This window comes from Pelophylax lessonae (genome assembly GCF_965119305.1).
Source record: "Pelophylax lessonae genome assembly, chromosome: 4".
NCBI classification, from domain to species: domain Eukaryota; kingdom Metazoa; phylum Chordata; class Amphibia; order Anura; family Ranidae; genus Pelophylax; species Pelophylax lessonae.
In genome coordinates, this window is record NC_138771.1 from 43439287 (window position 1) to 43583465 (window position 144179).

General features: G+C 45.0%; 1 protein-coding gene across 1 annotated transcript; it reads right to left on the bottom strand.

The window, feature by feature from the left end:
- Positions 1-7176: 7176 nt before the first annotated feature.
- Positions 7177-119838, bottom strand: KLHL25 (kelch like family member 25). Its single transcript, XM_082257036.1, has 4 exons — positions 119818-119838; positions 80563-80885; positions 32909-34735; positions 7177-7558 (listed from the first exon to the last, which is right to left on the bottom strand). The coding sequence occupies exon 3, from the start codon at positions 34719-34721 to the stop codon at positions 32952-32954; it is 1770 nt and encodes a 589-aa protein (XP_082113162.1). The 5' UTR covers positions 34722-34735; positions 80563-80885; positions 119818-119838; the 3' UTR covers positions 7177-7558; positions 32909-32951.
- Between the last annotated feature and the right edge of the window lie 24341 nt (positions 119839-144179).

A 144179-nucleotide genomic window follows, 5' to 3' on the forward strand; every position in this document is an offset into this window, starting at 1 on the left:
ATGACATCCATACTACAGCAGAACGCTGATAAGAAGAATGCAACACCCCAGGGTAGCTCAGTAAGTGCTGATTTAGATGATGAAATTGGACTGGGGTGGAAGCATCATATATTCCCCAAAGGTGGACAGAATTACCTGACATAGGGGGGCGTGAGTGTGGCTCCTTGTACATGCAACAGGTAATGGTCAGTGACTGCAAACATGCTATAGGAGTTGTTGGTGGCTGGCAACATGTTTCATTAACCACTTCACACTGGACCTAATACAACTTGGATTCTGTGCCTCTCCACTCTTCCTCCAGACTCTGGGACCTTGATTTCCAAATGAAATGCAACATTTTCCACAGTCAGTAATGATTTGGGGAGCCATGTCATCTGCTGGTGTTAGTCAACAGGAAATTCTAGAGCACTTCATGCTTCCTTCTGCTGACTAGCTTTATGGAGATGCAGGACTTGGCACCTGCCCACACTGCCAGAACTACCAATACCTGGTTTAATGATCAAGGTATCACTGTGCTTGAATAGCCAGCAAACTGGCCTGACCTAAACCCCATAGAGATTCTGTGGGGTATTGTTAAGAGGAAGATGAGACACACCAGACCCAACAATGCAGGTGAGCAGAAAGCCGCTATCAAAGCAACCTGGGCCACGCCGCATTGATGCAGTAATGCATGCAAAAGGAATCCCCACCAAGTATTGAGTGCATACTATACTGTACATGGACATACTTTTCAGTAAGCCAACATATCTGTATTAAAAATCCTTTTTTTTTTTTTATTGGTCTTACGTAATATTCTAATTTTCTGAGATACTGAATTTCGGGTTGTCACTAGCTGTAAGCCATAATCCTCAAAATAAAAGAAAGAAATGTTTGAAATATATCTCTCTGTGTGTGTAACACATCTATATAAAATATGGGATTCACTTTTGGAATGGAATTACTGAAATAAATTACATTTTTGATGATATTCTAATTTTAGATGCACCTGTGTGTGGCAAATGAGGTTTAATGTTGATAAACGTAAAGTTATGCACTTGGAGGCTAAAAACATGCAATGCCATACTGCATTTTCTAAAACAAGTAACATACTCTCTTGTATTAGGAGGCATGGGCTCCATATGGGGTGAGACATCATTTTGCCCCTGTACAAATTAGTAAGACCTTATCTGGAATATGCAGTTCAGTTTTGGGCACCAGTTCTCAAAAAGGATATCGGGGAACTGGAGAAAGTACAGAGAAGGGCAACCAAACTGATCAGAGAAATGGAGGAGCTCAGCTATGAGGAAAGATTAGAGGAACTGAATTTATTCTCTCTTGAGAAGAGATTAACCATACCTCCAAACTTTTTAAGACGGGAATGAGGGACACCTATTACCAAAAGTATGTAGGCATAGGATACACCCCTGCCATGCCCCCTTAAAGGAGAATTATACAAAAAAAAAATATTAGTTAAACCCACAAGTGTTCTTTTTACTACTACTATTCCTTTATATTGGCTCTTGATATTAACAAATGCAGCAATTTAGAAACTGGATGAAAGGTTTAGCACTGGGAAACACTTTCTGAAAGAAAAAAATTGCCTTTTATATACAACTATATAGATCAGACAAAACTGAGGGACAAATGAGGAGGAAAGAGGGACAGAGGGACTTTGTTCCAAATAAGGGACAGTGGGGAACTATGGATCAACTGCTTGCCACGCTGCACAGGATTACGTATATACACGTGATCCGGCACTTCCAGGTATCAGGCGTGTGTGCGCCGCCAGCTGCTCGCTCCCGCTTTGATTTTACACAACGGGAGCTGACCCAATGTCCGCCGGCACCCGCTGACCCTTCTGCACACAGGCAGAACGACAGTCTACCTAAGTAAACAAGGCAGATTGCCATTCTGTCAGTACAGAAGACATGGATCCTGTGTTCCTGCAAAGCAAGGACACCAATCCATGCCTTCCACTAGTAAAAGCACCTCCCTCACTACATTGATACATTAGCTAGGCACACATTTAACCATTTGATTGCCCCGGATGTTAATCCCTTCCCTGCCAGTGTCATTAGTACAGTGACAGTGCATATTTTTAGTGCTGATAACTGCATTAGTGTCACTGGTTCCCAAAAAAGTGTCAAAAGTGTCAGTTAGGTGTCCAATTTGTCGGCCGCAAAAATCGCAGTCCTGTTATACGCCGCTGATCACCGTCAATACTAGTAATCATAGTAAAAATAAAAAAAACAAATTCCTTAACTAAATCCCATAATTTGTAGATGCTATAAAAAACAAATTGATTTACACTGCATCCGCCAAGGGGTTGGAGGTGTATGCTTCTCAGCTGGTCATTTTCAGTTTGTACCATCGCATAACATTGCTATTAGAGTTTTGAGATACTAGACCAGTCATGGATGGGGGTGGGTTGAGACAGGTCTACTTGGTTGGTGGCAGACTGGAGGGTGAGTACATCAGACTGGGGGCTGGCTGACTTCCATGCACCTCTTTTAATCCTTTTCAATTTGTTTTTTCTGATACAGGAATGGAGACGCTGGGTATTACCTGCTGGGGTCTCACCTATAGTCCCACATAGCCCACATTGTTTATGTAACCAGGGATGGAGGCGCCTTGCCTACAGGCTGGTGCTTCATTTAAAGTCCCACCGTGTGATTTTCGTGCGTTTTTTGTGGATGCAGTCTGATTTGACCCCAGTTTTTTCATATACAGGGATGGAGACCAATAGCATGACCTGCTTGTCTCATGTAAAGTCCCAAATATTTTATGAAATTAGGGATGGAGGCACTGTGCTATACAGGCCAATTGCCTCATATAAAGTCCCAATCTGTGTTTTACACTGCATCCGCCAAGGGATTGGAGGTGTATGCTTCTCAGCTGGTCGTTTTCAGTTTGTACCATCGCAAGAACATCGCTATTAGAGTTTTGAGATACTAGACCAGTCATGGATGGGGGTGGGTTGGGGGAGGTTTGGGCTGCTCCCTCCCACCTGCCTCCTATCCATCCATTAGCAGCCACGTGCTCCCATTGTGGAGACACTCAAATTAAAAGTGTTAGGACTGCAGGTAAAACAGGGTGCCGTGTAGTGGCCCTGCAGCTTACACATGCGTTTGCAAATGCGTGTCAACTAAACCCCTGTTCTTTATATCATGAGACAGGTCTACTTGGTTGGTGGCAGACTGGAGGGTGAGTACATCAGACTGGGGGCTGGCTGGCTTCCATGCACCTCTTTTAATCCTTTTCAATTTGTTTTTTCTGATACAGGGATGGAGACGCTGGGCATTACCTGCTGGTGTCTCACCTAAAGTCCCACATAGCCCACATTGTTTATGTAACCAGGGATGGAGGCGCCTTGCCTACAGGCTGGTGCTTCATTTAAAGTCCCACTGTGTGATTTTCGTGCGTTTTTTGGTGGATGCAGTCGGATTTGACTGCAGTTTTTTCATAAAGTCCCGCAAAGCCCACATTGTTGGTGTTGTAGACGCTATAACTTTTGCACAAACCAATCAATATACCCTTATTGGGATTTTTTTTTACCAAAAATATGGAGCAGAATACAGATTGGCCTAAACTGATGAAAAACATTTTTGTTTTTTTACATTATTTATTTTATATGTTTTATAGCACAAATTGAACAAGAAAGAAGCCTAATGGCCATGTGGATCTACAGTAAATGGGACCAAAACTATTCTAGGCAAAACTATTTTCACTGTTTTCATTAGTACAGAAAAAAATCAAATATCCGCACTACATCTATACAGAGTTTGTAAGTCATGAACTAAACCAACAACAGTTTGGACATAAATGGAATATTTATTAGCGAGTGCAGTTTTAACAAAATTTACATTACAACTAGTAAAGTATTTAAAATTACCACCATGGTTTGGTCTTTTTGTTGTTCAATGTAAACTTGCACACCATTCTTAAAGTTTTTTTTGTGCTGTCATATTGGCATTAATGTCATTTTATTCACTGATTCAGAAAACTAGTTTTCAGACACAAAACCAAAACAGAATGTCAAAAGGAAGCCCATATAGTCAATGGAGCAGTGAAGGAGGTGATGCAGAGGTTGTATAAAAGACAATATTTCTCTATTAATGTCTAGAGAATAAAAAAAGTACCCAACGCATACACATAGCAGAGATGCCATAATGGTGGCATTATACAAGTGAATAGTACAGAAACTTGTGACATATGTGGATCTGGTTCCTCCAGTAACAAAAGGCTGTGCATTATATAGGCACTGAGTGTATCTGTAACATGTGCTTTACATACAGGATAGACTTGGAAGCAACCCACATACGTGCGGAATATCAATTAAAAAAAGGTTTAAGGAGGGTTTGATGTCCTTACCTATGGTTTCACTTGGGAGATTTTTTTGAGCTAGAGTTCTAATTAGAGGGTCACATTAACAAAAGTTTTTTTTTTTTCTGCTATTACTGGCCAAATGTGTTACAGAACAGGTCATCTACTACCAGAAAGGAGACATCCAATTTGCAGAGGCATGTAAAGTTTTATTTTCTCAGACAAAAAGCCAAGATTTATGTGAAACTGAACCACACCATTTGCCAAAAGTTCCTTGGTGGTACCAGGTTTTGTGTATTCATACATTACGCTCTCTTGGTCCAAAACACTTATCCTCGAAAAGATCCAAGTTACTTTGCATAGGGAATTTCATCTTTTTTTTTTTAATGAATTAGTTGACCGCTTCATAAACTTTCGTGTCCATGCTCTGCTTGGTAACACCATGTCTTCAATGTTATTGCCAATTCACAGATCATAAGACATAACGACATGCCTTTGGTTATTGCCTCTGAGAACTGGTTGACCACATTATCATTTTCTCAGGAAGCCATGCCCCAAGCAAGATGGTGGCACCCAAAGAGGAACAAATTCAAAGAAGTACAATGCATAAGTGAGCTCAAGGTAGCTTAGTTAGAGGATATTTGGTATTGTATTTAAAGAAAATCCATCATGAGATAAACATTAAGGCTGAGGACTGCTGACCGCTCCTAAGTAGGCATAGGTAAGAACATCTGGCTTTTCTGCAAATGTCCTGATCTGCATACTTATTTCAGGTAAGTGTGCCAGCATACCATCCAGGCGATTAATATAAACATAGCCAACATATCTGTGTCTGCTTTGTTGTACTGCTTTGCAGTATCAAAGTTTGTCAAGGTTGTAAATAGTATTTATTACATATTACCAATCTTGTATCCTCGAGCCTGTACAGTATCCATTGTTCCCAGTGAGAAATGCCAAGCGTATACGAGTTGCCATGCTCCATCGCCAGCCATACAGAACATTCTGCATTCATACAAGCATTCATTGATATTTTGCCTGTCTGCCTTGAGGGTGTCTTGGAAGAATGCTTGTATGGGTGAATTGTATGGATGAACAGCATGACTTCCTCAAAGGGCTGCACAGACAAGACTGGCAACTGAAGATGAATTCCAGGCATGGTATATTTGTACATAGTTACATTGGTCCAGCTTGACCCTATTTAACTATGTATATAGCATACCTGCCCGATGCCCCTGGAAGCTGGAAATCACTGAAGTATACACCACTATCTCCACTTGCATACAAGTCCGTTCACAAGCGACCAGCCAGATGAACTGCATTACAATGATCTCCACTCTTTTCTGGGCCTGTGGCGAGTGGCTGCTTCGCTGCTTAATGAATAGAGGAGGTCAGCCACTGGCGTCATTCAGAGAATGCTGAGCATTTTCTGAATTAATGCATTATCTGATTGAACAAGGTGGAGAGTGTGAAATCCACCACCCTGCCTCTCCACCTCATCCAATCAGATAATGCTTTGCTTTCATTTAGAAAATGCAAAGCATGTCGAGTGGTCAAAGTCCTGTGTTTAAAATGCAATTCAGCCAGCCGCTCGGCTTGGCACTCAGAAGCATGTGGAGAGCACTGGAGTAGCTGTTTCTACTTCAGCAATTTCCAGTTGTCCAGGGGCATTGGCCAGGTATGGAATATGCATGGCTTCATTGGTCCATGTTGAACCAATGTAACTATGCAAAAATATACTGTCTGTAATTCTCCTTTCACTACTTCAAGACCGCAATATGTATATATGTATATACATTGTGCCTTTAAAGTGGGTCACTCGGGTTATGGCTGAAGCTATTAGCCATAACCCCAGTATCTTTTTCTTCAGCCGGTGGCTGGCTCGCTCATGAAAAAGTGTTCCAAGCGACTCATGAACTGCTGGAACACTTTCAGAAGCAGCGGGAGGGGACATCTCCTCCTCCCACTGGTGTTTCTCTGGCTTACCGTTTCCGTTGGCTCACCTGAGAAAAAATCTGATGGTGCGGCCGGCTAGTCCCAGAGGCATTCAAAGAGTGGATCGTCTTTGATCACCTCTATGGCCCAGGAGGACTAGATCGACGTCATGACCTCACTTTCGGTCCAGGTTGGAAGTAAACAATTTATTTTTTTTTTTTTAAAGTAAAAGATCACCTTTTGCTTTTAAAAGGTAAAGGAGAGATTTGGGGTCTTTTAGATCCCCAGATCTCTCCATACAGAGGACCTGTCATCCTTATTTCTATTACAAGGGATATTTTCATTACATATGTAAACGGTATTTGCACCACACGTGAGGTATCCCCGTGAACATTAGAGCGAGAGCAATAATTCTAATGCTAGACCTAGTCTGTGACTCTAAACCGGTAAACTGTAAAAAAGTTTAAAGCATCGCCTATGGAGATTTTTAAGTACCGTGGTCTATTGCAATTCAAGGAGCATGCACAATTTTGAAGTGTGACATGTTCGGTATTCATTTACTTGGTGTATCATCTTTCACATTTTACTCAAAAATTGGGGTATCTGTGGTGTTTTTTATTCTTTAATAAAGTGTATTTTTTCTAAAAAAATTGCGCTTGCAAAACTGCTGCGCAAATACTGTGACAAAAAATGTGTAACGATCCCCATTTTATTCCCTAGGGTCTCTGCTGAAGCTGCCTAGCAAAAAATACTGATTTAAACTTAAAAAAAAAAAAAAAAAAAAAAAAAAAGAAAATAGAAGAAAAAGTGCCTGGTCTTAAAGTGGTTAAAACTATATGCATGATTAATCTATTATTGTGCCTTACACTCTAAAATGTTTCAGGGGGTGGAGGTTGGAAAGCACAAAAGGGGGTGGAAATTTGGAAGGCACAAACTTAGAGAAGTGGAAGCTTTAGAAGTAGGGGAATTGTCTTTCAAAAATGAATATATACGTTTAACTATCAGAGCCTTCAATGTGCAGTTAAGACTAATGTAATTACCCTTCTAGGCAGTTATAAAGACCTCTGCAATCACTCTTTAGAAATAATGTGACTCCTTAATCTGCAGTGACTTTCCACTAATCAGTACAGTGGAAACCTACACAAAGCTGTTCATCATGCACACACAACACATCTGCCGCTCCTGTGACCTCTTATTTTGCCACTCAAGTTGCAGAAACATAAGATCGTCTCAAACCCCAGCAGGCTTTTCATAGCCATGACAATGGTCGCTCTGTATCTTGAAACGGAGATGTCGAATGCAGCAATCAGAGCCATGGACGCATCTGTGAGGAAGAGGAAAAAAAAAATATTTTAAAGCCTCAGAGTTTAATGTGTTCCAAGTGTGGTGAGCACATCTGCCCAACAAATACATGTTACGAAGAGAAATTCATTTCATGACCTGCCAGACCTTCTGGGGCAAAACCCATACGGTTACAAAAGCATATAATGTATGAAAAAGCCTGTTAAGACCCCAAAGCTGATACAAATTAAGTTAAGGAAGGCAATAAGTGGGGAAAACTGGAAACAGACTGAGCTTTGATTCATCATGTATACTGGAGTAACTCATACACATTACATTGGCATGCTGAGGGGTAACTGGCCGATGGGGCTCCATTTCTTAGTTCCTGTAGTATGAGTAGATGTGCATCATAAGTGCATAGGAGTTTACACAGTGCCTTTTTAAGGTTTGAAATATAAAAGCCTATACAGTTGTGCTCAAAAGTTTACATACCCTGGCAGTATTTATGATTTCTTGGCCATTTTTCAGAGAATATGAATAACACAAAAACTTTTCTTTCACTCATGGTTAGTGTTTGGCTGAAGCCATTTATTATCAAATCAACTGGCTTTACTCTTTTTAAATCATAATGACAACAGAAACTACCCAAATGACCCTGATCAAAAGTTTACATACCCCAGTTCCTAATACTGTATATCGCTACCCCTTTAACATCAATGACAGCTTAAAGTCTTTTGTGGTATTTGTGGATGAGGCTCTTTATCTTCTCAGGTGGTAAAGCTGCCCATTCTTCCTGGCAAAAAGCCTCCAGTTCCTGTAAATTCTGGGGCTGTCTTGCATGAACGGCATGTTTGAGATCTCCCCAGAGTGGCTCAATGATATTGAGGTCAGGAGACTGAGATGGGCACTCCAGAACCTTCACTTTATTCTGCTGTAGCCAATGACAGGTCTACTTGGCCTTGTGTTTAGGATCATTGTCATGTTGGAATGTCAAAGTACGTCCCATGCGCAGCTTCCAGGCTGATGAATGCAAATTTTCCTCCAGTATTTTTTGATAACATACTGCATTCATCTTGTTATAAATTCTGACCAAATTTCCTGTGCCTTTTTAGCTCACACATCCCCAAAACATAAGCGATCCACCTCCGTGCTTCACAGTAGGAATGGTGTACCTTTCATCATAGGCCTTGTTGACTCCTCTACAAATGTAGCATTTATGGTTGTGGCCAAAAAGCTAAATTTTGGTCTCATCACTCCAAATGACTTTGTGGCAGAAGGTTTGAGGCTTGTCTCTGTGCTGTTTGGCATATTGTAAGCGGGATACTTTGTGTCATTTGCGTAGTAATGGCTTTCTTCTGGCGACTCAACCATGCAGCCCATCTTTCTTCAAGTGCCTCCTTATTGTGCATCTTGAAACAGCCACACCACATGTTTTCAGAGAGTCCTGTATTTCACCTGAAGTTATTTGAGGGTTTTTTTTTTTTTGCATCCCCAACAATTTTCCTTGCAGTTGTGGCTGAAATTTTAGTTGGTCTACCTGACCGTGGTTTGGTTTCAGCAGAACCCCTCATTTTCCACTTCTTGATTAGAGTTTCAACACTGCTGATTGGCATTCTCATTTCCTTGAATATCTTGTTATATTCCTTTCCTGTTTTATACAGTTCAACTACCTTTTCCCGCAGATCCTTTGACAATCCTTTTGCTTGCCCCATGACTCAGAATCCAGAAACGTCAGTGCAGCACTGGATGGAAGATGCAAGGGTCTGTCAGGAGTCAAGAAACTCATTGACCTTTTATACACACACACTAATTACAAGCAAACAGATCACAGGGGAGGATGGTTACCTTCAATAGCCATTCAAACCCCATTTGTGTCAACTTGTGTGCATGTTATCAGGCCAAAACCACCAGGGTATGTAAACTTCTGATCAGGGTAATTTGGGTAGTTTCTGTTGTCATAATGATTTAAAAAGAGTAAACACAGTTGATTGATAATAAATTTCTTCAGCCAAACACATGAGTTTGTGTTTGGCCAAGAAATTATCAATTCTGCCAGGGTATGTAAACTTTATGAGCACAAATGTACTTCCTAGTAGCGCCAGCCATTGCTGGTAGTAATAAGTAGTTTGCCATCTTCTATCTAAAAAACATTGGTGGGGGGGGCTTTTTTCTTTTGTCTGAAAACACTGGAGCTGATGATGAGGGTACGGCAAAGGCAATTCACCCATAGCCCACTTTTAGGAAGATAAATGTACTGACCAAAAGCAAATAACGATCTGTAACATAGTTTTAAAATTGTTGCAATATATATAGTTCATCTGGAGTTTTTTTTTCCCATCAACACTGAAGTTTGCATAACTTCATCATTTCCGTTTCACTTTTTCAGGAGGGGCAGGAGGAAGTACAAGGGGTATATAATGTGAGCGACACCCTTCCTATGAAGGGATTCACATAGGTGTGAGATGAAAGCAATCTTTGAAAAGGAACCACAAAGGTTGATCTTACTGTTTTTCAACTTTTAACTTTTAAAAGACCAAGCTGTGCTGCAAGTTAGAGGGATTGACACATACAATGATAGGGTGTGCCTACACTGGTTGTCAAGCATTTGTGGTAGTGAGCCCTTGTAGATCACCAAATTTGGGGTTCCCCAGGATGCGGAGTCTAAGCCCCAGCCTTTTCCTCACTAGAGCCGACGATGGTGGGGATGGACTTTCAGCAAGCTGGAACCCAGGTACGCCCAGCCGAGGATGCATTGACCACTCGTGTGTGCAGAGTACAAACAGCAGGAGACAACAGGAAATTCAGGAGACAAGCAGAGATCAGGACGGATCAGTGAACGAATCCAGGATCAGTACATGGGTAGCCAGGCACAGAATCCACAAGTAGGCGGTGGACCAGGAAGTAATGGAAGGGAAGGAAATAAAAGCCCACTAAATAGCAGGCATTGCCCATAGGTGAGCACAGCCAAACCACACATGTGAAATGAATCAAGGTAGGAAAAGGGCTACAGCAAGGAAGTATACATAGGCAGCAAACTACAGCCTAACACTGGTCAATTTTTATTAATTTAGTTAAAATCAGGGGTCTTCTACTGGTGGCCCTCCAGCTGTTACAGAACTACACTTCCCATGAGGCATTACAAGGCTGACAGTTACAAGCATGACTCCAATAGGTAGAGGCATGATGGGACTTGTAGTTGTGAAACCGCTGGAGGGCAGCCAGTTTGAGACCCCTGAATTAAATCCATTATATGTAACGGTTTAAAAAAAATTAGCTGAAGTCCGGCTTTAATTTATTAGTCACTCAAAAAAAGTCTATCTAAATCTACTAGTCCATCTAACACTACCTTCTTCAGACAGAGCTGTTGTCCAAGAGTGTCTTCCATGGTTTCCTCCATACACAGAGGAGCCACCCTACAGAATAACGTGTTTTACTGGCTAAATCACCATGTGAAATAAAAGGAACAAAAAAAAAAAAAAAACAACAGAATACTAATGTAGTCATGACAACTAAAAATTTGTTAGCTGCAATAACGGAATTTTTGTAAAATCTTACCTGTAAAATTCCTTTCTCTGAGTCCTCCGACAGTCGCCGCCTCTAAGTCATCACTGTTGGGTATTGACTTCCGCTCCGTAGGAGTAGCTAGGCATATAGACTTAGTCAAAAAGACAAAAGGCATTAGCATATACACACCCATGGGGGCTGTCCCATCTGGTCAATACGCCCCCCTGCATGACCACTCCCAACTCAGTTTGGTAGCATAGCAGTAGGTAATAAGAACCCCAAAAGAGGGGCAGGGGCGGGGACTGTCGGAGGACTCAGAGAAAGGAATTTTAAGGGTAAGATTTTACAAAAATTCCATTTTCTCTTACGTCCTCCGACAGTCGCCGCCTCTAAGTCATCACTGTTGGGATGTCCCAAAGCAGTATAGACATGAGGGGTGGGAGACGCAACCGTAGAAAAGGCAACGCAGTACCCACATCAGAGAAAGGAATCTTACATGCACCGTAAGAGAACCAACTGGGCAACAGAAAAAAAACAATGCTCAACAGGAGCAACAGCCCAGGAAAGCAAATGCCAACAGCCAGGGACCCAGAAAAAAAAAAACACAAGGGTCCATCATGGCACTGCTGCACTGAGAACCTTGCGGCCAAAGGAGGCATCAGCTGATGCCAGAACGTCTACTTTGTAGAATTTGGAAAAGGTGTGCACCTACGACCAAGTCGCAGCCTTGCACACCTGGGCCACCGAGGCCCTATGCCAACAGGCCCAAGACGTACTCACAGATCTGGTAGAGTGCGCCTTAACAGGGAAGGGTGGAACCCGTTCCTTCATAGCGTAAGCCTGTTCAATGGTCTGTCTGATCCATTTGGCAATAGTCTCTACGGATGCAGCCATGCCCTTCCGGAGGTCCCTCAGGAAGGACAAAGAGGGAATCCGTTTTACAAAAAGATTCCGTGGACGACAGATAAACCCTGATTGCCCTGACCACATCCAAGGAGTGCAGAGCAACCTCCTTAGGATGCGTAGGCTTCGTACAAAGCGAAGGCAGAACAATATCCTCATTAATGTGGAACTCAGAAACCACCTTAGGAAGAAAGGAGGGCTGCGGACGCAAAACCACCTTATCCCGGTGAATCACCAAGTATGGAGAACGGCAAGATAACGCTGCCAGTTCCGACACTCTGCAAGCCGAAGTGATCGCCACCAAAAAGGCAACCTTCTTAGACAGCAGAGGTAACGATATCTCCCGGATGTTTTCAAAGGGAGCACGTTGTAACACGGACAGAACTAAGTTAAAGTCCCACGGAGGTAAGGGCTCCTTCCTGGGAGGAGCCAAATGTCGCACACCTTGAATGAAGGTGCGAACCAGAGAATGAGACGCCACAGGGCGTTGGAAAAGAATAGCCAGAGCAGACACCTGGCCCTTGATCGTGGCCAGCGTCAGACGCTGGTCCACTCCCGCCTGGAGAGAAGCCAACACTCTCGACACCAAGTACGAGCGAGGGGAGAACCCCCTGGACTCGCACCAGGCGAAGTAAGCCTTCCAGGTACGGTAATAGATCTTTCCAGAGGAGGACTTCCTAGCCTTGACAAGGGTAGGAATGACCTCAGAGGAGAGACCCCTGTCCCTCAGGACCTGGGTCTCAACAGCCAGTCCGTCAAAGCCAGAGACTGTAAAGCAGGATGGAAGATCGGACACTGAGACAGGAGATCTTCCCGCATGGGCAGCCGTCACGGAGGCGCCACTGCCAGGTGAACAACGTCTGCGTACCAGGACCGGCGTGGCCAGTCCGGAGCCACCAGAATCACCAGGTGCGGTTCCGAGGCTAGCCTGCGGAGGAACCTGGACAGCAACTGAATCGGAGGAAAAGCATACATCAGACGATACTAATGCCAAGGGGCCACCAACGCATCCGAGGCGACTGCCAGAGGATCACGTGTTCTTGCCACGAACCTTTCCACATTTTGGTTTAGTCGAGATGCGAACAGATCAACGTCCGGGGATCCCCACCTCGCACACAGCATTTGGAAGACCTCCGGGTGCAGGGACCATTCCCCCTGGTCCAGGGTCTGGCGGCTCAGATAGTCGGCCTGCCAATTCTCCACACCCGGAATGTGAACTGCTGAGATCGCCGGGATATGAGTCTCGGCCCACAATAGAATGTCGGTCACCTCCCGGGCCGCACGAGCACTCCTGGTGCCCCCTTGGTGGTTGATGTAAGCCACCGCGGTAGCATTGTCTGTCTGTACTCGGATAGGAAGGCCCTGAAGACGGTCCGACCACTGGAAGAGAGCTTTATCGCCCACAATTACAGCACATTTATCGGGAGGGAGGACTCCTCCTCCGACCAAGTGCCCTGGGCGGACAGGTTGCCCAGGACTCCCACCCTAGCCCGACAGGCTGGCATCTGTGGCAATCACAGTCCACACCAACGGACGGAAGGACTTGCCCTCCGCCACCGACGGGGACTGGAGCCACCACAGAAGAGCCAATCTGGTCCGACGACTCAAGGAGACACTCAGATCCAGGGACTGAGGCAGTCTGTCCCACCTGGCCAGGATCTCCGTCTGGAGAGCCCGCGTGTGAAACTGAGCAAAGGGTATCGCCTCGAAGGCCGAAACCATCAACCCCAGGCCCCGCATAAAGGCCCTGAGGGACAAGGATGGGTTGTCCCTGAGGGACCTGATCTCGTCCTGCAAAGTCCGGAGCTTGTCCTCCGGCAAGAACACCTTTGCCTGAGCAGAGTCCAGAATCATTCCCAGATAGGGAAAACGAACCGATGGAGACAACGCCGATTTTTGAACGTTGATGGTCTATCCGAACTCTTGGAGCGTCTGTACCGTGGTGGACAGATCGCGCACCAGGTCCTGGCTGGCACGTGCCCTCAGAAGGAGATCGTCCAGGTAACCCAAGACCGCAATGTCCTGTGCCCTCAGTAGGCCCAGAACCGGCGCCAGCACTTTGGTAAAAACCCTGGGTGCCGAAGCGAGACCGAAAGGTAAGGCCACAAACTGGTAGTGGTCCTCTGCGATAGCAAACCGAAGGTACCGTTGATGACCTTCGAAAATGGGGATGTGCAGATAGGCATCCTTCAGATCTATCGAAGCCAGGAATTCCCCTGGACTCAGAGAGGCCACCACCGAACGAAGAGACTCTATACGGAACTTCCGAACACGCAGGAAGCGATTCAGCGCTTTTAGGTCCAGAATAGGACACACTTTGCCCTCCTTTCTGGGCACAGTGAACAGATTTGAATAAAACCCCCGAAACCTGTCCCGATGAGGCACCGGGACAATCACCCCCTGAGCAAGAAGGTCCTGTACCGCCTGGTGCAGGTCCTGCAGACGCCCCGGAGGCAAGTGAAGATTTGAGGGAAAAAAATCTGTCCGCCGGCCTGGAAAGGCATTCGATCTTGTACCCCGATCGAATGATTTCCTGAACCCACCTGTCCCATATACAGAGCAGCAGAGGTTGGAGGAAACCGCGCAAACGTCCCCCCACCCCTGAAATGGGTGAGGGCGCCCCTTCAGGCAGAGGCGGACTGACCTGCCGATCCGGTATTGCCGGACTTCTGCTTACCCGCCCAGGGCTTCTTCTGGTTGCCCTGGGCCTTGCCCTTGGATTGGTTCCGAAAGGCACAAAAGGACCCCTGACCAGATTGAGACGCCAAACCCCGCTTGCCCCGAAAGGACTTGTTCTTCGGGTTCTGGGGCAGCATAGTGCTCTCGCCCCCCATGACGCCTTTCACCAGGGTATCCAACGCCTTGCCAAAAAGGCGAGAGCCAGCATAGGGAAAATCAGGAACAGTTTTCCGTGAGGACTGGTCGGCCGACCAGCTCTTCAGCCATTTCAGTCGCTGGTTAAGCACCGTGACACTGGAGAGGGGAGCCACCAAAGGGGCCTCATTTAAGGCCGCATCACACAAATACATGACTCCTTGGTGGATCTGATCCACCATTTCCAGCCGGGCAGGCGGAACGCCATCAGACACGAGATTGCTCCTAAGCATCTTAGTCCAATCAGCCACCGCCTGAGCCACCAAAACGGACGCGAAAACGGGCTTGAGCAACGAACCTGCCAACGTATAGGAATGGCGGGCTAGAGACTCCAACCGCCGGTCAGTGGGGTCCCGGAACACCAGAGTATCCTCGGAAGGAACCAAGGTAGCCTTGTTTAACACATTGGACTAGGTGGGACTTTAGAGGAGACCCAAGCTGGTGTTGCCTGTCGTCTCCATCCCTATAACAAGAAAAAAAGAGGTTGAAGGATTGTAAGAGGTGCATGAAAGTCAGCCAGCCCCCAGTCTGATGTACTTACCCTCCAGTCTGTCACCAACCAAATAAAACCTGTCTCTTGGTACAAAGAACAGGGGTTTAGTTGACACACATTTGCAAACGCATGTGAAAGCTGCAAAGCCACTTCACGGCACCCTGTTTAAATCTGCAGTCCTACACTCTTAATTTAATTTATTTTGTCCTCACACTGGAGGCACATGGCCGCTAATGGGTGGATGGGGGAACAGGTGAGAGGGAGACAGCCCAACCTCCCCATTCACGACTGGCTGTTGTCTCAAAGACTCAAATAATTAGGTTATAACCATGGTGCAAACTGGAAAAGACCAGCTGAAAAGCATTACACCTCCATCCCCTTGGTGTCTATATACTGCATCCACCAAGGGGATGGAGGTGTAATGCTTTTCAGCTGGTCTTTTCCAGTTTGCACCATGGTTATAACCTAATTATTTGAGTCTTTGAGACAACAGCCAGTCGTGAATGGGGATGGGTTGGGGGAGGTTGGGCTGTCTCCCTCTCACCTGTTCCCCCATCCACCCATTAGCGGCCATGTGCCTCCAGTGTGAGGACACTAAATTAAGAGTGTAGGACTGCAGATTTAAACAGGGTGCCGTGAAGTGGCTCTGCAGCTTTCACATGCGTTTGCAAATGTGTGTCAACTAAACCCCTGTTCTTTGTACCAAGAGACAGGTTTTATTTGGTTTGTGACAGACTGGAGGGTAAAGTACATCAGACTGGGGGCTGGCTGACTTTCATGCACCTCTTACAATCCTTCAACCTCTTTTTTTTTTTGCCTTGTTTAACACGGCCACAGTGTGATCCACCTGTGGAGGCACACACCATCGTGATTCCGTAGCCGGCGCAAAAGGATAAAGCAATTTGAACCGACTAGGTACCAGGAAGGACGTTTTAACGTGCGCCACATTTAATTAACAGTGTAATGAAACTCAGCGGGACAGGGAAAAACCTGCGCCGACTTGCGGGTCCTGTGCATCCCAAATGAGGACACAACACCCGGAGGACTGGGCTCATCCTCCAAATGTAAAGTTTCCTTAACAGACACAATGAGCTCATCCATGGTTGCCCATTCTTCAGGCGACCCCGGGGAGGCGGTATCAACCTCCTCCACCTCAGCCTCCCCCTCAGACCCTGGGGGGTCCAAGGATGAGCGGGACCCTGAAAAGGGCACACTCGCAGCAGCAGCCATATCACCATCTGAATCAGAGGAGATAGGTAATCTAGCCCTCTTTTTCGCAGCACGCTCAGCCATCAGCAGTTCCATATTAGACACCAAGGTCGCCACCACAGCAGCCAAATCGGGTCTCAGCGGGGCCACAGGAGAACTGGGAGCCCCCACCAGAGCTGAGGGGAATTTGCTATCCTGAGAATCCATTGCTCAAAGTTCACAGAAAAAACAGTGCAATAAAAAGTGTACTGCCCTTTTAAGATCGCTGCGGAATGCGCAGCCCACCGCTACAGCTACAGTGACAAAGACCCTCAAAAAGAGAAGAGAAAACTGAGCCAGAAGCGATAATACAGAGGAATATTGAGAGCGATAACCTGCAGAGCCTGCAGAGTGTTGCCACCGATGTCCTGCTGCAGAGGGGAAGGAAGTGCTGCTGAAGCAGGCTGAACTTAAAGACTTTCAGACTCAGGGAAAATGGCTGCCCCATAGGATTGCATTGGAGGCTTCACAAAAATGGCCGCCGAACATGCGGTCGGACCGATCTTTCTACACCCACAAAAATGGCGGCGGATGGCGCCAAAACAGCATGCAGTATCGCCCACAGAGGAGCTTACCATGCCTGCCCAAATCAAAGATGGCGGACCGCGCAAATTCACTCCGCTGCGGTCGCCACACAACGTCTGCACCCCCAACAAAGCACAGAAGTGACACACGGAAGGGGACCCCCACACATACAGAATCTGCACAAGTGATCCCTGCAGGGGTCGCAACAGGGAGTCACACAGGCACAGACATGGGGAACACAGCAACACAGACTGCCATCCCAGACAGAGGCCCCACACAGAAGTACTTACCTGTACCAGATGGCGTGGGGATGCCTCTATGAATGGAAAACCGCTGTCCTCATCTGACAGGGAGTGCCGTGAGCCAGGGACATGACACTGCAGCATCGCAGATGTGTCCTGTGAGGTAGCCACCTCACGGCTGCATCCCTGCTGCGAGCAGAGATGGGTCGTTCACAATGCCAGGGCGAACCATAGATGAACGCTCGATGGCGGGCTGGGGGTCCATCTGACCCTTCTGCCCTGGAGAACCAGGGCGGTCAGTCCGAATCCCAGCACCGCATGATCCATCTTCATCCGAAGAAACGACTAACAACTAGAAGCTGACAAAATAAACAGCTAATAAAATCAGAAAAAACTGACAGTTTTAAATAAAATCAAATAAAAGATTAGAAAGGCTGAGACAGTGACCCAGCACAGGGAAGCCTGACTACTCCTGACGCTAGGCAGATTAAAACAGAGTTGGCAGTGGTCATGCAGGGGGGTATTGACCAGATGGGACAGCCCCCATGGGTGTGTATATGCTAATGCCTTTTGTCTTTTTGACTAAGTCTATATGCCTAGCTACTCCTACGGAGCGGAAGTCAATACCCAACAGTGATGACTTAGAGGCGGCGGCGACTGTCGGAGGACGTAAGAGAAATATAACATTTCAGTTTTTGGATTTAGAGATGCTTTAACCCCTTGATGGTACTCAAGGTCAAAAGGTTTGTCCAGACTCGAATGGAGAAAGACAGGATGCATCCCTTTTTGGGATGGAATTTGCTTGCCTAACACCATGAGGAATACACCCTTCCAGGTGCAGTGATAGACTTGCAAGAAATCTGATTCCTAGATTTTAAAAGTGTAGGGGTAGCCATATCACACAGGTCCTGAGTAAGGATGATCGAACGGTTCGGGTCCACCATCGGTTCGGCCCGAACATTGGGTGTTCGAGGTTCGGCCGAATCTAGAACTTTTTGCCCAAAAAGTTCGGAATTCGGCAACCAGAACCGACCAAAATGCAATGCTTCAGGAAATGGGCTTTAAAAGCCCGTGATTGGACCAGAACCATTAGCAAAAGCCAATTGAGGGGGCAGGAGAATGCTAGGAATGTGATTGGAGTGACTAGGGGGTCCCTAGACCAATCAATAGTGAATACGCCCCCCAGTATATAAGATCGCCCCCGCCAAATTCCTAGCATTCTTGTACGGGACATGGAAGAGAGTGGAATGCTGTTCTGTTCTAATGTGTTACAAAGTGTCATTTAGCTATTTTTAGTGTGAGGAAAGGGATATCTAGTGTAGTTAGAGTGCTTCTTTACACTTAAGTTAGCTTCAAAAATTTAGTTTCTGTAGGGAAAGTGTTAAGTGTAAAGGGACCGTAGTGTAGTGTAGGGTTAACTGACAGTGACTGCTATGGAAGGGTGACAAAACCCTTCCATAGCAGGGTGACCGCTATAGAGAAACGATCATTTCTCTGAGTTGCTTCGGGACAGGAATATGGCTTCTCACCAGCCAAGCATTTTTCATGCTGCAGGGGCTGCCACTGCCAGTGCTTTTTTGAGGACATGTTTGATGTCAGACATGACATCTGAACATGTGTATAGGGGGTATATATACACATATATGTCTGTATATATACCCCTAGACATATATAGGTGTGATAGTAGCAGAAATATATGCTTGCGCTAATGAAATCATTTACAGTAATATATTTCTGCTACTATCACACCTATATATGGCTAGGTGTCTATATACATATAATTATTTGTGTATATATACCACTATACACAAGTTCAGATGTTTTGCCTGCCTCAAAAGAACCCCAAAAAATGCCAAAAAAACGCTAGCGTCAAAAAAAAAAAAAAAAATGCCCAGGTGTGTTTTTGCTGGCATTTTTTGGGGGTTTTTGGAGGCAGGCAAAACATCTGAACTTGTGCACAGTACCACTATACACAAGTTCAGATGTTTTTCCTGACTGCAAAGAACCCAAAAAAATGCCTTCTATTAAACCGGCAAGGTGTGAAAACCGAGAAGAGAAGCCAACCCCCTGAGCTGAAAGTGTTCTAATACAAACAATCCTTTTTTTTTATGGTTCTGGACATGCTACAGAGCTGAAACTTCACAGGTACACCTTTTAGACCCCCCAGATACGAAATCACACAAAAAAGTTCTTAAAAATTGTCATTTTTGATAAAAAAGCCAATTATTGAAAAAATTTAAAAAAAAAAGTTTTGATTTTTACTTTGGATTTCAGATTTGGGGGGTCTAAAAAGTGTACATGTGAAGTTTCAGCTCTGTAGCATGTCCAGAACCATAAAAAAAAGATTGTTTGTATTAGAACACTTTCAGCTCAGGGGGTTGGCTTCTCTTCTCGGTTTTCACACCTTGCCGGTTTAATAGCAGGCATTTTTTGGGGTTCTTTGCAGTCAGGAAAAACATCTGAACTTGTGTATAGTGGTACTGTGCACAAGTTCTGATGTTTTGCCTGCCTCCAAAAACTCCCAAAAAATGCCAGCAAAAACACACCTGGGCATTTTTTTTTTTTTGACGCTAGCGTTTTTTTTTGGCATTTTTTGGGGTTCTTTTGAGGCAGGCAAAACATCTGAACTTGTGTATAGTGGTATATATACACACATAATTATATGTATATAGACACCTAGCCATATATAGGTGTGATAGTAGCAGAAATATATTACTGTAAATGATTTCATTAGCGCAAGCATATATTTCTGCTACTATCACACCTATATATGTCTAGGTGTGTATATAAATATATGTATGTGTGTATATACACCACTATACACAAGTTCAGATGTTTTGCCTGCCTCAAAAGAACCCCAAAAAATGCCAAAAAAAATGCTAGCGTCAAAACAAATGCCCAGGTGTGTTTTTGCTGGCATTTTTTGGGGGTTTTTGGAGGCAGGCAAAACACAAGAACTTGTGCACAGTACCACTATACACAAGTTCAGATGTTTTTCCTGACTGCAAGGAACCCCAAAAAATGCCTGCTATTAAACCGGCAAGGTGTGAAAACCGAGAAGAGAAGCCAACCCCCGAGCTGAAAGTTTTCTAATACAAACAATCTTTTTTTATGGTTCTGGACATGCTACAGAGCTGAAACTTCACAGGTACACTTTTTAGACCCCCCAGATACGAAATCCAAAGTAAAAATAAAAAAAATCTTTTTTTTTTTGTTTAATTTTTCAATAATTGGCTTTTTTATCAAAAATGACAATTTTTAAGAACTTTTTTTTGTGTGATTTTGTGTCTGGGGGGTCTAAAAGGTGTACCTGTGAAGTTTCAGCTCTGTAGCATGTCCAGAACCAGAAAAAAAAAAGATCATATAGGTGTTAAAGGAGGGTCCCACGTCCCTGTTCTACTGAATTTTTTTTTTTTCATGGTTCTGGACATGCTACAGAGCTGAAACTTCACATGTACACTTTTTAGACCCCCCAGATACTAAATCCAAAGTCAAAATAAAAAAATCTCTCTTTTTTTTTTTTCAATAATTGGCTTTTTTATCAAAAATGACAATTTTTAAGAACTTTTTTTTGTGTGATTAATAGTTAATGGGGCATGACCCAGAACCCTAGGGACTTTTTAGGGGCATTTATTGGGTTTTAGGGCTTAAAAATTGTGTTTTTTGATTACCGAAGTTCGGGTCCCATTGATTTCAATGGGGTTCTGAAATCCGGGCCGAACTTTCGGGAAGTTCGGATGTTCTGGCCGAACCGGACTTTTCAAAAGTTCGATCATCCCTAGTCCTGAGCTTCAACAGCCAGGCTATTAAAGCCAGCAACTGAGAAGCAGATTAAGGCCTCTTTCACATGGGCGTTCCGTATATCACCCCATCCATTTGCGGGTTATATACGGACATAATGCATGTCAATGGGATTGCTGATGTCAGCGGATGACCATCCGCTGATATCCGATTTGCGTCCTTTCAGTTCTGTTCCTTTTTTTGGAACGGAACCGAACCCTGTTTTTCTTCTGTTTAAAAAACGGAAAGGATGCAAAATCGGATATCAGCGGTGTCATCCGCTGACATCCGCAATCCCATAGACATACATTATGTCCGTATATCATCCGCAAACGGATGGGATGATGTGCGGACATACGGAGCGGATGACAAGTGTCATCCGTGTCTGTAAAAAAAAAAAAAGTGCCTGAGCGGAGCGAAATACGGTCCGCTCCGTGTGAAAGAGGCCCTTGGGATAGAAGACTCTTGTGGTGTCTAGACATTAACTGAGGAAGTCTGCCTGCCAACTTTCTAGGCCCGGGATGTACAGTCTGCCACTCACTTGCTGGGAGGCTGGCACGTTTATACCATGAATCTGGGTGGAGGCGGAGATGGAAATTCCAGCTTGTAAGTTTTGGATTCTGGACCCAAATGTTCAAAATGAAGGCCACCAGATGTCCCCCACTTTAATAGGTAGGGAAGGTCCCTCATTGTGAAAAGGAGGACTTGTTCACATGGGTTGGGGATTTGGGGGTCCAGGACTTACAATGGAACTGAGTTTCAGACTTTGCTTCGGGCTTGGAGGTTCAAGAAGGGCAAAATAAACTTAAGTATCAGATGTAGAAGGCTTCCAGCGTGAGGTTTTCCTGTATTTTAAAAGGTACTCTTTCACCCAATAACCATTTTACTAAGGTTGTTTAGGGATTTGCCAAACAGTCAGTCCCCAACAAAGGGCATGTGCAAGAGACTTTACTTTCCTGCAGACCAACACTGAGCCAAGGGGGTCCTCCATATGTGTACCAAAAGGATGATTCTGAATATTTAGTGTAAAAATATCCCCTAGCCTGTCAATACAGAGTAGGGCCACAGGCATGAACTCCAGTTGTTAGAAGACAAAAGGATTTGTCAGGATATATCCAGGCTTCAGAGACACAACCTTGGATCAGGCAGCTAAGATAGTGAGCATATTGGTTCAGGCCAGCCACCATACCAAACAGACTGCAGTAAAAAGTGTACTGGGAAAGAATAAAAAGACTTTGAGGGGGTACTCTAGTCCAGACTGGCAACACTGTAAATTCGTAAGATGTATGCAGTGCATCAAAAACAAATAAGGTCTTCTAAATCTGGGAAGATTCCCAGTCAGTCAATAGAGTCCCCAAAGACCGAATGCCTCCAAGGAGAGATTGCTTTTCCAAATGCCCTCAGCTGAGGATGCAGTCACAGCTGCAGTTGCATCAAACAGACTCGGAAAGGAGAGTGTGCCACTGCATTTAGAGTCAGCTCGTATGAAGATATTTAGCCATACCATGTCATGGTAACAGGAAAAAAAAAATGTCTCCCTAAGCAATGCAGAGGTGGAAGCCACAATAAGGCAAATGGACTCAAGTAGGGAGCAAGTGTAGCTGGAGTTTGAGAGTCAGGAAAGCCTGCAGGCCCTCCTTACTGGACTTGCTTCCAAGCATATAAAAAAGTGTCCCACAAGGGAGGATAAAGGGTACTCACAACAGGCTGCTAAAGTGCAGGGGGGTGATATCCAGCCACCTGCGACTCGCTGTATAGTCACAACTGGGAGAACCTAGGAGGGCATGTGCACAAACCAACATAACATAGGATTCAGTCCTGTGAAAGCACAGGGACTTGCAACACAGTAATGGAGCTGCACAGGCTTACTAAGCCACATGCATGCTACACTTTTGAAAAGAGTCACAGAGCCCATTCCTACCTAGCCCCTGCAAAACAATGAGCACCAGATATTAACCCATGTGTGAAGACTGAACCATAAATGCACACACACACAAGGCCCCACATCAAGAAATGGCAAAGTCGTGACTTACAAGTGTTGGTCTTAAAATTGTCCCACAGTTACAGGCAGGGTAGACTGCTAAGCAGGGTGCAAGGAACAAACCCCCTTCCAGACAACCTTTGCCCCTCTAGCAGGTACATTCCTTAGAGTGTCTTCAGGGAGTGGCTTCCACCAGTGGGTGCAGCATGGCCCTACATCTGTAAAGCACTCCAAGGCAGACTTGCAAATTACACATAGGCATTTCGGCGAGGACCTTCAGCAGAACCCAGTGCTCAAGAACACATTACGGTCTAATCCCATTTTGTGCTCCCAATGGGTTCCAGATAAAGCCTACATGGCAATGTTGAAGATCAGCCAATTCAGAAAGCTGCAAAATACGGCCGTTCTAGCTTTGCAGCAACTGTAGAAATTTGGTAGAAGAATAGGTTAGGTGCCAATGATTAGTTTGCCTAAGGAGTATGCAGGTGGAACCTGAATTTTTTTTAAACCTCAAATATCTTGGGGCATCATCAAAAAACTTTTCTGGATTCCCCCCCACCCGAAAGAGGGTTTATGAGACCAAAGGCGTATTTACACCATTACATCTAGTGACAATTTGTAAAATTATTGAAAAGGCCAATTTTCCTTGTGTTATGCATATTACATGTTTATCTGTAGGCACTGTTCAAATGTAATATTTGCTTGTTCAAATATTAAAGTCAACAATTTATTTTGAATGTAATTACTTTACATCAAAAGCAAACAAGATTTCCCAGCTCGCTTACCAGCTAGCCTGCAATAAAACCACATTGGAACTGTAACAGTTCACGTTAAAAACAAGGGGTTTAGTTGCACACATTTGCAAATATATGCAGGCTAGCTGGTAAGCAAGCTGGAAATTGTTGCTTGTTTTCAAAAGGCATGTTGTCCATGTGATCCTTGCTGTAAAGGCTAGTTTTAGGTTGGGGTGGCTGCCATTTGTAGTTTGTGAATTGGTGCGTGTACGCAGGGGATACATTCAGCTGCCACTGTGCCCTTGCTGGGTGTTCTGTGTAACCCTATACCTTTAGGGAGAGGTGGCCTCCCTCAGGTATACCTGCGCTTAATCTATCCAATTGCTATGTGTGTGCTCCAATTTGGGAGACTCCCAAAACTGTAGGGTTAAGACTACAGTACACTGGGGTGCCTTCACATAGCCACTGCGGCTTACACGTTTGCAAATGTATGCGACTAAACCCCTTGTTTTTAACCACTATCCAACCGCTCACGTTGCGGCTACTGCAGCAGAGCGGCTCGGCTGGGTCCAGCGGCGTAGACGTACGTCGCTGGATTCCTCCCTCTCTCGGCGGTGCGTGCGCCGCCGGAGGCTCGCTCCCGCTGTATTCAGACACAGCAGGAGTCGGGCCAGGGGAGGAGAGGAAGTGATCACAGTCGCTCTTCCCCGATCGTCGGGCAAAGAGTGAGGAAATACGCCCGCTTGTGTAAACAAAGCGGGCAGATCTCCTCTGTGACAGGCAGGGACAGATCACAGGATTCAGCAGAGCTGAACCTGCGATCTGTGTCACACAACCCCCTCCCCCCACACACGTCAGTAAGCATGAGGCACACATTTAACCCCTTGATCACCAACAGTGTTAACCCCTTCCCTGCCAGTGTCATTATTACAGTAACAGTGCATATTTATAGCACTGATTACTGTAGTGATGTCACTGGTCCCCCCCAAAAGTTTCAAAAATGTCAGTTAGGGGTCCGATCTGCCTGCCGCAATGTCGCAGTCCCGCAAAAAAAAAAAAAAAAAACAAACAGATCGCCGCCATTACTAGTAAAAAAACCAAACAAACAATAAAAATGACAAATCTTTCCCATAGTTAGTAAATGTGATAACTTTTGCGCAAACCAATCAAAATATGCTTATTCTGATTTTATTTTTACCAAAAATATGTAGCAGAAAACAAATTGGCCTAATGTTAAAAAATTTTGATTTGTAAATTTTTTGGGGGGAATGTTATATATCAATGTGAAAAATATTGTTTTTTTTTTTTCAAAATTTTCGCTCTTTTTTTCAAAACTTAAAGTGGTTAAAAATACGCTCATTGAGAATTTTTTTGTCAAAGACATGTCGCTAAATTCATTTTGACCTAAATATATGACAAAAATTGAATATATTGGATATTTTTTTAACTGTCAAAGTAGAAAATGTAAATTTTTTTCGCAAACTTTTCACTCTTTTTTTTTTATTAATATTGCAAAAAATGAAAAGCGCAGAGGTGATCAAATACCACCAAAAGAAAAGCTCTGTTTGTGGGAAAAAAATTTTGTTTGGGTACAGGGTTGCATGACCGCGCAATTGTCAGTTAAAGTCGTGCAGTGCCAAGTTGAAAAAAGTGGCCTGGTCGTTAAGCAGGAAAATCCTCCGGGGCAAAAGTGGTTAACGTGAACTGTTAGACAGGGCCAATTTGGTTTTGTTGCAGGCTGGCAGGTAAGTGAGCTGGGAAATCTTATTTGTTTTTTATGTGCATTGCCCTTCCATGTGCTCCTTGCTGCAAAGTATAGTTACAGGTTGGGGTGGTTGTCATTTGTTAGTAATTATTTTTTTTGACATTACTGTATGGCAGCTTGGTTTAACCACTTCAGTAAAGGGCACTTTCACCCCCTTACTGCCAAGGCCAATTTTCAGCGCAGTCACACTTTGAATGACGATTGCGCGGTCATGCTACACTGTACCCACATTAAATGATCATTTTTTTTTACCCAAATAGAGCTTTCTTTTGGTGGTATTTAATCACCGATTTTTTTTTTTTTTCTTACTAAGAAAAAAAGAGAAAATTTTGAAAAAACAAAAAACGAAAAAGTTTTCCTTTTTTCTGTCAGTAAATTTTGAAAATAAGTAATTTTTCTCCTTCACTGATGTGCGCTGATGAGGCTGCACTGATGAGGAGGTACTAATATGCCGCACTGATGGATCGCACTGATGGGCAGCACAGATGAGCAGGCACTTTCTGTAATCAGGGCACTGATGATCAGTGTCCTGATTACCTGTCTTAGACTCCCCTTTGATGAGGAGCCGCTGATCGTCTCTCCTCGCCACACACTCTGACAGTGTGAGGGGAGAAGAGCAGATAAACGGCACTTCCTCATTTACATGTGACCGGCTGTTATTGGACAAAGTCGATCACATGGGTAAAGAGCCAAGTCATTGGCTCTTTACCAAGATTGGGGTCGTGCCGTGTCCTAGCAACACAGCGCGGCCACAATCGCCGCACTGCGTGCCCCCCGCAGGCGCGAGAGAGAGGCCGTTCTGGGACGCCATCATATGACGTCATCCCAGAACAAGAGCCGCACCGCTCCACCGTCATTTGACAGTGGGCAGGCAGTAAGTAGTTAATGTGAACCTGGGTTCCTTAAACTTTTGAAGTGCTTGCTGTCCAAGATCTAAGACCACAAGATACCTACTGTTACGTTTATTACCCTAATTAGCATATTCCGTGCTCCTTTGTGATTTGGTTTGAATTCTATTCTGGTCCTGAGTTCCTCCTCGAACTCTATGGTTAAACCCAGCTAACTACCATTCACGTTGCTTCAGTGGCCACTAAAGGCACTCTCTTTGGATGGGCAGTTGATGGAGCTTAGCCATCCAATCAAGGAAAAATTCAGGCCCCCAGTAACAAATTAAAACTAAATCAGAGTGAGTCACATTAGAGGCTGTGTGTGTCTGCACTTAGGCAGGGAGTTTATTTTTAAAGTAAAATTGAGTAGGGTTTCCGTTAAAGGGTTGTGGACAACATCTATTCCTGCATCACTGACCAAAGGCCCATTTCTTGCCTCCCTTATTACAACGTGGCTGTATCAGTTGATATTTTTTAACGGATTCATGACAAATGTTCCCATACATGTGTAATAATCTCTCACCTACAGGTGGTTTAGGGAGCTTTAACGTTGTGTATTTAAAGATGGCTGCCACATATCCAATTGACCATGTGGTTGTGGGGGAAAGTGCAACCATGTGTTGCTGACCTCACTCACAAAATGAAATGTGAGTGGTCAAGAGAAATGATTACATCCTGTGGGTGGTCTCTGGTATACGGGACTATAAAAAGAGTCCCATAGCATGAGGAATAGGCTTTTTTTTTTGGAGCTGTGGAAAGACCAAGCATGCAGCCAGGATTTCTTATTGTCTTGTTCCTCTAGCTATCCAGTGTAAGCTGTTGACATTCAACTACCAGAGCGAAGTATTTGATATTTTGGGATATTGGGAATAGGAGTATGTTTAAGTTGTGGTATTTTGTGTAATGTTTATGGTAACTTATGTGTAAGAAGCTTTATGTATTCTGATGTCCAGTAAAGTTTTGGTTAATGTTTTTTTATCAAAACTGCTCTTGGTGTCTCTGTTCATTTTAAATATTCACTAGATATTTCAGTGGCTGCCCAGTATGCCTTCATTATAAAATTTTGTTGTTCCCACATTTGTTAACCACTTGCCGTCTGCTCACTAGAGCACTACTGCAGCAAAGTGGCTCGATAACGTCTGGTGACGTAGACCTACCTACGTCACCAGACACTCCCCTCTCTCGGCGGCGGACGCGCGGCGCCGGAGGCTGGCTCCCGTTGTATTCAGTCACAGCGGGAGTCGGGCCAGGGGAGGAGCGGCGGCGATCGCCGCTGCTCTTCCCCGATTGTCGGGGAATCGAGTCTGGAGATCCGCCGCTTGTGTAAACAGAGCGGGCGGATCTCATAAGTGACAGGCAGTGACAGATTGCAGGGTTCAGCATAGCTGAACCTGCGATCTGTCCCTGTGTCACTCAGTCACCTCCCCCCACACATGTAAGTAAGCACCAGGCATACATTAACCCCTCCCTCTCCAATAAAATGAACCCCTTCCCTGCCAGTGTAATTTTTACAGTAACAGTGCATATTTATAGCACTGATTACTGCAGTAATGTCACTGGTACCCCCAAAAGTGTCAAAAATGTCAGTCAAGGGTGCGATCTGTCTGCTGCAATGTTGCAGTCCCGCAAAAAAAAAAAAAAAAACGCAGATCGCTGCCATTACTCGTTTAAAAAAAAAAAAACACCAAAAATGACAGAAATCTTTCCCTTAGTTAGTAAACGCAAACCAATCAAAATACGCTTATTGTGATTTTTTTTACCAAACATGGGTAGCAGAAAACAAATTGGCCAAAAATGTAAAAAAATTTTGATTTTTTAAATTTTTTTGGGGGGAATTTCATATAAAAAAAATGTGAAAAATATTGTTATTTTTTCAAAAATTTACGCACTTTTTTGTTTATAGCACAAAAAGTAAAAATCGCAGAGGTGATCAAATACCACCAAAAGAAAGCTCTGTTTGTGGGGAAAAAAGGACGTAAATTTCGTTTGGGTACGGCGTCACACGACCGCGCAATTGTCAGTTAAAGTCGCACAGTGCCGAATCACAAAAAGTGGCCCAGACGTAAGGCAGCAAAATCCTCCGGTGGCAAAGTGGTTAAAGTGGCTAATTCTAGTCTTGGACTATGATGTATACATGAAATAGCTGCAGTCAAGGATCGTGTTTCTTATTTCTTGTAATTTCAATTTCTATGGAATTAAGGCAGAGAGCCCCTTTCTGAATACATTAGACTTCATATTACTCAAAAATTCATAGCTTATGCAAGATTAACAGGATAATGTCTACATGATCCACTTACCTAGGGAGTAATAAAACTACAAAGACATTTCAACAATCCTTAGTGCTAAACAAACTGTATAGCACATGCTTATTTTAAAAGCGATTTCAGAGTGTTCTAGGAATCTGGAAGCCCGATTTTCAAAAGCTGGCATTCTTTATTAAAGGATTAATGCAGTCATGGGGTAGCCAGTTGATTATGGGTATAGCAGCTTAAAAACGTCAGAGCACTGAAAATGACCATGACTGACTAGAAGCCAGCAGCAGCCCACAAATTACATCGCGCATTTAGTTTATAGAGAGGGAAAAATCATCCAGAGTGCTGTCTCAGCTAAGTCTTTTCACTTTTCCTACACATCATATGTCGATGCCTAATTTCCATTGCAATTAATTGGGGGAATGGTAAGATCGTCTCCCTTCAAATAATCAGTTCCCTTTCCTCCAGTCTTTTTGGCAGACGTCCTCCATAATGATGAAAACCACAATCCGCTCAGAGACTTTGTGATTTATATCTCAGCTCTTATAATTCCACATTTTCGACTGATGAAAAAGAAAATGACACTGAACAATCAGTCCACAGACCAGTAGACTGCCTCTTAATTAAGTTAGCAATGATCCGGCTATGATGTTCTACTGAAGGAAAAAACTCTGAAAGGGAAACTAATTTGAGTCAGTCACCCTTTTAGCTTTTCTATTAACTGGACTTCACCACCTTCAAGGGCACCTGTCATAAGAGAAACACATGGACTGCTAGTTTTGACCTCCTTCTGGTAATGTAAGATGACTGGCTGTCACGCTGATCATCAGGACTAAAGGATAAGTTTACCTTTTGTAACATGTTATATGTTGCACCAGGGGCGTAACTACAGGGGTTGCAATCGCTACCGGGCCCCATGCTCCAGGGGGCCCGGTAGCAAACCAGTGGGTGAACTTCCAGGATCGCAAAGGTCACACTTGCGACCGGACCCTGGCATTGCACCACTGTGGGGAGGCCCCAAGATTGCAGGAAGGGGGCCCACAAGATTGCAGGAAGGGGGCCCACTGCAGAACCTGCTGCGGGACCGTAATAAAAGGCCATGCAACGAGTGTAAAGAGCCCCAGGATTAGTGGGAAGAGCCCTGGGCTTGAAGGTAACGGCCCCGGCCAGGGGTCTGGGGGGCCCTTCATGGTTTCTTGCATCAGGGCCCTGAAGGTTCTAGTTACGCCTCTGTGTTGCACCCATATTTAGGGTGTAACATGTAACTATAATGTAACAAATATAAAAAATGCAAGTACAACCCACTGATCCTCCAATTTGCAAACATAAAAAACAATTAAAACAAATTCTGGGGGTTGGTTGATCCTTATCTACCTATTGGATAGTGTGCCTAACCCCAAAACAATTAAAACAAATTCAATCAAATGTCTACCCAAATGCTTCAATAATCACCATATGTGACCAATCCCTCTGAGCAGAAACTCACCAGATCTCTATGCCTTTTATTAGCATGATTGGCATTAAGCACTTGTATCACGCCACAAATCCATAGTAGTATTGGTACATCACTCCTTCAATCATATATTGTTCAAATCCGCATAGCCATGCAGCAACCGGAAGTGCACCAAAGCCGGAATCAGAAGTGACGAACCGGAGGGTTTGCATGGACCGGAGAAGGTGAGAGGTGGATGGTAGCACTTTTTACTGTATACCTGGAGGCACTTTATATGAGGTGAGCGGTTTTTCTTATTTCCTTGTGAGAGAGGCATTTTATTTTAAATAAATAAGTTATTTTATGGTACTACACCATTGGGGGCTGTTCCATTTCGTTATAGGTTCGTTGAGTCATCATAAGATATTATATTATATTATTGAAGAAGTACCAATACCCCCATTGATTTGTGGAGCTTAACACGCGCCTTATGCCAATCATGAAAATGAGAGGCATAAAGATCTGGTGAGTGTCTGCCAAGAGGGAGTGGTATCTCACAGTCACATGTTGTGATCACAGAAGCATTTGGGTGGACATTTGATTGTATTTTTACAATATTTGGATGTTTCACTACTTTCTGGTATATTGGTGGAAACCTTTTTTCACATAAAGTGCTGCTTGAAAATTGGAGGAGCAGTGGGAAAATTGGAGGAGCAGTGGGTTGCACTTTCATTTTTTGAACTTAGTAGATGGTTAATTGAGGGCAACTGCAATGATTGGTGTAAGCCAATTTAATTTATTTGTTGTGTGTGTCCGTGCACAATACGCTATTAAAGCGGAGTTCCGGCCTATTTTGCAACTTTAGTGATTACTGGAGCGCTCGCTATGCTGATCAACAATTGGGCATTTTCAATTTTTTTCGGGGGTCCCTTACCTTATTTTCAGGGCAATTTTGATTGTACTTCTCCTTCTCCCCCCTCTGTGGCCACGGCCACCGACATCACTTCCGCCTTTGCATTGCATCCTGGGAGCGGTTTGTCATCACTCCCAGGAGGCTGGAATCAGGAAGAACTCTCAGAACACTCCCTGGAATCAGGAAGAAGGACACAGCAGATTACACTGCGGCTTCAGATGCCCACATCCAAGATGGCCATGCCCAGACATCTTTTTAAAAGTAAGATTTTTACTAAAATCCAATACTGTACACCTTGTAAGTATGAGAATAGCAGTTCTGTAAAGGGCGATGGATTAGTATTATAGGGGTATTTTTAGTTAAAAAAGGTATTTGAGGCCGGAACTCCGCTTTAAGAGTTTATCATTACTCCAAAAGCGCAGAGCAATTTTGGATGATGTAACTATAATGCTCCTTCCCACATTCCCGATGACAGTAGGCAGGGGATCTTCTCTCTGCACCAGGCTTTCCCTGACCCAGACTCTGCCCACAAAACTGAGCCATTTCTTCAGAGATCTGTAAATGAAGGAACTACAAGTACTATTTGTCACTGCGGCAGATGGCCTGTAGTTCTCAATGAACTGCAAGGGCACTGGAATGCGCTCTCATAGTACATTGACTTCCTGCACTTCAGTAACTGGCTGCTGGTATGGGCAGACAGCTATACTGGGTGTCTTCAGGAGTCTGACATTGCACACATGATCTTTTAATGCTTTACAGGCTGCAGTGCAGAAAAATATTACATGCAAATTTTTTTACCTGCAAAATATGCGTTTGCTTATTTTTATTTTTTTACAAAAGGTGGCCTTAGCCTTTAAATAGCTGGTCACTGACCAAGAACGACTATGCAAATTAGGGGTTCTAACTTCACTGGTCACACTGGTTTTTTCAGGCAATAGCAGTATTGAAGCCAGAAACCGCTACGCAAAAAGTATTTTCAGAAGGTCAGCAATGGCAATATTTCTCTTATGACAGATATATTTTCAAAAGGTAAGTTTCACCAACCCATCACCCTCTAGTCTGCTTTTTGATCTGAGTTTGCCCTTCCAGTGCCCTTACCATTAAGACCAGTTATAGGTGGGGGTGGTGACCACTTTTTGTATTATCGTTGATATTTATAATGGACACCTTTGCTGCCATTGTGCAATGTGCTGGGTGTTCAGTGTGACCCTGCGCCTTTAAGGAGGGGTGGGCTCCCTCTTGTCACCTGTCCTCCATCTATCCATTAGAATGCATGTGCTCTCATTGTGGAGACTCTTTAAATTGTAGAGTTAGGGACTGCAGATTTCAAGGTGCCTTGCAGCTTACGCATGTATTTGCAAATGTGTGCAACTAATCCTCTGTTTGTTTTTTAACGCATACTGTTAGACAGGGCAATTTGGTTAGTCACTGGCTGGTTGGTAAGTTGTGACTGGAAATCCCCTTGCTTTTTTAGTCTGCTTTTTTTGCCTAGTAAGAAAATCTCACCTAACAGGGTGAGTATATCGGTGGAGTTTAGCACCAAAGGCAAGATTTTGCCCAAAATGTGAGATTAAGGTACAGAAAATTAAATTAGGATCAGAGGGGTCTTTGGCAGTAGCTTTTAGGGTGAAGAAAATAATTTACCTTTTACATTTTTAAAAATACTACTGTTGGGGGAAACTATGTACCCATCTTTGGCCAAATCAAGTTTTGGTCTCACTATTAACCAGAGATTTCACAAACCTGAAGTTCTTCCTAATAATTCCTTTACATAGAGATTTTTTAGGTTTCTGGGTTACTGGGCAATTACTTGTTCCCCATTTAAAATTAATATTGCTTGTCATTTCATACTAGGTTTACCTCTTCGAGACCCAAGAAGCGATCCTTAATGTAGGTAACCTGCTCACGCTGGCAAGTGCTTCCAAGTGCTCACAAAAGCAGTAGGTATAAGAGAGTAAGGCACGGTGGTGATACAATTCCAAGTGTCTGAGATTGGATCGTAACAGTCTAGTGTTTTACACCTTTGAGTCCCAAAGTATCCTCCAACCACATACAGTTTATTTCCTGATGCTAGAGCATGACAAGACATCCTTTTGGATGTCATATCTCCAATCCTAGTCCATTGATTTGTTTCACAGTCAAAGCGATACGCGGAGGCTGCCGTAAATTCAGTGTCCCCACCCATAATAAAAATCTGACTGCCCAAAACAGCAGCAGCAGTATACCGCCATGGTTGTGGACATTCTGCTTTTATATTCCAACGGTTTTCAAAAGGATCATAACATTGCACTTTAGAGACACGATCTCTATGTATACTTGTACCTCCAAAGACAAACAGTTTTAGCTTTGCACTGACCACAGCTGCATTGCTTACACCATCCCTCAGTGGTGCCACCATTGTCCATTTATTTGACAGAGGGTCATATCTCTCCACTTGCTTTAAAGAAACTGAAGGCGATGCTGGAAAAACACCAGAAACTGCTGTATGTCCTCCAACAACATAGAGACAATTTTGCAACTCTGCGGAACCATGCCCAAACCTTGCTATAAGCATGGGCGCAGCCTTTGCCCATTCCTCGTGGACCGTGTCATACACCCAAACGTCTTTAGACACTCCATTTTCAGAACCCCTTCCACCAGTGACATAGACCTTACAACCTATGGCACAAGCACTAAATTCTTTTCTTGGACTTGGTAGGTCAGCTTTTGGAATAATTTCTTTAGCTTTGTGGTCAAGCTGATAAATTTTATCACACATAAAAGTCTGTCCACCCAGAATCAGCAGAGTGTGTCCGGCTTGCCTAGGTTTAGCACATAGGCTAGTCACTATTCCATCATTCTGCAGGATTTTTCTCTTGCAATGAACAGCTTCCTCCATAATCCGTTTACTTCTATCATCAGCCGTCACCAAATTCTCACAGGCAATGGCCTCCTTCAGAGATTCTGAAGTAAGCAAAGCCAACCTAATGTTCTTCAGCATTTCGGGAAAACAGTCTTTTCTTTTGTCCAGGTCATACTTAACCCATTGTAGTACAGAATTAAAAACTACTTGCTCATCTTCAATTTCAAGTTCATCACTAGATACCAAGTCAAGCAAAATGTCTTTTGACAGGTTATTAAAGTCTTCTGTTCTGTGCACCGTTTCGAAATTTGCCAAACACATGCGCAAGGACAGTTCGTACAATCGTCGGCATTGATGAGCATCAGAAAGCATCAGCATTCCCAGGCAATTTGAAGGATAGAGATTTTTCTCCAAGAATTCGGATGCTGCATCTCGGACATCATGAAACTGAAGCATATCTCCTGCCTCCAGCAGCGACTCTGCATTTTCTTCATTAATGATGATTTTAGATGAATAAGCAAAGTCAAGCAAAAGTTCCAAAACTTCAGGGTGAAGGCTGTCATGGAAGTTCACAGTGTTATCAAGGGTTTCCCTCAATCCATTACTAAACATGGCCTCAAAGTACTGGCTGCAGGCTGCCAACACTACACGATGGCATGGAAAAGAGCGGTCTCCTGCCCAAAGAGTGACATCAGTGAAAAGCTGCTGTTTCCGCATGACATTAAGATGGCTCAGGACGCAGTCTGAATGAGTGAGCTTGTGATATAAGGAAATATTCATAGACCCAGTACTGGTCCGGGATTTCCTATTTTCATGCACACTGACAGACATGATGGTATCTAGAGCTGACAGAGGAAAAGAAATAAACAAAAATTATTCCAAGAACAACTTTAACAGGGCTTGCTTTTAAACACATACATATAATAAACTGATACTTATGGTGGATTACATTTTTAAACTTCAAAAATTAAGGTGGCTACCCTTGGGACTATTTCTATATGCCAGATGCCCAGATACACTGGATCCAGGTCAAAACAACAGCCTATTATGATTGTCCTTTTAATGGGGCTCAGTCTGTCTGTCTGTCCATCTCAAATCTTAAGGAATATGTATAAACCTGAAATTGTGGTGTAAAGCATAAAAGCAGCCGGCACAGCAATTGATAAATAAATGGTAAACCTAAAGTGCCGCTCTACAATGTAAACCTAATAAAAGGCATAAACATACAATATATGTGAAATGAATCCAGTGGCAATACACTGTAAGCTTAAAAAAAAAAAAAAAAAAAAAACACAAATAGAAAATATATATATATATATTTCTGTTTTTTTTTGTGATTTGAGTATTCCCAAAGTGAAAGGTGAATCAGTAAAGGGAATCTTGATACATACAATTAGTTGATGTTCCGGACGCCACAACAACCTTGAGTGCACCACCACCTCAGTGTACAATAAAAACTGTTAACAGAGTTAGTGGAAGGTTTAAAGTGTAAGTCCACCCTAAAACTAAAATCTCTGCATCTATAGACATCCATGATCTAACACTAACCTATCTAGCCTTGTAAAGAAAAAAATCAGTATACTTACCTTTTTTGAGGCAGATCAGATCTGGTCTCCAGCGGCAGAAGCTCTGCAGAGGACACAGCCGGCAACAGCTGTCAAATGAATGGGGAGTGACGTCACCCATAGAGTTACCATGTCTGAGCGGCTTAAAAAAAGGGTATGAATACGAATTTCTTCCTAACAGGGCTAGATAGGTTAGTGTTAGATCATGGATGGCTGTAGATGCAGAGATTTTGGCGTTCGGGTGGACTTCTACTTTAACGTCAGTCGAGATAAAAAGGCATAGGGCAGAGCTATTTAGGATATCATCATGCTTTTCGAAAGCAGAAAGTGATTTGATTATCTCCCAGGAATGATTAAAGAGGAAGTAAACCCTCTCCGGACACTTTTACCTATAGGTAAGCCTATATCAAGGCTTACCTATAGGTACTGTAAATATCTCCTAAACATGTACCTTACATGCAGCCAGTGACGTCACTGGCGCATGCGTTCTGAAGGAACGGCCGCTGGTGCCGTTTCTTCAGAGCCCCGTGCCGTGACCGTCGGCTCCCACGCACGTGCGCGGGAGTGACGTCACCGCGGCTCAGGCCAATCAGATGGCCGGATGCCGCGATCCCGGAAGACGGGCGACTGGACATGTCGCCCGTCATACAGGTGAGCGGGCGGCACGGCGGGGGCTTGTTCTTAGGTATTTCATTATGGGTTTCTCTTTCAGGTTGCAAAAAAAAAAAAGTTTATGGGTTTACCTCTTTAAGTACATTTTACCTTGGAATTTGTACATAGTCTGTACAGGCTTTTATTAATTACAGTTTTAAGATATGCATTTCCCCAGCTTCTTTGCATGTTGATATGGGGTATCTCTGCTTGCGGATTGGACGCCTATAAGGATAGGGTGGTGAGTTAGAATATCTCCATCTTCCATACCAGTGACCATTGAGATTCATGTGCTTTTTATTTTTTATTTTTCCTAGGTAAAGATTCCACCAACTCTGGTAGGTTTTTCCTGTACACTGAGGTGGTGGTGCACTAAAGGGCGCTGTGTCCGGAACATCAACTAATTGTATGGATCAAGACTCCCGTTACTGATTCATCTTTCACTTTTGGACTATTAAGATCACTGATATTTCTTTGTGGGACTGTATATTATTTTTTTATTTATTATTATCTTACTGTGTAGTAGCACTGTATTGATTTCAAATCTATTGTACGTTTATACCTTATTATGTTTAAATTTTAGTGTGGCATTTTAAGAAAGATGGACTGAGCTCCTTTGAAGCGTTGACAAGAAAATGCAGTTGCTTTGACTTATCTTTGCTGCACGACCTTTTCCTCAATACCTTGTTTGAAATTGACTGAACATAACAGATTTGCCTACCTACACCAGGAGTGTAACACATTTACAGAAGATGTAATGTACAATGCAGGGGAATGTCCTCAGGTATCCATGTTCACCAATATGACTGTAGCGGTCTATATACAGGGATAGCATACTAAAAGACATTGGACGCAATTCTTTAGGTTAGGCGTTACGAAATAAATAAAGGGAGACTATCTCCCGCAACTGTAAATTGCCTCATTCACCAGTCAGCCATGCATAAAGTGTATCTTCTACTGTGTGACAAATTTGATATTGTAAAATGAGGGCAGTAAATACATTTTGTAAGCCAAATATATTTCCAGATTTGTTTAATTACATTAAAAAAAGACCTTTAAAGTATTCATCATGCCCTACATGTTCTTTCTTAGAAGCCATGGTGGGTCCATCTCCAATTGTCTACAGTCAACCACTTAACGCAAAGTGACGTATGGGTACGTTGGCTGAATTTGCAGGGTTATACAAGGATGATGCCTCTAGCTAGAGGCATCATCCCGGTACCGTTGTTTAGAGCCGGCGGTCGGCTTTCCGGCAGTAACAGCCGATGTGGCTCGGGAGCCGCTCGATTGTTACCCCGGCGAGCGGGAGGGGACACCCCCCCCGCTGCCTTCTGCGGCTTTGCCCGGGTCTCCCGCCTCACCGAGAGACACAAGCACTCAGCTGGCACGTCCGCCGGCTGGATGGAGTCCCAATCTAAGCAGGATGCGGCTTAGATCAGGTCTCCAATGGCGGCGTCCATTATGTCTCGTCCGGGATACTCTGCTACTAAAGGCGGCAGATTAAAAAAACGAGTGTATTCAAAAATGCCGTTTAGCGTTTTGAATACATGGAAGTGTAGTGGAGGGGTCTAGGGTCTTTTAGGCCCCCGATCCCTCCATAAAGTGTACCTGTCACTGCATATTGCTGTCACAAGGGATGTTTACACTGCTTGTGACAGCAATGAAATTGATCAGCTTATTTTTTTTTAAACCTGTGATAAAGTTAAAAAAATAAATAAAATAAATAGGAAAGGAAAAAAAAAATGTGGCCGCCCCGTCGCCGTTAGCTTGCGCACAAAAGAAAACGTATATGGAAGTCGAGCCGCGAATGAAATCACTGTTCACATATGTTGGGTATCCATTTACTCGGCGTGACATCTTTCACAACCCAAAAAAATGGCGTTTTAAAGACTGCTGCGCAAATACCGCGTGACAGAAAATTTTGCAATGACCGCCATTTTATTCTCCAGTCTTTGCTAAAAAAAAAAAAAAAAAAAAAAAAAAAAATTATATATATATATATATATATATATATATATATATAATATGTTTGGGGGTTTGGGGGTTCTAAGTAGTTTTCTAGGAAAAATACTGATTTTAACTTGTAAACAAAAAGTGTCAATAGGCCTGGGGCTTAGGTGGTTAAGGATGAAATGTTCCTGCAGGATCAATCAAAATAGACAGGAAAATTGTGACTGGAAAGATTCCCAATCAGTGACCAATTGATATCATCAAAACATCACAGTGCATGAAAACATACAAGTTTATTTATAAGTCATATAAAACCCAGTTTAAAACAATCAACAACAGAAATGATGTTCTTCTATACTAGACATTTTTGCTACCTATGCGTTTCACAAGTTTATCTGCTTCCTCGGGTCATTTATTGGAGCTGTATAGATATCCAATATATAAAAGTTCAAAGCTAGGATAAAAATATAAAAAAAAGACATTATTGATACTGTTCAGATCCAGCTGGGATTTTTTTTAATGCCATCAATTGGTCACAGATTAGGTATCTTTAAAGTCCCAATTTTCCTGTCTATATTTTAATTGAATATACTTCCCCTGGGATGATACCAACCAGAGCCTTTTACTACAATCAAACGTTGAATTGCAGCGCTTTATTATCAATTATTTGAAATGTTCCTGCAGACACAGCATTATCTTTTTTCTACAGAGCCCACAGGCAACATGTACAACCTGAGAACTGCTGCCTATATCTATAGATTGTGTACAAGTGTTGTACAACAAAAATGGGACAATATACAGATGTCTGGGCTTCTAGTGTGTTGCTGTACCTTTATATATCCCTGGTCAGTGACCAGACCTGAACCTAGTAGCTCTTCCCCATCTTGTGTCTTTATACCCCATGTTGCCACAGTTTCCACCATAGCAATTGCAGTGGCATAGCCATGTAGGACTGGCCATTAGAGGGATTACTTTGACGCAGTTGGCCAGCTTGAACATGTGTTGCCTGTATGTGTGAACTAAAAACCAGTTTTTCATTGCAACGTTTGCTGAAAATGGTGTATAGCAGTGTGCAGAGGGTTCATCCAGAATTTGTAGTGTTAACATGTGGTCACAACCCTTTAGCAGCTGATCGTTTAAATACAGTCATGTACAAGCTATTGGAATTTGAGCACAGGTATATCTTTTCTCTCTATTTAACCACTTCCGGACTGCCCGCCGCAGTTTTACATTGCCATTTTGACGTTAAATACCGGTGTTATGGCAGCAGATAGCTGCCATAACCCCAGTATTTTCTTAACCACTTACCGCAAAGTGACATAGATCTACGTCGGCAGATTTTGCGGGGTTATACCGGGATGATGCCTCTAGCTAGAGGCATCATCCCGGTACCGTGGTTTACAGTCAACGGTCGGCTTTCCGTCCGTAATGACCAATGCGGCTCGGGAGCCACTCGATCGTTACCCGGGTGACGCCCCCCCCCTCCCGCCGCCTTCCGTGACTTTGCTTGGGGCTCCCGTCCCACCGGGAGCCCCGAGCACCCAGCCGGCACGACCGCCGGCTGGATGGAGTCCCGATCAATGCCGGAAACGGCTTTGATCGGGTCTCCGATGACGTAACACGGAGGTGGCATCCATGACGTGGAAGTGTAATGGAGGGGTAATAAAGGGGTAATACCCTGCATAAAGAGTACCTGTCACTACATATTGGTGTCACAAGGGATGTTTACATTGCTTGTGACAGCAATAAAAGTGATCAGATTTTTTTTTTAAAAAAACCTGTAATAAAAAGTTAATAAAAAATAAAATAAATAGGGAAAAAAAAAATAATAAATTAAGCCGCCCCCGTCACCGTTAGCTCGCGCACAAAAAAAAAAAACGTATACGGAAGTCGAGCCACGAATGAAATCTCTGTTCAAACCACACATGTGAGGCATCGCCGCGATCGCCAGAGCGTGTGCAATAATTTAAAAAGAAGAGCTACACTCTAACTCTAAACTGGTAACCGTTAAATAAATTTAAAGCGCCGCCGCCGATTGAGATCTCTATTGACCGTAGTTTGTCGCCATCCCACGGGGGGCGCAATTTTAAACCCTAACATGTTGGGTATCTATTTACTCGGCGTGACATCATCTTTCACAACATACAAAAAAAAAGGGCTAACTTTACGGTTTCGTATTTTTTAAATGCAGTGAAATGTGATTTTTCAAAATTTTTCCCAAAAAAATGGTGTTTTAAAGACCGCTGCGCAAATACCGCGTGACAAAAAATATTGCAATGACCGACATTTTATTCTCCAGAGTCTTTGCTAAAAATATATATATATATATATATATAATGTTTGGGGGTTCTAAGTAGTTTTCTAGGAAAAAATACTGGTTTTAACTTGTGAACAAAAAGTGTCCGAAATAGGGCTGGGGCTTAAGTGGTTAAAGGGCGGTTCTCCTTCACATAAAATGGTCCCAGTGGCGAATTCGCAGCAGGTCTTGAAGGAGAAGAGGGTCAACGCTGGAGCTCGTGGAGGAGACAGCTGGAGCAAAAGGAATGGCAGAAGTTCACATTTGTGCACCTGTATACATCAAACCCACAAATTGTGGATTAGCCTAACATGACCCTTTAAACAATTTTCGAAAGCAGTGGTCTCCAAACTGTGGCCCGGGACCAGATACAGACCTTTGCTTTCATCTGGCCCTTGGAGCACTACTGTATTTCATCCACTGATACCAAAAATGGAGCATAAAATCACCCCCCCCCCCTCAACTGACACTAATGAAGGCACAATTCCTCCCAAGGACAGGGCACAATTTCTCTCGACACCAATGGGGCCCAGTGACATCAATGGGGCATAAGTCCTCCCACTGACATCAATGATGGGGCATAATTGCTCCCAGTGAAAAACGATGGGGCATTATTTTTTCCCACTGACGTCAGGATTTTTTCTACGCCTACTGCCCACAGTCTGGCCCCCTAAATTCTGAAGAACCATAAACTGGCCCTTTGTTTAGAAAGTTTGGAGATCCCTAGTCTAAGGTTTTAGTGTACCAAGAGATCGTTAACCACTTCCCTTCCGCCCTATAGCAGTTTTACTGCTACCAGGCAGCGCCTGTGCGCTGAATCATACACATTATTTTAATAATATATATATATATATATATATATATATATATATACACACATACATACATACACACACACATATATACATACACATATATACATACACATATACACCCGATACTTTCAGGTAGGAGACTCGCTGATGCTGTCCGTATACACAGGTTAAGCCGAACAGCTAGCTTTGGGGACTGGACATCCGCTGGCACCCACCAATCGCCAGGAAGAGACAGGCAGAACTGCAATCTGTCTATGTACACAAAGCAGATCTCCATTCTGACAGGGGGGGGGGGGGTAGGAATAGAATTTGTGTCCTTGCAAAGCAGGAAATAATTTAAATTTCTTCCCCTAGTAAAAAGTTCACACAGTTTAGCAAAAAAAAAAAAAAAAAAAAAAAACACTGGCTTGGCACACATTTAACCCTTTGATCGCCCCTGTTAACCCCTTCCCAGACAGTGTCATTAGTACAGTGAAAGTGTATTTTCAGCACTGATCACTATATTAGTGTCACTGGTCCCCAAAAAGTGTCAAAAAAGTGTAAGTTAATATCAGAATGTCCACCGCAATATCACAGTCCCATTATAAGTCAATGATTGCCACCATTACTAGTAAAATAAATAAAAATATCCCATCATTTGTAGACGCTATAACTTTTGCGCAAACCAATCAATATACGCTTACTGGGTTTTTTTTTTTAAAACAAAAATATGTAGCAGAATACATACATGTGAACGTATGCACAGACGACCAAGTTGCCGCCTTGCAAACTTGTAGCACCGACGCCTGGTGGCGAAAAGCCCAAGAGGCACTCAGCGCTCTCGTAGAATTAGCCTTCACAGGGGAAAGGAGGAACCTAACCCCTCAGTGAATAGGCCTGTACCACCATCTGCCTGATCCATCTGGAAATGGTCGCAGCAGACACAGCCAATCGTTAAGGACAAAAAGAGCGTCTGATTTTCTAAAGGACTCAGTGGTCTCTAAATAAACACTGATCACCCAAACTACATCCAAAGAATGCAAGGCATACCTCTTTAGGATGCTGAGGTTTAGGGCAAATAGTCTTCATTCAGATGAAAATCAGAAACCACCTTAGGAAGGAACGACGGATTAGGTCGAAGTACCAGCTTATCCCTGTGTACTACCAAATAAGGTGAGCGGCAAGACAACGCCACCAATTCAGATACAGTGCGGGCAGAAGTGATCGCCACCAAGAAGACAACCTTCTGAGAAAGAAAGCCGCAAAATCTCCCAACTTTTTTCAAAAGGAGGCTTTTGAAGAACAGATAACACCAGATTTAGATCCCACGGAGGTACCGGGGATCACCTTGGAGGAGCGATATGGCGCACTCCCTGGATAAAAGTCCGGATTGGGACATGTGGCTAACGGCGTTGAAAAAATATGGCCAAAGCCGAAACTTGGCCTTTGATAGTACCCAAAGCCAACCGTTGTTCAACCCCTTTCTACAAAAAGGCCAAAACCTTAGCGACCGAAAAAAAGCGAGGGTGCACCTTCAGCGATTCACACCATGAAATGTACAGTTTCCACGTACGATGGTAGATCTTCCTGGAAGATCACTTCCTAGCCTTCAAGAGTGTAGGAATCACAGGGTCAGAAAGACCCCCATCTCTCAACACCCGACTTTCAACAGCTATGCCGTTAAAAGCCAGCGACTGTTCAGCAGGATGGAAGATTGGACCTCGAGACAGCAGATCTTCCCTGAGAAAAGTCTCCAAGGGGTATCAGCGACCAGCCTTATCAGGTCTGCGTACCAAGACCAGCAAGGCCAGTCTGGAGCCACCAGAATGACCGGAATGTTTTCCACCTCTATCCTGTGCAGAAGCCTTGGCAGGAGTTTCAATGGGGGAAATGCATAAAACAGCCGACACCGACCCCAAGGAGCTACCAGAGTGTCTGTGGCGTCGGTCAGAGGATCTCAAGATCTGGCTACGAATCTCTGCACCTTCTTGTTGAGGAGAGAGGAAAAACAGATCGATCTCAGGAGTCCCCCACCTTATACACAGGAGGCGGAACACCTCCGGGTGTAGGGACCACTCCTCTTGATCCAACACCTCACGACTCAGGTAATCCGCCTGCCAGTTTTCCATACCTGGAATGTGTACAGCAGAAAGGGCTGGAACAAAGCTTCTTGCCCAGGCCAGAATCTCGACCACCTCATTGGCCGCCAAGACATTATTGGTGCCCCCCTGGTGATTGATGTAAGCCACAGCAGTGGCGTTGTCTGATTGAATCCGAACCAGACAACCTTGCAGACAAGTCGTCCAATGACTCACACAAAGCTATCTCTGAGCTCCAAAACATTTAATCGAAAGCTTTGACTCTTCCATCGTGCAGGTACCCTGGGCACAGGGCTTCCCCAGCACTCTGCCCCAGCCCAACAGGCGGGCTACCGTGGTTACCATCGTCCAAAACAACGGAAGGAAGGACTTGCTCTGGCACAGTGCTGGAGACTGAATCCACCACAACAGAGCAGATTTTGTGTTGTGGCTCAACCGAATCAAAGAATCCAAGGACTTTGAATCCTTGATCCATTTTCACAAGAATCTCCCTTTGCAAAGGCCTTGTATGGAACTGAGCAAACGGAACTGCCTCAAAAGGTCGATACTATCAGAGCCAAGGCTCACATGCAAACCCGTAGAGAGGATGATTGTTGTCCAACAATAACCAAATGGCCCCCTGCAACTTTTGCAGCTTGTCCGGGGGAAGAAAAACCCCTCGCCAAGGCTGAATCCAGAGTCAACCCACATAATCCAGTCTCGGAACCGGAGTCAGCGCAGATTTCTTGAAATTGATGTTCCAACCAAACTCCTGCAGAGATCTGACCGTGATCGTCAGATCCCCCTAACAAGGCTGAATGAGAGTCCGCACTCAACAGGAGATCGTCCAGGTACCCCAGTACCGCAATCCCCCACCGGCACAGCAGTGCTAATACCAGTGCTAGTACCTTGGTAAACACTCTGGGAGCAGAGGCGAGATCAAAAGGGTAAAGCCACAAATTGATAATGCTCTTCTGCTACCGCAAAGTGAAGAAACCACTTGTGTCCAGCGTAGATAGAGATGTGTAGATATGCGTCCTTGATATCTATGGAGGCTAAGAAATCTCCCTGATGCAGAGACACTACTACCGTGCGTATGGACTACATCTGAAACCTCTGTTCCCGCACAAAGCGGTTCAGGGCCTTGAGATCCAGGATGGGACACACCTTGCCTTCTTTTCTGGGCATGGTGAATAGGTTTGAATAAAACCCCTTAAAACGTTCCTGAGCGGGAACCGACACAATCAGTCCTTGCGACAGCAAGTTGTGTACCGCCCAAGTCCCTTAACCAGACTGGGGATAATTGAAGATTGGACGGGAAGAACCTGTCCGATGGACGACACCAGAATTCGATCTTGTATCCTAATTGGATCAGTTCATGAACCCATTTGTCCTGAATCAAGGAGGTCCAGGGTTCCTGAAAGAATTGAAGACATCCCCCCCACCCCAGACTCATGTGAGGGCCCCCCTTCATGCAGCCGAGTGTGACGGTGGTGGGTATCAGACCCCTGGCCTTCTCATCAAACTCGTGACCAAGGACCAGGCAATCTCACACCCTGCCGTCACTTGCGTAACAATGCCACTCTCAGCTGCACCTGGCACAAAGATTCTTCCAGCTTGCGGGACCACAATCTAGATGCCAGTAGGCTGAGAGCGATTGTCACCGGGCCAATTAAACAATTAACCCTTTCTCTGCCACCACCGCTACGTTTGAGCCCAGAGGACGCTCGTAATTTTAGAAATACCAATTATGACTTTAGAATAATCATCTGTAACACGCGCTGTCACCGCAGACAGGAGTGTCCAGAGGATTTATTCTAGACAGTAGCGTTTTTCAAGAGACAGGTTCTTTGGTTAGTTTGCGTTAAGAGCTTAGAGACAAAATTAACACTTTTCAAAATAAGGTTTAATTATAAAAAAGGTTAAAATTGGTGAAAATAAAAATAAATATTTACAGAAAAATGGGTTACAAAGAAAGAGACAATTCTGCAATTTAGAAAATTAAGATAAAGAATTAGAGAGGAAAATACTTGCAGTCAATGTCCGTGTGTTATCAGAGTTCCAGAAGCTGAGCATGTGTGATCGGTTCTCCTACTTGTGCGATGTCACTTCTTTGATGTTAAAATGAGAACTTGCAAAGCAAAGTTTGAGCAAGCTTTTCTCTAAGATCAAAGGGGCGGTGACGGACACCCCTGACCAATTACAACAGAGTGGCAAAGGGCTGTCCTGTGGTTTACGACCATATCAAATGTACCTTTGTGGACAGAGTCATACCACTCTTAATATCTCGAAATATGTAAGGGTTACATTCTTTAAATGGCTAGTTTATAACTCAGCATGTCATTTGCTTTCAAACGATATCAAACATGAATATATCTATCATATAGGGAATATCTTATCGCTCTTTTCTATTCCATGTACGATAGGGGGATCATGCATGGTCTCGTTTCGTTCAGTATTTTATTTGGCCTTCAAATATATACTTTTTGTTTAATGTGTCATGTTCCTGTCTGCAGTTATGAATTGGGTATAAATTGTTAGATGTATGTGTTACATTTCTAATTAACCATTTGGCTGGGGAATTTACAACCCAGCCTGGTCAGCCTTAGTGAACACCTGCTGAGCCTTAGTGGACATCTGCTGAGATAAGGTTTGCTTTGAAGCTCTGCATACTAATGTTAATTGGGGTGGGGTGGGGGCTGGTGAATGAGTGGCCTTTTGTTTTAAAACTGTCAGGCTGCTGGAGTCACACAAAATGGTTGCTTGACAAAATGGTGTCCCAGCGCACTATACCATTACACCGAGGACTTGTCTGCAGGTCTAGATTGGCCGGACTTAGATTTTCCCAACCATGGTTTCTTGGAACCCCCAGAAGACCTAAACGTTTTACCTTTTTCTTGCGACCCGGAAGCACGAAAAAGACGTTTGTGAGCAGTAAAGGAAGGCCCCCGTCTTGCACGCGGCGCCCTGCCCTTGGAAGATTGGGGCAGATTAGTGCTCTAACCCCCGTGATACCTTTGATCAACTCGTCCAGGGAGGATCCAAGCAGCCTCTCCACTGTAAAAGGAAGATCAGTCACAGCCTTCTTAGACTCATGGTCAGCCGACCAGAATTTTAGCCATACCATCCGCCTAATAGCAATCCCCACTGCTGACCTCCTGGCCACCAACAAAGCTGAGTTCAGGGACGTATCACACATGAACACAAGGGCCTATTAGTTCCAGTACCGCAGGGCGAAGCCGTGCCGTTTCCAAGTTTCTTCACCCAATTGAGTAGCAGTTTTGTTGGAGACTCTTCCACTGGTACCAGAGTCGCTTTATTCTACCTGGCCACCGGAGAATCTACTTCATCCACAATAGTATGAAACAATTCTGGACAAGGGAATACCTTGCCCAATTTACGGGAGGCAAAAGACACCAGCGTTTCTGACGCTGTAGGTTCATCAGCCAATTTTAGGGGTTTCCTGCACAGAAACTATCAGGGCTTCCACCAATGCGTCTTCCCAAGTGGCGGCTAATGAGGACAGGTCCTCTTCACCGTCAGAAAGTGAAGACACCGACCCCTCAAACTGGTCTGTGTCCGCGGTGACCATATCTGTCTCAGAATCCGCAGACCCCGCCGATGGAGGTGAGGGCGGAGGGCACTTGCGGCTGGCAGCACCAGAAATTACTAAATCAACTTTTGACATCAGGCTTTGCAAAAAAAACTGCAATTTCTGGCTGCAACTGTGACCCCAGAGGGTCGCGCAGTAGCTTCCAGGGGGTCTGCAGGTGAATTTTTATCCTGGGACTTCATTTCTCAAATAACATTTTTTTTGTGTAATGTCCCTTTAAGGCCGTGAAAAACACGATTCCCTCGCTATTACTGCAGATTTACAATCACTAATTATGTGACCCACCCAGGACAATCCACCCCCCCTCAAATAAGCACCATAACGGCCACATTATTACCCCCCCGCCAAAGGTAAAACCTGCTATTGGTAGGGGAATGCCAAACAGTACACCAGATTAGTCCTCTGGGGTGCCAGGGAACTGAGGGCGCCCCAATCTTCTGACCATTCCAGGAAGGGGGCCCATGTCCGCCCCGCGACCGCCAAGGGTGTTTGGGGGGACAATTTTACTTACCATACCACGGTACCAGGTGGGCGCCACTCCGAAACAGATCACCTCCCACTCGGGATGGGGGTGCTGTCAGCCAAGGGGAAGCTGCGACTCAGGGCGTTCCAGGTCGATGCGTCCCAGCGAGACAGTCCACTCGCATGCTCGGCCCCATTATTCGGGGCACTGTCGTGGCGAGGCCTAGTTCTGGACTATAACATGCTCACGCTCACTGACCAGGCTGGGAGACCTTAAGGATCTAGATTATCCAGTGCGAAATCTCAGCCGGCTGTTGCTTGTAGTTCTTCTGGATCTTGGTCCCCAGGAACTAACTAGTTAAAAAAATTAAAAAAAAAATCAACAAACTTTCCCTGTTACAGCTAAGACCAAAGTCCCAGCAGGGAGCTAGGTCCTATTCCTAACACTAGGCAGAACAAACTGTTTGATGATACCAGAGTCTGAGGGGTTATGCCTGCAGCGACAGCCCCCATAGGCGTGGTTACGTTTTTTTCCTGCCTAGTGCCTATTCTTAGAAGGAGGAGCATAACCCTATGAGTCATGAAGATAAGGAGCTGCGTCGATGAACGATAGAGAAATATGTTTCGTTTTTTTTTTTTTCAAAATGGTTGGCCTTTTTTTTGTTGATAGCGCAAAAAGAAAAAGCAGGAGGTGATCAAATACCACCAAAAGAAAGCGGATTTTTTTGTGGAGCTTTATTTTTTATTTAGGTATGACCGCACAACTGTTAAAATAACGTAGTGCCGGATCGCCAAAAATAGCCTGGCCAGAAGGGGGGGGGGGGGGTGTAAATCTTTGAGGTTAAAGCGGATTTCTGGCCTCGGGGGGGGGGGGGTGAAATTTAGATAAAAATACCCCTGGGACAGTCAGGGCTAGTACATTCCACAATGGATAGCCTCTGAACTGTCCCGGGTCGCACTTACCTTTTAGAAGAAATACTTACCTTGAAAATTTCTTCTCCAGCGCTGCCATCTCGAATGTGGGCAGCTGAAGCCATCGCGTCCTCTTCTGCATCCTCTTCTCCCAGAATGGGCCTGCACCGGCCCCGCTCGTCACTTACGGTGTGGGCGTGTCATCCCTCCACAGCTTCTTGACATGCCCAGAAGCTGTTTAGCAGGGAATGACGTGCATGCACCGGAACTGACGAGCGGGGCCGGTGCAGGCGCATTGATTACTGGGAGCAATGACGTTCAGCTCCCAGGAATCAGTGCAAGGAGGAAGTGACGGCGCGGGCAGCGGCCACAGAGGGAGGAAGAAAGGTGAGTATATTTTCTTCGATATCAAGTTAAGTAAACAAAAAAAAAAAAAATCGTACTTATCCATTTGTTTTTCAGGTGACCTAGAGCAAGCGGATGGCCCAAAATTGATTTTGTCGATTTTGAGGCCGGAACTCCGCTTTAAGTGGTTAATGGGTGTTTCTCAAAGTATTCAGATTTGAAATGCTTATTCACTGTATTTTTTGGCCCTGTTCACAATGTTATGAGAAACAGGCATTTGGGGCACTTTTTTGCAGCTACCTGAACGCCTAACACAGCTGCCTACAATGGATAATATGGATAGCGGATAGAGCTTCCACATTTGAAAAACATGTAGTGTTTGTGTCACTTCATTGTACGGCAAAAATGAAGCTAGACGTGAAGTATGGGAGATGAAGCTTGTCAACTCCTTCCATTCAAATCTATGCTAACGTACTGTAAACGCGCCTCTAGCATTTACAACAAAATTATGGTGCATTTATAGCGCATTTGAGAGGCATTTATTATCAATTATCAGTAGGGATGCACCGAAATTTCAGCCACCGAAATTATCGGCCGAAAATGAGCCTATTCCATTTCGGCCGATAATGGCCACTGTGAGAAAGGAGGAGGGCGCAGCGCAGGTTTGAAAAGTCCCGCCTCTGGCCGGCCGCCCGCCTCTCAATGATGTCCCTACTACTACGATCTGTGTATGAATGAAGTGACATACCGAGCGGGAGGGCAGGCGAGCGCCGCTAATAGCTGTAACTATGTGAGCCTTTACTTCACTTCCCTGTCAGCTGGATTGTGTGTATAAATGAACTGACCTGACACCAGGCGGGAGGGTGGGCGAGCGGCCGCTAATAGCTATAACTATGTGAGTCTTCACTTCCCTGTCATGCGGGTATCTCCTCTGACAGGGAAGTGAAGTAAAGGCTTACATAGTTACAGCTATTAGCGGCCGCTCGCCCGCCCTCCCGCCCGGTGTGTCAGTTCATTCATACACAGATCGTAGTATTAGTGACATCACCGGGAGGCGGACCGCTGGCCAGAGGCGCGTCTTTTGAATGAAGGACACCGGAGGAGCATTCAGCAGAGTGAGAGTAAGGAGACTGAATCGTTGGGATGGAGAGGGACGCTGAGGCAGAGGGGGGGTGGGTGTACTGCCGAGGGGGGCGCTGAGGCAGTGTGGGGGGGGGGGGGACGCTGAGGCGAGGTTACCAATGGTATTAGCATTATGCAGCATGAGGGGGTTAATGTATTGCCACTGCTGGTCACTGATGCATTAGTGACCAACAAGTGGCAGTTAATTAACCCCTTTGTGCTGCATTAGTGCAACCAGTGTCAGTGCAACCAGTGTTAATTAACATTCATAATAGTTGCACTAATGCAGCACAAAGGGGTTAATTAACTGCCACTGGTCGGTCACTAATAGATGAGCGACCAGCAGTGGCAATACATTAACCCCCTCATGCTGCATAATACAAATACCATTGGTAATTAAATAAACCTCTTGCCAACCCATCACAGTACATATACTGTGACAGGGTGGCAGCGACAGGTGTACGTCGCTACCTGTTTTTGGTGTATGCCCCTGTTCTATCTATTTTAAAAGATTTGGGGGGAAAAAGTCATTTTCGGTTTCGGTTTTCGGCCAAGGGCATCCTGCATTTTCGGTTTCGGCCCAGAATTTTCATTTCGGTGCATCCCTAATTATCAGGGAGGTGAGGGAAAAAAAAAAAAAAAAAACACCTTCTGACAAAAATCATTTGAAGGGTGTATGGGGTGCGTATTTTTTATTTTTCCTTTAATCAACACACGTTAATGCTATAGGTGCGTTGGATAGGTGCGTTGGTTCACGTAAGTGTCAGCAATAGCATTTTTTTGCAAGTGTGAACTTAGCATTTCAATTCACATTTCAGATCACATAAACTGGACTTGATTTACGCAGTGAAAATTTAGGAGCACATTAACATAAGCCAAGACAAAATTTTGATATTCTAATGGAAACTACTTCATCCGACCGCATACCACACAATATTCTAGATAATCTCTGTTCCCATATAAAATTAAATAATAGCTCTGATGAGTGAAACCCTTTCTCCTATTACATCTTTTCTGCTTTGTTTCAATTTCGTTGTAACTATACAAATTAATATGCATAACATACATTTTGTCCCTGAAACATTGCCTTAGCCACAAAAAAAAAAAAAAAAAAAAAAAAAAAAAAATAGTTTAGGACTAATAAAATGGCAGACCTAATGGAATCTAATGGAACAAACTTCAATAAACGGTTTAAAATGAAAAGAAAATTTGATTTTGGGCTTTACTCCAATTTCATAGCCTTTGATAATTCAATTTTGGGGAAAATAAAAATGTGTACATTAAAAAAAAAAAAGAACTGGGAAAAATTACAAGAATAGGACTTCCTAATTCCAAATAAAATGAATAGTTTAGGTTATAAAAATATGCTTGTAAATTTACCACATCAGCCCCTACCCAATTCTGACACTTTTCACTTACACTATATTACCAAAAGTATTGGGACGCCTGCCTTTACACGCACATGAACATTAATGGCATCCCAGTCTTAGTCCGTAGGGTTCAATATTGAGTCAGCCCACCCTTTGCAGCTATAACAGCTTCAACTCTTCTGGGAAGGCTGTCCACAAGGTTTAGGAGTGTGTATATGGAAATGTTTGACCATTCTTCTAGTAGCGCGTTTGTAAGGTCAGACATTGATGTGGACGAGACAGCCTGGCTCGCAGTCTGCGCTCTAACTGATCCCAAAGGTGTTCTATCTTGAGATCAGGCCAGTCAAGTTCCTCCACTCCCAACTCGCTCATCCATGTCTTTATGGACCTTGCTTTGTGCACTGGTGCGCAGTCATGTTGGAAAAGGAAGGGGGCCATCCCCAAACTGTTCCCGCAAAGTTGGGAGCAGGAAATTGTCCAAAATGTCTTGGTATGCTGATGCCATAAGAGTTCCTTTCACTGGAACTAAGGGGCCAAGCCCAACCCCTGAACCCCCACACCATAATCCCCCACCTCCTGCTTTGGACCAGTGCGCAAAACAAGGCCCATAAAGACATGGATGAGTGAGTTTGGTGTGTTTGTATGGGGGGTTGGATGAGGGCACTTCAAACACTTTTTTTTTTTTTTAAACACACGGTCTATAAAATTGCCCTTCAGCCAACTCAATGGCATCAAGGGCAGCAACTCAATGGCATCTAGATGTGGTTAGGATGATTTCTTGAAATTCAAACCGAGCATCAGAATGGCGAAGAAAGGGGGTTTAAGTGACTTTGAACGTGGCATTGTTGCTTGCTCCAGACTGGGTCTGAGTATTTCAAAAACTGCTGATCTACTGGGATTTTCCTGAACAGCCATCTCTCGAGTTTACAGAGAATGGTCCGAAAAAGAGAAAATATCCAGTGAGCGGAGGTTGTGTGGAGTAAAATGCCTTGTTGATGTCAGAGGTGAATGGGCAGACTAGTTTGAGATAATAGAAAGGCAACAGCAACTCGAACAAACACTCGTTACAACCAAAATATGCAGAATTACCATCATTGAATGCACAACACATCGAACCTTGAAGAAGATGGGCTACTACAGCAGCAGAAGACCACACCGGTGGCCCCTACTGTCAGCTAAGAACAGGAAACCCAAGCTAAAATTTGCACAGGGTCACCAAAATTGAACAATAGAAGACTGGAATAACATTGCCTTTTCTGAGGAGTATCGATTTCAGCCACAACATTCAGATGGTAGGGTCAGAATTTGGCGTCCACACCATGAAAGCATGGATCCATCCTGCCTTGTATCAACGGTTCAGGCTGGTGGTGTAATGGTGTGGGGGATATTTTCTTGGCACACTTTAGGGCTCCTTTGTACCAACTGAGCATTGGTTAATCGCCACAGCCTACCTGAGTATTGTTGCTGACCACATCCATCGCTTTAGGACTACACTGGTTTCTCGAACATGACAATAAGGTCACTGTACTCAAACTGCCTCCTTTGGGATGTGGTGGAGTGGGAGATTTGCATCATGGACGTGCAGCCGACAAATCTGCAGCAACCGTATGATGCTATCATGTCAATAGGGTCCAAAATCTCTAAGGAATGTTTCCAACACCTTGTTGAATCTATGCCACAAAGAATTAAAGGGGATGTAAACCTGATTCATGAAATTTGACCTGGGCACATCTATCTGTAGTGTTTACCCATCTCTCTTCAAAGCCCTAAGTCCCGTGGCTTTCCCCTGCTCAGTTCCTTTATCAGCATGATAAGGTCTGACAAGTACTCCGTCAACTGAGATAATACCAGGATGAATTTTGTGTGGAGGATGATGCTATAAATAGATTAGCAGACAGCTGGTCTATTCACAGCACAGCTCTGAAAGTTTCAGAGAGAGAGAGTGGGCGTGTTCCTTTCCTCCAATCAGCTGTCTCACAGTGTATGACCAAACTTCCCTCCCACTGGTGAATCAGGAAGAGGAAATTCTAACAGGACGAGCACTTTCTAAACAGTCTAGAAGGCTGAAAACAGCACATATACAAGTAAAACTTATGTAGGGAGATTGTTTCCTCTCTGTGTATCATCTGACCAAACGTAATGGGACAATTGGCTGCTCAGCTGTTCCATGGCCAGGTGTGTGTTATTCTCTCATTATCCCATTTACAAGGAGCAGATAAAAGGTCCAGAGTTCATTTCAAGTGTGCTATTTGCATTTGGAATCTGTGGCTGTCAACTCTCAATATGAGATCCAAAGAGCTGTCACCATCAGTGAAGCAAGCCATCATTAGGCTGAAAAAAACAAAACAAACCCATCAGAGATAGCAAAAACATTAGGTGTGGCCAAATCAACTGTTTGGAACATCCTTAAAAAGAAAGAACGCACCGGTGAGCTCGGCAACACCAAAAGACCCAGAAGACCACGGAAAAAAAAACTGTGGTGGATGACCAAAGAATTCTTTCCCCGGTGAAGAAAACACCCTTCACAACAGTTGGCCAGATCAAGAACACTCTCCAGGAGGTAGGTGTATGTGTGTCAAAGTCAACAATCAAGAGAAGAAGACTTCACCAGAGTGAATACAGAGGGTTCACCACAAGATGTAAACCATTGGTGAGCCTCAAAAACAGGAAGGCCAGATTAGTTTGCCAAAACATATAAAAAAAAGCCTTCACAGTTCTGGAACAACATCCTATGGACAGATGAGACCAAGATCAACTTGTACCAGAGTGATGGGAAGAGAAGAGTATGGAGAAGGAAAGGAACGGCTCATGATCCAAAGCATACCACCTCATCAGTGAAGCATGGTGGTGGTAGTGGCATGGTGTGGGCATGTATGGCTGCCAATTGAACTGGTTCTCTTGTATTTATTGATGATTTGACTGCTGACAAAAGCAGCAGGATGAATTCTGAAGTGTTTCGGGTAATATTATCTGCTCAAAAAAAAAAAGCCAAATGCTTCAGAACTCATTGGACGCCGCTTCACAGTGCAGATGGACAATAACCCGAAGCATACTACGAAAGCAATCAAAGAGTTTAAGGGAAAGAAGTGGAATGTTATGCAATGGCCAAGTCAATCACCTGACCTGAATCCGATTGAGCATGCATTTCACTTGCTGAAGACAAAACTGAAGGGAAAATGCCCCAAGAACAAGCAGGAACTGAAGACAGTTGCAGTAGAGGCCTGGCAGAGCATCACCAGGGATGAAACCCAGCGTCTGGTGATGTCTATACATTCCAGACTTCAGGCTGTAATTGACTGCAAAGGATTTGCAATCAAGTATTAAAAAGTGAAAGTTTGATTTATGATTGTTAATCTGTCCCATTACTTTTGGTCCCTTATAAAGTGGTTGGCACATATACAAAATGTTGTAATTCCTACACCTTTCACCTGATTTGGATGTGAATACCCTCAAATTAAAGCTGAAAGTCTGCAGTTAAATCACATCTTGTTTGTTTCATTTCAAATTCATTGTGGTGGTGTATAGAGCCAAAAAGATTAAAATTGTGTCAATGTCCCAATATTTATGAACCTGACTGTATATTCAACACTTTCAAAATGAAGCTGCAGGATGGAGTTTAGCTTATGAACATGACATTATCCATACTATTGTTTCCAAGCTAAAAACCAGGTTAAAGCAAACCATAGATGGTTCAAATCTTGGCTGGTTCAGCAGGAGCTGGCCAAGATTCAAGCCATGTATGGGCAGGCTGAATGGACCAAAGTTGACCGAACAAACTTAGGTACAACCAGCATGTCGGATTTTTCATGCGATTATGGCTAGCGGCTGTTATAGCCACTAGCAATGGTCACTGTGTTCTCCCAGCAGGGACGACTTCCCCCAATCCTGAGAACACTACCCGTGTTAAAAGGGGAATTGAGCTCATTTCTTTCCCAAAACCCGTGGTCGCAATAAAGAAATTTGCTCGGTCTATGGTCGGCTTTAGTATTACCTGAACTGCAAGTCAAACTCAAATTGGTTTATTAAAAAGAAAAAAAAACACAAAAAGGCTATTTAAAGTGCAGTACCATGGATCAACCAACCATTTGGTAAATCGACTAAAAATAAAGATAATAGAAAACAGACTTCTATAGTTCCAACTAGGGGTCGACCGATTATTGGCAAAGACGATATATCAGGGGCCGATATGCACTTTCCCCGATATATCGAAATCGTCCCCATATATTTTGGGGAAGTGCTTGTACCGGAGTGATGCCTGCAGCTACAGGCATCACCCCGGTACCGGTGTCCATAGCCGACGGTCGGCTGTCTTGTAATGACAACCGATGCGGCTGAGAAGCCACTCGGCTTTCATTACAAGGAGAGGGAGGGGACGTCCGCCCCCCCCCCCTTCCGCGGTTAGCCCGGGTCTCCCGTCCCACCGGGAGACCCGGGCAACCAGCCTGCATGGCCGCCGAAGACCCGATCAAAGCTGCATTCGGCTCGGATTGCGTCTCAATGTAAAAACCCAGAAGTGATATCATGACATCACTTCCGGGTACTCAGCGGCAGATTAAAAAAATGACAGCATTCAAAACAGCCAAACTTGGCGTTTTAAATGCTTTTAAGTGCAGAGGAGGGGTTTGAGGTCTTTTAGACTCCCAGATCCCTTCCCAACAGTACCTGTCAAGTAAAAAAAAATACAATTTTTTTTTTTAAATGTGCAAAAATATCGGCCAATATTGGTATCGGCAACGAAAAACCGATATCGGTCGATCACTAGTTCCAACCTTATACCTCTTTGTGTGCTTTATAAAATATTTCCAGCCTTTATTACCTTAGTTTGAGGTTACATTTACAAACACCTCAGATTTTCATGACCTTTTTCTCTCCGGGTTTTTTTTATGCTTTAATGTTCCTTTACACAAAACAACTCTTAAGATTTCAATCATGGAGATTTTGTGACCACCATGAGCTGCTTTGTAATAGCGCCAGGAATTTATATTTCACAAGAGTTATGAACTGAAGATCTCGGATTTATGGAGTGTTGCAGCGGTTATTGTGGTTTGGAAGTTCTTACTATAAAGGTATTTTCACACTTTCTTGCTTGACACTTGATCAGGAGTTCTTCCCTGGGACCTCCGGGTGGCAGGGGAATCTATACAGTCATTTTTGGCCAAGCATCTGAACACATTAACGTGTAGATTTTCAAACCATAACTTATGTTACACTAACATCGCAAATCATTACAGTTATAAACTTCAAGTATACCTGTTAAGCATACAATGAAAATTCAACCAGCCAATCTATTGACTCCTCTGGCATTCATTAGGTAAGAACATTTTTACTCCATCGTGTATGGCCACAATTACATCATGCATGCATATATTGCTGGTGCTGGGTATTTTCCAAGGGGTGGGGGGGGGGGGTACAACCAATATGTTTGAGGAAGCCATCTTTAAATCAGAAGTACCATACCTCACAGAACAGTGTAAGGAAACCTTCAAACAAAAAAAGTTTCCCTACCCCTTTTTGCCCCCTCCTTACCCCACTGGGCTCACCTACCACACACCCACTTTAGTTGTATTCTTACCAAAATTCTGGTGCAGAGTCAAGCTGTGTTCCAACACATTTACCTTCGGACAGCCCTCTTTTCGTTGTCTAGGTGCCTAGAAAAACCCCATAGATTTCTACGGGGTCAGGAGATCTTTTGCAGCAATCAGGCAATTTCATGATACCAAAGCACCTTTAGTAGCCAGGAGGTACCTACTAGTGGGATGCAGATGTTTTTCAATTAGTTGAATAGAGGGAAGCATGAAAAGTGCAGGGCATGATGCACATTACACCGGCTAATTGGGCAGAACAGTGGATAAGTGGTTAGAACCTCCAGCAGCACTATGGTTGTCGGTTCAAATCCCAACCATGGCACTACTTACCTGGGGTTTGCCTGTTCTCCCTCTGCGATCTTCCAGATACTCCAGCAGTTTCCTACCACACTCCACAGACATGTTATTAGGTTAATTGGCTTCTATCTGATTTGGCGCTAATATAAGTATATATGAATGTGGGTTAGGGACCTTAAATTGTAACCTCCTTGAGGGCAGGGACTGATGTGAACATACAGTATATTATATACGTGAAGCACTGCATAAAAATTGCCGGCGTTATATAAAAATACCTGTAATAAATAATTATCGCTTTGGGATCTAGAAGGAGAAACACTCAAGCCTCGTACACACGCACTGATTGTTGGCCGTGAATTTTCGGCCAACGTCCGATCGGCCGATTGTCGGCTTGTTAGTATGATGATTCCGACAACCCCCTGCGACTTTTCGGCCGAAAAAAATCTGGTGTGCACGCTATAAAATTTTTGTTGGCCGTCACCACAACGGCCGATTTTCCGTCAGTCAGTACAGATTTCGGCAGACAAAAATCTGATGAGCAAGTCTGGGCATGCTCAGAGAAGAAAAAACACACGGAAAGTTAACCAGCACATGACATCACTTCTGAAGTTGGTTGTTGTTGGCCGAGAAAATTCGTGTGCAGTCTAGAGCACATTTCAACCAACAGAACAACACTGGACAAAAGACGGACGATCGGTCGGCCAACAATTGGTGCGTGTGTACGAGGCTTTAAAGAAATGGAGTATCTCCTCCTCAGCAGTAAGGAGGGGAGAGATGGAAAAGATTAGTGGATAAAAGATCCATGCATCCCCTAATCTATTGAGAAGAACGGAGTTCTAGACCCAAAAGAGACAAACTTCTTAAATTCCATTAATTAAAATGTAATGCCCAAGGGGTTTCCAGCATGCTGGAAAGTTTATTGCAACACACTGATTGGGATTTCTAAAGCAATTAAAAAAGGATAAGTTAGATTTAACCAGTTTCGGACCGCCCACCGCATATATATACTGTGGCGGGGGGGGGGGGGCGGCTGCGCAAAATCACCTACATGTACGTGATTTTGTGCACACGATCTAGGTTTTGTCTGTCGCAATGTCGCAGTCTCACTAAAAATCGCTGAGTGCCACCATTACTAGTAAAAACAATTAAAAAAAAAAAGTTAACAAATCTATCCCGTAGTTTGTAGACGCTATAACTTTTGTGAAAAAAATATATGCTTATTAGGATTTTCTTTACCAAAAATATGTAGCAGAATACATATTGGCCTGACTTGATGAAGAAATTAGATTTTTTTTTTTTACTTTTGGGTAAGTTTTATAGCACTTTTGGGTATGTTTTATAGCAGAAAGTAAAAAATATTGTTCTGGGGTTTTTGTTCAAAATTGTGGTTCTTTTTTTGTTTACAGCTCAAAAAATAAAAACAGCAGATGTGATCAAATATCACCAAAAGAAAGATCTATTTGAAGGGGGGGGGGGGGGAGGCATCATTTTTATTTGGGAACAGCGTCGCACGTAATTTTCAGTTAAAGCAACACAGTGCCATATAATAAAAAAATAGCCTGGCGAGGAAGGGAGTAAAACCTTCCAGGGCTGAAGTTGTTAAAAAAAATAGAATATAAATTTTGTATATAATAATAATAATAATAATAATATTATAGAATAATAAAAAAAAAATTTTGCAGGTAAAAAATGCATTTACAATTTTTTGTTTCTGTAGGAACCTGGAAAGAATTGCACCCATAAGCAGATCACAGGTGCCATGCAGTACTTCTACAGTACATTGCATGGCCGGGCAGTTTCACAATGACAGGAAGACTCCATGAACTACTCAAGCACTCAACAGTGCCCTGGTAGTTCATTGAGAACTACAAGCCGAAAGCTGCAAAGGCTGTGGGTACTTGTAGTTCATAGATTCACAAGAGATCTGTGAATCACCGGCACGGCCACGTGGGCGGAGCCCTGCACGGCTGCCCTCTTTTACAATAGTGATAGCAGGTAAGGGGAGAAGAGCCTGCCATCACAAGGACTGCAGGGATCGGGGAGCATCCGCAGGATTGGGAACATGTTTTGCATGCTCCACCCTAAAAATGGATGGAACATGTAACATGTTCCCAAAGGTGAACTTACCCTTTGAACACTTCCTCCTCCTCATTAGGCGAACCATATGATATTGGAGCACTGAAAGCAAAGCCCTAATATTTTGGGGCCAGGAGAGCCACCAGGGGAATGGGGGAATCTGGGCTGCTCTGTCCAAAACCATTACACAAGAAGATAAGTATAACATGTTTATGTAGCACTACTCCCATGGGAGCTGCTGGTTACGGATTCCCCTGGGTAACCCATAGCAACAACTTGACAATATAGCATATTCATAGTGCTTGGCTGCCAGAAAACAGTCCAGGGGTTTTGGTTTTTGTGGTTTTATTTTAGAACTTGGATAGGAGAAGGAATGAGTGGGACACACCAACTGAATAACTATGCACAATGGCTGGGACTCCTGAATATAGCTGGATGCCGCAAGGCCGCTGCTTCACCTTGACACTGTAGTGAAGAAGAATTTGGTGAACTGTACTGTACATCACTCTTCAGGGTCCTACTTGGCACCCCCTTTGTCCCTACTCTACAGGGTTCTATACGGCACCCCTTTTACTCTGACACTCTGTGTGAGCAGACCCCTTGATCCTCTGACTTCACTGGAGTGGTCCCCCTTCCTGGGCAGACCATTTGGCAAGTCCCCTGGTACTCACAGACACCGTTTTTCCCGGAAGACTCTGCCAGCAGCTCCACTGGATCCTATGCAGATCAGCTCCACACCTGGTTCACTAGGCCGACTGCCTATGACCACTTCGTCATAAAGCAGGAGGAGAGACAGCCGTCAGCCTCCTCCTGGGACTCTGCTTCCCGCCAAAGACGCCCTGTCACATGTCCCTTCAGCTTTTATGAGCAATCCCAGGATGCACTGCAATAGTGCCCTCCCACTGGGACTCCCATAAAAGCCAATGTGTCACTGGCTGGGTTTCCTCCACTGTCCAACAGGCTCCCCTATTGGATACAATGGGGACACTCCCTCAGACCCAGACAATCACACCTGGAAACATGCAACCTAATAGATCAGGCTCCCCTCATAAGCAGAAGGGGCATAAGATGCTTCTATCTAGAACCTACCTAGGAGGGTGATACATTTCATTTTATTCAAGTAAAAAATGAACCCTTACAGCCACTTTAAACTTCAGAGAAAAAAAAAAATCTCTGCGCTCCGCAATGGTACATACCATCCAAGAGTTAAAAAAAAAAAAAAAAAAAAAAAAAAGATAGCTCTATATATTGACATGACATCATCTAATGTGGTTTCTTTGGGAATTATTATCTAAACCAGCAAGAGACTTTCATTACCACAAAAGTATTTGTTTAGTGAGATCACCGCATATAGACATAATTTAAAGGAGAACACTTAGAAATTGTGCTTACTCTGTGCAAAAGACAATGGAGTGAGTCACTGCAATTCATGGATAGATCAATGCGGTACCTTACCCTCAATCTAATGAGATGGGCCTCAATTACATGGCCAATTCAAAGCGCTCAAGATGGACAAAAACTCAATCTCCAGCAATTGAGTTATCAAGCTCTAACTTGAAAATAATATCCATTTTTTGTTTTACGGGTGGCCTGTGAAAAGCACAAATTGCCCTAATAAATTACAAAATGAAATCGTATGCTCCAGTCAATGATGGATAAAACACACGACTGGGAAACCGCTCAGTACGAAATGAATATAAGCGAGAAAAAGCCATCCAATACAATCATACAGATGTCGAAGGAGATGAGCCTGTGGGAGGAAGGTATAATGTGTGTGTCAGCACAAAGAATATAAAGTTACCCCTTACATTATTTAATATATAAAAGGTCGCTCCCTGGTTTTTTTCACAACATGAAATGTGCCATTTGCCTGAATCTGAGCCCAAGAACAGAAATGTCAGCTCATCAGTCCTTTACCACTTTACCACCGGAGGATTTTCCTGCTCTACATCCAGGCCACTTTTTGAGATTCGGCACTGTGCGAATTTAACTGACAATTGTGCGGTCATGCAACGCCGTACCCAAACGAAATTTACATCCTTTTTTCCCCACAAACCGAGCTTTCTTTGGTGGTATTTGATCACCTCTGCGCTTTTAATTTTTTGCGATATTAATAAAAAAAAAAAGCGACAATGTAACATCCATTTAAAATTAAAACAAATGGAATGAATTAAAGTCTAAATAGTGGTAATAATAAAGTGCTTGATCCCAATAAAAGTGGATAACATCCAATATGTGAAGTCCATTCAGCATGCAGACTTGTGCCGTGTTATGTCAGCAGCAAAGGACAATCACTCTGTGTGAACCCGGTCACCTCGTGCAAAAGTGACGTGAAGATCCCCACTCACTGGATATTATTGACCCTTTTGTCATAGCCAAAGGAATCAAATATGGCTTAGGTGGTACCCGTGACCAAGATGTATCCTCCAAATGCTTTCCAATATCCTCTCCTCGCAGTATTCAATGGTTCCAGTGGCAGGATTAAGTGGCAGAGAGAAAAAAAAAAGAGCAAGTTCCTCATACTCACAATTGTGAAAAAAATCGGCTTTATTGGTGTTCAAAAGAATTCCACAAAAACATACACTGACAGGCAGAGGAGGGACATGGAGGTTGACACATTTCACACAAAAACCGAGCTGTCAAAACCATAGAGCAGGGATCCTCAAACTACGGCCCTCCAGCTGTTGCAGAACTACATGTCCCATGAGGCATTGCAAAACTCTTACATTCACAGCCATGACTAGTCATGATGGGAATTGTAGTTCCTGAACAACTGGAGGGCCGTAGTTTGAAGACCCCTGCCATAGAGCAATGTAGTCAATAGGTCCTTTTTCTAAAGATGTTATCATTGATCAAAAACAGGTGTCTCCAATTTGTTGACTACAAACCCTGCTCCAAAATCCAAGTTTCAGATATATATGGCACATTCTTTTCTGTTTCAATACTTTTTGCCAAATATGTACTAATATATTGATAGTTTCAGTTGTATGCACTTTATTTCAATTGATTCATACATGAAATGTACATCTGTGCCATATAGATCTGGAACTTGGATTTTAGAGCGGAGTTTGTAGTCAACAAATTGGAGAAACCTATTTTTGATCAAGGATTCCTTATTTATAAGAGGACGCATGGACTACATTGCTCTATGGTTTTGACAAAGCACAATTTAAGTGTGAAACGCATCAACCTCCATGTCCCTCCTCTGCCTGTCAGAGTATGTTTTTATGGAACTATTTTAAACACCAATAAAGCCAATTTTTTGCATTTGTGGGTGTGCTGCCATCCGATTTTTCATTCAAAATTGTGGTCTGCAGCAGTGGCAGGCCGTGCACCTCACATCCATTACAATCTGCGTATCACAGCCGGTCAGATCACATGAGAGCAGCAGGACTCCTTCACAGAAAGTTCCTCATAGCATAAAAATTTCATATATAGGTTTATTAAAACCTCCGTAGTAGGTTGGCATACAGAAAAATCTCCAAATCCCAAAAATACAGACATCAGCGGAAGCAGAGACCAGTTTGCTGTCAGCTTGCGTTCCACCTACACTGGAAGTTACGCACCGTGCATCCCAGCTTGATGCGTTTCGTCATTGTGACGTCTTCAGAAGCTGCGCTCGGTTAACTTCTTTTGTTATATTCCGGATTATATTAGGGATTGTCATTTGCTGCAGACATAACAAGGTACAAGTCTGCTGAAGAGACTTCACATATTAGATGTTATCCAATTATATTGGGATTGCGCACTTTATTACCACCACTATTTGAACTTTAATTCATTCTTTATTTTTAGGTTTTGTTTTGGATTTATTTAAATAAAATGTTACATTGTTTATATTTGCATAGGCAAGCGCTGCTTAGTCTCCCGTTGAGTCCCCCTCCTCAAGAAGGCACATGTACAGTCATGTCAATGAACAGCTAACGGATTTAGAGAAGGATTGGGAAAAAGTGCTGTGGTCAGATGAGAGCAAAATTTAGCTCTTTGGCATTAACTCGACTCGCCATGTTTGGAGAAAGAAAAATGCCAACTATGACCCTAAGAACACCATCCCACCAGTCAAGCACGGAGGTAGAAACATGATGCTTTGGGGCGGCTGTTCTGCTAAAAGCAATGATGGCAAACCTTGGCACCCCAGATGTTTTGGAACTACATTTCCCATAAAGTGGTGTAGCTGAGCATCATGGGAAATGTAGTTCCAAAACATATGGGGTGCCAAGGTTCGCCATCACTGTGCTAAAGGTATAGGCCGACTTTGCCGTATTGAGGGGCCATGTATTGTAAAATCTTGAATGAGAACCTTCTTTCTTCAGCCAGAACACTGAAGATGGGTCTTCCAGCATGACAATGACCCAAACATACCACCAAGGAAACAAGGGAGTGGCTCAAGAAGAAGCACATTAAGTTTATAGAGTGGTCTAGTCAGTCTGCAGACCTTAATCCTATAGCAAATTTATGGAGGGAGCTGGAACTTCGAGTTGCCAAGAGACAGCCAAGAAACCTTAAGGATTTAGAGAAGACCTGTAAAGAAGAGTGGACCAAAATCCCTCCTGAGATGTGTGCAAATCTGGTCACCAACTACATCTTACCTCTGTGCTTGCCAGCAAGGGTTTATATTAAATATGGCATACTGCTAATAAAGTCCACATATCAAGGGGCATTTAGCCCATCCTGCTGCCAGTACACGTAAACGCAACCTCACAGAAGTAGGTCTTCTTCCGTCAGGCTGCATATATGAGTACCAGTGTTTCTGCTGGGACAGCGCTGCACAAAAAAGCCTCCAGCACAGAGACCGAGCCCTCACTGTGTACTGTGTGCTGTGTGAAGGAGGGGTTGTCTCTTCCCTCCAATCAGCTCTCCTCACTGATTTAACTTCAGCTCTCCACCCCCTGCTTTTCAGAGCTGAGAGATCCTGTGTAAGTTCTGCACTTTGAATGGATGTGGGGGCAAGACTGCTGTAGATAAAAAGGTACAATAATCAAGTATTGTTGAATGGCATAGGTGGTTTACACTTCCTGCACACAGAACGTTAAAAAACGCCAGCACTGCCGTCAGGAAAAAGCAGTGTAAGGGCCCTTTCACACGGACGCTCTGTATGTCTGCAAATCATCCTATTTTTTTGCGGATGATTTACGGACATAATGTAAGTCAATGGAATTGCGGATGTCAGCAGAATACCATCCACTGACATCCGATTTTCTTCCTTTCAGTTTTGTTCCATTTTTTGGAACGGAACCGAACCCTATTTTTCCTCCATTCAAAAAACGGAAAGGAAGCAAAATCAGATGTCAGCGGTGTCATCCGCTGACATCAGCAATGCCCATAGACCTACATTATGTCCGTATATCATCCGCAAACGGATGGGATGATATGCGGACATACGGAGCGGATGACACAAGTGTCATCCGCTCCGTGAAAAAAAAAAATTGCCGGAGCGGATCGCAATGCGGTCCGCTCCGTGTGAAAGAGCCCTTGAAACATGCTTTTAGCCAGGTTTGTAAATAGCGATTATGAGTGTTTCTACCATAAAAACACCTTGTTACGCACTTAAATGCTGTAACAAGCTTTTAGCCACGTTTAGCATTTTTACAGGTAAACAGTCTCTACTCCAGGATGTACAGGCAATCTAAAACGCAGCTTATGCCTCCAAATTCCTCTTAAAAGGGAAGTATGGACTTCCTTTTTTTTTTTCTTTTGAAATCACACTTACCTAGGTGGATGCTGCATCTGTCCCTAGCCGGCTCTAACACTGAGTACCGAGCAATCCAATACCGCCCCTTGCTCGGTTCTCAAAGCTCCCGGAGCAGAGAGCTGCTAACTGTCAGTCACTGCTCTCTACCTCCTCCTCGCTCACCGGAACACCGGGCTGTGAAGGGGGCAGGGGCAGGAGCGGGCGGCTCAGGCTTGCTGAGAGGCTGAGCCGGGTGGCGGTCCAGGCACATGAGCATATACCGACTCCATGGGCGCGATCTTGCCCGAGCCTGGCCCGGCTCTTTGACGTCAGCAGACAGTGGACTTCAGCCCGCTGAAAATGGGTCACAAGAGTGCAAAACAAACTGCACTCCTGTGATCCATAGGAGAAGTACAGCCAAATGAGCTTTGGTTGTACTTCTCCTTTAAAATTTGTGTGCATGGACACATAGGCTAAAGCAGAGGGGGAAAAAAATAAAAATAAAAAAAAACACAAAAAGCTTCTAAAAGCAGCTTCAAAATTAATCCTGTGTGCACGAGGGCCTAAAGGAGGGGTGGGAAGATGCCCATGATAAACGCAAAGAACACGTGCAAATGTGGACAGAGTGCGAACCCTTGTTCAGATTGAAGATTTCATGTGCGAATCATGGCAGAAGAATTGAACATGAACAGATTATAACGGAGGATTTGGAAATGAGAAAGATTTCTGAAAAGATGGTGCCTCTAATCTTTACAGAAGATCAGAAAGAACATAGTCTTCAAAATTTCATCTCTTTCAAATTATGCAGAGGTGTTTGATATTCTATTCCAGGAATTAAAATGTCACACCTTGCATCTTTACTGCTTAGCTTGCTTAAACAATCAGGATCATTGATGGAAAAGTGTATGCCTAAATAAATCAGACTTGTGGAACTTCACTGCTAACAACCTTAACCAAATGCTTTCGGTATCTGTTGATCAGACCTGTGCAGCTATTTGGTGGTATTTAAAAAACTGTATATATTTCAGATGTCTGGTCCGAACAACCCGCTATAGATCATGCCACAGCTATTTCAGTGGGACTGAGGCTTAAAATCAACTATCCTGAATAAGGAATTTCTTTGACTTATGTCACCCTGCTCTTAACCACTTAAGCCCCAGAAGATTTTACCCCCATTCCGACCAGGGGTTTTTTTGCGATTCGGCACTGCGTGACTTTAACGGACAATTGCACGGTTGTGCGACGCTGTACCTAAACGAATTTGACGTCCTTTTTTTCCCCACAAACAGAGCTTTCTTTTGGTGGTATTTGATCACCTGTGCGATTTTTACTTTTTGTGCTATAAACAAAAAAAAAGAGCGTCAATTTTGCAAAAACAACAATATTTTTCACATTTTTTTATATGAAATTCCCAAAAAAAAAAATGCAAAAATCAAAATTTTGTAACATTTTAGGCCAATTTGTTTTATGCTACATATTTTTCGTAAAAAAAAAAAAAAACTTGCAAAAAGCGTATTTTGATTGGTTTGCGCAAAAGTTATTGCCTTTACTAACTAAGGGAAAGATTTTTGTCATTTTTGGGTTTTTTTTTAATTTAACGCGTAATGGCGGCGATCTGCAATTTTTTTTGCGGTACTGCGACATTGCGGCGGACAGATCGGACCCTTGACTGACATTTTTGACACTTTTGGGGTTACCAGTGACATTACTACAGTAATCAGTGCTATATATATGCACTGTTACTGCAAAATGACACTGGCAGGGAAGGGGTTAACTTTATTTGGGAAGGAGGGGTTAAGTGTGTCCTAGGGGCGTGCTTCTAACTGTGGTTGGACATGGCTACTGGTGTAGGAACAGTGATCAACGGTCCTACATAGTAGAACCGTGTGATCACTATTCATACACAGGGGAGAATGACAGGCAGCTAATGTAAACAAGCAAAACTCCGACGATCGCCGAGTGACTGGCGGACATCGTGTCCGCCGGTCACACGCACGGACTTCCTAGGGAACGAGCCGGGGCGGGCGAGCGCCTCCGCAGGCGCCCGCTATTGGCTCACAAGCAACTGACAGGCAAGTGATGTACCCATACGTCACTTTGCCTGGCCGGGGCTGACCGCCGCAGTATATGTACTTGCGGCGGTCAGCAACCGGTTAAAGAAGAGTCCCAGCCGTCTGTTTATTAAAAGTCAGCAGCTACAAAAAGTGTTTCCCATACAGCAGTTCAAAGTACAGAAATTATAGAGCTTATCTGAGCTTTAGAAAGCAGGGGGCGGGGAGACAACAAATCCCCTCCCCCTTGATACAGCACCCAGGAGGAACAGAGCAGAGGCGGTCAATCACAGGTTGCATCCTGGAGATCCCTCCCTTCATTGTTTTACCTCGTCAAGAAAACGTGTAAGAAGTGACTCATGCTGATAGAGGAACGAGGAAGCAGACAGAAATGGCACTTTGTGCTCTGGATTGAGACAAGTACACACTATAGAGCAGTGGTCCTCAACCCTGGCCTACAGGGCCCACTAACAGGCCAGATTTGCAAGATAACTGAAATACATCCCGGGTGATATAAATTTGCTGCTCAATGATTGCAGTACTCTAGTCTGCATCTCCCCAAGGTAATAAGTAAAATCTGGCCTGTTATGGCGCTTTTCCACTGCATGGAACCGTAACGGTTCGGCTCGCTTTTGTGCTTTTCCACTGCTGGTACCGCATGGTATAGTGTAGGAACGGTTCGGTACGGTACGGTGGCGCTTTTCCACTGCATGGAACCGAACGGTACGCTAGGGAACGGCTCTGAATAAACAGTACCTACTCGATTGTGGTTACAACAGGTACCAAACTGGTACCATATCCCACAATCCTTTGCATGCAGTCACTACTAGCCACTGATTGGTCAGAGAATCCCACCCACCCCGTTGTTATCCCACCCACTTAACTTTAGTACTACTTTAGTGGAAAAGCAAACCATACCGTACCGTACCGAACCGATCCAACACCGTACCATGCGGTACCAGCAGTGGAAAAGCAAACCGGGCCAAGCAGGGCCGAGCCGAGCCGGTACTTGCAGTGGAAAAGTGCCATTAGTGGGCCGTGAGGACCAGAGTTGAGGACCACTGCTATAAAGCACATGTGTCAAACACAAGGCCCGCGGGCCGAATCCGGCACTCCAGATCATTTCATTTGGCCCTCGTACTTCTAGAGCTCCAGCCCTCCTTTGGGCCTCCTCAAGACATTGCACTTTCTGCTTCCCAGGTCAGACCCCAGCTTCTTACTAGCAGCAACAGGTAGGGGGGGGTGCACTTTGATGTAAGGGAGGGTAGGACGGGACCCTTGACATCTGATGTAAGGGTGTTGGGATACTCTGGACATCTAGTATTACAGATACAATCCGCCCTTTAAGGGCAATTATAATGCTGATGCTGCCCTCAAAGTTGAGTTCGATATCCATGCTATAGAGGGATAGGCTTTGTTCATATTTCATGTCTGAGGTTTACAACCACTTTAATAGGGGCAGCAATGTCTGCCACATGCGTAAGCTTAGTGTTAGGCTTTCAGCTATGAGACTATTTATTATGAGGCTTTTAGATATGAGACTATTTATTATGATTTAGATAACACAACGCATTTTAGGAATCATTTAAGCAGAAAACTGCTAAAAAGGTTCTCAAACATTTAATGCAGACGGACTCAAAGGCAGCAGCTGAGAAACACCGTGCTAGACTAATAATATGACTAAACCTGATTTGCAATGCTCCATCGGACCTGCAGTAGGAAATTGAATTTGCTAAGTAAATGAAAAAAGGTCAAAACTCTCTCACACATCATGCTCAACAGTCTTCTGATATTAACCATTTATTCTTCAGTAGAGAATCTGGCTGATGCCTTAGGAAGATGGCATGTCATTGAATTTCATTTAATAGAGGTTCCCCCCCCCCCCTTTTTTTTTTTCCCCTATTACACCAACACACACGGCTAATATTGGAAACATATTGGAGGTTCTTCAGAAAAAAAGAAAGTCAGCAGCTACAAATACTGTAGCTGCTGACTTTAATATTAGGACACTTACCCAGTTTAGCTCTTTGGGTGTACTATGTACATCCAAGGAGTGACCCTTTGATCACAAGCCGATGGCTCCAGTAGCGGCTTTTGTAGAGACGGCAACTGGCTTCAAAGTGAAAGAGATGAGGTGGCTCCATAACTGGCGATCACTTTCACACAGCCAGCAGCGTGGTGCCACCCCCTCCCCCTTCTCTTCCAGGGGTTCCAAGGCTGTCCAATGCTTACCGACACCCGGGAACACATCCGCTAGTGGGGGGAGAGACACTGCAGCGAGACCGGGGCAAATCCATGCCTCCATCTCAGATGTAGACAATAAAAACAGGAAGTGATGTCGCTTCCGTTTTCATATGCATACTTTCCTGGTCAGTACAGCCAGGCAGACATCTCAAGTCTCCCGCAAGTTGCAGAAGTCTCCTGCATTTCGCCCTCCACTCACGGACACCCGCGAGCACAGGGCGATATCCCGGCAGGGCTGAGGATGGCAGTGTCAGAGGTGAGCTTAGCTGTCATGACTGAAAACAGAGCGGCTATTTAGGACCGGCTCACAGGCGGAGGGATATCAAGTGCACTCTTCCTGTGGGAGGAGGAGCCATACAGAGGAAGCACATAGCTCTGCTCTCACCTGCAGCTGTGTGCTACCTCTGTATGACTCCTCCTCTCACAGGCGAAGTGCACTTGATATCACTCCGCCTGTGAGCCGGTACTACGGAGAAAATAGCGGCTCCATTCTCACAGTCTTTACAGCTGAGCTTTGACACTGCCGCCCTCAGCCCTGCTGGGATATCCACGGCATAGCACAGAGACCGGCATAGTCTGCAAAGTAGAAAAGGTAAGTACATTAGTGTGTGCAAATTGTTGTAATGTGTTTAATACCTAGCTGTTTTCTGTCATAATAAAATGTCATGTCCTTCTTCATACATGTATGATGAAGGACATGAGATTTTCTGTCTAAGTCACATGTGCTAAGAGTGCAACTAGCCCCCAGCACATAACTGTAAATATCCCAGCATGTGCAGTGTTTCTGACTCCTATCACCATGACCACTTCAAATCATTGAAGTGGTCATGGTGGTTAGAGTGTCCCTTTAATATCTCCCAGAAGTAGTAAACCTCCGTATACTGATTACATTTAATTTCATTATCCTCTGGTTGTGCTAAATTGGGAAGGGGGGGGCGCAGTGGCATGCGCGCGTGGGGGCGCGATTGCCGCCTCCCTGAAATGAGTTTTTGCAGGTTGGAATGTCTGGCCAGGGGACCAGCTCTAACCAAGCCAATCTGTGCTTGGTTAGAAGGTGTGAAGGGCAGGGGAGATATTAGGATCTATTAAACCCCTAATGTCTCCAAAAAAAAGGAGTACCTGTCACCTTCCCAATGCTAATCAAATAGGGGTTTATTAACCCCTACAGAAAAATGTAAAAAAAAAAAAAATGTATTAAAATGTGTATGTAAGCCGCAGTCACACCACACATGACCTATCGCTGTGAATGTCAGAGTGAGAACAAGAATTCTAGCACAAGAGCTCCTAGTTCACTCTAAATTGATAAGCTGTAACGGCGTTTAAGCGTCACCAATGGTGATTTTTGGACACCATAGTTTTTGCCGATATTGCATCGTTAGTCAGGTTGAAAGAAGACAAGTCCATCGGGTGCATGCAATTTTAAACATGGAATAATAGGCATCTATTTACTCAATGCAACCTCATCTTTTATATTTTAAATCAAAAATAATCGGTACTAATGGTGTGGTATTGCACAAAAATGTATTTTGTTATATTTTTTCTGGAAAAATTGCATTTAATAAACAGGTGCACTAATATCACGTAAAATAACAATTTGCAACTATCACCTTTTTATTCTACATGGCCTCTTCTTTCAGAAAATGTATAATGTTCTAGGGGTTTAAATAATTTTGGCTCTGACTCAACTATGCATTAAGAAGCAGAGTCACTTGTCAATCAGGCAACTGGGTGGATCCCAACCATACTGTCAAGATCCATTCTGAGCCTGGCACTGCTCTGCCCCATCAGCTGATAGTGACCAATAGATCACCATCAGCTGACTCTGGGGTGGCATTCCACCCTGCCTTACTTGGGAGTTAAGCTTTCCTCCGAATATGGCGACCTATACACTGTCAACTATCCACCCCTTTTCCGACGATTGACTGATCTGCTCTCCTCTTGGTCCCATTTGTCACTGTCTTGGTTTGGCAGAATTACTGCTGTTTATATGACTTACCTCCCAAAGCTATTGTATTACTTCCGTGTATTGCTGGTTCCAATCCCCTCACACATCTTATGTATCAACCAGCGCAAGCTCCTAAAATTTATTTGGGGTACTTCCAGACCCCGTATCAACAAGAGAGTTATGCATGCCCGTAGGATATCTGGCGGTCTCTCGGTCCCCAATTTACACACTCATTATACTGCGGCGTCTATAGCCCCGTTATCTCATTTGCATGACACCTTTCAAATGCCATTATGGGCTATAATTGGTCTAGTAGATTCTAGGGATGCACCAATCCGACTTTTTTGGACCAGATACCGATATCTGGCGTTGTGAAACCGCCGATACCGGAACCGATCCGGAGCTACACACAAAGCAAGCGGCTGCAGTACAGAGCAAAGCCGCTGCTTCATGTGTACGGCTCCTCCATTCACAGGCGGAGTGCATCTGATATCAATCCGCCTGTGAGCCGGACCTATACAGGAAGTAGCGGCTCCCATCCCATACTACTACTGCACCTAGTAAGGGATGGCTGAGCCGTTACCAAGCAAAAACCGGATCGGCCAGTGGATTGGTCAATGTTACCAATCCCCCGATCCATCTAAAATGGCCATATCGGCGCCGATATCCGATCCGAATATCGGATCGGTGCATCCCTAGTAGATTCCCATCCAATCCCTCTCTCTTCAATACCTTCGCTTCCTCCGAAACACCGTCCGACGAACCTGCGACCGTGCTTGCTTAATTCTCTTCGTCTGCGGCACTCTTAAATATTCGGCCAATCAAATCTTCCCCCATTTGCCATTGCTACGTCTTTTCCCTTGTCCTATGTTCCAACCTGGCTATGTCAACCATCGGCAGTTTTCCTGGTGGATGGACCATGGTTTTGTGCATGTCCACTCGTTATTCACTCCTACTAAAATACTTCCCTTGGGAGCTCTTAGATCCTCCCACGATATCCCCTTATGTGAACATTACAGATAGCTTCAAATTCACCACTTTCTCCAGCAACTTATTAAATCCAAACCTTTGCCCTACACGTTAACTCCCTTCCAGAGCCTTTGAGGAGCAAGACCCCACTCGCCAGGACTCCTATCGCTCCTATATGTCTCTATTATCTCTCGTGACAAGCCTCCGCTCTTCACTTACCATTCGCAATGGGAATCAGAACTGGGGAGGTGGCTGGACAAGGAGAACTGGCAGCATATGACAGCTGCTCTCTCGAAAGTCTCTCGTAATGTATTGGTTTTAGAAAATGCCGACAAGGTGTTTTACAGATGGTATTATACCCCTGCTAGATTGGCCAGATTTATACTAACATTCTCCCTTGTGTTTTCAGGGATGCTCTCATGAGGGGGACCATGGCCCATATCTGGTGGACATGCCCCAAGGTATGTAGACTATGGATCAGGGTCTATGCTTTGCTCCGCAATATCTTCCATATTTTAAGAGAGACCCACATGATGCTCTTTTATGTAAACCAATGGTTGAACTGTCTCGTCGAAAACACCAATTGGCTCAGCATCTGTTTACCGCTACGAAATGGACTATTGCCCGGTCCTAGAAGACCCCACTGCTCAGCTTCGAAGCAGTCAAAAGCCGCATGAATGACATTCTGACCAATGAAAAACTGACTGCTATAGCCACCGATTCCCACAATACATTTCTTAAAGTGTGGGATCCCTGGACATCATACATTACCGCGTCCAGATTCCATGCGACACTCCTCTCCATTTAATTGCTCCCCGGGCGCTCACCCCGCAGGGCCTACCCTTCCCTTTCTCTTCGCTCCCTCTTCCCACCCTCTCCGTGTCTCGTCTGTACTGGCACGCCTCTGTGCTCTACACCTAATGAACATGTCTATCCATAGTCAGTGGAACTTATTTTGATGTGGTTATTTTTCCATTCGTCTTGTTTTTTATTGTTCTTCACATTTTAAGAACGGAATAGACATGTTTTTGCTACCTGAATTTGGGAGACTACTCGTCTCCACGCTAATGCCTTCTTTCTGTATACACCTATTCATGACATCTTCTGTATGGTTATGACTTTAAATTTGTTTCTGATAATGTTCTTGTTCACGTGTTCCATTTTTCATTGTATTCAATCGCATGGACTTACTGTGTGCCTATGCTTGTTATGCAATAAACTTTTGTAAAAGAAAATCTCTCAGCAGTAAGACTTTTAAACTCCCACCACCATTGCACAGACTTTTCAGATGCTACTAGAGTTATAACTAAAACTAAAATAATTAATTTTATTCACTAACATGATATACATTTTCATTAATTTTTTTTTTTTTTGGTTTACAAAATAAAAAAAAGAAAGAAGAAGACGACCTGGGTTTAGACATAGTCCACAATAGGTTAATATGTGGTCTTATTATTGATAAAGTGTACATATGGGATATAGAAGGATTGAAAGGGCTACTAGCTTCGTCTTGGACTAGGTTTATACTGGGGATATAATAAATGCAAAAAATTTGCATGTACAGCATGTCTGGACCCAATGGGGAGATTTGCTAAAACTAAACTAATAGTGTGTAAAATCGGGTACAGCTCTGCATAGCATCCAATCAGCTTTTAGGTTTTAGCCCTGGTTTACATTGATATCGTGCTACGTCACTTGAAGTAGCACCATTTCAAAAGTATAAGCTGAGCTCAATTTCAGGTGCTACTTGGCTGACATCTGTGCCACTTAATGCACGAATGTCTATGCGAGTCACACCCAAAATTGGCAAAAAGTAGTGCAGGAACTACTTTTGCCGCACCGATTTGAACAGTGCCATTACAGGCAATAGGCTGCGACTTGTCATGCGATTTGACGATGTGAATGGGGGCTCACTGTCAAAGCTTTATTGAACATGCTCAAGTTAGAAGCTGCCTTGCACAGCAGCCCCATATTCTGAGTGCTCTAGTTTTATTAAATCTCCCCCAAGGTATTCTTGTAATATTTATATATATATATATTATATATATATATATTATGTAAGGGATTAGCTCGGTGGCGGGTGTGGATGACCCCTTGGGGGGTGCGTTTTCCCAGAGAGGTAGCCGACAAGTGCTTGCAAACAAACAGTGTGGTTTATTAAATGGTGTTTTCTTCACCAGGCTGTATGCAGCAAAACATCCAAAATAAAATAAAACAGAAAATAAATCCTTGCCTCTGTGGGCGGCTACCTTCTCACAACTGGAACCTGCCTAAGTGTCTGTCTCCAACCTACCGTCGGGCAGACTTCCTTGTCACATAGCGGACACTCAATAGTCCTTTTGTAATAGCTTCACAGGGCAACACAGTCCTTTTGTTTCTTTCACATCAACAGTTCGTCTTCTCACCTTTGAGACGTATTCACCCTTGGTTACCGTCCCGGGCACACATCACTCCGGGGGGTCTTCTCCCAGGCCCACACATCCTGTCGGGAGGCACACGCTGACTGTCCTCCTGCTCCCAGCCCACATGGCTTCAGGACACAGCTTCTGGAGGCAGCAAAACAATAGGAATTTCTCTGAACAAATTATAGAGCCTTAACTCCCTCATTCTGAACAGGTGAAGGCCTTTCAACTTCCTGCTGGCTAGCTCTGTAGCCAACACCCTAAATTAATTAATGGACTTTCTAAATCAGGTAGAAATGTATCTCCTTCCTGTGACTACATTCCCAGATTTAGCTGACTTCCTGTTACATACCCCCCCCTCTTGTTTCAACCCTAGGGTTGGGACACAGATTTCCAGGCACGCATGTGTCAAGCACTGCTGACTCACTGATAAGCCTCCTATTATCCTCAAGCTTCCGGATGAAACTGTTTTGTCATCTTCATTGACGGATTTCTCATAAATGCCACACAGTTTGTCTCTCATCTCATATACACATTCTTCAACTGCATTTTTGGCATCATTTCGCTCCTTCTCGTTTCTGTCATCTTCATTGACAGCTTTCTCATAAATGTCAGACAGCTTGTCCCTCATAACCGTCTGTCCAATCCACCATGGAGGACCGTGATCCATAGGCAACTCAATTGGGCTAGTCTTAATGTCTTCAACATTCTTAAGACGCCTCTCTCTGCAATCAATAAATGTTTTCCACAAAACTTTGAGAACCTTTGCTTCACTAAGCTTTGTTCCAAGTAGGGACTCTTGACATCCCTCTGTGACTTGAGTTGCCTCTCCATACAGCTGTACACAATCATTGACTTTTTGTTGTAAAAGGGAATGATCTTCCTTCTTGAGCTTTGCTTGCTCTAAGATGCTGTGCAGAGGATTTTCCAATTGAGACAACAGGCTGTCACACATTTCTTCAAAGTGACCCCTGTTCCTTTTCCCAGAGATATCAATATCATTCACCAAACATTTCATATTCATAGGCAGATCTGAAGCATTTGCACTCATCAACTTCTTAAACTTTTCGCCCTCCTGAGCGAGTCGCAGTAAAGGCCTACTATTTGATTTGATATTCAGTTTATATTTCTTGCCAAACTCTTCACAGAAGTAGCCAACCAGAACATCATCAACTTTCCTTCCACCAACATAGGGGTCAAAGGCAACAACATAGTTGAACCCAGCGATCTGGGTGGTATCCATTATAGACCTCCTCTCTGCATCAGTGAAGAAGCATGGAACTGCAACACATTCTTTTACAGGTTTCTTCAATGCACTTTCTGCTGAACTATTTGACCGCTCAAGGTCACCTAGTTCTTTTTCTCTATCTGAAATCCACATGGAATGCATCTCAAGATCACGATCAAACTTCTGCCACCCGTCTTTCACCAGTTCCATTTTGGAAACACTCCCTGAAAGGCACTTATTCATTTGCTTCACGTTTTCACCAACAGCCTTAGTTTTCTCCACTAGGTTTTCAGCCTGAACTGAGAAATCACCACATTTCTTACTCAGCTCCTTTGTTTGCTGAAGCTCTAATGATACATTTTCCAATGCTTGAAGTTTTTGAAGGAACGGTTTATTCCAAAGGGGTGATTCAAGCCACGTGTCATCACATTTCTGAGGCTCACTCAGGACAGACCCCAAAACACTGATCCTTTTAAAAACTGCATCAGGCACACTATCCCCTCTTTGGGACAGATCCTCTGTTGCCTGGAATTCCTCTTCCAGTTCCTGCAACGGAATCTTCATCTCTTCTACTTGCTGTTCTAAGGCTCGCTTAGACTTTTCTAGCTCCTGAACGCTTTTCTCAACCTCATCCTTGTAGCTGACCACATGTTCCATCTCTGTACATAGCTGCTTGTTAACTCTTTCTAGTTCAGCCTTGGACTCTAGAGCTTCCTCCAAAGAGCGAGCCAAGAACAGGGCTTTGCTCTCGTTATCACGCGCCTCCGCTTCTGCGCGGTCGCGTTCTTCTGCATATTTTGCAGACACAGTCTTCTCTTCACCAAGCATCTGATCAAACTTCTTTTTCACATCTTCAACACACTGTAATGAAGCAACGCTTTCTTCCATGCGTTTTTTCATATCCGCTATCTGAGCTTGCAATGTTGCGACTTGCTCTGATAGGTTTTTCTTTGCTTCCGCCTCCTCTTTTAATTGTTCCAGGAAGCCATTTTTCTCATCTTCCATTTGTTTGAGCTTTGTGCTAAAACTCAGCCTTTGACACCTCTCTTCCTGTAAGAGTTCCTGCGTGTCTTGCAGCTGCGATTCCAAGATAGAAAAATCTTCCGCAATTTCTCTAGATTTGCTGTCTGCTTGAGAAAGCTGATTTGTAACATTGTCCAACTCAACCTGCAGTCGGTTTGCCTTCTCTGACAGCTTAGCACACAATCGGTCACCTTCTGACACCTTGACTTGCGATTCCAGAAGCTGTGCCTCTACTTTTTCCCTCTTATGTTCACAATCTTCTTTTCCCTGCATAAGAGCCTTCACCTCATTGGCTAGCATCTGGGAATAAGAATGTAATTCTGCCACACAGGCTTCTTTCTCCTTTAACTGCTGCTGGACACGTTGGGCTTCCCCTTTCCAACTTTCACAGTCCGCACGCCATTCATCTACCACATTGCTTAAAGTAGTGAGCTCATACACAGTACTCAGTAATTTAGCCTCTCTTTCACTTTTCTCTTTGTCGCTGAGAGACAATGTCGCTTCCAGAGCAACATTCTGTTCCTGCGACTCCTGCAGGTCTATTTTTGTAGCTCCCAAAGACTGAAGACTTTTTTCCAGCTGATTACGCAACTCCAACATATCAGCCATACTTTGCTTCTGCAAAGTCTGAATTTCACTTTCCTTTTCCATGAGGATGGTATCTTTCTCCATTATAGTCTCTCTGCGTTTTTGCAACTCGACCAAAAGAAGAGCAGTGGATTCTTCCCACTGTGACACATGAGACTTGAGTAGTTCATTTGTTTCCTGCAAGTTTCTATGCTCCATTTTAAGCAATTCCAAGGCTTGTTCCTTTTCTTCCATTTTCCGTTGCAAGGCATCCAACTCAGCCCTGCACACATACTCGGTTTCCTCCAAACCGATGGCCTCCATTGGCTGCTGGCGTCTCTGTTTCCAGCCTGCCATGCTCTCTTGATGAGCCTTTTGTTGAGCTGCAAAGCTCCGCTGAAAATCCGCATTTGCCTGCTGTTGAGCTGCATTTGCCTGCTGTTGTGCTGTATTTGATATAATCAGTTGTTTCAACATCTCCTCCATTTTGAGCTTACTTTTCATCTGAGCACACTGCGTCTCCATAGCAGTTTCATCAGTGTTGCTAGGGACAACAACCTTCCTCTTTAGTAGACTCTCTTTAGGCATGGATGGGGCTGGTTCAGACGGCAACATCCCCTCCATCCATAGAATCCGGTCTCTCATTTCATCTATCTTTGCATTTTTCAGGCGTTTGGACCGCCCCATCTTCAATAACTCCACAAACAAATTTTTCACAGTCCAGCAAACAATTTTCAGACCACTGTCTCTTCAACACATGTAGTTTTTCTCTCTCTTGCAGGATCTCTTTTCCTGCGCACACAGTTTGTGCAGTCACTTGCACCAGACACAACAAAGTTCATCAAATAATTTTGAGACCGCTGTCTCTTTAAAACACTTTTTTTTTTTCTGTCAGGATCTTCTCTCCTGCACACATAGATTGTGCAATCTCATGCACCAGATAAAGTTCATCAAACATATGCACTTCCTTGCAGGGATCTCTGCTTATGCCCACTGCATACCTCCACCATATTGTAAGGGATTAGCTCGGTGGCGGGTGTGGATGACCCCTTGGGGGGTGCGTTTTCCCAGAGAGGTAGCCGACAAGTGCTTGCAAACAAACAGTGTGGTTTATTAAATGGTGTTTTCTTCACCAGGCTGTATGCAGCAAAACATCCAAAATAAAATAAAACAGAAAATAAATCCTTGCCTCTGTGGGCGGCTACCTTCTCACAACTGGAACCTGCCTAAGTGTCTGTCTCCAACCTACCGTCGGGCAGACTTCCTTGTCACATAGCGGACACTCAATAGTCCTTTTGTAATAGCTTCACAGGGCAACACAGTCCTTTTGTTTCTTTCACATCAACAGTTCGTCTTCTCACCTTTGAGACGTATTCACCCTTGGTTACCGTCCCGGGCACACATCACTCCGGGGGGTCTTCTCCCAGGCCCACACATCCTGTCGGGAGGCACACGCTGACTGTCCTCCTGCTCCCAGCCCACATGGCTTCAGGACACAGCTTCTGGAGGCAGCAAAACAATAGGAATTTCTCTGAACAAATTATAGAGCCTTAACTCCCTCATTCTGAACAGGTGAAGGCCTTTCAACTTCCTGCTGGCTAGCTCTGTAGCCAACACCCTAAATTAATTAATGGACTTTCTAAATCAGGTAGAAATGTATCTCCTTCCTGTGACTACATTCCCAGATTTAGCTGACTTCCTGTTACAATATATATATATATATATATATATATATTCTAAAAATTATTATAGAATGAATAAAAGATTTTTGGCAGATGTTGCTGTACATGTTATGATTCTGTAGCACATGAAAAGTCCCAACATTTTCTCCTTCCTTTTTCTAGCACAATATCGTTTTTGGGATGTGGTACATGTTGATAAAAAAAAAAAAAAAAAAAAAAAAAAAAAACACTAATTGCTTTTAAAGCAGAACTAAACTCGCTCAATCAACATTAATCATTTTTAATCCCGATGCTGCTAGCCTTAGTAAATAGACAGGAAGATATATTTACTTGTTTTAGTATATTATATTTTACTTTTAGGGCAAAATGATGTCATACATCCCAGGCGTTTTCAAGGCTATTTATTTTTCCTTCATCTGGAGGAGGGGCTTTCTCAGGTAAGCATACCCTCTGCCTGCATGCCTTAGCAAAGGGCGGATGAATTCCAGAACTAAATGCTACATAAATCTGCCCTTATTCAAGAAGGAGGGGGAGGGAAGGAAGGAAGGAAGGAAGGAAGGAAGGAAGGAAGGAAGGAAGGAAGGAAGGAAGGAAGGAAGGGAGGAAGGAAGGAAGGAAGGGAGAGAGGGAGGGAGAGAGGGAGGGAGAGAGGGAGGGAGAGAGGGAGGGAGAGAGGGAGGGAGAGAGGGAGGGAGAGAGGGAGGGAGAGAGGGAGAGAGGGAGGGGGGGAGGGAGAGAGGGAGGGAGGGGGAGGGAAGGTGGAGAGAGTGTTTTTCAAAGTGGTTTTTCCATAAAATAAGGAGGCTGTGTGTGTGTGTGTGTGTGTGTGTGTGTGTGTGTGTGTGTGTGTGTGTGTGTGTGTACACATACACACACACACGTATACACATACCTGATTCCACGCAGCAGGCCCCCACTGTAGCAGTAAAGCTACAGTGCACAGTGGTTAAGCTTTGAAAATAAAACCTGGAAGCTGACTGGTTTCAATGCACAGCTGCACCAGATTCTATGTGCACCAACTTTAGTAAATCTCCTCCATTAGGTTCTTCATATATTGTTATCTTGCATGGGAAATGGTATACTATCTACCATTGTTTTCCACCAATGGTGCAGATAAGCCGCCTAACAGTGGCGGCCCGTCCATTGGGGGCATCGCCCTCCCATCCATGCATCCGGCCCCCTAATCTACATGCAGGGCCCCAGACGCATGGATTCCAATAGGGGATTTTTTTTTTTTTTTTTTTGAAGCACGTGATTAGAGCCAGAGGCGCTAATAGGCTTAAAAAAAGGGTAGACTTAGGGCGCAGCCCACCCAGTTGTATGACAATAGCGAATGAATATTCACTATTATCACACTGACTCTCCTCCCAGCCAATCAGGAAGTGGGTTGTGAGACCCACAGCCACTCGGGAGAAGAAGGAGGTAAGGATGCTGGCTGTCCGGCTGGGCAGCTAGCCGTCCGTCCCGGGGGTAGTAGATTTGATTTGACTGCTGGTTGGCCGGCTGTCCCGCGGGGGTGGTGGTGGATTTGCCGGCTGTCTGTCCAATTGTGATACACCAGGCGCCACAGGTAATAATACTTGATATTTGCTAAAAAGAAAAAGATTTTCAAAAGATCAGGACTCTTTCCTACATTAGAAATGATCTTGTACTGATTGCTTCATATGTCTAGGCTGCATAAACAATGGAAACATATTGCACTGTCCCTGCAAGCAGGCCTTCTCTTTCCTCTTCAGTCATACACATCTGCTACATAACGCATAGTAAAACTTACCCGCTACAACCTTACACAGGGTATTTTAGATGAGTTTTGGTTTATGTTCTGTTAGTTCTGTGATTTCGCTCAGCCCATCTCACCCATGGCTGTTTACACTAGGTATAATTTGTAGCAACAAGCAAATTCGGTTTAGTCCAGACCTCAGTGGAACGTCAGGAATGTGCTGCTCTTTGGGTCTGAAGGAAAGAATGTTCTGCATTTTCATAGCTTGTTTGACATGCTTTATATCCCAGCCTCCAGGGTGACAGCACGCTTCTCTTTGTGCATTGTGCTCCGACTTCCGTTTTCCTTTTTTATATTTACAGAAGTATTCTAGAACACTGCAATCAGACAAAAAAAGGATGTAAAATGATCATTTGTATATGTATATAAACATATGTACAGAGTAAAAGCTGTCTAGATATAGCATAAAATAAGTATTTAACACCTGTCACCATTTTTCTAGGTAAATATATTTCTAAAAGGCGTTATTGACATGAAATTTTTTACCACGTCGGTAACAACCCATGCAATCCATACTTACAAAGACACCAAAACAAATACGTTCAGAATTGAAGTTCTGTGTAATGAAATGGAATGACCAAGGGAAAAAAGTTATTGAACATGCTAAGTCCCCGTTCACACTGGGGCGACCGGTCAGGCGACCTGGTCGCCTGACAGGTCGCCTTCCATAGAGAAGCTGTGGACCCATTCTAATAGGAGCGACACAAGTTGCTCCGACTTAGAAAAAGGGTCCGGAGCTTCTTTGGGGCGACCCGGAGCGACCTGCATAGACTTCAATGAAATGAAGTCCGTGCCGGCCGCGCCGAGGTCGCAGTGCGAGCAGCGCGCCGCGACCTGTGAGGTCGCCCCGGGAAGTAGCGTCGCCCCAGTGTGAACGGGGCCTAACTGAAATGTATTTACCCACTTCTGGACCAGGCCTTATACTGACACTTGTTGTTTAAAAGTTAAAATCAGGTTTTTGTTTTTTTTTGCTAGAAAATTACACACACACACACACACACACACACACACACACACACACACACACCTTCTCATGCAAAGAGTTTTCTTTATTTTCATGACTATGAAAATTGTAGAGTCACACTTCAAGAGGTAGTCACCTGAAATGGTTTTCACTTCACAGGTGTGCCCTGTCAGGTTTAATAAATAAATTGATTTCTTGCCTTATAAATGGGGTTGGGACCATCAGTTGTGTTGTGCAGAAGTCAGGTGGATACACAGCTGATAGTCCTACTGAATAGACGGTTAGAATTTGTATTATGGCAAGAAAAAAGCAGCTAAGTACAGGAAAACGAGTGGCCATCATTACTTTAAGAAATGAAGGTCAGTCAGTCCCAAAAATTGGATAAACTTTGAAAGTGTCCCCAACTGCAGTCACAAAAACCATCAAGCACTACAAAGAAACTGGCTCACATGCGGACCGCCCCAGGAAAGGAAGACCAAGAGTCACCTCTGCTGCGGAGGATAAGTTCATCCGAGTCACCAGCCTCAGAAATCGCAGGATAACAGCAGCTCAGATTAGAGACCAGGTCAATGGCACATGGAGTTCTAGCAGCAGACACATCTCTAGAACAACTGTTAGGAGGAGACTGTGTGAATCCGGCCTTCATGGTAGAATATCTGCTAGGAAACCACTGCTAAAGAAAGGCAACAAGCAGAAGAGACTTGTTTGGGTTAAAGAACACAAGGAATGGACATTAGACCAGTGGAAATCTGTGCTTTGGTCTGAATGAGTCCAATTTTGAGATCTTTGGTTCCAACCACCGTGTCTTTGTGCGACGCAGAAAAGGTGAACGGATGGACTCTACATGCCTGGTTCCCACCGTGAAGCATGGAGGAGGAGGTATGATGGTGTGGGGGTGCTTTGCTGGTGACACTGTTGGGGATTTATTAAAAATTGAAGGCATACTGAGCCAGCATGGCTACCACAGCATCCTGCAGCGGCATGGTTTTCCATCCGGTTTGCGTTTAGTTGGACCATCATTTATTTTTCAACAGGACAATGACCCCAAACACACCTCCAGGCTTTGTAAGGGCTATTTGACCAAGAAGGAGAGTGATGGGGTGCTGCGCCAGATGACCTGGCCTTCACAGTCACCAGACCTGAACCCAATCGAGATGGTTTGGGGTGAGCTGGACCGCAGAGTGAAGGCAAAAGTGCCAACAAGTGCTAAGCATCTCTGGGAACTCCTTCAAGACTGTTGGAAGACCATTTCAGGTGACTACCTCTTGAAGTGTGACTCTACAATTTTCATAGTCATGAAAATAAAGAAAACTCTTTGAATGAGAAGGGGGTGTCCAAACTTTTGGTATGTACTTTATTATATATATATATATATATATATATATATATATATATATATATATATATATATATATATATATGTGGGTGGGTGGGTGTGTGTGTGTATAATTATATACAGTGGGTACGGAAAGTATTCAGACCCCCTTAAATTTTTCACTCTTTGTTATATTGCAGCCATTTGCTAAAATCATTTAGGTTCATTCTTCTTCCTCATGAATGTACACATAGCACCCCATACTGACAGAAAAACACAGAATTGTTGACATTGTTGCAGATTTATTAAAAAAGAAAAACTGAAATATCACATGGTCCGAAGTATTCAGACCCTTTGCTGTGACACTCATATATTTAACTCAGGTGCTTTCCATTTCTTCTGATCATCCTTGAGATCGTTCTACACCTTCATTTGAGTCCAGCTGTGTTTGATTATACTGATTGAACTTGATTAGGAAAGCCACACACCTGTCTATATAAGACCTTCCAGATCACAATGCATGTCAGAGCAAATGAGAATCATGGAGGTCAAAGGAACTGCCTGAAGAGCTCAGAGACAGAATTGTGGCAAGGCACAGATCTGGCCAAGGTTACAAAAAGATTTCTGCTGCACTTAAGGTTCCTAAGAGCACAGTGGCCTCCATAATCCTCAAATGGAAGACGTTTGGGACGACCAGAACCCTTCCTAGAGCTGGCCGTCCGGCCAAACTGAGCTATCGGGGGAGAAGAGCCTTGGTGAGAGAGGTAAAGAAGAACCCAAAGATCACTGTGGCTGAGCTCCAGAGATGCAGTCAGGAGATGGGAGAAAGTTGTAGAAAGTCAACCATCACTGCAGCCCTCCACCAGTCGGGGCTTTATGGCAGAGTGGCCCGACGGAAGCCTCTCCTCAGTGTAAGACACATGAAAGCCCGCATGGAGTTTGCTAAAAAACACCTGAAGGACTCCAAGATGGTGAGAAATAAGATTCTCTGGTCTGAGGAGACCAAAATAGAACTTTTTGGCCTTAATTCCAAGCAGTATGTGTAGAGAAAACCAGGCACTGCTCATCACCTGTCCAATACAGTCCCAACAGTGAAGCATGGTGGTGGCAGCATCATGCTGTGGGGGTGTTTTTCAGCTGCAGGGACAGGACGACTGGTTGCAATCGAGGGAAAGATGAATGCGGCCAAGTACAGGGATATCCTGGACAAAAACCTTCTCCAGAGTGCTCTGGACCTCAGACTGGGCCGAAGGTTTACCTTCCAACAAGACAATGACCCTAAGCACACAGCTAAAATAACGAAGGAGTGGCTTCACAACAACTCCGTGACTGTTCTTGAATGGCCCAGCCAGAGCCCTGACTTAAACCCAATTGAGCATCTCTGGAGAGACCTAAAAATGGCTGTCCACCAACGTTTACCATCCAACCTGACAGAACTGGAGAGGATCTGCAAGGAGGAATGGCAGAGGATCCCCAAATCCAGGTGTGAAAGACTTGTTGCATCTTTCCCAAAAAGACTCCTGGCTGTATTAGATCAAAAGGGGGCTTCTACTAAATACTGAGCAAAGGGTCTAAAATACTTAGGACCATGTGATATTTCAGTTTTTCTTTTTTAATAAATCTGCAACGATGTCAACAATTCTGAGTTTTTCTGTCAGTATGGGGTGCTATGTGTACATTCATGAGGAAGAAGAATGAACTTAAATGATTTTAGCAAATGGCTGCAATATAACAAAGAGTGAAAAATGTAAGGGGGTCTGAATACTTTCCGTACCCACTATATATATATATTATATATATATTAGACATATGCCGGTTTTCGGTAATTCGATATATCGCGGTATTGCATACCCACGGTATTGTTATTGTGGCATTTTTAAAATACAGAGTTTCTCTGTCAAGTCTGCCTGACTTGTGAATTGATACATTTCAGTGAGCTGGATGACTCATTCACTCACACAGCTAACTCCTTTCAGCATTAAGTCTCCTAACTATAAACAAAAATGATTACATTGTATCTTTTCCTTCCCTCTGCCAGGGAGAAAGGAAGTTTAACCTCTTAAAGACTGGATCTTTTTCTGACACTTGTTGCTTGCAAGTTAAAATCAGTTTTTTTTTTGCTAGAAAAGTACTTAGAACCCCCAAACATTTTATATATTTTTTTAGCAGAGACCCTACAGAATAAAATGGCGATTGTTGTAATATTTTATGTCACACTGTATTTGCGCAGCAGTCTTTCAAACGCAATGATTAGACTTTAATGAATTAAAAAAAAAAAAAAACGTAACAGTAAGGCTCCATGCACACAGGGCGTCATAAAAACGTGCTCCAAAGCTGTTTACATAACGCCGGGAAACAGCAGCTGTAAAAACGTGCTTTCAGTAGCTTTTTCTACTAGCGTTATTGCACGTTTGGCCACAGTAGCTGTTAGCAGCGTTTTTTTCTGCCTCCATCCAAAATCAATGGTTCCCTATGGGAGCCTATTGATTTGAATGGAAGTCACACCGCAGGTCGGATCAGGGTGATCCGACTTGCGGTGCGACCTGCACTGTGAGAATCTTGAGGGGGAACTCCACGCCAAAATGGGGAAAAAAACGGTGTGGGGTTCCCCCCCAGGTTCCAAACCAGGCCCTTCGGATCTGGTATGGAATTTGAGGGTAGCCCCGCGCCGAAAAAACGGCGTGGGGTCCCCCCCAAAATCCATACCAGACCCTTATCCGAGCATGCAGTCCGGCATGCCAGGAAAGGGGAGGGGACGAGCGAGCGGCCCCACCCCCCCTGGATCATACCAGGCCACACGCCCTCAACATGGGGGGGTGTGGGTGCTTTGGGGCAGGGGGGGCTCTGCACCCCGCACCTCAAAGCACCTTGCCCCCATGTTGATGAGGACAAGGGCCTCATCCCCACAACCCTGGCCGGTGGTTGTGGGGGTCTGCGGGCAGGGGGCTCATCGGAATCTGGAAGCCCCCTTTAACAAGGGGGCCCCCGATCCCGGACCCCGTCCCTATGTGAATGGGTATGGGGTACACTGTACCCCTACTCATTCACCCCATAAAATGCAGTGTATGGAAATAACGACAGGAGACGTTTTGGAAAATTTATTAAAAATCTTCATCCGGCTCTTGTCCTCTCCGGGGGTCTTCTCCTCTCCGAGGGTCTTCTGCTCTTTTGCTGTCCGCCCTTCTTGTCTTCTCCTCTCCGGGGTCTTCTGCTGTCTTCTGCTCTTTTGCTGTCCGCCCTTCTTGTCTTCTCCTCTCCGGGGGTCTTCTGCTGTCCGCCCTTCTGCTGTCCAATCTTCTTGTCTTCTCCTCTCCGGTCTTCTGCTCTTTTGCTGTCGGCTGTCGGTTGTCCTTCTTCCTCCGGTCCTCCTCCTCCGACGTCTTCAGCGATAATGCCGGCCTCTGGTCTCTGCAGCTTATTATATAGCCATTAGGGGCGTGGTCGCCAGATGACGTCATCGGGAGACCACGCCCCCTTGTGTCACAGATGACGTCATCTGTGACACAAGGGGGCGTGGTCTCCCGATGACGTCATCTGGCGACCACGCCCCTAATGGCTATATAATAAGCTGCAGAGACCAGAGGCCGGCATTATCGCTGAAGACGTCGGAGGAGGAGGACCGGAGGAAGAAGGACAACCGACAGCCGACAGCAAAAGAGCAGAAGACCGGAGAGGAGAAGACAAGAAGATTGGACAGCAGAAGGGCGGACAGCAGAAGACCCCCGGAGAGGAGAAGACAGCAGAAGACCCCCGGAGAGGAGAAGACAAGAAGGGCGGACAGCAAAAGAGCAGAAGACAGCAGAAGACCCCGGAGAGGAGAAGACAAGAAGGGCGGACAGCAAAAGAGCAGAAGACCCTCGGAGAGGAGAAGACCCCCGGAGAGGACAAGAGCCGGATGAAGATTTTTAATAAATTTTCCAAAACGTCTCCTGTCGTTATTTCCATACACTGCATTTTATGGGGTGAATGAGTAGGGGTACAGTGTACCCCATACCCATTCACATAGGGAGGGGGTCCGGGATCGGGGGCCCCCTTGTTAAAGGGGGCTTCCAGATTCCGATGAGCCCCCTGCCCGCAGACCCCCACAACCACCGGCCAGGGTTGTGGGGATGAGGCCCTTGTCCTCATCAACATGGGGGCAAGGTGCTTTGAGGTGCGGGGTGCAGAGCCCCCCCTGCCCCAAAGCACCCACACCCCCCCATGTTGAGGGCGTGTGGCCTGGTATGATCCAGGGGGGGTGGGGCCGCTCGCTCGTCCCCTCCCCTTTCCTGGCATGCCGGACTGCATGCTCGGATAAGGGTCTGGTATGGATTTTGGGGGGGACCCCACGCCGTTTTTTTCGGCGCGGGGCTACCCTCAAATTCCATACCAGATCCGAAGGGCCTGGTTTGGAACCTGGGGGGGAACCCCACGCCGTTTTTTTCCCCATTTTGGCGTGGAGTTCCCCCTCAAGATTCTCACAGTGCAGGTCGCACCGCAAGTCGGATCACCCCGATCCGACCTGCGGTGTGACTTCCATTCAAATCAATAGGCTCCCATAGGGAACCATTGATTTTGAATGGAAGAAAAAAAACGTATAACGTGGCTTAACGCACGTTAAGCAACGTTATGGAGCCTTTAGCAGCGTCAGACGTTTTTTGCAGCTTGACGCTGGAGCTCCTGAACCCACAGTTCCTGGGTTTTTTTTGGAGCTGTAAAACGCCTATGCCACTTGGAGCTCCTAAAAGCTCTATGTGTGCATGAGGCCATAGAATAACATGGATGGGCGTTCTGCAGCTGCAAAAAAAAACGTCTGACGCTGCTAACAGCAGCTGTAAAAACGTCCAGTGTGCATGAGGCCTTAAGTTATCCCAATTTTTTTTTTTTTGTTACACAGAGAATCGTGATCTTTATTCCAAGCTAAAAAATCGTGATTCTCATTTTGGCCAGAATCGTGCAGCTCTAATATATATATATATATATATATATATATATATATATATATATATATATATATATATATACATATACACATACATATACATACACACACACACGCATAGCAGCCCACATTACATTATTATATAGCCATCAAGCAGTGTCTACAAAAAATGCAGAAAGCTTGCCAGAGCAGGAACTGCAGGTTAGTCGCATGGTGCAAAAGCAGGATGGATTTCAAGGCCACTGAATTTTAAAAAAATGCTGCATGCACCTTTTTTCTGCGGAAAATGAGGGCATAGCAGCCCGTTCAAATCAATGGGCTGCTATGCCTGTGCAAATGTGGGCCGCCAACCCGCATACATGTGAACCACCAACCCGCATACATGTGAACCAGGCCTAAAGCAATAGTAAAGTCATTTATAAACAACACCTCCTTCAGGTTTAACCACTTCTTGACCACAAGGATTTGCCCTCTTAATGACCAGGCCATCGGATCGGAGCCGAGCGCCAGGACCAGTTATCACCAGTTAGGCCAGACACTGCTTGATGACCTATTTTAGGCCTGGTTCACAGAGTCTGTACTGACTGTCTATATAATAATGTGCATAAGTGAACCAAAGCCCCTAAATTCAGCAATGAAATTGAAGTGAGGTGGAAATTTAATAATTTAAATTTAATAATAGAATACCGTGATAATACCGTATACCGTGGCAAAACCTTAATCAATTAATCGCAGCATGAAAATCTGATACCGTCACAAGCCTAATATATATATATATATACACATACACACACACACACACACACACACCTCCTTATTTCATCTGCTGCAATCAGTTTGCATGAACAGGTTGGGATTTTGCAGCAAATTCACAGTGAATTCGCACCGCATCTAGCGTGAAGCGGCCCTTAATGCGAGTATTTTAGGTGCGTATTTTACACAGGAAGCAAGAAACCATTTTCATGCAGAAAATACATGCATGTCCATGTGAATGAGCCCCAATACATCACTAACTGTTCCTTGTAACATCAGAAATAGATTTCTATATAACCCACGTCTACAAAAAGGTATTCGCAAAAAAAAAAAAAAAAAGGAAGGTTTTTGTCATGAAAACCCATTATATAAATAGATCTGATCTGCCTCTTCATTTGCTGCAGTCTCTATCGATTTGTTGGAATTAGCCTACTGGATGAAAGAAATCAATGTGTCTGCTGTCTGCACTGAGATCTGAAATACCCCGGAGATAAATGAATTACTCCTATCAGGACAATTACTGCTGGGACTACTCTGCTACAATTAGAGGTGTCACAAAACAAGCATTTAGGGGTGCAGAGTTTTCCCCGGAATACAGAGAATGGGGGGGGGGTGGGAGGCTCACCTAGGTGAACGGCGCCAAGCTCCATAGTTTCATCAGAATCCAGTGACCTGACACCTGACCATCTATTGATCCGTTTTCCCAGAACCAAAAGACTTTATTTGCGGTTTAGTAATCATTAATTTATCTCTCAAAGAGTAAGGCTCCGTTCACATCTAGGCGTTTTGGGGCGTTTTTCTGCTCTAGGATCAGCTCTCAAAACGCCCAACAAGACAAATCCTATTCATTTCAATGGCCCCTGTTCACATCTGAGCGTTTTGACGCTGTATACAAAACGCCCAATGCTCAAAAAAGTACATGAGCTTCTTTTTGGGCAGATTACAGGCGTTTTCCATTGATCTCTATTCAATCTAAAAACGCCTGCACAAAAATCGCGGTAAAAATCGCGGTAAAAAACGCCGCAAAAATCGCGGTAAAATCGCGGTAAAAAACGCGCGAAAAACGCTACGCTCACGTGTGAATGTAGCCTTAAGGTTTCATTCCAATTATATCATCCTAAAGCCTGCAATGTGACACAACCTCCACAAGCACACACCATATACTGAAGAATTATTTCTGACACATTGTTTACAAGTTAAAATCTGTGTTTTTGCTAGAAAATTACTTGGAACCCCCAAACACTAATATATATATATAATTTTTTAGCAGAGACCCTAGAGAATAAAATGGAGATTGTTGCAATACTTTGTCACACCGTATTTGCGCATCGGTCTTACAAACGCAATTTTCTTGGAAAAAATACATTTTTTTTTTTTTAATTAAAAAAAAAAAAAAAAAAAAAAATAATAGGAAAACAGTAAAGTTAGCCCAATTTTTTTAATATAATGTGAAAGATAATGTTACGCCAAGTAAATAGTTACCCAACATGTCATGCTTCAAAATTGCGTACGCTCGTGGGATGGCGATAAACAAACTCCATAGGTGATGCTTTAAAGATTTCTACAGGTTACCAGTTTAGAGATGCAGATACCTCACGTGTGGTTTGAACACCGTTTACATATGAGGGTGCGACTTGCATACGCTTCTGCACGCAAGCTCGGAGGGATGGGGCACTTTAAAAATGTATTTTACCTTTTATTTTTACACTGTCCCTTTAAAAAAAAAAAAAAAAAACACATTTTTGGATCACTTATATTCCCATTACAAGGAATGTAACCATCCCTTGTAATATAAATAAGCAGGACAGGTCCTCTTTAATGTGGGAACTGCGGTCAAAAAAGACCTCACATCTACACTAAATAGCAAAAAATGGAATTTTTGTAAAATCTTACCTGTAAAATTCCTTTCTCTGAGTCCTCCGACAGTCGCCGCCTCTTCATATTCGTCACAATGGGGTATTAGACTTTGCTCCGAAGGAGTAGCTAGGCAACAGAATATGTTAACATTAAAGCTTTTAACATATCCCACCCTCAAGGGGTGGTCCCCTCAGTCAATACCCTCCTACTTCCTGCAACCATATCTCAGTTTTAGTGGAATAGCAGTAGAGTATACAACCAAACCCCAAAAGAGGGGCGGGGGCGGCGACTGTCGGAGGACTCAGAGAAAGGAATTTTACAGGTAAGATTTTACAAAAATTCAGTTTTCTCTTACGTCCTCCGACAGTCGCCGCCTCTTCATATTCGTCACAATGGGGACGTCCCAAAGCAGTGCAAACATGAGGGGTGGGAAACGCATCCGCGCAGAAAAGGCAACGCAGTCTCCGCATCAAAGAAAGGAACCTTACCAAAGGAAGGAACCCAGCTGGGCAACAGGAAAAAACAAGTGCTCAACAGGAGCAACAACCCAGGAAAAGACAAAAAACGAGGGAATGTAAAACTTATCCCGACAGCCAGAGGTCCCCAACAAGGGACCCTAGGAAATTGCCGCACTAAGAACCTTGCGGCCAAAGGAAGCATCCGCCGATGCCTGAAGCTCTACTTTGTAGAATCTTGTGAACGTGTGTACGGTCGACCAGGTCGCCGCCTTACACACCTGGGCTACAGAAGCCCCATGACGACAGGCCCAAGATGTACTCAAAGATCTAGTAGAGTGCGCCTTCACAGGCACAGGGGGAACCTTCCCCTGCAAGGCATAGGCCTGTTCAATGGTCTGCCTGATCCATTTGGCAATGGTAGAGGCCGAAGCCGCCATGCCCTTCCGAGGACCCTCTGGAAGAACAAACAAGGAGTCCGTCTTTCGAAAAGACTCAGTCGATTTAAGGTAAACCCTAATCGCCCGAACAACATCCAGAGAATGCAATCTCACCTCCTTTGGATGTTTAGGCTTCGCGCACAGCGAAGGTAAGACAATATCCTCATTAAGATGGAATTCCGAAACTCGTTTCGGAAGAAAAGAAGGATTAGGTCGCAAGACCACCTTATCCAAATGAACAACCAGGTACGGAGACTTGCAGGACAAAGCTGCCAGCTCCGACACTCTGCGAGCCGAAGTGATCGCCACCAAAAAGGCGACCTTTTTGGACAACATAGACAACGAGATCTCCCTGATCTGTTCAAAAGGAGCACGTTGCAACACAGACAGAACGAGATTCAAGTCCCAAGGGGGCAAGGGATCCCTCCTAGGAGGAACCAGATGCCGCACACCCTGAACAAAAGTGCCAACCAAGGAGTTGGAAGCCACGGGACGTTGAAACAGAACGGCCAGTGCAGACACCTGACCCTTTATCGTAGCCAGCGCCAAACGCTGATCAACTCCCGTTTGAAGGAAAGACAGCACACGGAAACCGAGTACGTGCGGGGTGAAAACCCCCTGGACTCACACCAGGCAAAATAGGCCTTCCAAGTAATAAACCTTCCCCGAGGAAGACTTCCTCGCGTTGATCAAAGTATGAACGACCTCCGGAGAGAGACCCTTCTCCTTCAGGACCTCGGTCTCAACAGCCAGGCCGTCAAAGCCAGCGACTGTAAAGCAGGATGGTATATCGGTCCTTGAGACAGTAGATCGTCTCGAAGAGGCAGACGCCACGGGCGTCGACCGCCAGATTCACGAGGTCTGCGTACCAGGACCGGCGAGGCCAGTCCGGTGCCACCAGAATCACCGTGCTGCGTTCCGAGTGTAACCTGCGAAGGAACCTGGACAGCAACTGAATCGGTGGAAACGCATACATCAGCCTGTACTGATGCCACGGGGCCACTAACGCGTCCGACGCGTCTGCCCGAGGGTCGCGCGTCCTTGCCACGAACCTTTTCACCTTGTTGTTGAGACGAGACGCGACGCGAACAGGTCCACATCTGGAAGACCCCACTTCGCGCACAACATCTGGAAGACAGCCGGGTGGAGAGACCATTCCCCCTGATCCAGGGTCTGGCGACTCAGATAGTCCACCTGCCAGTTCTCCACCCCCGGAATGTGAACCGCCGTTATCACCGGGACATGAGTCTCGGCCCAAGACAGAATGTCGGCCACTTCTCGAGCCGCTCGGGCACTCTTGGTGCCCCCTTGGTGGTTGATGTAGGCCACCGCCGTGGCATTGTCCGTCTGCACCCGAACCGGGCAGCCCTGCAGCCGGTCCGTCCAGCGATGAAGACAGAGACTTATCGCACGCAATTCCAGAATGTTGATCGGAAGGGAAGACTCCCCCTCCGACCAAGTTCCCTGGGCGGACAGAACGCCCAGAACACCACCCCAGCCTGACAGGCTGGCATCCGTGGTGATCACCGTCCACAAGACAGGACGAAACGACTTGCCCCCGGACACCAACGGGGACTGGAGCCACCACAGACGGTTTCTTCTGGTGCGATGACTCAACGAGATTTGAAGATCCAGAGATTGAGGCCGCCCGTCCCACCCGGACAGGATCTCCGCTTGGAGACCCCGCGTGTGAAACTGGGCGAAGGGAATCGCCTCGAAGGCCGAGACCATCAATCCCAGACATCTCATGCACGTCCGCAGAGACGAGTGCGGAACGTCCCTGAGGGACCTGACTTCCTCCTGAAGAGTTCTGAGTTTGTCTTCCGGCAGGAAGACCTTCGCCTGCACCGAGTCCAGAATCATTCCCAGGTAGGGAAGACGAACCGACGGACTCAGTGTCGACTTTGGAAAATTTATCGTCCAACCAAACTCCTGTAGAGTTTGCATCGTGACAGACAGGTCCTTCTCCAGACCCTGGCTGGTCGCAGACCGAACCAGAATGTCGTCCAGATACCCCAGGACAGAAATGCCCTGGGCCCTCAATAATGCCAGAACCGGTGCAAGCACCTTGGTGAAGACCCGCGGAGCCGAGGCGAGACCAAAAGGCAACGCCACGAACTGGTAGTGATCCTCCGCAATGGCAAATCGAAGGAACCTCTGGGGATGTGAAGATACGCATCCTTCAAATCGATGGAGGCCATGAATTCCCCCAGGACCAGGGCAGCCACCACCGACCGCAGGGATTCCATGCGGAACTTGCGAACCCGCACAGAGCGGTTCAGAGCCTTCAAGTCCAGAATTGGACGAACCTTGCCCTCCTTTCTGGGCACGGTGAACAGATTGGAATAAAACCCCCGAAATCTGTCCCGATGAGGCACCGGAACCACCACTCCCTGAGCCCTCAGGTCCCGCACCGCCAGGTGCAGGTCCCGCAAACGCTCTGGAGACAGTTGAAGATTTGAGGGAAAAAATCTGCTCTCCGGCCGAGAGAGAAACTCGATCTTGTAACCAGACCGAACGATTTCCTGAACCCATCTGTCCCGCACACGGGCCAACCAGGGCTGAAGAAAACCGAGCAAGCGTCCCCCCACCCCAAAACTGGGTGAGGGCGCCCCTTCAGGCCGAACTGTTATGGGCTGCAGATCCGGATTGACCGGACTTCTGTTTCCCAGACCAGGGCTTCTTCTGAGAGCCTTGACCTTTGAACGGCTTGCCCTTGTAGTGCGGCCGGAAGGCACGAAAGGACCCCTGAGGGGGCCGAAAATTAGCATGCTTCTTCCCAGAAGCCCCCTTAGCCTTGGGGAAATGGGGCAAGAGAGTGCTCTTACCCCCGGTGATCCCCTTAATCAACACATCCAAGGACTCCCCAAAAAGGCGAGACCCATCATAAGGTAGATTGGCTAAGGTCTTACGTGAGGACTGGTCCACCGACCAACATTTTAACCAAACCAGGCGGCGAGACAACACCGCCACGCTGTGCACACGTGCAGCCAACGGAACCAGGTCCAGGTCCGCATCACACAGATACATGACACCCTGGTGGATTTGATCCACCATATCCAGGGTCGCCGGCGAGGCCGGATCGGCCACTAGGACGCGCCTAAGCATCTGCGTCCAACTTGCGATCGCCTGGGCCGCCATGAGAGAAGCAAACAGAGCCTTAAGCATAGAACCCGTAACAGAATAAGTATGACGGGCAAGAGACTCCAATCTCCTATCCGTGGCATCACGGAACACAGGGGAATCCTCTGCAGGAATCACAGTGGCTTTGTTTAAAACCGCAATTGCGTGATCCACTGGGGGAGGCACACACCACCTTTCATCAGTGGAAGGGGAGAAAGGATAACGCAGCTTGAATCTACTTGGTACAGCAAAAGGTTTGCGCAGATTGCGCCATTGTTCCTTAACAGCGCGCTGAAAATCATCATTGCAGGGAAAAACCTGCGGCGTCCTGCGTTTTCTCTGCGTCCCATAAGCCGCCAAGGCGGCGGGGGGACACACTTCATCCTGCAAACGCAGCGTTTTCTTTATGGAAGCAATCAACTCATCCATGATTGCAAGCTCTTCAGGCGAGCCAGGGGGAGAATTATCAACCCCCTCAACCTCAGCCTCCACCTCGGACCCCACTAGATCTAGGGAGGAGCGGGACCCCGATAAGGAGGCCCCCGCCATAACAGCCCCATCACCTTCACCCTCAGAATCAGAGGAAAGAGCAACTCTGGGCCTTTTAGTAGATTGAGCAGCCACCAGCATCTGTACCTGAGCAGCAAGGCCAGCCACAATAGTGGCTAAATCCCCCCCTGGGGGGGAAACAGCGGTCCCCTGGCTTTCCACCAAGGCGGTAGGAAATTTGCCCTCCTGAGAATCCATTGCCCCTGTAATGCTGTACAATAAAGGGTTAACTGCCCCTTTAAGCAAGCGCGGCAAGCGCAGCCCACCGCACCACACTCAAGCACAATGAGACCCCCACAGGGAATATGCAAACTGAACACAGGCAATGGATAGCAAGAACAGAAGGATAAAACCTGAGGAGACCCTCGCCGCTGCTGCTGCCTCGATCGGTGTTCCTGGAAAGAGGAAGTGATGCTGCCAGGGCGCTCTATGAAAGCCTATGGAGGCTACAAGAAAATGGCCGCCATGCATGTAAAACATGCGGCCGGAGCGAGTGTAGGCAAAATGGCGCCGTTTGGCGCCGAAACCGCCGCTCCACAGTGCAGAAATGCACACATGACATCCCTGTATAAGAATACATGTCAGATCGCCGCAGCGATCGCTGTATATGCCCAAACATGCCAAAAAAACATGCCCCACAGCACACAGCTTCACACACTGATCAGACTGACACACACAGTGTCACACAGCCCCCCCCCCCCCCCCCTGCAGCCCACAGCATGCAGCCGAGAGATAGGGAGACAAGCAGTGTGAATAGAGGCAGGTTACACAGTCCCAGACTGACACCCCTCCAGACAGACAGGCCCCCACATAGATACACTTACCTCACAATGGCGTGGGGGACCCGCACAGGCGAACAAGCCGCTGCACATGAGGCAGGGAGAGTCGCAATTCAAGACGCACAAAATGGGGGTTAAGAAACCGCACAGCGTCCAGTGAGGTAGCCACCTCACCAATCATCCCTGCACCGAACAGGGATGGGTCGTTCACTGTGCCAGGAGCGTTACCTGGCTGAACGCTCGATGGCAGGCTGGGAAGCCACTGACCCACGACCTGCGACCAGGGGGATCAGCCCGAGACCCAGCCCGCATGATCCTCTTCATCAGAAGAACTAACTAACGCTGACAAAAATAACAGCTAAGTAAAGGTAGAGAGAAAACTCAAACAAAATTTCAAAAAGAAGAGAGTCTGGGGCAGAAAGCCCCAGCACAGAAAAAGCCAGCCACTCCTGACAAGCTAGACATTAAAACTGAGATATGGTTGCAGGAAGTAGGAGGGTATTGACTGAGGGGACCACCCCTTGAGGGTGGGATATGTTAAAAGCTTTAATGTTAACATATTCTGTTGCCTAGCTACTCCTTCGGAGCAAAGTCTAATACCCCATTGTGACGAATATGAAGAGGCGGCGACTGTCGGAGGACGCAAGAGAAAAAGTATTTTTTTCAGCTAGAAAAAAATAAATAAAAAATAGGCCCTTTTAGGCCCCCCCTTTTACACTTGCGGACCGTTCAGATCCCCCTGTCAGTTTTTTAGGCGGATCTGAACGGATGCCACATGCATCTCTATGGGGCATCGGATGTCAGCGGAGACATGTCTGCTGACATCCGATCTGTCAAATCTGGACGGATGGAAACCCTATTTACCATCCGTCCAGCGGATCGGAGGAGAACGGACAGACGGTCCGATCTCATCCGATTCCCCCATAGAGAACAGCGGGGACCTGACAGCTGTGTCTCCACGCACAGTGCGGAGACAGAGCAGCCATCCGCCTGCTCAGCGGGGAATCGGCGGATCGATCCCTTCCACAGACGGACCGATGGAGTCTGCCGACGGATGTGTGGAAGCGGCCCAAGGCCGTTGGGAGGAAGCGACGTACGACGTCGCTCCGGTCCTCCAAGGCCAAAAAGTCAAGTGGGGGACATCTTGCCTAGTGATCGACCAATATAGTTTTTTTTACCGCCGATACCGATATCAAAAAAAAAAAAAAAAAAAAAAAAAAAAAAAAAAAAATCGGTATCGTCCGATATTTTCGGACATTAAAAAAATATGTCTACAGGTACTGTGGTGGAGGGATCTGGGGGTCTAAAAGACTCCAAACTAGTCGTCCCCGAAGTCGTGTCGCCATAGTGTGAACCAACACTTACACATTTCCACTTTAAAAAGGTGTCAAAAAATAAATAAATAAAATAAAAAAAAGAAGGACACACAACTGTGCTTTAGCATCCCCCCCACCCCTTCCCTTATTATTACCTGAGCCTGATCTGATCCAGCAACGTGCACAAGAGCAGGGGCTCTCAGCGCTGTCTCCCTACTCATTGGGCAGATTGATAGCAGTGGGAGCCGCTGTCAATCAGATGCTGCGACGAGGGAGTGGGGGGGGCGGGTTAGAGTCGCCCGCTCTGTGTCAATAGACGAAGACAGGACATTTCAGGAGTAGAAATGAGCTTGGTGTGTTTGGGATCCCACCAGGAAGCTGACACTGCACACGGCTAATCACAGACAGAGAGACATTTCCTGATCTGTGCAGCTGCGGCCTGGGAAATGTCTCACTGCCTCTGATTAGCTGTATGCAGTTACATATTCGCCAGCACACCATGGATCTTGCAAAGCAGTCCGAACAAACGTTTTATTGCAAAAGGATTACATCAGGAAAAGTGCAACGTTTCATTAAAGCGGAGTTCCGGCCTCAAAATCGATTTTGGGCCCATCCGCTTGCTAAGAGGAACCTGAAAAAGAAATGGATAATGGCGATTTTTTTTTTTGGTCACTTACCTTATTATAGAAGAAAATATACTCCCCTTTCTTCCACTTCCTCGCTCTGTGGCCGCGGCCCGCGCCGTCACTTCCGGCTCGCGATGATTCCTGGGAGCTGAACGTCATCGCTCCCAGGAGTCAATGCGCCTGCACCGGTCCCACTCATCAGTTCCGGTGTAGGTGCGGCATTCCCTGCTAAACAGTTTCTGGGTATGCCGCACCTGCAAAGGAAGTGACGAGTGGGGCCGGTGTAGTGCATTGTGGGACTCCAACGTCACGAAGAGGACATGAAGAGGGACTCTGCGGCTTCAGCTGCCCACACCTGAGATGGCAGTGCTGGAGAAGACATTTTCAAGGTAAGTATTTCTTCTAAAAAGGTAAGTGCGACCCGGGACAGTTCAGAGGTTATCCATTATGGAATGTACTAGCCCTGACTGTCCCGGGGGTATTTTTAGCTAAAATTGACCCCCGAGGCCAGAACTCCGCTTTAACTTTACATTGACACCCCCAGCGATTCGCAGATCTCAGTGTGAACCCTCTATGCGATTCTGGTGCGATGCTGGAACCGGCACAGATTTCCCACATCACACCAGCGTGAACTCTGCAAAACAAACTGGAGTAAGCTGACTCCTGGTTCACTGACCCCGGCATGTCTGTTTATCTGGACTTGTGGAACGATCACCAAATACAACACAAAAAATCCACGTGTTCTGATGTGCAAAGTCCACGGAAACATGGAAGCAATGAGAGTCGGGTTCTGTGCACCGTACAACCCACTAGGTCTGTGTGTGGTATAGAGATTGGACATCACCGCTCTGATTTAGGACAATAAACAATGATTTAGGGATTCATTTATTTATTTTGAAGCCTAAAATGCTAATATGACAACTGTCAGCTTTAACAGTCGTCACCGCAACAGGGTCCCCAATGGGAAATTCCTTCTCTCATTAGTACAGTGACGGTGTATATTATTAGCACCGAACACTGTACTAAGGTCACGGTCAGTCAGTTCCCACCCAGTGTCAGTTAGTGTCAGATTGTCCACCGCACTGTCACATTATATAAGTCACTGATCACCGCCATTAGTAGTATATTATAAAAAAAAAAAAAAACTCCAGTGTATATGAATACATACATACATACATACATACATACATACACACACACACACACACACACACTATATTATATATATATACACACACACATATATACATATACACACACACGCCATAGTTTGTAGATGCTATAACTTTCACACAAACCAATCAAGTATCCTGGTCTAATTTTATTGCATCCTTTGTGTGGAAACCCCCAGTGTTCCTGCCTGTCCCTCTGCTTTCCTATTAAACACTGACCACACTAGGCATGAGAGCACATCATGGAGAGCTTTCTAGCTGTGATGGGATATCAGCCTGCTCTCCTTCAATGATCAGACTTGTCCTGACATGCCCCCCGCTGCTGCACAACGATTCACTGGGAAGATCGGTGTACTGCTGGGAATGTGATCACTTATATAAAAAAAAAAAAGGAGAAAGAAAAAAGGTGTTTTAACCGCTTGCCGACTGCCTAACGACGATTTAAGTCGGCGGTCAGCCCCTCACAGGCAAAGTGATGTAGTACTACGTCGCTAGCCTGTGAGGCTCTAGGGAGCGAGCGTGCGCCGCTGGAGGCCCGCTCACGGAGAGTCGCCCACCCCCCCCCGCGTGTGTGAGCGGCGGACCCGATGTCCGCTGGTCACTCGCGATGGTCCGTTACATCGGGAGAAAGGCAGGCGGCTAATGTAAACAAAGTCGCCTGTCTTTCTCCCCTGTGTAACAGCAGAGATCATACGGTCCTGCTATGTAGGACCATAGATCTCTGCTGTTACATCACAAGCCACATCCAATCACAGTTAGAAGCACGCAACTAGGGACACACTTAACCCCTCCTTCTCCAATGAAGTTAACCCCTTCCCTGCCAGTGTAATTTTTACACTAACAGTGCATATGTATAGCACTGATTACTGTAGTAATGTCCCTGGTAACCCCAAAAGTGTCAAAAATGTCAGTCAAGGGTCCGATCTGTCTGCCGCAATGTCGCAGTCCCACACACAAAAAAAAAAAAAAAAAAAAAAAAAAAAAATCGCACAGGTGATCAAATACCACCAAAAGAAAGCTCTATTTGTGGGAAAAAAAGGACATCAATTTCATTTGGGTACTCCGTCGCAATGACCGCGCAATTGTCGGTTAAAGTCACGCAGTGCCGAATCGCAAAATAAATAGGCCCTGGTCAGGAAGGGGCTAAAATCTTCCGGGGCTTAAGTGGTTAAGAGCCGGTTCACACTGCCACGACTTGTCATGTGACTTGGTCGCCTGACAAGTAGCGCTCCATTCTGTGCAATGGAACCGTTCTAATCAGAGCGACTCAAGTTGCTCCGACTTATAAAAAGGTTCCTGCACTACTTTGGGGCGAAGTCGGAGCGACTTGCATTGACTTCTATTAGAGAAGTCGTGGGCAAGCCGTGATTAAAGTCATGCTGCACGGGCGACTTCAAAGTCGGGGTGACTTTGAGTCGCACCAGTGTGAACCGGGTCTTATGCATAAATGTTTTGCCTTTATTTCTATTTTACAATGAATGGGCGGTTTGACAAGATGAGTATTTTCATATACTTTACAGCTGAATTCCAGGTTTTCTGTCATTTTAAATAACAGATTTTTCTAAACTTTTTGCGCAACATTTGCAGAATACGTGACCTTTTATGAATAGTATAAATGTTTATATCGTACTTCTATTTTCCTGTTCTTTTTATAAACTCAGACAGATATGTTTATTTCTTGCTGCCCTGGCTGTGTGCAGCGGAATCCAGAAAGCAGTTTTCTGTTTGAGTAATACTGATTATTATACGCCCACATTTTGTATTTGCAGTCCAGCTTTCCTTGTATGAGATTTTATATACTGTCCCCATATATAGCATTTTTTGGATTACTGTTTAACCACTTCAGATCCAGGAGATTTATCCCCCCCCCCCCTTCATGAGCAGGCCATTTTTTTGCAATTCAGCACAGCGTTACTTTAGCTTAAAATTGCGCGGTCATACGACGCTGTACCTAAAAACAATTGATGTCCTTTTTTTCCCCACAAATAGAGCTTTCTATTGGTATTTTATCACCTCTGCGGTTTATTTTTTGCGCTATAAACAAAAAAGAAAAAAAAAATTTTTATTTTACTTTCTGCTTTAAAACATATCCCAAAAAAAAAGCATCGAATTTAGGCCAATATGTATTCTATTACATACCCAAACCTAGCCCCTCGACCTCAAACCTAACCCAAGCCCCTCGACCTCAAACCTAACCCAAGCCCCTCGACCTCAAACCTAACCCAAGCCCCTCGACCTCAAACCTAACCCTCAACCCTAACCCTCAAACCTAACCCTAGCCCCACGACCTCAAACCTAAACCTAGCCCCACGACCCTAACCCTCAACCTCAAACCTAACCCTCAAACCTAACCCTCAACCTCAAACCTAACCCTCAACCTCAAACCTAACCCTCAACCTCAAACCTAACCCTCAACCTCAAACCTAACCCTCAACCTCAAACCTAGCCCTCAACCTCAAACCTAACCCTAGCCCTCAACCTCAAACCTAACCCTAGCCCTCAACCTCAAACCTAACCCTAGCCCTCAACCTCAAACCTAATCCTAGTCCTTCAAAATCAAACCTAACCCTAGCCCCTCAACCTCAAACCTAATCCAAGCCCCTCGACCCTTGCCCTCAAACCTAACCCTAACATGTGACTTTGGACACAAAGGCTCCTGCACTTCCTTGATGCAACTTTGATGCTACTCGAGTGCCAGAGAGTGTAAAGTCCCATAAAAGTTGCACTACATGAACAGATCAACAGCAACCTACATAGATGTGAACCTAGCCTTACCCTTTCTGCTGTAGCAGCTGGGAATATGTATACATTTGGCGAGCCAACTACAGGTTGTAGGAAAAAAAAATAGCAGATATTAGGTGCCGATATTCTGCACATATAAAGTTTTTCTATTTACGCTGTCCTTTAAAAAAAAAAAAAAACTTTTTTTATCACTTTTTTTGCGGTAACAAGGAATGTAAACATCACAGCACTTAAAAGCATTCAAAATGGCAAGTTTTGCTGTTTTGAATGCTGTCTTTTTTTTTTTTTTTTTTTAAATCTGGCGCCTTTAAGGCCTCGGTACCCGGAAGTGATGTCATGACTTTGCTTCCAGGTTTTTACATCGGAGACCCAATCAGAGCCGAATGCGGCTTTGTTCGGGTATTTGGCTAGCCGGCGGATGTGCCGGCTGGTTGTTCGGGTCTCCCGATGGGACAGGAGATCCGGGCGAGTCACGAAAGGCGGCGGGAGGACATCCCCTCCCACTCTGGCTGCTTGGCCACATCAGTTGTCATTACAAGAAAGCCGACCATCGGCTCTGACCACAGTACCGGGGTGATGCCTCTAGCTGCAGGCATGACTCCGGTACAACCACTTGAAGAAATATCGGTCATATCGGCAAGTTTGTGGCCGATACGCCAAAGTGAATATCGACCTCTGATTATTGGCCCCACTGGTCAATCCCTACCCCCAAGCACTTAACCCCCTCATTGGTGGTACATATGTACACAAATGTCAATTGTGCTGGAGTGACTAATGAAGGAAAGTGAATATTTGTAGGGCCACAGTTATTGTAAAGGCATTTTTTTTTTTTTTTAATATCAAACATGTTATACTTACTTGCTCTGTGCTATGGTTTTACACAGAGCAGCCCCAATCCTCTTCTTTTCAGGTCCCCTGCCAGCGCTCCTGGCCTTTCCCCCTTGCTGAATGCATTCGTGCAAGCTCACTCCTAATCCGGCTTGGGTATCCCTAAGACACAAAATTTCACCCCCCCCCCCCCCATCTCCTCGCATTGACTGACTAATTGACAGTAGCAGGAGTTAATGGCTCATGCTGCGTTGTCTGAGCCAACGAGGAGAGAGCGAGCCAAGAAAGCCTCTGCTCTCATGCACATAGCTGGATCGAGATCGGGCTCAGGTAAGTATTTGGGGGGGGGGCCTTGCAGAAGGTTTTTTTTAACATAGAAGGTGGTAGGGTAAAAAAATTCTTCTGCCTTTAGAACCACTTTGACTGTAAACTGAGGACCTATAGGGACTTTTAAACCATCAAGTATGAAAAAGTTTGAAAGTTTGAGTACTGAAACGTGCCCACGGGCTTGACATGTCGGGTATTTATTTACTCAGCTTTTTAAATTTTGCTTTTCTGTGACTAAATCAACGTGGTGTGCTTTTTACTGAAATTTTGCACTTGGAACTGTTACACTAAGGCTGGCCATACACTATACAATTTTCTTATTCAATTTCCTTTAGATTTACCTTAAACTATGTAGTGCAAGGGCCTGCTTGATTGCATACACATTGAAAGTGTTTAGGTTTGACCTCATATTATATGGTTTTGGTAAATCTAAAGGAAAGTTGAACAAGAAAATTGTATAGTGCATGGCCAGCCTAACATCATGGAAAATAAAAAAATTGGAATGACCAACATTATCTTCTACAGGGTCTCTGCTTGAATAAAAAAAAAAAAAAAAAAAAAAAAGTGTTTGATTGCTTTGGGGATTTGGAGTACTTTTTAGACCAAAAAAAAAAAAAAAATATATTATATACATATATATATATATATATATATATATATATATATATATATATATATATATATATATATATATATATATATATATATATATATATATATATATATATATATATATATACACATATATACACACACACACACACAGGTCCCTCTAAAAAAATTAGCATATTGTGATAAAGTTCATTATTTTCTGTAATGTACTGATAAATATTAGACTTTCATATATTTTAGATTCATTACACAAAACTGAAGTAGTGCAAGCCTTTCATTGTTTTAATATTGATGATTTTGGCATACAGCTCATGAAAAACCAAAATTCCTATCTCAAAAAATTAGCATATTTCATCCGACCAATAAAAGAAAAGTGTTTTTAATACAAAAAAAGTCAACCTTTAAATAATTATGTTCAGTTATGCACTCAATACTTGGTCGGGAATCCTTTTGCAGAAATGACTGCTTCAATGCGGCGTGGCAGGGAGGCAATCAGCTTGTGGCACTGCTGAGGTGTTATGGAGGCCCAGGATGCTTCGATAGCGGCCTTGAGCTCATCCAGAGTGTTGGGTCTTGTATCTCTCAACTTTCTCTTCACAACATCCCACAGATTCTCTATGGGGTTCAGGTCAGGAGAGTTGGCAGGCCAATTGAGCACAGTAATACCATGGTCAGTAAATCATTTACCAGTGGTTTTGGCACTGTGAGCAGGTGCCAGGTCGTGCTGAAAAATTAAATCTTCATCTCCATAAAGCTTTTCAGCAGATGGAAGCATGAAGTGCTCCAAAATCTCCTGATAGCTAGCTGCATTGACCCTGCCCTTGATAAAACACAGTGGACCAACACCAGCAGCTGACATGGCACCCCAGACCATCACTGACTGTGGGTACTTGACACTGGACTTCAGGCATTTTGGCATTTCCCTCTCCCCAGTCTTCCTCCAGACTCTGGCACCTTGATTTCCGAATGACATGCAAAATTTGCTTTCATCCGAAAAAAGTACTTTGGACCACTGAGCAACAGTCCAGTGCTGCTTCTCTGTAGCCCAGGTCAGGCGCTTCTGCCGCTGTTTCTGGTTCAAAAGTGACTTGATCTGAGGAATGCGGCACCTGTAGTCCATTTCCTGCACACGCCTGTACACGGTGGCTCTAGATGTTTCTACTCCAGACTCAGTCCACTGCTTCCGCAGGTCCCCCAAGGTCTGGAATCGGTCCTTCTCCACAATCTTACTTAGGGTCCGGTCACCTCTTCTCGTTGTGCAGCGTTTTCTGCCACACTTTTTCCCAATGAGGTGCCTTGATACAGCACTCTGGGAACAGCCTATTCCTTCAGAAATTTCTTTCTGTGTCTTACCCTCTTGCTTGAGGGTGTCAATGATGGCCTTCTGGACAGCAGTCAGGTCGGCAGTCTTACCCATGATTGCGGTTTTGAGTAATGAACCAGGCTGGGAGTTTTTGAAAGCCTCAGGAATCTTTTGCAGGTGTTTAGAGTTAATTAGTTGATTCAGATGATTAGGTTAATAGCTCGTTTAGAGAACCTTTTCATGATATGCTAATTTTTTGAGATAGGAATTTTGGGTTTTTCATGAGCTGTATGCCAAAATCATCAATATTAAAACAATAAAAGGCTTGCACTACTTCAGTTGTGTGTAATGAATCTAAAATATATGAAAGTCTAATGTTTATCAGTACATTACAGAAAATAATGAACTTTATCACAATATGCTCATTTTTTGAGAAGGACCAATATATATATATATATATATATATATATATAAATATATATATTTTTTTCATATCCTTATTTCTATCTGTTTGGCTAATTACATTAGCGCAATTCTATATTATCAATATTAAATAGGGCTCATATGATCAGCCAAACAGAAAAAGATGAAAAACCATTTATATTTTTTTGTTTCAATAATAGTAATAATTTCTCATAATAATACTATACAGATACAAATAAAGATGCGAGTGGCAGTTTAGGCTGCAAACACCCGAAAAACACCTGCCCAAACCCCCCTCGTTTCATGGAGGGGCTGCCTTCCATGAGACCGGTCCCAGGTTATGGGGAGGTTGGGGGTCGGGCTCAGGAGAGTATTAGGGGGGCTGATACACACAGAATACATTAGGATAAAAAATAAAAAAAAAAAAACACGTTAAAGCATTTCTTACCCCAACATTTAATATTTCGGTTATGTGGCTGCTGTACTTGTATGAGAAAGTATCCGTTCTCTTTGTATTGCTTCCTTTGTGTGAAATCCCTGGGGTTCTTACCAGTCCCTCTGCTTTCCTATTAAAAACTGACCACATTAGGCAGGAGAACACAGCATGGTCAGTTCTCTAGCTGCGCTGGGAACTCAGCCTGCTCTCCAATTATCAGACTTGTCCTGTCATGCCGCCTCACCAAAGCTTGTCACTGGGAAGCTTAGTGTGCTGCTGCTTCTCCTCCCCTCAGCTCTTATGCAGCTGAGAAAAGAGGGATTGTTATCACTTATATAAAGGAAAAAAAAAAAAAAAAAAAAAGGTATTTATAATGTTTTTTTTTTTACCCCCATATACACACACACACAAATGTTTTGCCTTTCATTTCTATTTTAAGACCCCGTTCACACTGGGGCGATCCGACTTGCCGGGGCGACCTCGGAGCAGCCGGCACGGACTTCATATCATTGAAGTCAATGCAGGTCGCTCCAGGTCGCCCCAAAGAAGCTCCGGACCCTTTTTCTAAGTCGGAGCCACTTGTGTCGCTCCTATTACAACGGGTCCACAGCTTCTCTATGCCAGGCGACCAGGTCGCCCCAGCGTGAACGGGGTCTAAACTGAATGGGTTGTTTTACAAGATGATCATTTACAAATCACTTTTTAAGTTGCAGCGTTTTCAAAATTAATCAATTCATGCCTTACTTTGGTCCAATTTTCATGCAACTTGAGGGCCATAGACTTCAATGTTAGCCCTCAAAAGTTGCATGAAAGTTGAACCTAATGCCCCGTACACACGTGCAGATTGTCAGCCGAAAAGATTCGGCCGACGACCGATCGGCCGATTGTAGGCTTGTTAGTATGATGCTTGCGACAGCGCACTTTCGGCCGAACAGAATCTGTCGTGCAAGCATTAAAATTTTTGTATGCCGACACCAGAACGGCCGATTGTTCGCCAGTCAGTACAGAATTCGGCCGACAGACAGCAGATTTGCAAGACTGGGCATGCTCAGAATAGAAAAAACACAGGGAAAGTTAACCATCACATGACATCACTTCTGCAGTCGGCTGTTGTTCGCCGACAAAAGTCTTTTGCACTTTTCAACAGACACGACAGCCCTCGGACAAAAGATGGCCGATCGTTCGGCCGACGATCGGTACGTGTGTACGAGGCATTGGGCTCCATGCACACTACCGCGACTTGTCAGCCTGACAAGTCGCAGTCGGTCGCGGTCCATTGACCGCTACAGGACCCGTTCTAATAGGAGTGACACAAGTAGCTCCCAATTAGAAAAAGGGTCCTGTACTACTTCGGGGCGACCTCGGAGCGCCTTGCATTGACTTCAGTTATATGAAGTCCGTGCAAGTCGCGGTGCACGGGACTTCACAGGTTGCCCCCGAAGTCGTGCCGCTTTAGTGTGAATGCGGTCTAAATGTTATACAATGTAACAGTTGTGCATTATCACTGGTAGTTATATCCAAGTTGCACTACAAATAGTCGAGACAAGATATATTATACAAGCATAGCCCACCGTTATCACCGCTAAAAATCCGACCCAGAGACATAAAATCCGACCCAGAGACATAAAATCCGACCCAGAGACATAAAATCCGACCCAGAGACATAAAATCCGACCCAGAGACATGTCCATGCACAGCCCTGGCCAAAGGTTTTGAGAATAACACAAATAATAGTTTTCACAAAGTCTGCTAGATGAATTGTAGTAATCAAGTCCATCTTTGCCATGAAATTGAACCTAATCCCATAAAAAAAACATTTCCACCTAATTTATGAAGGCGGCTTCAGGGCGCCCAAGAAAGTCCAGCAAGCGCCCGGACCGCCTCCTACAGTTGATTGAGCTGCGGGATCGGGGCACAACCAGTGCAGAGCTTGCTCAGGAATGGCAGCAGGAAGGTGTGAGTACATCTGTACAAACAGTGAGGAGAAGACTTTTAGCCCCCGTTCACACTGGGGCGACCTGTGAGGCGACCTGGTCGCCTCACAGGTCGCCTCCCATAGGGAAGCTGCGGACCCGTTCTGATAGGAGCGACACAAGTCGCTCCGACTCAGAAAAAGGGTCCAGAGCTTCTTTGGGGCGACCAGGAGGCGACCGCCATAGACTTCAATGTTATGAAGTCCGTGGCGGCCGCTCCGAGGTCGCGGCGCGCTGCTCGCACCGCGACCTCGGAGGTCGTGGTGCAAAGTAGCGTCGCCCCAGTGTGAATGGGGGCTTAGAGGATGGCCTGGTGTCAAGAAGAGCAGCAAAGAAGCCACTTTTCTCCAGGAAAAACATCAGGAAAAGACTGATATTCTGCAAAAGTTACAGGGATTGGACTACTGAGGACTGGGATAAAGTCATTTTCTCTGATGAATCCCCTTTCCGATTGTTTGGGGCATCCGGAAAAAACCTTGTCTGGAGAAGAAAAGATGAGCGCTGCCATCAGTTCTGTACCATGCCAACAGTAAAGCATCCCGAGACCATTCATGTGTGGGGTTGCTCCTCAGCCAAGGGAGTGGGCTCACTCACAATGTTGCCTAAGAGCCATGAATAAAGAATGGTACAAAAACATCCTCCGAGAGCAACTTCTCCCATCCATCCAAGAACAGTTTGGGGAGGAACTATGCCTTTTCCAGCATGATGAAGCACCTTGTCATAAGGCAAAAGTGATAACTAAGTAGCTTGGAGAACAAAACATCGAAATTTTGGGTCCATGGCCAGGAAACTCCCCAGACTTTAATCCCACTGAGAACTTGGGGTCACTCGTCAAGAGGCGGTGAACAAAAAAAGTCCCACAAATTCTAACAAACTCCAAGCATTGATTACGGAAGAATGGGCTGCTATCAGTCAGGATGTGGCCCAGAAGTTGATTGACAGCATGCCAGGACGAAGTGCAGAGGTCTTGAAAAAGAAGGGTCAACGCTGCAAATATTGACTCTTTGCATAAACTTAAAGTGATTGTAAAGTCTCTTTTTTTAAAAAAAAAAAAATAACAAACCTGTAAGAGCCCATTCACACTACCGAGACTGGTCAGCCTGACATGTCGCGGTCCATGCAGTGCTACAGGAACCGTTCTAATAGGAGCGACACAAGTCGCTCCAACTTAGAGAATAGTTCCTGTACTACTTCGGGGCGACCTCGGAGCGACTTGCATTGACATTCATTATATGAAGTCCGTGCAAGTCGCAACGAAGTCACGGTGCATGCGACTTCACAGGTCGCCCCCGAAGTCGTGCTGCGGTAGTGTGAACCGGCACTTATACTTACCTACTCTATGCAGTTGGTTTTGCACAGAGCAGCCAGGATCCTCCTCCTCTCCGGTCCCTCCCTCCTGCTGAGCGCCCCCACAGCAAGCACATTGCTATGGGCAGGGCTCGACAATCCCCGGGCGCCAGGTCGCATTTGCGACTAGAATTAGCGACCTGGCGCCTGGGGGTGCCCTGCAGAAGGTGTCCTGTCATTTTTGCCCGGACTTCCGCGCACGGAGTGCACGGATTTCCGGGCCGTCTGAAAATTGAGGCCCCAGCTTTTCGGCCTACTTGAGATGACAGGCTTCCAATGGGGAACTGGCGCCCTCTTGTGGAGGCCGGGAGTAATGACTGTTGTAATGATTGTTTCCACTGCCTTTTTGTTCTCAATTCATTCATTAATATCTCCCTGTCCAGTTAGTTACCTTTGACAGGGAGTGTGGTTATTATTATTTAATTTATTTTTTAAATGTAAAAAAAAAAAAAAAATATTTTTTAATTTTTTTTTTAATTATTAAAAAAATAAAAAAATTCTTTTTTTTTTCCAATTATTAAAAAAAAAAATATATATAAATATATATCTATATCCTTTTTTTTTTTTCCCTCATCGCCATGCCACAGCCGAAGGCCCCTTTCACACGGGCTGTCTGATCAGGTCCGCCTGTCAGTTTTTCAGGCGGACCTGATCGGACCCTTCATTCTCCTCTATGGAGCAGTAATCTGCCGCCATCTGATCCTGTCCACCAAAAGCAGACGGATGGTGGTTCTATTTTCTATCCATCCCGTGGATCAGATCAGATGGCATCGGATGGAAAGAGACAGACAGTCTGTTTTCATCCAATTGTGCTATAGAGGAGAGTGGGGTTCTAGTCGTATTTATGTGTAAATTTAGTATCCGTTTTATTAAATAAAGCTTGGTTGTTAGTTTAAAAAAAAAAAAAAACTGGCTCCTAACTTTTTTAGCTGGCTCCTAGATTTCAGGAAAATTTGTCAAGCCCTGGCTATGGGGGCACCCGAGTCAAGTCACAGCTCCCAGTGTCCATTCAGACCCGCGATCCCAGCCCTGCCTCTCTCTCCTGATTGGCTGGCTGAATTTGATTGACAACAACAGGAGCCAATCGCGCTGTGCTGCTGTCTCAGCCAATAAGGAGGAGTCCCAGGCAGCTGAAAAACTTCGGTAACACCGCTGGATAACGATGGGGCTCAGGTAAGTATTAGGGGGGCTGCTGTACACAGAAGACTTTTTATCTTAATGAATAGAGTCCATAAAGATAAAAAAAAAAAAACTTCTGCCTTTACAATCCCTTTAATATAATTATCAATAAAAGCCTTTGACACTTGATGCAATGCCTGTAATTATACTTCTGTATACCATAGTAACATCTGACACAAAGATCTAAAAACACTGAAGCAGCAGACTTTGTGAAAATTTATATTTGTGTCATTCTCAAAACTTTTGGCCTTGGCTGTAGTCATTAGTGCAGTGCATACAGACAGGAAGTGGTCATTAGTGCAGTGCATACAGACAGACAGACAGGAAGTGGTCATTAGTGCAGTGCATACAGACAGACAGGAAGTGGTCATTAGTGCAGTGCATACAGACAGACAGACAGGAAGTGGTCATTAGTGCAGTGCATACAGACAGGAAGTGGTCATTAGTGCAGTGCATACATACAGACAGGACGTGGTCATTAGTGCAGTGCATACAGACAGGAAGTGGTCATTAGTGCAGTGCATACAGACAGGAAGTGGTCATTAGTGCAGTGCATACATACAGACAGGAAGTGGTCATTAGTGCAGTGCATACATACAGACAGGAAGTGGTCATTAGTGCAGTGCATACATACAGACAGACAGGAAGTGGTCATTAGTGCAGTGCATATAGACAGGAAGTGGTCATTAGTGCAGTGCATATAGACAGGAAGTGGTCATTAGTGCAGTGCATATAGACAGGAAGTGGTCTTTAGTGCAGTGCATATAGACAGGAAGTGGTCTTTAGTGCAGTGCATATAGACAGGAAGTGGTCTTTAGTGCAGTGCATATAGACAGGAAGTAGTATTTTGTGCAGTGCATATAGACAGGAAGTGATCATTTGTGCAGTGCATAGACAGGAAGTAGTATTTAGTGCAGTGCATATAGACAGGAAGTGGTCTTTAGTGCAGTGCATATAGACAGGAAGTAGTCATTAGTGCAGTGTATATAGACAGGAAGTAATGAAATGTAGAAAATCCGCGTTTAGGATAATTTTAGATTTCTAATATTTGATATTGGCTGCAGCCTACCTTTATACTATATTCCCTAGAAATATAGTGAGATTGAAGGAAAAAAGGAAGGTGTATGGCGCTGTCAAAATGTGCTGATGGTTCCGTATGTTCAACAAGGATGCTAAATGTATATACGTTATCAATCACCACTATAGATAATAAATTAATAAAGTGTCAAGTGCATCATGTGCGTGTCACAAATAGATATGTGCAATAGTAAAGGGGATCCAACTCTGTGAAGAATAAATATTTGTGCTAAAACCGTGAAGAAAAAATGTATACAAAATAGGTGTAAATTGGTATATATGAATTGATAAGAAGAGATAAATAAAGTGTATGAAATGTAAAAAAATATGAATATATAAAAACAGTTGGATCCACTTAAATAAGCTGTGAATATCTACAACCTTATAATTATACATACTATTTGGATAGTGAGGGCTGAGGAGTTTGGAGCTGAAGACATTTGAGGGAAAAAGTGCAACTCTTAAAGAGAGACAAATGTAATTTATCAGCTTCCCTCCTTTCTATTATTCTCACTGTCTGGTATTGCAGGCAGGATCTGGACCCTAATACCAAGGAGCCTGGTTTGCAAGATTCGGGCAGATATTTGGATCACCTAATCACTTTGACGGCCAGTGGAGGAGACCCAGGATTATAGATCCAAGGCCTAATACCCCTGCATGGGTACATAGCTCTGGTGAGTGCGGTCCAAGGGGTGCGGGGAGCACTGAATGGTCACCAAATACCTGAGCACCTCCAAATATTCATCATTAGAGCACCTGCACTCAAGTCACCTTTGCCCCTTAATTTAGGAAAAGTTTTTTTTACCATTGTGAGACTATCCTCCTTTTTAGGCTTTTTAGTTATTACGGACTTATTTATATTTGGACTATTGCTGCCATAATATTTACATATTTATGCCATACCTGATGCTTTGTACTGTATAATTATAAGGTTGTAGATATTCACAGCTTATTTAAGTGGATCCAACTGTTTTTATATATTCATATTTTTTTACATTTCATACACTTTATTTATCTCTTCTTATCAATTCATATATACCAATTTACACCTATTTTGTATACATTTTTTCTTCACGGTTTTAGCACAAATATTTATTCTTCACAGAGTTGGATCCCCTTTACTATTGCACATATCTATTTGTGACACGCACATGATGCACTTGACACTTTATTAATTTATTATTTATAGTGGTGATTGATAACGTATATACATTTAGCATCCTTGTTGAACATACGGAACCATCAGCACATTTTGACAGCGCCATACACCTTCCTTTTTTCCTTCATAGACAGGAAGTAGTCATTAGTGCAGTGCATATAGACAGGAAGTGGTCATTAGTGCAGTGCATATAGACAGGAAGTGGTCATTAGTGCAGTGCATATAGACAGGAAGTGGTCATTAGTGCAGTGCATATAGACAGGAAGTGTCTGCAGGAGATCAGCAGCAATGAGATAGAAAAATGGATGAAATAAATAAAAAAGGCAGAAACACTTTATTTTATTTTTTACTTTAGCATACTTAGTGTTACTAAACCCACACCAGTAAAATCAGTCTGTATATGCAGTAAGGTAGTGATCGACTGATATCATTTTTTTTAAAGCCAATACTGATATTTTGGTAATTGAATATTGGTATTGGCCGATATTTTTGTACATTTAAAACATTTTTTAAAATGTGGAGGGATCTGGAGGTCTAAAAGACCCCAAACCCCTCCTCTGCACTTAAAAGCATTCAAAACGCCAAGTTTGGCTGTTTTGAACGCTGTCATTTTTTTTAATTTGGCGCCAAGTACCCGGAAGTGAGGTCATGATATCACTTCTGGGTTTTTACATGGAGACCCGATCAGAGCCGAATGCGGCTTGGATCGGGTCTTCGGCGGCCATGCAGGTAGGATGCCCGGTGGGAAGGGAGACCCGGGCAAGCCGCAGAAGGCGGTGGGAAGGGGGGGGGGGGATTCGTCCCCTCCCGCTCCTTGTAATGACAGTCGAGTGGCTTCTCAGCCGCATCAGTTGTCATTACAAGACAGCCGACCATCGGCTATTGACTCCGGTACCGGGGTGATACCTCTAGCTGCAGGCATCACTCCGGTACAAGCACTTTCTGAAATATTGGTAACCTCAGGAGCCGATTCCGATATATATCGGGGAAAGTGCATATCGGCCCTCCGATATCGGCATTACCGATAATTGGTCGATCCCTACAGTAAAGCATACATGTTATACTCACTGTGGAACCCAAGGGGTTAACCCTCCGCATTTTGTATAAAGGCTGTTTGATCCTGTCTTCTCTGATCCTCCCCTTCTTTCACGGTCTCTAAAAAATCTGATATTTACAGAGATAGGGGACAGGCTGCACATGCTCAGTTTGGCTGTATTGCTAGAGAGTTTCATTTTTTCTTGGGAGTGTGCATGTGATCAGCACAGGACCAATCAGCACTGTCCAGACAGAAGGTCACTCGTCCTGCAGCCTCATAGGACAATCAGGGGAGAATGAAAACTCCTCCTACAGGCTTTAAACAGACACGGATGGAAGTCACAAGACCGCTATATACTGCTGATGAGAAAAGGTATTTAGCAGTTTATATTTACTAAAATAATTACATTTCCATGTTCTGTGTACTGCGGGAGAGCAGATATAGTGACTGCAGGCTCCTGGGGAGAGCAGATATAGTGACTGCAGGCTCCTGGGGAGAGCAGATATAGTGACTGCAGGCTCCTGGGGAGAGCAGATATAGTGACTGCAGGCTCCTGGGGAGAGCAGATATAGTGACTGCAGGCTCCTGGGGAGAGCAGATATAGTGACTGCAGGCTCCTGGGGAGAGCAGATATAGTGACTGCAGGCTCCTGGGGAGAGCAGATATAGTGACTGCAGGCTCCTGGGGAGAGCAGATATAGTGACTGCAGGCTCCTGGGGAGAGCAGATATAGTGACTGCAGGCTCCTGGGGAGAGCAGATATAGTGACTGCAGGCTCCTGGGGAGAGCAGATATAGTGACTGCAGGCTCCTGGGGAGAGCAGATATAGTGACTGCAGGCTCCTGGGGAGAGCAGATATAGTGACTGCAGGCTCCTGGGGAGATCAGATATAGTGACTGCAGGCTCCTGGGGAGATCAGATATAGTGACTGCAGGATCCTGGGGAGACCAGATATAGTGACTGCAGGATCCTGGGGAGACCAGATATAGTGACTGCAGGATCCTGGGGAGACCAGATATAGTGACTGCAGGATCCTGGGGAGACCAGATATAGTGACTGCAGGATCCTGGGGAGACCAGATATAGTGACTGCAGGATCCTGGGGAGACCAGATATAGTGACTGCAGGATCCTGGGGATACCAGATATAGTGACTCCAGGCTCCTGGGGAGACCAGATATAGTGACTGCAGGCTCCTGGGGAGATCAGATATAGTGACTGCAGGCTCCTGGGGAGACCGGATATAGTGACTGCAGGCTCCTGGGGAGACCGGATATAGTGACTGCAGGCTCCTGGGGAGACCGGATATAGTGACTGCAGGCTCCTGGGGAGACCGGATATAGTGACTGCAGGATCCTGGGGAGACCGGATATAGTGACTGCAGGCTCCTGGGGAGAGCGGATATAGTGACTGCAGGCTCCTGGGGAGAGCAGATATAGTGACTGCAGGCTCCTGGGGAGACCAGATATAGTGACTGCAGGCTCCTGGGGAGATCAGATATAGTGACTGCAGGCTCCTGGGGAGATCAGATATAGTGACTGCAGGCTCCTGGGGAGACCAGATATAGTGACTGCAGGCTCCTGGGGAGATCAGATATAGTGACTGCAGGCTCCTGGGGAGACCAGATATAGTGACTGCAGGATCCTGGGGAGACCAGATATAGTGACTGCAGGATCCTGGGGAGACCAGATATAGTGACTGCAGGATCCTGGGGAGACCAGATATAGTGACTGCAGGATCCTGGGGAGACCAGATATAGTGACTGCAGGCTCCTGGGGAGACCGGATATAGTGACTGCAGGCTCCTGGGGAGACCAGATATAGTGACTGCAGGATCCTGGGGAGACCAGATATAGTGACTGCAGGCTCCTGGGTTTAGTAACACTTTAAAGTTATTTTATGTTTTATTTATTCCAGGTATTTACTGTATATAGCCATGACATACTGTACATCACATCAGTCCCTCAAGAAGCTTACAATCTAAGGTCCCTATCCCACATGTATACACATACACCAGGGATCCTCAAACTACGGCCTACAGGAACTACACATCCCATGAGGCATTGGAAAACTCTGACATTCACAGACATGACTAGGCATGATGGGAATTGTAGTTCCTGAACAACTGGAGGGCCCCTGCCTGACACCATACTAGGACCCACTTAGTTAGGAAACAATTAATGCTGGAAAGGAAAAATCCTCCCTTGCAGTGGTGCTGCCTCAGCACTGCAAGGGTTAAATGTTCACCTATGTCTAGAGGACTTACCCGATCCTCTGTTCCGGCAGGCTGTAATGGTGGCCACACACGCTTCAATAAATTATTTTCTGATTGATCTCCCACAACCGGAAAAATCAATCTTTAGATAAAAACCCTTTCAACTTCTATGAGACACAGGAGAGCGGATTTTAATTGACAGCTGGAAGATCTGATAGTAGGTGATCAATCACTTCTCTTACTTCCACCCGGTAATCTCATAATCTGATTGACTGATCAGATGCATCACCAAAGTAACTGCTGATCGATCCAAACCGATCAATACATTTCCACTCTGGCCGATGGACTCTGATCTATACCGATAGGAATGGAAGTTACGGCTTTAGGATTGTTTTCTGATTGGCTCACACATGGATTGAAGCGTGTATGGCCGCCGTTAGGCCGATGACAACCGGCAGATTTATTTTATTGGCAGAGATTTCCGGCTGCTACAAATCATTAATGGCGGCAATCAGCGGTGATTTGTAGGGAAGACGACGGATCGCTCCACACTTACAGACAATCATCACCAGAGATTTTACTGCTGAAGAATCTCAATCATTGATAAACAGATCCCTCCATAGTGACCCCATAGAGGAGGTCCCCACACTACGGCCCGGGGGCCACATCCGGCCCACTACAGGATTTTATATGACCCGCAGACAGGTCACCTAAAGTCTCTGCTTCCACCTGATGTAAAGGGGGGACTTTGATGGGGACCACGGACTTGTGGAGGGGTTCTGATAGGGAGGGGGGGGGGCTCCAATGGGGACTTCTGATGTAAGAGGGGGGGGGGGGAAGAGCCCGATGGGGACCTCTGACGTAAGGGGGGGGCTAAAATGGGGACCTCTGACGTAAAGGAAAGGGGGGTGTTCTGATGGGGACCTTTGATGTAAAGGGGGGGGGCTTCCATGGGGACCTCAGACAAAAAGGGGGGGCTTCAATGGGGACCTCAGACAAAAAGGGGGGGCTTCAATGGGGACCTCAGACAAAAAGGGGGGGCTTCAATGGGGACCTCAGACAAAAAGGGGGGGCTTCAATGGGGACCTCAGACAAAAAGGGGGGGCTTCAATGGGGACCTCAGACAAAAAGGGGGGCTTCAATGGGGACCTCAGACAAAAGGGGGGGCTTCAATCGGGACCTCAGACAAAAAAGGGGGGCTTCAATGGGGACCTCAGACAAAAAAGGGGGGCTTCAATGGGGACCTCAGACAAAAAGGGGGGGCTTCAATGGGGACCTCAGGCAAAAAGGGGGGCTTCAATGGGGACCTCAGGCAAAAAGGGGGGGCTTCAATGGGGACCTCAGGCAAAAAGGGGGGCTTCAATGGGGACCTCCACAAAAAGGGGGGGCTTCAATGGGGACCTCAGACGTAAGGGGGGGGGGAACTTCAATGGGGACCTCAGACGTAAAGGGGGGGGGGGGAACTTCAATGGGGACCTCAGACGTAAGGGGGGGGGGGGGAACTTCAAGGGGGACCTCAGATGTAAGGGGGGGGGGGAACTTCAAGGGGGACCTCAGATGTAAGGGGGGGGAACTTCAATGGGGACCTCAGACGTAAGGGGGGGGGGGGGAACTTCAATGGGGACCTCAGACGTAAGGGGGGGGGGGGGGAACTTCAATGGGGACCTCAGACGTAAGGGGGGGGGGAACTTCAATGGGGACCTCAGACAGAAGGGGGGGAACTTCAATGGGGACCTCAGACGTAACGCGGGGGGGGGAACTTCAATGGGGACCTCAGACGTAACGGGGGGGGGGGGGAACTTCAATGGGGACCTCAGACGTAACGGGAGGGAACTTCAATGGGGACCTCAGATGTAACGGGAGGGGGGGGACTTCAATGGGGACCTCAGACGTAAGGGGGGGGACTTCAAAGGGGACCTCAGACGTAAGGGGGGGGACTTCAAAGGGGACCTCAGACGTAAGGGGGGGGACTTCAAAGGGGACCTCAGGCAAAAAGGGGGGCTTCAATGGGGACCTCAGACAAAAAGGGGGGGCTTCAATGGGGACCTCCACAAAAAGGGGGGGCTTCAATGGGGACCTCAGACGTAAGGGGGGGGGGGGAACTTCAATGGGGACCTCAGACGTAAAGGGGGGGGGGGGAAACTTCAATGGGGACCTCAGACGTAAGGGGGGGGGGGACTTCAAGGGGGACCTCAGATGTAAGGGGGGGGGGGGAACTTCAAGGGGGACCTCAGATGTAAGGGGGGGGGGGGGGAACTTCAATGGGGACCTCAGACGTAAGGGGGGGGGGGAACTTCAATGGGGACCTCAGACGTAAGGGGGGGGGAACTTCAATGGGGACCTCAGACAGAAGGGGGGGAACTTCAATGGGGACCTCAGACGTAACGCGGGGGGGGGGGGGAACTTCAATGGGGACCTCAGACGTAACGGGGGGGGGGGGGGGACTTCAATGGGGACCTCAGACGTAACGGGAGGGAACTTCAATGGGGACCTCAGATGTAACGGGAGGGGGGGACTTCAATGGGGACCTCAGACGTAAGGGGGGGGGACTTCAAAGGGGACCTCAGACGTAAGGGGGGGGACTTCAAAGGGGACCTCAGACGTAAGGGGGGGGACTTCAAAGGGGACCTCAGACGTAAGGGGGGGGACTTCAAAGGGGACCTCAGACGTAAGGGGGGGGACTTCAAAGGGGACCTCAGACGTAAGGGGGGGGGGACTTCAAAGGGGACCTCAGACGTAAGGGGGGGGGACTTCAAAGGGGACCTCAGACGTAAGGGGGGGGGGGACTTCAAAGGGGACCTCAGACGTAAGGGGGGGGACTTCAAAGGGGACCTCAGACGTAAGGGGGGGGACTTCAAAGGGGACCTCAGACGTAAGGGGGGGGGGACTTCAAAGGGGACCTCAGACGTAAGGGGGGGGGACTTCAAAGGGGACCTCAGACGTAAGGGGGGGGGGACTTCAAAGGGGACCTCAGACGTAAGGGGGGGGACTTCAAAGGGGACCTCAGACGTAAGGGGGGGGGACTTCAAAGGGGACCTCAGACGTAAGGGGGGGGGGGACTTCAATGGGGACCTCAGACGTAAGGGGGGGGGGGACTTCAATGGGGACCTCAGACGTAAGGGGGGGGGGGACTTCAATGGGGACCTCAGACGTAAGGGGGGGGGGGACTTCAATGGGGACCTCAGACGTAAGGGGGGGGGGACTTCAATGGGGACCTCAGACGTAAGGGGGGGACTTCAATGGGGACCTCAGACGTAAGGGGGGGACTTCAATGGGGACCTCAGACGTAAGGGGGGGACTTCAATGGGGACCTCAGACGTAAGGGGGGGGACTTCAATGGGGACCTCAGACGTAAGGGGGGGGGACTTCAATGGGGACCTCAGACGTAAGGGGGGGGGACTTCAATGGGGACCTCAGACGTAACGGGGGGGGGGGGACTTCAATGGGGACCTCAGACGTAACGGGGGGGGGGGGGAACTTCAATGGGGACCTCAGACGTAAGGGGGGGGGGAACTTCAATGGGGACCTCAGACGTAAGGGGGGGGGGGTGGGGCTTTGTTGTAAAGGAAAGGGGGGTGTTCTGATGGGGACCTCGTAGGGGAAGACTCCTTTGGTGTCACCATCAGGGTACCGGTCAATGCAGCCAATGTGTCTACAGACAGTAAGTGGCTGCAAAGAGGCTGCAGGAGATCCCCAATGACTCCATGATCATTGGTGAGTGGATCGGGCGAGGACTGGACGGTAATCGTATTGGACGATGAGTGGATCGTACGAGGATCGGATTGGATGGTGAGTGGATTGGCAGCGAGCGGAACGGACGGGGATTGGATGGTGATCAGAGTGGACGGTGAGTGGACAGTATGGTGATTGGAGGGTGAGCGGATGCGGATTGGACAGGGATCGGATTGGACGGGGAGCAGATTGGATTGGTGAGTGGATGGGGATAGGATTGAATGGTGAGCGGATTGGTGAGTGGATGGGGAATCAGATTGGACAGTGAGTGGATTGGACGGGGATCGAATTGGACAGTGAGTGGATAGTATGGTGATTGGATTGGACGGTGAGTGGATAGTATGGTGATTGGATTGGACGGTGAGTGGATAGTATGGTGATTGGACAGTGAGTGGATGGGGATCGGATTGCACAGTGATTGGATGATTTAGGGAAGTAAATGTCACTGAGATCTCTAAAGTAAAAGTCCCTCCATCATCCTAGAACTGTCCATGTAAGGATCCTCAGTCCCCCCCTCCTGACAATGCCAGCACTCCCCTCTCCGTGTCCCCTCTTTGCACATACAGGTACGGGGACACCCCCTTGTGTTGTCACCCCCGTGTCCCCGCTCACCTCCTCAGTGTCTCCCCCGTCCTCCTCCTCCGGGCTCATCACCTACAATGAGAGCGGACCACAAAACAAACTAGTTCCCACAGCGGGCAGAGAAGACTGGCACCGCCGGGCAGCCAATGACCGAGCAGCAGGAAGGGGAGAGGGGAGTGGCGCCTGCCGGAGCATCCAATGAGAGTCGGTGGGCGGGTCGGAGTGGGACAGGCAGAGGCTCACCGTGGGAGGTGGCGGGGCTCTCCTCGGTCTCAGGACACAACACAGGGGAGGGGGGAGGAGCGGAGGATTCTGGGAAATGTGTCATCCCAACTCAGCTGGAAGTTTGTTGAGGAGCGCTGTTTGGTCACTTTGTATCACACAGAAACATTGTTACAGTGATAGAGATACATGATCATAGAATATTAGAAGGGGAGATCTCCATCATACTGGGACAGAAATAGAGATCATTAACCAGTTCACTGCCACACCCATTTTTCAGGTTTTTGCACACATGTTAAAATTAACCTTTTAGGCTTAAATATTAGTTCACCCCCCCTCCTTTCCCCCTTTCCCTGTATATATTTTTGGAAAGCACAGATCTTGGAGAATAAAATGGTGGCAGATGTTATTTTTTACAAGAAAAAATGGTTCCCCTAAATGGGACTTTTGAGGCACGTAGATAATGGAATTATATTGGTATGAGAAAATATTAAATTTTATTAAATATAGAAATCAAACGAAGGATTAAAATAACATGTGCAGACATAAGATAAGCAGCAAGACAAAACTCATATCGCTAAGATTGATAACCCGACATGTTTCGAAGCCAAGAAAATGCTTGCTCCTTCTTCAGGGGTTGTTTTCAAAGTGGTACTCTGATAATACAAGAATGGATGTATGAGAACCATATATTGTAAAATCTAAATATTACAAAATACTTTTGCAGTTCGCATGATATAATATATGAAATGTGAGTACTTACAGAGTTTAGGTCATAATTGGGCTTTCATTGTATGCACAAAGATTAAAAACAACTAATTGGTGTAGATCCGTCTGGCAGTGTATGTGGCAAAATAGATTGCAAATTTCATCAATTGGTAAAGGTCCCAAATAATGGGATTAGGAGAGTGCCCTGATGATAGCTGAGCATCTGAAGTCCTCAAAAGGAGGAGCCAGGAGCAAACCCAGATGGTATATAGTATCCCAGGGAGTCAGGGTATGGCCAATCTGTAAAGATAGGCAAATAGTTGCTGGTCAAAATTAGGCCTTGATTTGAAAGGGATACAAATTATTGATATACAAATAGTTTCAAATAGGTCCCAAAGGGGATCCAAAATGGGGTTTGATAATATTAGGCCATAGAAAAAGAAATAGAGACCAGTGACAATACCTTGAAATTGGTGTGAATATGGGTGGGCGTCCTCTCCACACAGCAACCAGCAGACGAATGCGCTGGTTGTCTGTTAGGAGAGGTGTCTATTTAGATGCTTGATAATTGCTGCAGAGGGGTATCAGCTGGCGTCCAGGAAGGACTTCCTGGAGCGCCGGTGCCGAGACCGCCCCCGAACCACGTGATTCACGCTGGCGGCGTGACGTAGTGTGGGCGGGGTCGGCATCTGCGCTCCACCGACACGGGGAGCGAAACCGGAAGTGTACCTTGACACCTCGGTTTCTCATTGGTCTGCGCCGAACTGGAAGGTGCAGTGGAGATGACTGGGGACCAATAGGGCACATCGCTATGTGCGATGTGTGTCTCACCCGTGCCGGGATGGCCAGCTAGAAGAGGACACAAATAATTAACAGAGGGAATAATCCTCAAGGATGATGAATATAATGATTGATGCATGACACAATGTGCAGGGCCAGATTAACATAGGGGCTATTGGAGCTGTAGCTCCAGGCCCCTACCTTAATATAGGCCCCGGGTTGGCCATATTCACTGTCACCACTCTTCTGTCACTTGTAAACACAGAAGTCTGGCTTCAATGCTCGCTTCCCCAGGCAGCTCCCTCAGAACCTCCCCACACAGCACGAAGGCCGGACAAGGAGGGACAGTTGCCGATGCATGGATGTGTTTATGGGCTTCAGAGACAGCATCCCATGTTGAATTAGGCATGCATGGCTGCACCCTTCCTCCTCTGGGTGCATGCAAAGGCACGGCCCTTAAGGCCCTTCAAAATCCTCAGCACCAAGCCCATGATGCTCTTAATCTGGCCCTGACAATGTGCATAGTGCACTATTAAGTCATAATGAGAGAAATAATGGAAAGAAATTGATCTAAATGAATGTCCACAATATGCCAGAAGGTCGACCAACAGATGTATAATCATGACAATCACTGATATACAATGTACACAGGTATCAATCGGGGAGGGAAAAAACAAAGAGTGGAATGCAATATTAATTTTTAACAAAAATTATTTTTTTATACAAAAGGCAAAAACCAACATCATAGTATATTTATGTTAGAAAGCATTGATGCAGGAAATTAATAAAGAACAACGAGAATTGCATAGTAGACAGACATGCCAAATACCAATTAATAGGGACATTTAAGGACAATGTAGGCAAAACATACATGCAAAGGGGGGTGGACATACTTCTCGTTGAAAAAGATCACATATAAGATATTATGAGCAACCTGAGAAATTATGTCTATACTTCCATACCCCCAGAGCTAAAGCCTTCAAGGAATGGTTTGTAGGAGATGTTACCATTTAACCCTGGAGGTTTTGTGGCCTTCAGATGGTAAATCCATTTTAGCTCGAGCTGGAGGAGAACTTTATTCCAGTCTCCTCCTCTAGGGACAGGGTGGATTCTATCCAGGATCAAAAATTTGATCCTGGGCATTTTGCCAAAGTGGACTGTAGCCACATGTCTACCAAGAGGGAGGTCCGGATCAACCTTCCTCATGCTGAGGATATGGCGATAGGCTCTTTGCCAAAATTCCTGTTTGGTTTTACCAATGTAGAAGCATTTGCAACTACATAATAGAAGGTAGACTACGCCAATGGTGCTGCAGTTGGCAAAATGTTTGGCCTTCAGAATGGTTCCATTGGGCAACAGGGGGTTTCTATGTGTGAGCATAAAGCTGCAATATTTGCAGCTGCCACACATAAAAGTCCCTTTGTATTTGCAGCAGACGGTGGATGAACTATCAACAAACTCACTATGGACTACTTTGTCCCTGAGTGCGGGGGCTCGTTTAAAGGTAAAATTGGGTGATTCAGACACATACTGGCCAAGCACTGGATCTGATGACAGGAGGTGCCAGTGCTTGGATACTATCTGTCTGACCTTGTGATGTTGTTGCATAAACGGGGTGATAATCCTAAGTGTCTCATTGGTGTCTGAAGTTTTGGTTGTAGATGGTACAAGGAGTTGTTTCCTATCACTAGATGCCGCCCGTTGATAGGCATATTTAAGGGATTTTTTGGAGTACCCTCGACGTAGAAGTCGTATCTGAAGCTCATCGGCAGCCGCTTGGAATGATTGAAAATCCGAGCAGTTGCGTCTGAGCCGCAGATACTGGCTAATTGGAATAGACCGGAGTAAGGATGTGGGGTGAAAACTTGATCCATGCAGGATAGTGTTCCCTGCAGTGGGTTTGCGATATAACTTACTGTGTAGTACCCCACTCTCACTTTTTATGATTTCAACTTCTAAAAACGTAATGTGTTGTGGGTCGGTGTTCATAGTAAATGAGAGATTGAACTCGTTCTTATTCATACGATCAAGGCATGCATTAAGTGTCTCCAATGGGCCATCCCAAATTAGGAAAACATCATCGATGTATCTGGCCCAGAAGTTGATGTGGTCAGTATACATCGACAATGTGTCGTTGTCCAAGAACGATTGCTCCCACTCCCCCAGGTACAGGTTAGCGTAGGATGGGGCACAACAAGTGCCCATCGCTACTCCCTGTACCTGGAGGTAGTGGGAGCCGTTAAATGTGAACACATTGTGTGTGAGGATGTGTTGTAAAAGGTCTATAATGAACTCCCCGTATGCGTCAAGTTGGCCTTTACCAGATAAAGAGTGTTTGATGGCCGCAATGCCTCTAGAGTGAGGAATTGAACTGTAGAGGGCTACATCATATCATATCATATCATATGATGCGAACTGCAAAAGTATTTTGTAATATTTAGATTTTACAATATATGGTTCTCATATATCCATTCTTGTATTATCAGAGTACCGCTTTGAAAACAACCCCTGAAGAAGGAGCAAGCATTTTCTTGGCTTCGAAACATGTCGGGTTATCAATTCTAGCGATATGAGTTTTGTCTTGCTGCTTATCTTATGTCTGCACATGTTATTTTAATCCTTTGTTTGATTTCTATATTTAATAAAATTTAATATTTTCTCATACCAATATAATTCCATTATCTACGTGCCTCAAAAGTCCCATTTAGGGGAACCATTTTTTCTTGTACTTTATCAGGGATGTGGCACCCTTTAAACCTAGGTCTATAGCACCCCTTGGATGTTATTTTTTATGCCTCCTAACTTTAGCACACATGAATTTTAACTACTTCTGCAGCGGAAAGTTTTACCCCCTTCATGACCAGGATATTTTTTGCTATGTAGCACTGAATTACTTTAACTTTTAATTGCGCTGTCGTGCGATGCTGTACCCAAATTACATTTAAATAATTTTTTTCCACACAAATAGAGTTTTTTTTTGGTGGTATTTGATCACCACTGTTTTTTTTTTTTTTTTATTATTATTATTATTATTTATTTATTTATTTTTTAGTGATTTAAATTAAAAAAGACCAAAAAGTCTGGAAAAAAATATATTTTTTACTTTCTGCTCTAAAACACATCTAATAAAAAATATAAAAAATCTAATTGCTTCATTAATTTAGGCCAATATGTATTCTGCTACATTTTTTTGTTAAATAAATAAGCGTATATTGATTGGTTTGCACAAAGGTTATAGCGTCTACAAACTGTGGGATATTTTTATTTATTTTATAGAAACATATAGCGGGACTGTGATATTGCAGCAAACAAATCAGATACTAGCTAACACTTTTGACACTTCATACATTTTGGCAAAAATGTATTCTGCTACATTTCTTTCATATACAAAAAAAAAATCTCAATAAGCGTATATTGATTGGTTTATGCGAAAGCACCTCTGATTGGCTAAGGTGAAGATTGTGATGTCACCCGCCCACCTCTCCACCTCAGAAAATTCAGAGGCATTCATTCATAAAATACAAGGCTTCCTGTGAACGGATGAGCAGCACTCAACCTATGGGGAGGTGCAGCGTGGTGTCTGGTGTGGCAGCAGTAAACACTTGGAGACCACAAGTAATTATAGAATTGTATTGTAGTTAAAGCGGAATTCCACCCAAAAGGGGAAATTTTTCTCATTTGCTCCCTCCCCACTTCCAGTGCCACACTTGCCACCTTTCAGGGGGGAGTGGGGAACGGGTACCTGTTTTTGACAGGTACCCTTCCCCACTTCCGGGAGATGGTGCCGTGGCACTGTCCCTCGGAAGTTCGGCCCCCTCCTCCTTCCCCCAGCCGCCAAGCCAATCCGAATGTGCAGCGCACTTTGCGCATGCGTATTAGGGACCCGCCTGTGAAGCCACAAGGCTTCACTGCCGAGTTCCCTCACCGGCAATGGCAGTGGCAGCACCCAACAGCCGAAACATTGGAAACATTGGCTGGACTCCAGGACAGGTACCGTAAGTGTCCTAATTTTAAAAGTCAGCAGCTACAGTATGTGTACAGTATGTTTAGCTGCTGACTTTTAATTTTTGGAGGGAGAGGGGGGAGGCTGGAACACTGCTTTAAAGTCCAAACAAACATAACAACCCGGCGGTGTTTGGACATTTTATTAGGACTAGTGTGGATATTTTTCAGGATGTGTTTTATTTAGTTTGTCATTATGGCTCCTGTTGTCGGTTTGCTTGCAATACGCTCTTTAGAGTGTGTACAGGTGAACCGCCATTAAGGAAAGACTACTGGCAGTGAAAACCTTCCCTTAGATGTGTAAACGCGTTTGCTCTACATAGACATCTCCATCCACGAACACTCCATGCACTATGCGTGGGTCTGTTTGCTGGTAAAGATCTATGTATATTGCGGTACAGAGATCAAGGATCAAGCAGCAAGGATACGACCACTAGCGGGGGGCCCCTGTATAATGTGAAGAATTGTTCGCTCAGTGGGGATATGTTTGCTCTGTGAAGTCAATATCAATTTGATATCTATCTTCCTTTATGAAGGGATACACGCTCATGTCTTTCTACTGTGCCTGATCACCATAGTGGAAACAGCATGGCTCTTTCCCTGCAGATAACCTCACCTCTATGGGAACAGTAGTATAATCCTATTAGGCATTGTTCTTGCTGAGTGGGATTCATGCTATTAGTAGTGGCGGGAATATATGCACGAGTTTGATCAGAGCAGCGCTCACAGTTCTACATGCTGGTTTCATTGTGTAGTGTTAGGCGCTGATTACTCTATACGTGGGTTTCATTGTTAACTGCGGTGTGCGAATTTCCACACGCCAATGGCAGGAAGCCGCGCACGCTGTTCTGCTTGTTCACGATTGTGTACTCCCCCTTTCTATTGTATATTTAAATGTATACAGGTGTGTCATTGGCTGATTCTATGTGAGTAACTTATGTCATGTGATTGTACATTTGGAATTGATTGGCTGATGTTGTATAGCCATCACTTCCTGCTGTTATCCCTTTGTTGTCCCATAAATAAACAGAGCTCAATGCTTTAGGCAGGACATTCTATCGAGCATCCAATGTGATAACAGCCTGTGTGTCTGTATTACTGGGTACTGCTGAGCACGCTCCCTTACCTTATACAAAAGAGCTGAGAAATGTGCTTTTTAGCACAACGGGATTATTGCGCTTGGCATATATTAATAGCCAAAAGTGCACTTATTAGCACAACACAATTATTTGCACATCAATCGCACATTAAGATCCAATACAGCGGGGAGACAACCTGCCGGGAGCACTCACAGGATGTTGCAGAAAACAGGGTAGCAGCAGGTCTTAGATGCTTAGATGGAGTCTGTCTCAAAGGGTTGTATGGGGGCTGGCCAGTCTGTGCACAAATAGAGAGGCTTCCAGGAAGGATAGCGCATCTCTGCTCTTTCCCTACTCATTTGGAACCTCACCCCACCGCTATTACTGCCCCTGTCAGACGGGTGACCTGTCCCTACACTACTCACATACGGAATGCACACCAAGCCTGGGAGACAAGGCCTTAAATAGACTCTGCATGACCCAAGATGGCTGCCAGAGTCACATGGGGTGGCAGCATCCAATAGGATAGCTCCTCCAGTGACTCAGGAAACCATAGAGGAACCATGTTCCTCTTGACTTCCCCTCCAACTATATTGCTGCTGCGGTCGAGCTCCACCTGCAGTAGAGAAAATAGACTGCACTTGCCTACAAGCCTGACTTGATTTAGTCCTGGGAGTGGGATGGGAAGTTCTCATCCCGCAGCTGGAACATGTTGCTGTATACTGTATGTGTCACGTACCTGGCGGAGATCAAACTGGAGAGGGGGCTTCTCTTGCACCTCTTGTCCAACACCCCGGGTGGTGATGATAGGAGGTGTTAGGACACAGAGTGACAAAAGGGACCGGTGTAGCAGGCAGAGCCAGCTGGTGTTTGCAGGAAACAGATGACCATAAATCACCAGGCAGGAACCAGGAACTGGAACAGGGTGACACTAAATCGGCAGATGAGAGCGTAGCCAGAACACAAGCCAGAAGGTCATCAACAGCTGGGCAGCGGGGTACAGGAACATCAGGCAGAGGGAGGGTCAGGATGCAAGCCGAGATGGGTACACAGTCGGGTAGTGGGGCACAGGAGCGCAAGACAGGTGCAGAGTCAGAACACAAGCTGAGGTCACAGCAGGCAGTAAGAAATACAAAGACAGGTCAGGAGCAAGCACAGGTATGCAAATAAGGCAGGTCAAGGCTCAGGTTAAGTAAGAACTAGCTGAAGACCACTCAGCAATCAATTCATGTCATAGTTAAGCTTCAATAGGTCGTTTGGCGTCAGCGTTCATAGAGGATGTGCATGCGTGCATGAGATTTCTGCACACGCTATAACATTTGTGTGAGACAGTGCCGAGACAAGGTCATCCAGCGTCCAGGGCTAGGATGCCAAACTGCGCCCCCCCTTCCCTTAGTGTTAGGGTCAAGGCGCCCCCCCCCATCCCTGCAATAAACTATTGTGCCCAGGACAACCGTCCCTCCTGTCTACCCCTGGTGTGAGATTGTGATTGTGTGGCAATGTCTGTTGTGCAATGAGCCTTTGCTCATAATTATGAGCATGCTCATGAGCGTGCAATAACCTTCTTGTTCCAACATGAACTGAGCTTCTCTTACACATACCTTCCATCTTTCTGTGATGGGAATGAGGAACACCTATTAGTAAAATTGTGAGGGCAAAGGACACACCCCCTGCCACACCCCCTTAGAGGAGAATTACAGTGCCTTGAAAAAAGTAATCCAACCCATTGAAATTTTCCAAATTTTGTCATATTACAACTAAAAAAGTAAATGTATTTTATTGGAATTTTATGTGATAGACCAACACAAAGTGGCACATAATTGTGAAGTGGAATGAAAATGATAAATGGTTTTCAGATTTTTTAATATGTGAAAAGTGTGGCATGCATTTGTTTTCACCCCCTGAGTCAATACTTTGCAGAACCGCCTTTCCCTGCAATTACAGCAAGACTTTTTGGGGATGTCTTTACCAGCTTTGCAGATCTAGAGAGTGACATTTTTGCCCATTCATCTTTGCAAAATAACTCAAGCTCTGTCAGATTGGATGGAGAGTGTCTGTGAACAGCAATTTTTTTAAGTTTTGCCACAGATTCTCAATTAGATTTAGGTCTGGACTTTGACTGGGCCATTCTAAGAAATAAATATGCTTTGATCTAAACCATTCCATTGTAGCTCTGGCTGTATGTTTAGGGTCGTTGTCCTGCTGGAAGGTGAACCTCCGCCCCAATCTCAAGTCTTTTGCAGACTCTAACAGATTTTCTTCTAAGATTGCCCTGTATTTGGCTTCATCCATCTCCCCATCATCTCTGACCGGCTTCCCTGTCCCTGCTGAAGAAAAGCATTTCCACAACATGATGCTGCCACCACCATGTTTCACGGTGGGGATGGTGTGTCCAGGATGATGTGCAGTGTTAGTTTTCGACCAAACACAGCATTTTGTTTTTAGGCCAAAAAGTATAATTTTGGTCTCATCTGACCAGAGCACCTTCTTCCACATGTTTGCTGTGTCCCTCACATGGCTTCTCGCAAACAGGACTTCTTATGGCTTTCTTTCAACAATGGCTTTCTTCTTGCCACTCTTCCATAAAGGCCAGATTTGTGGAATGCGCGACTAATAGTTGTCCTGTGGACAGATTCTCCCACCTGAGCTGTGGATCTCTGCAGCTCCTCCAGAGTTACCATGGGCCTCTTGGTTTCTTCTCTGATTAATGCTCTCATTGCCCGGCCTGTCAGTTTAGGTGGACGGCCATGTCTTGGTAGGTTTGTAGTTGTGCCATTCTCTTTACATTTTCGGATGATGGATTGAACAGCGCTCCGTGAGATGTTCAAAGCTTGGCATATTTCTTTATAACCTAACCCTGCTTTAACCACTTGCCTACAGGGCACTTTCACCCCGTTCCTGCCCAGGCCAATTTCCAGCTTTTAGCGCTGTCACATTTCGAATGAAGATTGCGCGGTCATGCAATGCTGGACCCAAATGGATTTCTTATCATTTTTTCCCCCACAAATAGAGCTCTCTTTTGGTGCTCTGCACTGATGGGCACTGATGAGGTGGCACTGATGGGCACTGATGAGGAGGCACTAATATGCAGTGCCAAAGGGCACTGATAGGCAGCACTAATGAGCACTGATAGGTGGCACTAATGGGCACTGATAGATGGCACGTATAGGCAATGATAGGCATGGATAGGCGGCATTAATGGGCATGGATGGGTAGCACTGATGGGAACTGAAAGGCAGCACTGACTTGCATCACTGATGGGCACAGAATGGTCTCACTGAAGGGCACAAATTGGCATCACTGTTGGGAACAGATTGGTGTCACTGGTGGGCACAGATAGGTGTCACTGATAGGCACAGACTGGCAACACTGTTGGGGCTGCACTGATAATCAGGACACTGATCTGTACACGTCTCCCTTGTGAGCCCTGTGTGCCACTGATTGGATCTCTTCTCCTCACACTCTGTCACTGTGAGGTGAGGAGAGCCGATAACTGGCAATTCCGTGTTTACATGTGATTGGCTGTGATTAGACATAGTCGATCACATGGGTAAATAGCCATGTTATCAGCTACCGAAATCGGGGTTCCGCCACGTCCACAGCACACCTGCAATCACCACGCTGCACACCTCTGTGGGCCTGTGATCAAGGTGAAACTGGGGGGGGGGGGGGGGGGGGTAGGCAGTTAAACTTCTCCACAACTTTATCCCTGATCTGTCCGGTGTGTTTCTTGGCCTTCATGATGCTGTCTGTTCACCAAGGTTCTCTAACAAACCTTTGAGGGCTTCACAGAACAGCTGTATTTATACTGAGATTAAATTACACACAGATGGACTCTATTTACTAATTAGGTGACTTCTGAAGGAAATTGGTTCCACTAGATTTTAGATACAAGTATAAAAGTAAAGGGGGTTGAATACAAATGCACACCACACTTTTCACATATTTATTTGTAAAAAAGTTTGAAAACCATTTATCATTTTCCTTCCACTTCACAATTATGTGCCACTTTGTGTTGGTTTATCATAAAAAATCCCAATAAAATACATTTAGGTTTTTGGTTGTAACATGACAAAATTTGGAAAATTTCAAGGGGTATGAATACTTTTTGAAGACTGAATGTAATATATTAAAGAGGAAGTAAATTCTTCAAAACATTTTTTCTTCTTTTTTCCCCCCTGCAATGTAAATGCATAATGTGCTAGTATGCATCGCATTATGTGACACTTACCTGCCACGTTGTACCTGCTGCCAGCCGCATCCATCTTCACCCGTCTTCTTCCGGGTCTGCGGGACTGTATTACTGGCCGGAGCCGCGTGACGTCACCAGTCACGGCACAGGGATCTGAAGAAACGGAACGAGCGGTCGTTTCTTCAGAGCGCATGCACCGATGACGCCATCGGCTGCATGCACTGTAAATATCTCCTAAACTGTGCATGTTTAGGAGATATTTATAGCACCTATAGGTAAGCCTTAACCACTTGCCGACCGGCGCCCACAGTATATTTACTGCGGCAGTCAGCCCATCCTGGGCAAAGCCACGTAGTACTACGTCGCTTGCCTAGGAGCCTGCAGGGGGCGAGTGCGCGCCGCCGGAGGCGAGCTCCCGCCCCCGCTCGTACATGGCCATCCCGGAGCATGTGACCGGCAGCTCCGATGTCCGCCGGCCACTCAGGATCTCCCGCTGAAGAGGGAGAAAGGCAGACGGCTAATGTAAACAAAGCCGCCTGTCATTCTCCCTGGTGTAACTGCAGAGATCATACAATCCTGCTATGTAGGATCGTATGTCTCTGTGGTTACATCACAAGCCACGCCCATTTACAGTTAGAATCACGCCCCTAGGGACACACTTAACCCCTTGATCACTAATAAAGTTAACCCCTTCCCTACCAGTGTCATTTTTAAAGTAACAGTGCATATGTATAGCACTGATTACTTTATTAATGTCACTGGTAACCCCAAAAGTGTCAAAAATGTTAGTCAGGGGTCCGATCTGTCCGCCGCATAGTCGCAGTTCCGCAAAAAAAATTGCAGATCGCCGACCATTACTAGTTAAAAAAAAGCAATAAAAATTACATAAATCTTTCCCGTAGTTAGTAAACGCAATAACTTTCAAACCAATCAAAATACGCTAATTTTTTTTACCAAAAATATGTAGCAGAAAATAAATTGGCCTAAAATGTTAAAAAGTTTAGATTTTTACATTTTTTTTGGGGGGGGGGGGGGGATTTCATATAAAAAAATTTGAAAAATAATGTTATTTTTTAAAAATTGACGCTCGTTTTTTGTTTATAGCGCAAAAAATAAAAATCGCACAGGTGATCAAATACCACCAAAAGAAAGCTCTATTTGTGGGAAAAAAAGGACGTCAATTTCATTTGGGTACAGCATCGCACGACCGCGCAATTGTCTGTTAAAATCACGCAGTGCCGAATCGCAAAATAGGCCCTGGTCTTTGAGCAGGAAAATCCTCCGGGGCTTAAGTGGTTAATATAGACTTACCTATAGGTAAAAGTCATTAAGGTGGGTTTACCCCCACTTTAATTATGTATGTATTCGGAAAAGTATTAGCTCGTTGGGTCGAAAAAAATTGGAGATAGGGTTTAAAATGAAAACAAGAATTTTTGAAGCTCAGCCTGTGCTTATACTTGTTAGGGCATTACGATGGCCCTATCTAAACCTTGTGACTGTCCCACCTGGATACTGGCAGTTTGCAGTAAGCCAAGGTTATTAAAAGATCGGAGAAGTAAAGAAAGCTGAGCTTGTTGTGCAGCATATGGAAGGGGGTTTATTCCCTGAGCAGCATAAGGTTGCACAATGGGAGGGTTGTGTGTGTCAGAAGAATAACGTCATGCCTTCCTGCCATCACGCTCGTACCAAGTCATATCCTTGCTTTCTGTCTGCTCTTCCTGAATTAAAAAAAAAACAAAAAAGTATTTTTATTTTAGTATCTCACATAAGCAAAAGTAATTAGGCATTTTTAATATTATCCCCATAGATGCAGGAATAAATGGAAAACAGTGCTGGGCCCCTATTTACTGCAGGACAGTAGGCTTTAATGGCAAAATACAGCAATATTAAAACTCACAAGTGGTCTTGGAATGAAAACAGCAAGTGCATGCCAAGAGATGCCAGCTGTCACCTTGGCTGCAGAGCAATTCAGTGTTTTTTTTTTTTTTAGATCTATTTTATTTTGTCATTTAAGTGTGCTGTTAAAGTAAATTGAACAAATAAGCATGGAAAAATCCATTGCTTTCTATCTACTGTGCTTCAAATAGTTTAATAACTTGATGCCCCCTTGTGGTGAGATATAAGAATGCTTGAATTTAGGATCAACGAGGATCTGTGCTGCAGGAGGGCATTTTAATTCTGCCCAAATGAAGGCACAGACTTTGTTTTTGTTGAAGGGAATCTGTCACGAAGAAAATAATGCTTGGCCATGCAGTGATTCACTTATTAGATAAAGTAACATGTTTGTCGGTTCTGACAGTGTCCAGATTATTGCTACAATGGAATACAAAATTCAGTCTGGGCGAGTAATTATTTCCAGTCTCTAGGCACACAACAGAGGCATCAGCTCCGAGTCCTTGCAACTTTATGTTATAGATTTTCAGATATAAAAGCAGCCAATCCCTTGTTTTTCCATTGCTATATAGCTTGCAAAGGTAATCTTATTAAAATTACTAAATAAATAAAAGAAGAGTGACTTCTGTTTTTTCATTCTACACCCAGAGCGGCTGATAGGGGGGGACCACCAGTCCTCTTGTAGGGGGGCCCCAACCAGTGACGTCTCCAGCTTTCATTTTTAGGGGGGGCACATGAGGGGACAGGGATAAAAGTAGGGGGGCCAACTATAAAATGCGATTTTACACACACACATACACACACACACATACACACACACATATACATACATACATACACACATATATATATATATATATATATATATATATATATATATATATATATATATATATATATATATATTTCAATAATAGAATGCACTCCAGAGGTCTTGTTACAAATTCACCTTTGTTTTATTTGTGCAATATATAATAACACCAAAAACAATTAAAGATCCCTGGACTGATCATCGACATATGTTATTGATAAAATGTAGTTGCACTACCAACCAACAATCAACGAAACTAACTAAATTAGAATCGCATTATCACACCACTTAATAAATGTGCATTATCAAAACGTCACCATAAAAAAATAATTATATATACATGAGGTCCACGACCATTACAAAATAAGAATAATTACCACAAAACGCTATGGTAAAATACTCTAAGTATAATAGGACAAATTGTGTGTTTGTGTGTTACATTCACACACACATCACATACACATGAATACTCATGCCAATGAGCAGCAGTTGCATTACCTTGGTATAACTTGCCAATGAGCAAGAGCAATAAATGCATACACTTTATTTATCCTAACAATGGGCATCAAATGCATAAACATGAAATATTCCTGAAAACGGGCATCAAAACACATAAACATGAAATATTCCTGAAAAGGGACAAATGCATAAACATGAATTATTCATGACTGATGGCCATCGCAAGGAATATTTCATATTTATGCATTTGATGCCCACTGTCAGGATTATTTCATGTTTATGCATTCGATGCCCACTGTCAAGAAACAATGGGCATCAAACATATAAATGTGAAATATTCCTAAACAATGGGCATCAAATGTGTAAAAATTTAATATTCCTGAAAATGGGCATCAAAAACGCATAAACATAAACTATTACTAACAATGGGCATCAAACATGTAAACATGAAATATTCCGCACAGTGGGCATCAGACGCATAACCATGAAATATTCCTAATAGTAGGAGGTATCAAGCGAATAACATGAAATATTCCCAACAATGGGAATTAAACGCGTAAACATTTAATATTGCTGAAAATGAGCATTAAACGCATAAAAGTTAAATATTCATGACAATGGGCTGGGCATGAAACGCAGAAACATGAAATATTCCTGATTGATGCCCATTGTCAGTGATATTTCATATTGCGTTTGCGTTTGGTGCCCACTATCAAGAAGAAACAATGGGCATTAAAGGCATGAACATGAAATATTCCTAAGAATTTGTCAGGAATATTTCATGTTTATGCGTTTGATGCCCACTGTCAATAAACAATGGCCATCAAACGCATATCTATGAAATATTCCTGACAGAATTTTACAGCTGGACATATCAAACTTAATGACATGTATTATAGATGTTTGCAATGTTGAGCTGTAAAATACTGTCAGCCCACATTGTCAGCCCACATTGTCCTTTGCAGGGTGAGGGTGGGTGATATGACTCATATCACCCTCACCCTGCAAAGGACAATGTGGGCTGACACACACTCTGACAGTATTTTACAGCTGAACATGGCAAACATCTATAATACATGTCATTAAGTTTGATATGTCCAGCTGTAAAATCATATGAGATTGTCATTTGTAAAGGAGCACTCTGCAGTGGACTCACTGCTCAACTCACCCGCCGGCGCCAGATGCCAGTGCCACCGTGACCTCTGCAATGGATGTCCCGGGCCTGCTGCCGCTCGTGTCCTGTGCTCTGGCTCAGTGGCTGTCTCCTCCTCTTCACCTTCCGCGGTGCTCTGTCTGCTGGGCTGGGCTGGTGCGGTGCCTCTGTCTGCTGGTGCGATGCCTCTGTCGGCTGGGCTGGTGGCGGTGCCTCTGTCGGCTGGTGGCGGTGCCTCTGTCGGCTGGGCTGGTGGCGGTGTCTCTGTCGGCTGGTGCGGTGCCTCTGTCGGCTGGGCTGGTGCGGTGCCTCTGTCAGCTGGGCTGGTGGCGGCGCCTCTGTCAGCTGGGCTGGTGGTGGTGCCTCTGTCGGCTGGGCTGGTGGCGGTGCCTCTGTTGGCTGGGCTGGTGGCGGTGCCTCTGTCTGCTGGCAGTGCCTCTGTTGGCTGGGCTGGTGGCGGTGCCTCTGTCGGCTGGTGGCGGTGCCTCGGTCTGCTGGTGGTGGTGCCTCTGTCTGCTGGCCCACTGCTCCTCGTGTCCTGACTCCTGTGCTGTCTGGCTGTGGCTCAGCTGCTCAGTGGCTGGACTGGCTCCTCCTCTTCACCAGACTCTGGTGGTTCGGACCGTGCCCTGACCTCTAAAATGGATGCAGGCCTGCTGCTGCTCCTCCTGTCTTGTGCTGGGTGTGCTCTGCTCTGGCTGGCTGCTCCTCCTCCTCTTCACCTTCCAGTGCTTCCACAGCTGCTCAGCTTGCCTGGCCTGGGCTCAGGATGGTGCACTCAGTCAGTCTCACTCTCTGAGACTGCAGACCTGACCTCTGAGTCTGGATGACTAAGACCCCATACTTCTGGACCCCTTTACAGTACACAGCCCCCGTACTTCTGGACCCCTTTATATTATACAGCCCCCACCCGACACCTCTGGACCCCTTTACATTACACAGCCCCCCACACCTATGCACCCCTTTACATTACACAGCCCTCCACACCTCTGAAACCCTTTTACATAACACAGCCCCCCTATGGGCCCCTTTACATTACACAGCCCCCCATGGGCCCCTTTACATTACACAGCCACACCCCCATGGGCCCCTTTACATTACACAGCCCCCCATGGACCCCTTTACATTACACAGCCAAACCCCCCCCCATAAGCCCTTTTACATTATACAGTCAACCCCCCCCCCATGGGCCCCTTTACATTATACAGCCCCCCATGGATCCCTTTACATTACACAGCCCCTCCCTGCTCTCCCCCTTCCTACCTTATTGGGACATGCAGAGTGGGAGACACAGGAGAGCAGAGCAAGGAGCAGGAGGTACTGAGGCAGAATGGAGGAGCAACCAATCAACTACTGTTAACTTGCAAATTTAACTCCGGCAGGGCTGGTGATCCTCTCTCTTCCATTCTGCCTCAGTGCCTCCCGCTCCTTGCTCTGCTCTCCGGTGTTAGTGAGAGGCAGGGGCAGTCCAGGGGCCGCCCTGGGTGTCACCCTGGTGCGCCCTGACACCCCACCAATGTGTGGCACCCGGGGCAGACCGCCTCCCCTGCCCCCCTGTTGGTACGCCACTGGTAACATCCACAGTGAAGAAGTAGGATGTGCGTGCTTTCTCATTGAAATATATTCATTGTGATATAGCTTGCTGACTGTTTATGTAACCCAATGTATATTGCAGCACAATTGATGTAATATTTTTTCTGGTCTAAGCTTCAATAAAAAAAATAAAAATTTTAAGGGAAAGTTAAAAAAAAAAACCTATAAAATTTTCTTTAAAGCGCCTCCGTCCCCGCATGCTCGCACACAGAAGCGAACACATGTGTACCTCGTGCCCACATATGTCAACTCTAAACAAGTAACCTATAAAACATTTTAAAGCAGCGCCTATGGAGATTTATAAGTGCTGAAGTTTGGCGCCATTCCACAAGTGTTTGCAATTTTAAAGCGTGGCATGTTACGTATCTATTTAGTCTTCGTAACATCAACTTTCACATTGCACCAAAAAAATGGGCTAACTTTCGTTTTTTTTTTTTTCTTAATTAATGAAACAGTTTTTTTTTTTCAAAAAAGAAAACACGTTTGAAAAATTGCTGCGCAAATATCGTGTGACGTAAAAAGTTGCAACAGCCACCATTTTAATCCCTTAATCTCTGCTAAAAAAAAAAACATATATACTGTTTGGAGGTTCTGAGTAATTTTCTAGCAAAAAAAATTGTTATTTTTACATGTAATAGAGAAAAGTCAGAATTGGCCCGGCATGGAATTTCTATAACTGGTTAATGAATGGTGTTAGTCAGTAGGGATGATCGAACGGTTCGGTTCGACCATCGGTTCGGCCCGAACATTGGGTGTTCGAGGTTCGGCCGAATTTAGAACTTTTTGCCCAAAAAGTTCGGAATTCGGCAACCAGAACCGACCAAAATGCAATGGGACAGGAAATGGGCTTTAAAAGCCTGTGATTGGACCAGAACCATTAGCAAAAGCCAATTGAGGGGGCAGGAGAATGCTAGGAATGTGATTGGAGTGACTAGGGGGTCCCTAGACCAATCATTAGTGAATACGCCCCCCAGTATATAAGATAGCCCCCGCCAAATTCCTAGCATTGTTATACAGGACATGGAAGAGAGTGGAAGCAGTTCTGTTAATTTTACTTTAAAAGTGTCATTTAGCATTTATTAGTGTGAGGAAAGGGATATCTAGTGTAGTTAGAGTGCTCCTTTACACTTTAGTTAGCTTCAAAAATTTAGTTTCTGTAGGGAAAGTATGAAGTGTCAGGGTGACCGTAATGTAGTGTAGGGTGAACTGACAGTGACTGTTATGGCAGGGTGACCAAACCCTTCCATAGCAGGGTGACCGCTATAGAGAAAAGCTAGTTTCTCTCAAGTCACTTTCGTTTCTGTAATATAGCTTCGCCGCCGCCAGCATTATTTTTGGCTGCAGGCGTTGCTAGTGCTTTTTTGAGCACATGTTTGGAGTCAGACATGACATCTGAACATGTGTATAGGGGGTATATATACACACCCATGTATGTATATATACACCTAGACATATATAGGTGTGAAAGGAGCAGAAAAAACTACTTGCGCTAATGAAATAATTAACACCAATATAGTTACGCTCCTATCACACCTATATATGTCTAAGTGTAATATACATATAAGTATGTGTGTATATATACCCCTATACACAATTTCAGATGTTTTGCCTGCCTCCAAAAACCCCCAAAAAATGCCTGCAACAACACACCTGGGCGTTTTTTTTTGTAGACGCTATCGTTTTTTTGGGCATTTTTTGGGGTTCTTTGGAGGCAGGCAAAACATCTGAACTTGTGTCTAGTGGTATATATACCACTAGACACAAGTTCAGATGTTTTGCCTGCCTCCAAAGAACCCCAAAAATGCCCAAAAAAATGCCTGCTACTAAACCAGCAAGGTGTGAAAAGAGCAAAGCCATATTACAGATCTATAATTGCACTAATACAAATGATCTTTTTTTATGGTTCTGGACATGCTACAGAGCTGAAACTTCACAGGTACACTTTTTAGACCCCCCCAAAATCACACAAAAAAGTTCTTAAAAATTGTCATTTTTGATAGATTTTTTGATAGAGAGCCAATTATTGAAAAAAAAAATAAAAAAATAAAAAAATAAAAAAATTTCTTTGGATTTAGGATCTGGGGGGGGGGGGTCTAAAAAGTGTACCTGTGAAGTTTCAGCTCTGTAGCATGTCCAGAACCAGAAAAAAAAGATCATTTTTCAGTAGAGCAGGGATGGTGGGACCTCCCTTTTACACCTATATGATCTTTTTTTTTTGGGGTTATGGACATGCTACAGAGCTGAAACTTCACAGGTACACCTTTTAGACCCCCCAGACACAAAATCACACAAAAAAATTCTTAAAAATTGTCATTTTTGATAGATTTTTGATAGAGAGCCAATTAATGGAAAAAAAAACAAAAAAAAAACAAAAAAAAAAAAATAATTCTTTGGATTTAGTATCTGGGGTGTCTAAAAGGTGTACCTGTGAAGTTTCAGCTCTGTAGCATGTCCAGAACCATAAAAAAAAGATTGTTTGTATTTTGTCACTTAGAACACAGGTAGTTGGCTTCTCACTTTTCACACATTGCCGGTTTAGTAGCAAGCGTTTTTTTTGGGCATTTTTGGGTTCTTTGGAGTCAGGAAAAACATCTGAACTTGTGTATGGTGGTATATATATGCCACTATACACAAGTTCAGATGTTTTGCCTGCCTCCAAAGAACCCAAAAAAATCCCCAAAAAAACGCCCAGGTGTGTTGTTGCAGGCATTTTTTTGGGGTTTTTGGAGGCAGGCTAAACATCTGAACTTGTGTATATGGGTATATATACACACACATACTTATATGTATATACACACCTATATATATATAGGTGTGATAGTAGCAGAAATATATGCTTGCGCTAATGAAATCATTTACACTAATATAGTTACGCTCCTATAACACCTATATATGTCTAAGTGTAAAATACATATAAGTATGTGTGTGTACACAAGTTCAGATGTTTTGCCTGCCTCCAAAAACCCCCAAAAAATGGCTGCAACAACACACCTGGGCGTTTTTTTTCTTTTACGCTAGCGTTTTTTTTGGGCATTTTTTTTGGTTCTTTGGAGGCAGGCAAAACATCTGAACTTGTGTATAGTGGTATATATACCACTATACACAAGTTCAGATGTTTTTCCTGACTCCAAAGAACCCAAAAAATGCCCAAAAAAACTCTTGCTACTAAACCGGCAAGGTGTGAAAGGAGCGAAGCCATATTACAGATCTATAATTGCACTAATACAAACAATCTTTTTGGTTCTGGACATGCTACAGAGCTGAAACTTCACAGGTACACTTTTTAGACCCCCCAGATACTAATTTTTTTTTTTTTTTTTTTCATTTTTTCAATAATTGGATCTCTATCAAAAATCTATCAAAAATGACAATTTTTAAGAACTTTTTTGTGTGATTTTGTGTCTGGGGGGTCTAAAAAGTGTACCTGTGAAGTTTCAGCTCTGTAGCATGTCCAGAACCATAAAAAAAAAAGATCATTGGTATTAGTGCAATTATAGATCTGTAATATTGCTTCGCTCTTTTCACACCTTGCCGGTTTAGTAGCAGGCGTTTTTTTGGGCATTTTTTTGGGTTCTTTAGAGGCAGGCAAAACATCTGAACTTGTGTATAGTGGTATATATACCCGTATACACAAGTTCAGATGTTTTTCCTGCCTCAAAAGAACCCAAAAAATGCCCAAAAAAACGCCTGTTATTAAACCGGCAATGTGTGAAAAGCGAGAAGCCAACAACCTGTGTTCTAAGTGACAAAATACAAACAATCTTTTTTTTTATGGTTCTGGACATGCTACAGAGCTGAAACTGAAACCAGATACTAAATCCAAAAAATCTCTTTTTTTTTTTTTTCAATAATTGGCTCTCTATCAAAAATGACAATTTTTAAGAACTTTTTTTGTGTGATTAATAGTCCCTGGGGCATGACCCAGAACCCTAGGCGCTTTTTAGGGGCATTTATTGGGTTTTGGGGCTTCAAAATGGTGTTTTTTGATTACCGAAGTTCGGTTCCCATTGATTTCAATGGGGTTCTGAAATCCGGGCCGAACTTTCGGGAAGTTCGGATGTTCTGGCCGAACCGAACTTTTGAAAAGTTCGATCATCCCTATTAGTCAGTTCACAATAGACAGTTAATCTTGATCGTTTTATCATTTTCCCTGCGATTACATTTATATTCTAGTGGAGCGAGAATACTTTTACCTGTCTACCCACTTCAAGACCGCCCACAGTACATTTATGTCATTACTTTGACGTTAAATACTATTGTTATGTCAGCAGCTAGCTGCCATAACCATGGTATTTTTTTGTACTGTGGACGATTTTACATCTGATAAAAGTGGTCCGGGCAGTGGATTCGCCACGGGATCACTTTTAAAGGTGGCAGTAGCGGTGCCCCCCCCTCCCGCCGCTTTCCGGTCGTCTCCAAGCCAGTGGCGGCTGGTGCTCAAAATTTTTTTTGGGGGGGGGGGGGGGGGTCGCAAGCAGAAAAATGTAATAGGCATTGCTTTGCGGCAAAAAACGCTGTAAAAATTGTGTGACTTTGAGGTCGCAAAAGTGTGAAAGGGGCCTTCAGTAATCAAGGTATAATGTGCCCCCTTTCAATGCAGAGTGACCAGCGTGCCCCATTTCAATGCACAGTGACCAGCGTGCCCCTTTTCAATGCACAGTGACCAGCGTGCCCCCTTTCAATGCAGTAACCAGTGTACATGCCCCCTTCAATGCAGAGATCAGCGTACATGCCCCCTTCAATGCAGAGATCAGCGTACATGCCCCCAATGCAGAGACCAGCATACATGCCCCCTTCAATGCAGTGACCAGCATACCATTCCCCCAATGCAGAGATCAGCATACATGCCCCCAATGCAGTGACCAGCATACATGCCCCCAATGCAGTGACCAGCGTACATGCGCCCAATGCAGTGACCAGCATACATGCCCCCAATGCAGTGACCAGCATACATGCCCCCAATGCAGTGACCAGCGTACATGCCCCCAATGCAGTGACTAGCATACATGCCCCAATGCAGTGACCAGCGTACATGCCCCCAATGCAGTGACCAGTGTACATGCCCCCAATGCAGTGACCAGCATACATGCCCCCAATGCAGAGATCAGCGTGCGTGCCCCCAATGTAGTGAGCAGCATATATGCCCCCAATGCAGAGATCAGCGTGTGTGCCCCCAATGTAGTGACCAGCATACATGCCCCCAATGCAGAGATCAGCGTGCGTGCCCCCAATGTAGTGACCAGCATACATGCCTCCAATGCAGAGATCAGCGTGCGTGCCCCCAATGCAGTGACCAGCGTACATGCCCCCAATGCAGTGACCAGCATACATGCCCCCAATGCAGTGACCAGCATACATGCCCCCAATGCAGAGATCAGCGTGCGTGCCCCCAATGTAGTGACCAGCATATATGCCCCCAATGCAGAGATCAGCGTGCGTGCCCCCAATGTAGTGACCAGCATACATGCCCCCAATGCAGAGATCAGCGTGCGTGCCCCCAATGTAGTGACCAGCATATATGCCCCCAATGCAGAGATCAGCGTGCGTGCCCCCAATGTAGTGACCAACATACATGCCCCCAATGCAGAGATCAGCGTGCGTGCCCCCAATGTAGTGACCAGCATACATGCCCCCAATGCAGAGATCAGCGTGCGTGCCCCCAATGCAGTGACCAGCGTACATGCCCCCAATGCAGTGACCAGCATACATGCCCCCAATGCAGTGACCAGCGTACATGCCCCCAATGCAGTGACCAGCATACATGCCCCCAATGCAGTGACCAGCATACATGCCCCCAATGCAGAGATCAGCGTGCGTGCCCCCAATGTAGTGACCAGCATATATGCCCCCAATGCAGAGATCAGCATGCGTGCCCCTTTACTTACCTGGAGCAGCAGCGGCGGCGAACGGCTTCTCCTTAGTCCTGGTGACAGGCAGCGCGTCTCCTCCAGTCCTTCCACTCCCGCCTCCTCCTCGGCCAATGGCATGGGGTTTGCCTTGTGGCCAATCAGGAAGCGTGTATCGGACGCGCTTCCTGATTGGCCAGGAGGAGGATCGGTGTGACAATAGGGAATTTTCATTCGCTATTGTCACACAATGGGTGGGCTCGGGGCGCACTGCTCTGCGCCCCGGGTCCACCCTTTGCATCGCCCTATTAGAGCCTCTGGCTCTAATCAGGTGATGCCGAAATAAAAAATCCCCATTGAACTCCATGCGTCCAGCGCCCCTGCATACAGATTAGGGGGCCGGACGCATGGATGGGGGGGCGGAGCACCTGCACCCTCAGTACACCGGCCGCCACTGCTCCAAGCTTACCGGACCTGTTGGTTAACTCTGAGCCGATCCAAAGGGTAGGGTGCCTGGGCAGGAAACCTAGTGAGGGCAAGATAGTCCTCACTCAGCTCTACAAGTGACAATCCGCATCTGGTGGCAGGAGACGCGGCAAGTGACAATCCGCATCTGGTTGCAGGCAGTGTGGCAAGTGACGAGCTGCATCTGGTGGCAGGCAACGTGGCAAGTGACAAACTGCATCTGAAGGCAGGTGACATGACAAGTGACAAGCTGCATCTGGTGGGAGTTGACGTGGCAAGTGACAAGCTGCATCTGGGCATATGACGTGTCATATGACAAAGTAAATCCGGTGGCAGGTGACATGGCAGGTGACCAGCTGCATTTGGTGGCAGGTGACGTGGAAAGTGACAAGCTGCATCTGGTGGCAGGGGACATGGCACGTGCATCTGGTGGCAGGTGACGGTGGCAAGTGACACACTCAGGGCTCCCACTGATTCTGCATTATGGTGAGTTGAACTATTTCATTGTATATTACAATGCAATAATTGAAGTAATGCGATTCAATCATCCTGACACCGTATCAACCATTCCCCCCAGCTTTGCACTCTGACTAAGTCAATGAACAGTTTAGGGAATGTAGTTGTTTTTGTGGTTTTATTTAAATTAGGGATCGGAGAAGGGAAGAGTGGAATACTCTAACTTGTTAAGGAGCGAGGACCAATGCGCCACCTCAGAGGTCTTACTCCAGAAACACTAGATGATGTAAGAATGTGTATAAATAACAATTGTGCAAAAAAGCAGTGATGATAAAAACACACAAACTAGAATCAAATACAATCAGAAAAAGCAGCCAATTCTATTCAGTGTCCCCACTGTAAAGTGACAATGTATAAATAAATAAAAATCGGCGCTAATTCATGTATGATCCAAAATCCAAAACAATCCACCTGATCCAAGTGTGAAAACTGATGTGCTGTAAATATAAAATCTACGAGAAAAAAGAAGGCTAGCGATACAAAATATCTAGTTGTACAGATGGATAAACACACACATCCTGTATAGATGGACAATTAGCAGAAGGTGAATGAAGTATATCTTCTAATCTGTGGATATAATATAGGGAAAATGTATAAAGAAAATATGTACTATGATGATGATGTGAGAGAACGGTACAGATGGATAAATATGTGA

Coding starts and splice junctions, on each gene's coding strand:
- KLHL25 (XM_082257036.1), bottom strand. CDS start 34,721: ATGTCTGTCAGTGTGCATGAAAATAGGAAATCCCGGACCAGTACTGGG.